This window comes from Balaenoptera acutorostrata, chromosome 5 (assembly GCF_949987535.1).
Source record: "Balaenoptera acutorostrata chromosome 5, mBalAcu1.1, whole genome shotgun sequence".
Classification (NCBI taxonomy): Eukaryota; Metazoa; Chordata; class Mammalia; order Artiodactyla; family Balaenopteridae; genus Balaenoptera; species Balaenoptera acutorostrata.
The window spans coordinates 129,679,797-129,801,692 of record NC_080068.1 but is presented as its reverse complement, the minus strand read 5'-3'; the positions used below and the strand labels follow the sequence as shown (position 1 = coordinate 129,801,692).

The window sequence follows — 121,896 nt, the reverse complement described above, 5'->3', positions numbered from 1 at the left end:
AGATTCTCAACCACTGCGCCACCAGGGAAGCCCCCCTGGTTTTATTTCTTAAAAATGCAATGTCTCTGCAACATGGTCATTACAGAGCACATCTACAATGTTGCAAATGACTTCGCCCTTATTACCATCAGTAGTCTGCTTTGTCTTTTTATTTCAGTTATTAAATGGTGGTCTCATGATTCTTTGACACCAGGAAAGCAGTCCAACAAACCAAAATTTCATTAAATGAAACAAAAAGGTCCTGATGGTAAAATCCCAAGTCTTAGTTCAGTCTGTTTGAAAATCTGAGGTGATCAATAGCTGCATTTATGAATAATTCTCAGTATTAAAAATAGCTCATGGTGTTTTGGAGGACACATCAAGAAATTTAAGACATTTACTAAATACTTTTAAAGAATACCTCAATACCTATATATGTACACAAGCAGTCCTAAGACAGTAGTAAAGAGTCTGTCTACAATTTGACCAATATTATAATCTTAAGGGGGAGGATATTGCAAGGCATTTTCTACATTTCAAGAACCAAAGTTTCTTTCCCTGTTTTGAATGCCAAAATTAAGGCCCACAAGTCACTAATGGGACAAGTATAATGGTTTGCATCTTAAACGCCTGGGTGAAAATCTCTTAAACTCATGACAGAGGGATAATAGTGTTTCTTCTAAGACCAAATGTTTCAAATGGTGCATCGACTACATTTTGCAGTTAATTCAGAGTAAGCTGGAGGTCTCACGTTTGAGGTAGGGGAAAGGCAGGGACTTGCTTTAGATGTGCTGACATAATTTGCCTTCCAAAGTTAAGTCCTGAAGAAGAAAGAACCCAGTATTATAAAGTCTTGGGAGCATCTGAGACTTCAGTAGAATCCACTGGGTAAATGTCAATTAAGAATTGTCATGTTCTTCCTTTCTTTCAATCCACCAAATTCTGACAGCCAATGAAAATTCTCACCTTAGTAATTTTCTTTCTCTACTCAAAGTCAAGTAAACTATTGTTCATTAAAATGTCCCTCTTTGGGAAAACCCAATACATAATGATCCATATTTGTAAGGCAAAAATTTGTATTGAACAAAAGAAGTCGCCATAGAATTTCTTTAGTCAACTTTTTCAGTGTTTTCAACATAATTAGGTTTTTAAAAAATATTTACATACAACTTTCCCAAGATTCATGAACTTGCATAAAATGTGTGTATACCTGAATATATTTCAACAAAGAGAAAAACAATGAAAGTTTATGGACAAATAGTTTAAAAAAATATATCCTAGTCAAAATAGAACTGACCTGGAAGAGTAAAGAAAATCAAATAAATAAAAAAAGAAGTTTAATTTTCACTCCTCTCTTCCCCCATTGTGAGGTATCTACTAAAACACCTAAACTAAAGAAAAGTATCTGATCTAAGAAGGAATCAGTACTTGGACATTACAAATTTAGGTACCAAACAATAAGCAAGAGGGAAAAAATTGCACATTTTATACTTAAGAGGGTCTTTAGACACCTCAAAGCAATCATTTCATTTGTACATGAAAACTCTGAGCTCACAGAGGTACAACAACTTGCTCATGGTCACAGCACTAATCAGTTACAGAACCTGGTCACCGCCTCCCAATTTCATGATTGTTTCGCCAGATATCAATATTAGTCTTGAGAAAAATATACAACGAATTGGGTATTTTTCCCAGATAAACATTCCTATATTAATTTTACATAAAACACATCACATTATTTCAAACTAGTAAATAAATTAATGGTATATACCAAAATGGAAATAAGTTAACAATCCCTTCTTCATATTTTGATCAAGTATCTTCTTCAAAAGTCTCACAATAAGATTTAGTGCATCAAATCCAGCAGCATATCATGTCAGTCTTTAACAATCTTATGTTCAGTATTGAATAGTGGAAAGAAGTTAAACCTTATCTCTTTGTGAATGGATTTCAGCAGTTCTAACACTACTTTATGGTCTGTGCACAGTGTTGCTATACATCAAGAAAACACAGCTACAAGGTTAATCCAAAGAACAATTTAAAAGCCATTTCAATGGCAATTTCTGTGACTGAGTCATGAAAACAGACATAAAGTTCTTGAAGTCTGGGATGAAGAAAGAGCCTCCTGTAGAGGAAAAGAACACACTCATTTCAGAAATTCCAAAAACAAAAAAACAAAGGAAAAAGACTCCAACTCTTCAATTTATTTTACTTAATTTTTTTGTTTCTGAAAGAATAAGTAGTAAATTCAAAACCACTAATCTAAATCTACAGTAGGGGGAAATGCAGCTAGATTTATTATAAAATAAATAATATATGCCTTAGGTCAATTATGTTTATTTTTCCAGAGTGTAAAAAGCCTGTTTTATCAATATGTATAATCATGTCCCTCAGTTTTAAAGTATTAAATTTAGTCATTATTATTACAATACAGCCAATGGTGTACCATCATTCTAAGTACAATAGTTATTAGACATTGAATTGGGATTAACATTGAAACTTTGATTGTCTTAAAGAGTTAAAAATTTTAGTCTATTTAATCAATACTAATGTATACAAATCAAGCCATTTAAATCAGGTGTAGTTCTGCCTGACTTCCTTAAATTTCTCTATTCTATATAGATCAGCTTCGTCATAATTCAACACCTACTGATTTTTTTCAATTCCAATTGTGAATGTAGTTAAGGCTCCACTGTACACCTGCATGTGTGCCTAACTGGTCTTCTTATCTCTATTCTCTCTTGTGTCCACACCGTTTTCATTTGCTGCTCCCAGCTTGATCTTCCAATAGCACAGCTCTGATCACACTACACTGAGTTTTGATCATGCTGATGCTCCCAAACTTGGTTGGTTACACATCAGAATCACAAGTGAGCTTACTAAACATACAGAGTCCCACTCCCATAGATTATGGTTCAGTAGGTCTGGGGTGGGATGCAGGCATCTCTGATTTTAATAAGTGACTCAGGTGATTCTAAATCCCGTGGACCAGCACATGGGAATTACTGCTTTGGATAACATTTGTAAAGTGTTTGTCATACAGCTTAGTATTATATGATAGGTGTCCAGTAACATTAGTCCCACCTTACTCTGTGCTCCTTCCTCCACCAATTCTCTACCGCAACTCAAAGAACTGTCAGTGGCTCAATATTTCCCTCAAAATTCCATTCCTTAGTCAGGAATTGAAGGCTCTCTGCAGTGGTCCTAACTTAGCTTTCCAGCTTGATCTTTCACTTCATCTTTCCATATGCCATTCCCCTACCATCCTAGCAAACCAGTCTACTCACTGCCATGCCTTATGATTTCCCTTTGTTTGGATTTTTATTCATCCCATCCTTTTCCTAGAATGCTCTATCCAAATCCAATTCATTTTCTAAAGCAGATCAATGGAACCTCTAAGCCTTTCTTTATAATCTCAGCTTAAATTTCCCCCCGTTCCTCGGAATTCCCAGAGTGTTTGGTTGTATTACCTACTTTACTATATATAGCCAGCTATCTTTCTATCTCCATAGAATATGTATCCATATATACATAGGTATTTAAGCATGTTTCGTATTTCTTCTGCTAGATGTAAGACCATCAGATGCAATGACTGTGTTTAGCTTTGTGTTTTTCAGTCCACCTACCCACCACCACATTTTGCCAAGCGCAGCTCCATTTACTAAATCCTTACATATTTATCAAGTGACCGTGTGCCAGGTGCTGTTGCAGGTGCCAGTGGTGGACAAGACAGATCAATTCCTGACCTCATAGAGCTGACATTCTAGTGAGGGGGAGAAAGATCATAAACAAACAAGCAAATTAAGAATAAAGGGGCGGTAGAACAGAGAATAACCGAGTAGCCACTTTAATGTGGGCAAGAGATCATGGCTTGTCTCTTTAACAGGCGATGGCATGCTAGCACTGGTCTGAATATCCAGGAGCCAGATATGCAAAGGTGAAGAAGCAGACCATCCCCTGTCCAATGTGACTGTGCACAGTGGACGGAGGAAGAGAGTGACAGGAGGTGGAAACAGACAGGTGGGCAGGGGCCAGGGAGGGCAGGGTCTTGTAGTTGGTTGGGGGTAGGAGGAGAGGGGAAGAGAAGAGGGAAAGAAAGGAGGAGAGAGGGAAGAAAAGAAGTAGGGACAGAGAGAAGGAAATAGCAGTGAAAGTATGGGCTCATTACCTTTTAGTGTATGACTAATACAATTTTGTAAGATAACTGAATAAGTTTTCTTCTTTTTTTTTTTAACAGAAAAAGAGTTGGGAGCAATTTAAAGGAGATACTTAGGAAATAAAATTCTAAAATACATTAAAATATTATAGTTAGATTAATAATTCCATGCCTATATCTGAAAATGTTTATCTCCATTACCACTTTTCTGTCACTTTTTAATATTTTTTTCCACTTACCCTACTACCCAGTAAGCCATAACTGGTGGTGTTTTTCTCTGATCAGTCCAGTTTTCAGGTGAGCATTCAAACAATACACCATGTTCTTTCACAGGGTTAAGAGAAGTCACTGAATTTGTAGAACCTGAATGATCTCCACCATTTAGTGCTTTCTTCTTCTGTAAATTAATAGGTATTATTAGTATTAACTGGTATTAATAGTGTTACTTTAAAACGTTTTATATATAGATTTGAATTGGTTGATCGTAATACTTTAAGTGCCTGCAATGACATTCTTCTCTTTACCTGCAGGAAAATTTCTATTCTTTCTCATACTTACTTTATTATTATTTTTTATACATTTATTTATTTATTTGTTTGTTTATTTATTTTTGGCTGTGTTGGGTCTTTGTTGCTGCACACGGCGAGTGGGGGCTACTCTGTTGCAGTGTGCGGGTTTCTCATTACTGTGGCTTCTCTTGTTGCAGAGCACGGGCTCCAGGCACGTGGGCTTCAGTAGTTGTGGTGCACAGGCTCAGTAGTTATGGCTCGCGGGCTCCAGAGCGCAGGCTCAGTAGTTGTGGTGCATGGGCTTAGTTGCTCCGCGGCATGTGGGATCTTCTTGAACCAGGGCTCGAACCTGTGTTCCCTGCATTGGCAGGCCGATTCTTAACCACTGTGCCACCAGGGAAGTCCCCTCATACTTACTTTAAGTACCATCTCCTAAAAGAGACTTCACGGATAAAGTCTCTCTTGACTCTCCAAGGGAACATTTTGTTCACAGCCCTACCTTATTAGTATTTACGCTATATTATATCAGCAGTTTATAGGTTTGTTTTTCCCAGTACATTAAAATCTCTTTTCCAGGGCAGACAAAATATGCTATTCATCTTTGTATTCTTTGAAAGCAGCTGTGCCTGGTACACAGTAGGTGCTTAATGAACAGATTACTAATGAGTTACTAAATGAATAGATGATTTTGTAATATACTTAAAACACATATACTTAAAGCAGTATTGACTCTTTCTCTGAAGCATACTCTAAATTTCCCACTGATTAAATCATTAGCAAACCAGTGACTCATTTGGAACATAAAGACTTTTTGTAAAGCTCAGGCCAAAACAGTGGAGTGATCCTTGATTCTGCTCTTTCTCTCAAAATACTTATTTAAGACATCAGCAAATCCTTTCGGCTCATCCTCCAAAATATATTCAAGATCCAGAAGCCACTGACTTCTTGCTTTGAGAATTTCCACAGCTCCTAACTGGTCCCTGCCTCCACCCTCTCTACCCTACAAGCTCGTTCACAGTAGCATGAGGGATCCTTTCAAAACTAAGGATCACGTCCCTGCTCTGCTCAGAACTGTCCAAGAACCTCCCGTCTTCTTCCAAACAAAGCCCAGAGTCCCTAATCTATTGGGCCATGCATGACCTGGCCCTGCTACCTTGGCCATCTCAACTCCTACCACTCTCCTCCCTACTCAGCCCATTCCAGGGATCTCTCAGCCACCCTACCTCTGGGGCTTTGTACTTGCTGTTCCTTCTGCCTGGAAGCTGTGCCTCCACATCTGCCACATGGCTTGGTCCCTCACTTTACTCAGGTCTCTGTTCAAATATTACTTGACATGATCAGAGGCATCTTTCAAAATAGTAACCCCCACCTCTCGACCTTACTCTGTTTTATTACTCCTCTTGAAACTTACCCTACCTGATATATTACACTGCTTGCTAATTCATTAGCCTCCCCTGTTAGAATACACGCTTCATGAGGAAAGACTTTGTTTTGTTCACTGCTGTATCCCCAGCATCTTGAGTAGTATCTGGCGTGTAGTAGGTACCTCAATATTTAAATAATATGGGGAAGCCTAATTTATATTACCAAATATTACTAAATAAGTTAATGAAATAAACCTTATAGAATCTATCAGTATGTTAAACAGGAAAGGAGGAGCCTAACAATGCAAAGCACATAGACATATATAGTCAAACATAACATTTTGTTGAATACCAATTTCTGAGAGCTCGAAGAAGAAATCCTGTAAGACAAAGAATTTTACTGCTGAATGAGTCCTAAGAGATGATATGATTCAGCTCACTCACTTTATAGCTGAGAAAATAGGAAGAGTTAATAAGGCTCAGTCCAGGATTCCTTACTCCCAGCCCAATGTTCTTCTACCTTTAAGCCTAAATTCTTCACAAATTTAGCATCCTTAGTACACGTGTTGCTATGTACATTACAATCATTCTTCAGGGAGATTTTTTTTTTTTTTTTTGGCAGTATGATGTTTGACCAGTCACAAATAAACTTCTGTATGTTTATCCTTTTCAAGAAATCAACACTTATCTTTCCCTGCTATTAAAACTATCTAATTGATATTTTAATTGTATACAACATTACTACTTATCCAGAGGTACAATATCAAATAAAACTTCATCCTGGATTGAAAAGCAAGCAAGCAAGCAAGCAAGCAACCAACCAACCAAGTGGCTGAAACATAACAGTATTGCGCCTACTGCTATACTTTATTCCATTTTGTTCCAAAATATCTTATCCTGCTGGTTGAATACTTAAAGAATTATCAGTTACCAAATGGTAGAGATAACTGTCTGAGAAATGGTTGGGTCAAATATGGGAGGCAACTTTACATTACAAACTACTATGTTGTACTTTGCTATAGAAAACACACAGGTCCACTGTTTCCTGAAATAGTAATCTGGGACATCAAACTCAGAATTATGAAACAAAGTTTTAAAGTTAAGTACAGTGAATATAATCCTTTGGCATTCAAGGTAGATGGAATGACTGTTAAAAAAAATAAATGAAAACAGTCATTGCTGGACATATTGATTAAAGAGTTTTAGAGAGAATATTTAGAGGTCTGGAAATAAACTGGCAGAAAATTATATTTATAGCAGTGCCCTACCTCTTCAACCAATGTCTGTTGGAAAACTGCACGAATGGAGAGACAACACTGATGGAAATTTTTTATCAGCTGAGGGTGAATAGAGCCACTTAGCTGTGCCACCTCTTCGTGGGTAGGAGTAATAAAGATCCCTTGCACTGTTTCTAAGGCGACATAGTGGAAAAGTGTGTTCTCAGGACCAGACGTCAATCTTGAAAAGAAAAAAAAAAGATATTAGAAGTAAACTTAAAAATGTTGCTTCTTTTTGAATGTTGTAGACATCTAATAAGCTTTTAACTACAATAGAATATTAGGAGTGTAATTAGGGAAGGGAAACTAGGCCAAACATTGAATTTCCTCTTCCTCCTTATCTGAAATACAGGCTAGGGCTATTATCAATTCCCTTAATGGAGGCAAACACTACATGTCATGCAAGGATAAATAAACACCAATTCGTTTGCAAGTAACTTAATCATCCTTTGGCTAAACAACCCAGACTGGCTAAACTCCTCTTTTTCCATGGTTGGTAATGAATAACTCAGCCCATGTCTGGCCCAGATATCTACAAGCCATAAACAAGATATGTCTAGCGTGGACCACAAATAAAAACACCTTCCAATAAACTAAGCTTTTCAGTTAGTAGCATTAAAGTCTCTTACGACAATAGTCATATTGATGATCCTAAAGAAAAATAAAATTATTATTACCAACTGCAAAGCTGAGTTAATATTCTAGAATACCATGGCAATTGCTAGAAGTATTCTACTACTTCTTATCATTACAGTCTTCCTTCTCTTCTATGTTCTCTTACTATTTTCACTTCTCCATTCTTCTTCTCCATCCTTTCTTCCCCTACTGAGATCTCAGACAGGCCAGCAGAACCTATAAATACTGCTTATTTCTACCAGCAGTAAGAAGACCTAAAGAGCGACAATAACAGCAACAATGAAATAATGGCAATAGTTATCATATACTGAATGTCTTCTATGTTCCAGGGTAGGTGCTTTAAAATACCTTAGACTTAATTCTCATAAGGACCCTGTAAGATATTAAACATTACTATCCTCATTTCAACCGTGAGGAAATCAATGTTCAGAGGACTTGGATTAACTTGTTTGAGGCCACATAGCTAAGTGTCAGAGCTTAACTGACTCTACTCCACTATACCTTGCTTTTTCCTGATTGGCAATCTTTAAATAAATGGACAGCAATTCCCCATCTGCATTTCAAACACTCAGGCTGCTCTATTCTCATTCTAATGTCTATTAAAAAAATTCATTTAGTTGATTTTTCTTCCAGCCATAGCACAGAGGCAAAGCAAAGGCATATTTCAGCTCTTAGCCTAAATACTGCCTCAGTCATCCATGATAACCAAATTCCTGTTAAATTGTTAATTAGGCAGCAAGATCAGAATAACTTTTGATCACTAACTAACGCTCTTGGTTCTCTTTAGAGACCAGGGATAGGCAGGGAAGGAGATCATCTACAAATTTTTCTCATACTTTTCCATAGGGTGGTTGGCTCATTAACACTGGTGGCTGATATTTTTTCCATCAAGTAAAAAATAATCAAAATGAAAAAAATTATAATTATTCAAAAAGGAAAATAATGTAAAACATACATTTTAATCCTGAGGTCACCAAATTCAAGAAAAGGTATAGAACAGAAATGATTCTTAATAAGAATCATTAATTCTTAATAGGAATCATTAATTAATAAGATTCCTATTTAGGGAAGTTTAGAATTAACATTTGTGTTAACTTCTTTAATTTTCTCTGAAAACAACTCCACGACAAAATGAGCAGATTTAGTGCTTGAAAACCATAAATCAACTCAGCGTTTATTAACTCACTCAGGGTATAAACCGAAAGTCTGAAAATCATCAAACAAGCAATTACTCACTGGAAAGACAAATATTTGTTCAAAAGAATGCAGATTAAATCAGATTAGTTCTTCAGAAAGGTCACTCCTACAGCAGAGAATGGATTCAGGGTAGGCTGGGAGATGGGAGCCCATTGCAATACAACCAGGTGAGAGAATAGGAGCCTGATCTAGGGTAGGATCATTAGGGGTTGGATCCATGCAGAATGGATAGGACTTTGTCACTGAATGAAATGTTTTCTGTATATTATTGTTTTTAGTATATTATATATTTTTATTTTACAAAAACACATATAAATTAGGATAATATATTACACACTGGTTTATATCACACTTTTAAAATTAACTACATAGTTTGAAGATCTTTCCATGTTAATAAAGAGAATAAATATGCATCTGTAGCATCCTTTTAAATAGGAGAGCCTATGATTTACATCACATATTACTTTATGCTTAATTTAACATAATTATAAATTTATGTTAAGTTATAATATAAACTTACGTTATAAACTTGGAAAAAGAGTTTCTTTTTACTAGAGATAAAGCCCAAATAACACACATACATATTTAAAAAATAAGATATGGAGGTAATAAAAATTCAGAGCAGTAGTTTTTGTTAAATGGAAGACTAGGGTTGGGGAAAGTATTTCAGGCTTCCAACAAAGGTTTGATTTAGATTTCTTTGATTAAAAAACATTTTTAACTATTAAAAAGTTAAACATCATATTGGAAGGCATTAAATTCCAAATTTTAACACATTATATCAATATTTCCAGTGCATTATTTTATGTAGACAAATTACCTTGCTTTTGCCCTGACTTCAGGAAAAAGGCTTTTCCTGACAACTCTGTGAGATATATATTTGAACTTATTATAAAATGTTTCAACGATCAAGAAGGCGGTAGCTCTGAACTTCTTTTTTTTAATGGGAATTCTATTTGTACATGTCTACTTGTTCAAATAAAAGTGCGCAATTGAGGGAATGCCCTGGTGGTCCAGTGGTTAGGACTCTGCGCTTCGCTGCTGAGGGCGCGGGTTCAATCCCTGGTTAAGGAACTCCCGCGAGCCGCGTGGTACGGCCAAAAAAAAAAAAAAAACAGTGTGCAATTGAGTTTGTTACACAAGTTGATACCATGCATGACATTGTAATTAAATAGCAGACGAAGCTCAGGAAGACCAGCTTGTCACCACATAATAGTGTTCTTGTTCTTGCCCAACAAGAAGTAAATATGTAACATTTCATATTTTAATAATTAAGCTGTTACACATGCTCCTCTCACTTAGTTCCTTTTACATGAGAACTCCCTACTTACTGTAAATTTGAGGTTTCACCTATTTTCTAAAGAGGGTGTCATAGGCTCAGTTCTCTGGCCCCAGACTCTGATCGGGAGATATGCAGGGAGGAAGTTTATCAGGGGGGATGCTTGGAAACAACACCTGTGGGGGTAAGACTGAAGGACTGAGCACTGGGAGAAGTTGAACCGTACCACAGTTGAGACAGAGGTCTCAGCAGATACCACCGGGAACGCGGAAGCTTGGATGGCCTTTTAGAGCTGTCCTGAATTTAAGTAGGGGCCAAGCCTTTGTACTTACTTATCTACTAGTCATTAGATGTAGGCTACTCCTAGAGAGAGGTTGTAACCTTGGCGGAGTCAGTAAACTTCCAAATAAGACAAGGCCAGGGGAGGGACTCAGCCATGCATGAGCCATTAGCAGCCATCACTCTCAAGCACTGGGAATGAGTACCCGGGGCTAAGGACTATCTGCAAAAACACAGCATCCACCAGAGTCTAAAAATAGTAAACTCTAATGTAAAAACTAGACATACAAAAGGGAGGTTACCTGTGGAAGAGACATAAGTGGGAACTTTCACATTTTGAAGTATTACTTTGTATGCTTTTTATTTCTTATAACATGAGTATGTTTCCTATATGTATAATGAAAGATATTAAAGAAATAGCATAGCTATTACCTTTCATATGTAAGAGATATCATAATTACATTTGTTGAATAAAATCTCTATATGTTATGGAATAGCACTTTTTCGTTGTAACATTTCCTCGAAGACACAGAGTTAAGTGAAAAAAGAATAAAACAAGGAAGTTTCTTACTTCATTGTGTTATATTTATCCAGTTCTTTTTCTGAAAGGTCCTTTTTCAGGTTCCCCAAATGAAATGGATTTGGAAGAGCAGACTTCTTTTTAGTGACCTAAAAAGTATTATTAAGTAGATCCATTTATATCTAAGAATGGAATCAAACAGGAGAAATGACGTAAAACTAAAAATCCTTCTAAGAGAACTACTTACTATTTTGCAATGTTTCTTTTAAATATTTTTGATGCTAATTTGTACCTCTTGGCTTATCCTATGCTAACAGTGATGCGACCTGAGGGCCATGTCATGGGAAGACATGACAGTTCTCCCTGTAAACCTTCTACTGGAGCCATAATGGAGCCATCACCAAATTTTGTTACAATTTATATGTATGCATACTCGTCCCCCTCTCTAGACTCTGCACTCCTCAAAGGCAACAGCTGCATCTTACTCATCTTTTTATCTCCTTTGTGTAGCATAGCCCTTGGCACATAGTAGACGTTCCATCAATATTTGTTAAATGGCTGAATCTTAGAGATTAATTCAATTTCTTTTAGGAGTTGTTCAGGGCTCTTTAAGTCTATCCAAATCCTCCTAGACTATATTTCCTACCGATTTCACAGACTTGGATAATGAGTGCCACCAATGTGAGTACTTCCTAAATATACCCACTTAGGGCTCCAAGAGTGCTCTATTGTTTGGAATTAGGAGATCGAATCTATCTATCTATCTATATAATTTTTTAAAGTTTCTGATTCTCTTGTTTCTACTGAACACTTTCTTGGCTATTTAATTAGATCAGCCACCAAATGCCCCACAAGTAGCATGTTTTCTGTTATCACTGTGAATAGAAAAGAAAGAGTTGAACATGGAAAGCGGGATTAAAGAGTTTCCCTACTTGTAATTACTGTCAAGTAGATGTCCTAGCTGTCAAGGGGCTAGTAATGTTTTATTACTTGATATTTTCTTCTTTCTTTGGTCCTAACTCGTTGGCTTGCCAACAGTGACTAAAACCACTAGTGCAAATGAAGAAGTATCTGCCATTAAAAATTCTCTTGCAATTAGAAGTAAGGACTGGGGAGACAGCTTAGCTCCCAGAATGTACACACTTGAATGAACACACACCTTAAGCAAGGCCCCGCTTTCCTCTGAACCATCAGAACCCTGAGATGCTGCAGTGTGGGGACTCAGGCCAACACCTTCTCCACCTTCACAACCACTGTCAGATCCTCCACTTCTGGATGGACTGGGCTTCCGTGTCTTTAGGGAATAGTCACCAAAAAGAGTTCTTCTGCATGTTGGAGAGGTTGCTACTTTGGAAGTACCTTGTAGCCGACTGAGAATAGGGGAGGTTGTTAAATGATCTAATTTTTCATGTGATCCAGCAAGAAACCAGTCAGCACAAGACAAACAGGGGGTTGCAGAAGAGGCTAGCCGTTCATTTATGCGGGAATCTAACCCTTCCAGCTGGTGAAGAGTTGTTTTGACCTGATCCACATATATACAGTCCGGTCCAGGATTCCCAACAGCTTTGGATGCACAGCCTCCAGCTTCTAATAGCACACACAACATATAATGTCTCTATAAGAAAAAAAATTAACATAGGTTTAGCTACATGAAAATATTTGTATGTAACATGCACATATAAATTTATGAATACTAAACAGATATGGGCATGGGGCATAATCGTGTGATGATTATTGAAAAATCCTCCCTCCCCTTCTTAGTTATCCTCAATGCTTCTTGATCACCCTTGAAAACAAATCTCACATTGCCTTATCCTGATATACCATCAACTGCCACTTTTGGCACATGGAATTCCCTAAGGTAGCTTTCAAAGAGCCTCAATAATTGGTAGTCCTTTCATTTACAATCACATATTTATTCTGTTTCTGGTTCTATATTCTTTTCATGTCTATTTCCCAAAGCAAACTAGAAGATAAAACCTCTGTTTTTATAGAAATGGGAACAAAAGATCTTAAGAACCTGCTAAAATCTTGAGTTTCATTAATATTTCTCTATGAGTATTAAATGGATACAAACGAAAAGAAATAAGGGCACATAACATTTTGTTTGAATATTACTATTTGACATGGTTATAATTTTAAATTATCATTTTTGTTTGTGTATTTATTTAGTCTGTAAATGGCAAAAAAAAAAAAAAATCCCAAGAAAAACTAAGGTAAACTTACCAAGCCAACAATTAGCAAAAAATACCTCCCTTCAGGTTCCTGAAAGACTTCAGTGTTTGAGTCTGTAGAAGGTTGGAGGTGATGTCGAGGAAATACTTCTCTCCATATTACCAACTGACCAATTCTTTGTTTTGCTGCTAAAGGCAGTAGGCAATAGTGGCGACAGTATATAGCAATATCAATAAGATCATCCTTAGGCAAATGACTGCATATCAAATAACCCTTGAATTTAACCACAGAGAATAAAAGTCAACTAGTGACATAAAGCAATAATTCTATAATATAGTTCTAAGAGTTTTATAGGTATTTCTTCAGTTGGCTTAAAATATTCCAGTTTCAAATGGAATAAATGAAGACATAGTAAAAATAGATGTTTTTTTCAACTAGACATCAAGTATTTGGGATAACTTAAGTCTGTAACAGGTACACTTTAGCATAAAGCAAGATCACCTCTAAGTAGCACTAGCCTGAGAATTTGGCAAAATTACAAAAGCACTGAATTCTGAAGATGAAAAGTGGAGAAGCAGGAGTCGAGGTGGGGAGAGACTTACTTTTCACTGCTTACAGCTCTGTATTGTTTGATTCTTCTTTAGATATGTTTTATATTGTGCTTAAAAATCTTTTTTAAAAATTAAAATACTTAAATTCATTTGATGTTTAACTTGCTTTGCATGGAAGTCAACTACTTAATGTTAGAAAATTTACAAGATGCATAGTTATTTTCTGAAGATAAGGAAAAAAACCACATGATTGCAAAAGGAAATCAACAAAGTAGTATTGCTCTTCTCTCATATACACTTGGTTCTTTGAGTACTGTTTCTCTCTTACACGTTTGTAAATGCTTTAAAATGTAATGAAACCAGAAATATTTATTGTATTTGTAAATACGTAGGTACAAGTCTTGTTTTAAGATCTAAATTTTATGGTACCTACATTCAGAGAAAAAGAGATAAATATATTTTTCATGTTTGTAAGAATTTGAGAAAATTTACTTTAGGTCTGTTCATATAGCAGTACGACATATATAAAAATTTCAAGCTTCAACTTACCTTGTAAAATAGAGAAGAGCCCAAAATTGTATATAGCCGTCTCATGTCATAGTAATCCTCAGACTGGGGGAAAAAACCACAGTGGATTTATATATATATAAAATTTTATATATATGTATATATATATTTTTTATGATTTAAAAAAATCCTAGTTAAGCTACAACAGTTAAAATGGAAATTACATTCTTAAGTAACTTATCTCTTCTTCTTTTAGTATTTATTTATTTATTATGGAAGTATAGTTGATTTACAGTGTTTCAGTTGTACAGCAAGGTGATTCAGTTACACACACACACACACATTCTTTTTCAGATTCTTTTCCTTTATAGGTTATTACAAGATATTGAATATAGTTCCCTGAACAGCAGGTCCTTGTAGTAACTGAACTTTTCATAGTGCCTTCTTTAGAAATCAATATATTAGGCTATTAGGGTGAGACATAAGGTGCCTATATATTTATTTTTGACTGAGAACAATCTTATTTTTGATTCTTGTAAGATAATGTTGATTAGAGACATCTAAGAGTAGAACATAAGATTTCTTACCCCAAGAGGGATTGAAAGAAATCTACTAAGACAAAATGCTTCTACTGGACATCCCCTAAAGTATCCAATATTGCCATATACTATTTTTGAAAGTACAAATTGGTACAACCTATTTGGGGGCAACTGAGCAGTATGTAAAAAAAAAAAATTAAATACACATACTCTTTGAGTAATTCCTCTTTTAGAAATCTACAGAAATACTTGAACAAGAGATTCAAGATATTTGTATAAAAAGTTAAGAGTAGAATTTGTAATATGCAAAAACTGGAGATAAAGTTCAACAATGGAAAATGGTTAAGGAAATAAGGTTATGTTCACATCACAGAATATCATACATCTGTTTAAAAAAATAAGGTTGATCTATATGAGCAAGCACAAAAGGTTTTAGAATACATTGTTCAGCAAAGAATGCAAGCTGTGGAACAAAATATTCACTATGATCTAAGTCTTGTTAAAAACAGCACCCCCAATTATATACATGTATGTATATACATATGTGTTGGTTTGTATGGGGGTATGTATGTGTATAGAAAAGGGCCTGGAAGAATATATTCCAAACTGTAAGAGCAGTTCTAACTGGGGATGGAACTGGGGGAGAGGGATGAGGAGGGAGGACATTTGTTTTTAATAACCATGCTTGCATTTATTTTTAACCAATATGCATGCATTACTTTTGTAAGTTAAAAAAAAAAAAAACACAACGAAACCTAAGGAAAACTGAAAACTGGAAAAAATCTAAATATCCCTCAGTTGGGGAATGGATAAACACTGTGATATCATCATACAATGGAACACTATCATCAATAAAAAGGACTGAACTACTGATATAGACAACATGAATGAATCTCAAATGCATTATGCTCAGTGAAAGAAATCAGGCCCACCTTTTTTCATTTGTTTTGACTGCCTTTATGTCAAAGATATTTCTTGTGATGCTTTACTGTCCTCATATTTAAGAACTAGGTATTAAGTTCACTGGAAGCTTTTTGAGGGTCTGGAAGCTCTGATTGGCTTCACTATAGGTAAGCTTTTAAAAACTGTTTTATTTTATGCATGCAGTCCAAGAGGATTTCAGGTGAGATACATTCCCTTAAGCAATCAACTGGATGTTCTTGGCTCATGGTAGTAAATGTGATTGGGGAAATAGCTGTGAATACCATTCTTTCTGTGCCCCAGAAATGTCACCCTTCTCTGGAATGAGATTAACTGGGTGTTCGGTAATATTAAAAAAGCATGAAATATAAATAAATAAATTAATTAATTAAAAATTGTTTTATTTTAATTAAAATTTTGATCATGGTAAAATACACATAATATAAAATTTACCATCTTAATCATTTTTAAGTGTACAGCTCAGTAGTGTTATGTACATTCACACTGTTGGACAACCAAATCTCCAGAACTCTTCCTCCTGCAAAACTGAAATGCCGTATCCATTAAACAACTCTCAATTCCCCACACCTTCCTGCAGCCCCTGGCATCCACTCTTCTACTTTCTGTCTTTATGAGCTTGACTACTTTAGGCATCTCCTGTGGGTGGAATTGTGCACTACTTTGTCTTTTTTTTTTTTTTTAAGATTTATTTACTATTTATTTTTGACTGCGTCGGGTCTTACTTGTGGCACACGGAACCTTTCTTGAGGCATGCGGGATCTTTCATTGCAGCATGCGGGCTCTTCATTGTGGTGTGCGGGCTTCTCTCTAGTTGCGGCTCTTCTCTAGCTGTGGTGCACAGGCTCCAGGACGCGTGGGCTCTGTAGTTTGAGGCATACAGGCTCTCTAGTTGAGGCGCGTGAGCTCAGTAGTTGTGGCATGTGGGCTTGGTTGCCCGTTGGCATGTGGCATCTTACTTCCCTGCCCAGGGATTGAACCTGTGTCCCCTGAATTGCAAGGCGGATTCTTTACCACTGGACCACCAGGGAAGTCCCTACTTTGTCTTTTCATGATGGGCTTGGTTCACCTAGTGTGGTATCTGTCCTCTGGGTTCAACCATGTTGAGGCCTATGTCAGAATTTACTTCCTTTTGGGGGCTGAGTCATGTTCCATTGTATGTATTTTCCATGGTTTTTGTCTATTTGTTTGTTCATTCATCTGTTGGTGGACACTGGGATTGCTTTCTCCTTTTGGCTGTTGCGAATGATGCTGCTGTGAATGTGGGTGTGCCAATATCTCTTCAAGATTGTGCTTTTAATTCTTTTGAGTATATGGAATTGCTGGGTCATGTGGTAGTTCTGGTTTTGATTTTTTGGGGGGCCACCATGCTGTTTTCTATAGCATTTGCACTGTTTTGCATTCCCACCAACAGTGCACGGGGGTTCCAATTTTTCTACATCCTCGCCAACACTTGGTGTTTCTGGGGTGTTTGTTTGCTTGTTTTTAATGGTAGCCATCCAAACGGGTGTGGGCAAGCTGTTTTATGTGTATAGTTTTGGACCCTGCTTTTTCCTTAGAAAATGATCTTGAACATTTTTTCATGTCAATAGACAGTTTTCTAAACATGATTTTAATGGATGTATTATTGAACAGATTCCATAATGTGGTATTTTAATTTGTGTCCAGTAATTTTTCACGGTATAAACAGTGTTGTGCAGATAATTCCTATAAAGAAATTTTGTCTACATCCCTGATATTTTCCTTAGTTGATAAGGTCCTGGAGGTTGAATTCCGAGATCAGAGGATATATATTTTTAACGTATTTTGCCAGATTGCTTTCCTGAAAGGTTGCATCAGTTTATATGCCTACTAGCAGTGTGAAAGCATCATCTATACTGAACATTATCAGACAAAATTACTTCAGTGTATGATCATAAATACAAGGTTACCAAGAATATATATCAACTGATAACAATGGTTAACTCTAAGAATAGGGCTGGTTTTGATGTATGAGTGGTCAAGCAAAATGCTAGATTTATGTTTGTTGTTTGTACTTTTCCCTAAAAATGTACTCATGTAATATTTGTATAAAAATACATATTTTAACTTCCTACTTAAAAAAAGTCAGACCCAAAATATTGTCTACCATATGATTCAACTTATATGACATTCCAGAAAAGGTAAAACCATGTGGACAGAAAACAGATCAGTGGTTGCCAGAGGATGGAGGTAGGGAGAGGGACTGACTATAAAACGGCATAGAAGAATGTATTGAATATAAATTATACCTTAATAATAATTTAAAACAACTAAAGAAAAGAACACAGAATTAAAATATAAGATTAAATCTTAAATCTAATTTCACAAAAAGTTTAGAATAGATCCTTCTTTTTCTTTAAATTAAGGTAAAACTCACTGTGAATTATTCTGCAAGTTCTGACAAATGTGTACAGCTGTGTGCCACCAAATCAAGATATAGAACAGTTCCATCAACACCCTCTGCCAATTTTTTTTGCTGAATATTATTCCATTGCATGAATATACCACAATTTGTTTTGTCTATTCACCTGTTGATGGACACCTGAGTTATTTGAATAGTCTCTGGCTATTAAAAATGAAGCTGTTATGAACATTTGTTTACAGGTCTTTGTACTGACATAGCTTTCAATTCTCTTGGGTAATTAGATAGGAATAGAAAGGCAGAATTATATGGTAGGTGTATGTTTAGGTTATTAAGAAACTGCCAAACTGTTTTCCAAAGTAAATGTATCATTTTACATTCTCAATTTATCAACTTTTTTCTTTTATGTACTGTGTCTTGATGTTGTACCCAAGGAATCCCAATAGATCTTTTTCTAGCCATAGTTAGTTCCACTGCTCATTAAAATGATGTTCTATAAAGGCAGGAATTAGAGTTTTAATTAAACCTATTGGATATAGGTTCCTAAAAACCCAGATATTTGAATATTTTAGATCTAAACTGCTCCTAATGATTAGTATCTAGCTAATTTTTTTTTCCATTAGTGAAAAAATTTATGACCTATGAAGAGTTCACCTTGCTTAAATTTCCACTATTTTTACAAACAAAATACCCTTCCATTTGCTCAGGATCTTAGCTAAGACTAAGCCACCCCTTAAGCTAATATTCTCTCCCCACATTTACCAGCAATCTGTTGAAGAATGATCCAGCCTCACTGCTTCTACTTCCTAACTTCCCATTTACTTTTTAAAGACTTTAATTACTGAAAATTTTAGCATATACAAAAAAATATAGTATAATTAGTTCCTATGTGCCCATCATCACCCAGCTTAAAACATGACCAGTACATAGCTAATCTTGTTTCATCTCTATCCCTCTCTCCTTCTTTCCTCTCCCTGGTGAATTATTTCAAAATCAATCCCAGATGTTATATCATTTCATCTGTAAATACTTTAGAATGCATCTCTAAAACAGGACTTTAAAAAATACATAACCATAATATCATTACCACATCTAGAGAATTATTCCCACCTAATATCCAGTTAACAGTGTTTTCATTTCCTTGATTGTCTCATAGATGTTTTAAAATTTTTTGCTTGCTTGAATCAGGATCCAAGTAAGGTCCATATACTGAAATTGGTTGATATGTTTCTTGAGTCTCATGACTGATAGGTCTCTCTCAGCTTCTCCTAACCCCACGCTCACCCCCTCACCTTCTTCAACAAATTTATTTGTTGAAGAAACCGTCCTGTTGTGTCTAGTCTGAGTTTTGCAGACTGCAATCCCCCTCCCCCAAATGGGGTCATTTAACATGTCCTTCTTCCCCTGTATTTCCTGTAAACTGGTAGTTAGACCTGAAGGCGTGATCAGGTATATTTCATAGGTGGTTTGTGTGCTTCCATCAGGAACCACATACTATCTGGCTGACTTTCTTTTTGTGATGTTAACAGCTGCTGATGATCATTGCTTAGATCCTTTAACTCACTGAGGGGAACTGAAAAATGATGGTATTCCAATTCTGTCATTCTTTCTTGATATGTTAGGTAGACCACTTCCGTAAAGAGAAACTCCCCCTCATCTCTGTTTGGTAACCTTGAGGTATGGTTCAGACAGGAAAGGCAGATAAATGTTTGATTCTTTTTCCTTAATTACCGGTTTTCACAATAATGTATTAGTTCCTTAGCATCCTCCAAAGTTGACCAAGAACTTTCTTTTTTTCTTTAGTACCATTATGAACTCATGGACTTAGACATATCTGATGTGCTTCAAGTTATTGTCCTTATAGATGCTCAAGAGGGAGCCTCTTCAAGGTCTCTCCTGATTACTTGAACCCTAAATTAACCCTATGACTTTTTGAAAGCTTCCTGGATGTCTGATATAACAAGATGTTGCCAGGCTTATCTTGTATTGTCAGCCCTAAATCTGGAATCAGTCATTTCTCATAGGAGTCTTGGTTCCCTTTAGCGAGAAATATTATTTATACACCATGGCCTGGGTGATAGTTGTGCTCTAGTGGACAGAGCTAGAAAATATATCAATAGTTTTTTAAAAAGATCAAAAACCATACTACCAGCCAATATTACATGTGTATCCTTTCTCTCAAATCCCGGTTCCAAACGATACTAATGTAATTAATCATTACGTATACATTACGTAACAAATATTTTTAACTGAACAGAAAATCTTAAGGCAAGCAAAATAGATTTTGTCCATTTCAATATAGAAACCTAATGTTATGTATTCCAAGATTATTACATGCCCCCTTGGAAAATACTTAGAATAATGACTGATTTACAAAATAAGAAATCAACAATGAACCTTTCCTAAAATCCACTGCTTCTCTTACCAGTTCTGCAAAATCTGCAGCCTCCAAGTCACTCAGTGCTGTGTCTAATTCCACCTATGTGAGAAAAAAAAAAAAGTAACACAAACATTTAACTCATATTACTTACTTTTTAGTAATGACCATATAAAATTGCTTAATAATTACTTGAAGAATTGAATAAATATATCTCTCTCCTTTGTGTTATTTAAGAAATGTCCCCAAATGGAACATCTTGCTTTTAAGTTTTGCGATTACAAAAAAAAAAATTAATGTATTTTAACCTATAGGCATTTTTCAATTAAATCTCAGTTATCGCAAAATGGGCTTCACTCTGTACTCAATGCAAACTAATTTATGAGGTTAAAAAGCTGCTTTACAGTTCTGTTAGAAAAAAGAATTTTTTTTTAAAGTATTTGTTTATTTATTTATTTATGGCTGTGTTGGGTCTTCGTTTCTGCGCGAGGGCTTTCTCCAGTTGCGGCAAGCGGGGGCCACTCTTCATCGCGGTGCACGGGCCTCTCACCGTCGCGGCCGCTCCCATTGCGGAGCACAGGCTCCAGACGCGCAGGCTCAGCAGTTGTAGCACACGGGCTTAGTTGCTCCGGGGCATGTGGGATCTTCCCAGACCAGGGCTCGAACCCGTGTCCCCTGCATTGGCAGGCGGACTCTCAACCACTGCGCCACCAGCGAAGCCCAGAAAAATTTTTAACATTTTAAAAATCTTAAGAGGAAAAAAAATCAATCTGAATGTAGCCAGTCTATTATGAATTGTTTTTATTTTTCTATTTCCTATATATTTTTCAACAGTTGGATTCTTGGAAAATCCAAGAATCCAACATTCTTCTCTGTCTCCCTCCTATGTTTTGTATAAAAAGACTGTTAATCTTTATTCACGGATTAAATCATGAAGGCAAGTGTTCCCCTGGAATCTGGCACAGTTTAACCACCCTACAGAGTTATTAGAAAAATCTCTTACTTAGGATTTAGCTTTTGTTTCTATGGAATTTGCCTGAACTCTTTCATGTATTTGTCCCTCCCTGAAGCATTCAAAATTAAAAAACAGAATAAATTTAATCTGCAGTTTAATCTGTAATGCATATATATAAATTGGAAACTATTGACAGTTGAAGCTTGTAGCATATACAGTATTTGCGAAAAATAATCCTTGTTTTGTTTTTTAAGGCCAAGGCACTTTCTGCAGGACTGTTTCACAAATGTGTCTTACTGAGACGACAAAAGCTGTGGAAACATTAGTCATGCCTTTCAATGCTTTTCATATGGCATGACTTATTACTCATTTGTGACCTACTTTTTTCTGCATCTAGCAAATACTTCATGTTCTCCTTCTTGTGGCTATAGTTTCCCTTGTGAAAAACTATAGGACAAAAAGAAAATTACCTACTTGTGATTTTTGATCTCAGAGACATTAATGTTTAACAGGTTGCTATTCCTGCTACTGAACTCTACAGGCTAATATACAAGGTTACTATAATTGTTTCTTCATATTCCTTAAGAGAAAAAGTAAAATATCTTTTCTCTTTATTATTCCAGTGTATCTTAGGAAAAATTATTTTTTTAAAAATCTGACAAACAAACAAAATAAGGAAGTTCTCTGGGAAAGAAAACAGAAGTGCAACTTCATCATATACTAAACTCAGAACAAGTACATTTTTTTCCAAGTTAAAACCAACTATTTCCACCTAAAATTTACCAGGCACAAATTACCTTACACACACACATGTTTTTAACTAGATTTCTCGAGGCATAAAATTCCTTAATATTTTCCATTAGAATATATATATAGTCAATAAACCCCACTACTTTTCACACAGTAAGAAATCTCAAAGGCAAAAGGAAAGTGTGTGAGTTCTTTGAGTTTGCTGGTAAAACAAAAACAAAAACTTTAAGGGTTATTATGTATTTTAAACTTCACATTCATCAGAGACTTTTAGATCACTTTATCAGAAGGTATCTATCTCTTTGCAAAAATATTGTTCTTAATTCTCTTAACCAGAATACAAAATATAGAAAATGTCTAAGCTATATCCTCATTGTTTCCCGTGTATTAATTCCACCTACCCAACTAAACTGTGAGCATCCAGAGGACTTTTCTGGATTCCCAAAGCACAGCACAAATCTGAGTACCTGGCACAATGAAGGCTGATCTGCATACAGTAGTGTCCAACTCAACAAGGACAAAGACAACCAGAGCTTTGGTGAGATAAGCAACAGGTATGATTTAAGTCAAAAGATTAAAAAATATATACAGTAGAATTCACACAGTGATTTCTCACATTGATATTCTTTTAGGTTGAAATAAAAGCATACAGTCCTTTTAATCAAATATATGTCAAATTAAGGGAAAAAACCGCCAATAAAAAAGAAATCTGAATACAGGAGGTAGCCTTCACATGGAATTTATAAGACCAAAATAGGCTATATTTTAAATGTCTTAAACAAGAACTCTTAGAAGGAAAATAATATTTAATCTTAATATATCCAAAGTCTAAAGACTTTGCCCCTACAAACATTAAGTACCTCTACTCTCACAGAAGAGACTATATATTCTGAGGGAAGAGATTTCTTTAGTGAAGAGATTCTGAGACAGGGGAAAGAACGTGGCAAGACCAGACCGACAGGCCTCATGAGATGGCAACTCTGACTCACGAAAAGTGGCCTTGTATCTTTCAGAAGAAAAAGACCCCAGAATGGGCATGAGACAGACTGTGGAAACAGCATCTTTCTATCTTAAACGTAAGGTTATCTAGTTAAATTCTATCTATTTTGAACACTTATGATTTCTTATGAAAACACTGATGGGAGTAGAATTATATATCTCATACTTTTAGTTTTATCTCATACTTTTTAGTTTTTATATGATTTAGGAAAATGATAATCATTGGCCTGAGATACAAAATGCAGCAGGGGGCAGTTGACAAAGGCAAGGACAAAAAAAGAATACAAGAAGGTAAAGTTTCCTTTAAATGTGCTTTAACCCCTCAACTCCCTCCAAATAATCATTATATAATAGTACTCTCACAGCTATAATTACAACTACAAAGTGCCAGGCATGATTCTAAGCATTTTATGTGTGATAACTCATAACTTCTTTATGAAGTAGGTAGTATTATTGTTCCCATTTTACAGATGAGGAAACTGAGCAAAGGGACTGATATATCTGTTTAAATTATTATTAAACTTCAAAAGGCATTTGTTTGATCATATATTGTAGAATTCCATGAAGAGCAGAATCTTGAATTGGGATATTACTACAACATAACCTGGGTTTCTTCATGGGCAGGGAACTGCTATGGCATAGTGCCTCATTAATACTATTACAAATGCTGTGGCTAAATACATTACAGTTGATGAAAATGTCTGAAATGAGCTTTTCAATCATTCAACAGTAAAGTTATTTGGGATGTACAGAAATGACTAAAGTCACATTGATAATGTTTAACCATCATGAATCTTACCTTTAGTGAGCTATATCTGGCACAGGGCAAAAGCTAATTACAAATGTTCATGTAAACAAAGATTTTGCTATTATTAATTTGTTAGCCAGTCATTTCATCTACCTGACTTGATGACCCTGCATTATAAAATCTAAATCACAAAATTCAAAAGTAAGACACACCATATAATTACAATATCTGAAAAGTATTCCAAGTTTGAACAAAGCTTAAATGTTAAAGTAAGATGAGAGAGCTAATTTCTATTTAGAAAGAAAAAGTTCACTGCACTGAACCTCCTACCTTATCAACCAATTGCCCCTTTAACGCTTACCCATAACCCTGAAAATAACAAAAAGCCTAAGGAAAAAAAAAAAAAAAGAGAGAGAAGGTAAAGAATATATGGCAAGTGGCTCTGATTCTTATTTATGACGCCTAAGATTACCTTAATTTCCTGTGGAAGTGTGAGCCACCGAACTCCAGGGAGATTGTCTAAAAGTACTGCACTGGAAACATCATATTGTTGTGTACTGGGACAGGCACTGGAATGTAGTTTAGCAGGCTGAAGTGCTCTTTGAAAGAACAAGCTGAAAAAATGATCCAAACGAGGAACATTCTCAACCTGGCAAAAGGCACTGAAAAAACAAGAGCTGTAAAGTTAGAACAACATAAAGAAACGGTAGTCATTGCTTGTACGCTCCTAAGGGGACTGGATCTTTCCTAACTACATAGGTTCTCTTCCTGACTTCTCCTCCCTTAATAAGAATTACTGCTATGTTACTGATGGCGTGTGTTAAGAAATTCACCCTGTCAATATTTTTTACCCTAAAGCCTACTCTCAAATACATAGGGCAGATGGTACTATGGGAAAACCACAGGGCTAACACAAGTGGTATATCTATAACAGAATGGGCTGAAGTTCCCTTTTTGCAAAAAATGTAACTCGCTTTTACCTCTGACTATCTCTCAACCATTTACAACTCCCAGTATCTTTCCGGAAACACAGGATAACAAAGAGATATTGAGCTGTGTAATAGAACAGATCTGACTTTGAATCTTATCACTGCTTTTACTAGGTAGATCTCGCAGGGAAATCATTTAACCTTTCTCTGAACTTTGGTCCCAACTCTGTAAAAATGGGGATAATACAATCTAACTCACATGCAAAGTACCAGTACATAGTAAGTACTTATTATGTTTATTACTTACTGGTATACAGTAAACACATAATTAGCCTATTTCCTCCCCTCTTCAGTAATGAAGGCATAACTATTTAAAAACTCTTGAAAAAAAAAAAGACAACTTGGTTTTAGCCATGTAAAAGTAGCATATACCATTACCTACAACCATTCACTGGTATAAACTACTGGATAACACAATAACTGGTATTTATACCATTAATATATCAGAATAATATTCACCGATTCATTCAACTAATTACTTGAGTGCCTACTATGTTTCAGGAACTACTCTCATTGATGGAAGTACAGCAGTAAAAATATCAAGACAAAAGACAAGGTCTCTGCTCCCATGGAGCTCACATTCTACTGGAGAATGACAACAAATGAACAAAAAGTAAAAACATGAGCTTGTACAAAGGACTAAGCAGAGAACAGGACCATCTGAATGGGTGAGGTGACTGGTTGGCTATTTTAGATCAAATGGTTAGGGAAGGGTCTCTCGAGAACGGGGCATTTAAGCTGAGATCCCGATGTCAAGAAGGTCTAATGAGAGGGAAGAGTGCAAAAGCCCAGGGTGGGAACAAGTTTGGCCAGGGTGCCTGCAGAACAATACAGAGGGGCAGCGTGGATTGAGGTCTGAAATCAGAAAGGTATGTGGGAGCCAGATAATAATGTAGAAAGATCACTGGAACTTTGGAAATTAAAGCGGCAAGAATGGAGGCAAGGAAATCAGGAAGTTACTGTAGTAGTGAGAGATGGCGGTGGACAGGGTAATAGTGAAGATGGGGAGAAATGGATGGATTTGAGATGTGTTTTGGAGACAGACTGGTTAGGATTTGCTGATGGATTGGCTGGGAATGATGAAGGACACATATCTTTAATTTGATCACAACACTAAACTTTGTTAATGTATAATCAGTTTTCTGTGGCTCACAGGGAACTAACCAGCTCACAACTTGAAAAAGATAATTTAAGTTTTTGGACATTTTAGTCTTTTCATAATTTTTCACAATGGCCTTTAATATCTTTCATAATCAGAAAAAAACCTTGTGATTAAACAAAATATTGCAAAATGACTATTAACCATATCTTGGATCCATACTGCTTCTTGGTTTTAAGAACTCAGTGGATCTTTACATTTATTATCTTAGTTTGCCTTTCAAATTCCCACCTAGGCAAGAAGAAACTACTTAAATTTGCTGTCAACTTGGAGATACTTCCAAATCAATGGAATCTAAATTTCAAAATGAAATTCAGAGAAACTAAGGGTCCCTCTGCCCCCAACCTACTCCATTGGAATTTGCAGAACAACTCCAATTGCTTTATCTTCATATACAGAATTCATTACAGGAATTTAATCTTTGATTATCTCTAGTTTTATGAAAATAGAAAGCTTCAATTAGGGCAAAACATAGCAAGGTTTGCTCATCTAGTATAAATTTAAGGAGGTAGTTTATAACCACCTTAAGAGTTTATACTCTTCATTGGTTAAATTTTTTCTTATTAGTAAAAGGTAAAAGCACTGTATATGGCTGCCCAGTCTTTTGTAGTTCACACATTTGGAAAATGCTAATAAGTAATTGGGTTTGAGAGGGAGGTGTCTGTATTTTCCTGGAGAAAAATACTGCAAATTAGACAATTTTCCCAGATGGCATCATCATAAAAAATTCCTTTAGGCGGCTTTGACAACAGTGACAATAAAGATCCACTCTAGATAAACAGAGATCTGATACTACTATGGTTTGGAAAAATGTATAAACTGTCTTTGAATTTTTATATTGATATACTCTTAAAGCTTTGAAAGCAAAGGTAACATTTTAGCCCTCTGAAGTACTGGGACTTACAAACATCGATTTTCCATCCATAATTTTACATGTTCAAATATTAAACAGTTACCCCAAATTTCCTCTTTCAGATCAAGAAAGATGCATCACATACTGCAATGTTAAAAAAGCAAGAAGCAGGGCTTCCCTGGTGGTGCAGTGGTTAAGAATCCGCCTGCCAACGCAGGGGACACGGGTTCGAGCCCTGGTCCGGGAAGATCCCACATGCTGTGGAGCAACTAAGCCCATGCGCCACAACTACTAAGCCTGCGTTCTAGAGCCCGCGAACCACAACTACTGAGCCTGCGAGCCACAGCTACTGAAGCCGGCGCGCCTAGAGCCCGTGCTCTGCAACAAACTGAAGCCACCACAGTGAGAAGCCCGTGCACCTCAAGGAAGAGGAGCCCACGCTCGCCGCAACTAGAGAAAGCCCACATGCAGCAACGAAGACCCAAGGCAGCCAAAAATAAAAATTAAATAAATAAATAAATTTATATTAAAAAAATTTATAAAAACAAAGCAAGAAGCAGAAAAATATGCATAATACGAGCCCACATGTGTAAAAAAAGAGAGTATGTATATTCATAATATATAGAAAATATATGGAAGAATATACATGAAACTAAATAGACAATTACCTTCTCCACCATGTCTTTTATTTATTTTAATAGCACATACATATTTTTACTAAAAATTTTTTTAAGGAAAAAGTATCACATTTTAGGATAGTGAATTTGACAATGGTCTTATAATCAGAGGAAAACACAAAAAACTTCTTACTCTTTTCTGTATCTGTTCTGAAGAAATGCTCTTACATTTGCCCCTACAAAAATACATCAAATCAGAATATAATTGTGGTTAAATCACTATTTCACAAAAGTAACATACGAGACCAAACAAGAAAAAGCAATGGATCCAATGAAAAACTGCCTAGAGCTGTAAAATAAAAGACAGTGATGAAGGATGAGAAAATAATAATAAGAAGAAAAAACCCAAGCAACTAACTTGACAACCAAGGAACACTATTAAGTGCAAAAAAGTGATTTAGAATCATATACTTAAAACTTGAGGTTCAATTCAAAGAAGTACTTACCTATCTAAAGAACCATACATAAATTTTAAGGTTTGGGCAACATCTTCAATCATATTCCTTAGCTGAGGAAGAGGAACTCTAAAAAGAAGCAAAAATACATCTGTTCATTTATACCATAATCAATTGATTCATAATATAAAAGAAGCAGATCATCTTTACATTTTATATGTAAAGAATATGAAAAGCATGTGTGTTAACTGTGAGTATAGCTGTCTATAATGGTTGTTTCCTGCATTAGCAATTAAAGAGTTTGATGTCTAGATCTGGGGTTCTAACATGGGTCAAGTAGGCACTTTTATATCACCATCTATATGGAGATTAGTTAACCCCCTTAGGGTTCAATTTCCTTTATGTGTAAAATGGGACCATAATCACTAAGCCTTCTCAGGTTCATTGTGAGGATTAAATAAAATTAATGCATATAAAGCAGCTGGTTCAGTATCTGGGCCTATAGAAAAAAATGTTAAAATTCTTGACACTTTCCAGTAATTCCCAGATCTCAACCTCTAATTCTTGTGACAAAAAGACACCCCTAAATGAAAGAGAAAGGAAAGAATGTAGGAGAAAGGAAAGGAATGAACTTAACATTTTCTCATTGAAGCCTTGTAAGAATTTTACAAAGCAGGTCTTTTATTCCCATTATACCAGTGGGTATAACTGAGGTTTAAGAAGTTAAGCAACTTCTGCAGGCACACCCAGGGAACAGAACCTGCTGGTGGGCATTCATCTCCTTAGCTCCAAGGTTACTCTCTCCACTACCTCACACTGTCTTCCTGGTTAGGTCCCCGCTATTGACTGCAGCTGTCACAGGAAGATGATCTCCCCCCATGAAAACACATGTTCCTGGAGTATCTGCTCCACCGTATCCTGCGTGGGGCAACACTTTTCTCATCCTGCTTGTAAAAGGCACAGTGGTGAAGAAAGAAAGTACAGACTGTGGCATTAAGACAGACAAGGGAAAAACAATCCCAGGGCTGCCAGAGTTCAATTACAAACCATCTGTACGATGTTGGAGATACAGAGACATATAAATTGACACTGAGGAGGTGCTTGTGCATGACCTCTCAATACTCTGTTTCCCAGTCTAAACGAAGGAGAATAATAATAACTACCTTTCACAGTCATGTGAAACAAGATGCAATGAGGAAAAGAGTTTGGTATGGGGTGGTGGCTATGAGCCGTAAAAGAGCTGGGTAAAGAGGTGGCTAGGGCTATTTCTGACTTGAAGCTCAGGATAGAGAAGGAGGAGGACCTTCGAATTCATTCTAACTTAACAAGCCAAGTTCTCTAGGATAGGGATGACATAAGTATTTAGGGAAGACCCCGCCTCCCCACTCCCACCCTGGTAACAAAGGTTGAGAAATTGGCTAGAGCATCTCCTAACCAGCTCAACCTGGATCCAGAGCTCAGCAGTGACAGTCCTTTTTCGGCTTCAGGGTAAAACCTCTCCTGGAAACGGTCTCTGTCTGCCTAACTAATCTGGCTGGTGGCATCAGAAAGTGGGGAAGCAGCCTGTGCTCAGTTCCTTAGCTGGGCCTTCCTCTCTGCTGTCTAACTGCCCACACTACCTTATCTCACCATTGTATCATCTGTGTCTTGTCTTTTGCCTTTTGGGCTACTATGAAAGTCCAAAGGCAGATGTTTCACCCTGCCACCACACCCTAAAGTATCTTGTTCTGGATGTTCTCCGATTCTTGTTCTTTCAAAACAACTCAGTGTTTCACGATCCAACCCATTGGCATAGGGCAGTCTCCGAGCAGCGTTTTTAGACAGAAAAATGCACATTAGCTGGTGAAAGAGAGCCATCATTTAACATATATAGTGGCACCACTATCCCCTCATGTTAAAAGTTTTGAATCCCACATTTATGATAGATCATATCTCTTTCTGTCCAAAATTAAAGACCACTTTAAAACATAATAATTTTGATACTTTTCACTGCAGCCTCCTTTGGAATTCCTCTTTGTGGTGTTAAAACAAGTCCACAGTTGTCTGATACTCTTCCCCTTGAGTGTGGGCTGGATTTAGTAACTCACTTCTACCAAATGTATAAATGGTCAGTCCTGCTCTTACCTCCAACTATTAACATGAGACATTTTTCAAAATACTTGCAAAAATGTTAAGAAGGACACCATGATAATATAAGACATACCATTAGAGAAGTCACTTTAAAGATAAATATTCATTATTTGGTCAAAGGTGCTCAACGTCGAGGCAAAACACCTTTCTGCTGACCCTTAATTCTCCAAAATCACCAACAGTAGAAAACTGTAAACATGCAAAATCCAAACCACGATACTGTCAAAAGTTTGAGCAGAGGACACCCTCATCTCTCAGCCACCTCTGTACTGGCCATATCTCAGAGGAAAGTGTATTGACGGCCTCCACCCTTACTAATTGGTCTAGCTGGGCCTTCCTGGTACCTTTCTGTACTATTCATACCAAATGAACACAGGTAGCCATTACACTAGTGCAGCAAACCTTTAAATTGTAAAACTTCTTGAATTTACCTTTTGACAAAAATGTCATCATTTTAATGAAACAGACTTTGTTAGCAGTATTTTAGAAATGATTTTAAGGTAAACAAAAATCTCAACTTACTCCTCTGCAGGCAGGCCAATTAACAACAGCTTGTCAGATTCTTTCCAATAAGCTACATGAATTTGTTTCCCATTTAAAAGAAGGGATGAGCTAAGAAGAAATAGAGTCAAAATGAAATTAGAACATCTTTAAATGTCATAAAATTATAAACAGTCATTCATAAAAGATTACATATGGTATGATTTTAAGAACTGCACGCTTAATCAGCAAATTTCTTGGCATATACCTAACTGCCACACAGAAAAGGCAAGGAATTGTACAACAAAAACGTATTCTGAAATATAAAAACCCACAAAAAACTCAAGGTCAAACAAAAGTAGACCCATTACAGCAAAAATATGTTGAAATTCTTTTGCTAACATTAACTGACTATATACAATTTTTTTTTCAAAAGAAAGCTTCCATCCCAGTGTGTTAATTTAACAAATCTTTTCTGACTGTCTATTTATGAACATGATTTACTAAAAGAGATTACAAAGAAACAAAGATGTGGTCCCAGCTCAAAAGATGATCATTCAGTATGGGACACAGATACGTAAACACGTAACCAAAATATACGCCAGATTTAAACATATTCTCAAGGAAATGTTTGGAGTGATGGCTATATTCATGATGGTGATAGTTTCAGGGTCTATACCAATGTGAAAAATGATCAAATTATATATTTTACGTATGTTCACTTTACTGTACTTCAATTATATTTCAATGAAGTTGGAAAACAAATTAAATGTGTTCTAAAAAAGAGATACAACAATAAACTATGGAACTACAGAGAACATGATTCCTTCTTACAGTGTGGGTAGGTGGTGGGAAGAAGATAAAATAAAAATATAATGTAAAATAACATTTATTGATTTTGGAAAATGTTAAATGATATATTGCCACACACAGAAAGTTACAATACAGTAGGTAGAGTATGATTCCATTTGTATAAAATAGATGGAAAAAATTAAGTGAAAGGTTATCGTTTAATTTAGCAATATTTACTGAGCACTTACTACATGCCTGGGCCCTAGAGTTACAGAAATGAACAAGATCAGCCAAGTCCTTTGCCTCGTGGAATCTGTGGTGGTTATCTTTGAGTGGTAGACTTTGGGGTAATTTTAATTTTTTCCATTTGTTTTAATATTTTCCATGTTTTCTTAACTGATCAGATACTTCTTTTTAAAACTACTTTAAAATTAAACATAATTTAAAAAAATTAAAAAAAAAATATATATATATATTTAGTGTTTTCTTTGACATTAAAATACACCCATCAGTCTTTATCTGTTGAGTCCTAGGATACAGTGTACCTTCTATACTACAGTAGGTAAGTGTGTGGGATTTTAAATATGAATTGCTAAATAGATTTTTTTAAAGGGACATTACTTCTGCCTTAATAAAGTTTTAAAAATGCATATACTTTTAGACAAATATTAGACTCCTTTATAGTCATAATTCATTTCACTATAGTTTTAAAACAGTGTATGCAACAAAAGATATGTTGCTAAGGAATCCCTGAAATAATAATTATTTTCATATTCTTTCACAAAAAAGTTTTTCTCTATATATTTACTGTTTTCCACATGTCTAACCCATATTTTAGCTAACAAGGTCTAAATATGAAGTAAAATATCTATACTTCAGAGAAAAATAAAATAAAATCCACATGGGGAAACTTAAACACATTTTCTTACTAATAAGATTAAAAATGAGTCCTGCACCTTAAAAACATTATGTTAAGTGAAAGAAGCTAGTCACAAATAACGACATATTTCAATTCCATTCTTAGGAAGTGTCCAGAATAGGGAAATCTATAGAGACAGAAAGTAGATTAGTGGTTGCTTAGGGCTTGGGGTGGGGTAGGTGCATTGATAGCTAAAAGGTACAGGGTTCCTCTTTGAGATAAAAAAATGTTCTAAAACTGACTCTGGTGATGGTTTCACATATCTTCGAATATACAAAAACCACTGAATTGTACACTTTAAGTGGGTGAATTGTATGATATATGAACTATATCTCAATAAAGCAATTAAAAAAATTTTTAAAAGGCCTATCACATGCTTTTATAAATGTGAATTTATAGACTAAATGGAGCCTTGGTTACTAGTATTCTGAAATGAACTAATCTTTTCTATATACACTATACTAAAAGTCCCAGAGTTAAACATCACTTTCATTTAGAAAAGCAAGGAAATTCTTCCCGTTATCTTGCAGATCCCATCTATTAAAATCCTAGACAAGGACCTACTGTACAGCACAGGGAACTACACTCAATATTTTGTAATTACCTATTATAGAGGGAAAAGAATCGGAAAAAGAATATATATATATGTGTGTGTGTATAACTGAATCACTGTGCTGTACACCTGAAACTGACACGACACTGTAAGCCAAATATATACTTCAAAAAAAATAAAATAAAATCCTAGAGGTGTCATTTTTTTTTTTTAAAAGAAATTCACGGTCTTTTATTTATTTATTTATTTATTTATTTATTTATTTATTTATGACTGTGTTGAGTCTTCGTTTCTGTGCGAGGGCTTTCTCCAGTTGCGGCAAGTGGGGACCACTCTTCATCGCGGTGCGCGGGCCTCTCACCATCGCGGCCTCTCTTGTTGCGGAGCACAGGCTCCAGACGCGCAGGCTCAGCAATTGTGGCTCACGGGCCCAGTTGCTCCGTGGCATGTGGGATCTTCCCAGACCAGGGCTCGAACCCGTGTCCCCTGCATTGGCAGGCAGATTCTCAACCACTGCGCCACCAGGGAAGCCCAGAGGTGTCATTTTAATCAGAAGATTGGAAAAGAAAAATTAAAGCCTAGAAAATCCAATTTGATATTGTATCAATATTAAGGAGCTCAAAGTTTGAGATAAACGGTTTTTGGTAAAGGCTAAAATTGTTGAAATATTAAGGAAGAAAAATGGTTTATAATCTATAAATCTATTTTATGAAATAAAGCAAAAACAAAACTCAAAAACTTTGAGCCCCCTTTTTCCATAAGTTAACTATAATATTTCAAAGTCAAGACTTGATAAATCAAGATGGAATGGGGGGCTTCCCTGCTGGCGCAGTGGTTAAGAATCTGCCTGCCAATGCAGGAGACATGGGTTTGAGCCCTGGTCTGGGAAGATCCCACATGCTGCGGAGCAACTAAGCCCATGCGCCACAACTACTGAGCCTGTGCTCTAGAGCCCGTGAGCCACAACTACTGAGCCCACGTGCCACAACTACTGAGCCCGCATGCCTGGAGCTGGTGCTCTGCAACAAGAGAAGCCACCGCAATGAGAAACCCGCACACCGCAACGAAGAGTGGCCCCCGCTCGCCGCAACTAGAGAAAGCCCGCGCGAAGCAACGAAGACCCAACTTGGCCAAAAATAAATAAATAAATAAAACAAAAAAACCCCCATGGAATGGGATGTGTGGCTCTATAACTGACTTTCAAAAAGTTATTTAACACCAGTTTGCTTATCCATCACTGAGTGAACTTGCACAGATGATACTGCCTTCTGAATACTCTTCCTAAAGTGTATGTGTATTGTGTGTTTTCTATCATTGTTCTAAGAACAGAACAAAATATTTTGAACTATATGAAAAATTCAGTATTCAGTCATCCTTACCAACCACAAAGCTATTGTCAAGCAAGTTAATAGTCAAGATAAAATCATAAAAAAGCCCAAACTCATCATAATGCTGTGCTTAAGAGAGACTGCCTTCATGAAGAAATTCTGAAGTATAGTCATTAAGCCAACTTTGTTAAAGTCCAAAACATCCAGATCTACAGCTGTACTCAGAACTTACATTTTAAATAGATGATTAGTAGAAATAACCTAGGTGAGAAACAAAATATCTGCAGACATCATATCTGCCATATAAATATTTATATAATAGATACCTATATTAGCATTTTGTTTGTCAGAATTAAGGTAAAGAACTTGAGAGAAAGAGAATTAAAGCTAAATAAAAATCAATTATTACCTAGTAACTTGTGTCCCAGTTACATTTTCCAACATGTCACAGAGTGTGAGAAATATGCCTCTCACACTTTTAAGTTTCTGAGATGCATCAGATACTGGATAATGATATAGGATTTCCTGCTGTTAAATAAAAAGAAATAGAAATGTCAATTCCCCCCAAATTTTCCAACTGTTATATTTTTCATGGCAAGTTCAGACTTCAAATTAAGAAAAAAAAAAAAAAAGATTCCTTTCAGCTTCAATGGGAGGTTTATTCAAACATAAGGAGAGAAGTAGGCCTGGAATTTTAACACATTACCTAGTGTTTAAAATACCACATTTGAAAATAAGTTAGAGACTGTCAAAATTAGTCATGATACATATGCTGAGTAGGATAGTGATTCGTTGGAATAATTACAGCTAATTGCAAACAATGTTTCAAACATTAATGTCCCTTTACAATAAATTCAAATACTAATATTTATATTTCGTTATATAGATATTCTTATCTCCTGTGGTTACATATGCACACAGACACCAAATGTAAATTTTAGGAGTCTTTAAGATAAGCTTCATCTTTGGTGAAACCATTAAATCTTTATTTAAACACAAGACAAGACTGCAATTAAACTTACAGAGTGAGAATACAAAATTAAATTAAAGTCATGCAGATAGGAAGAAAGAAGTATTATGATATTATAAAATCTTCTGTTTAAATTTGAAAGCGTTTGCCCACCACAAATTAATCTGTATTCAAACTTTAAAAGAGACATTTTAAATTACGGAAAATACTAAATCCATAAGATTATTCACAAAATGCTTAATAGTTTTCTATTTTCAAGAAGAGCATATTCCCAGGAAACACAGTTTTTTAAAAATCTCATTTTTATAAATTTCAAAATCAAGATGTGCGTTGCTAATACTTTTACATGATGGATTGAATCATTCTGTGCCTCACTTTTTTGCTATTACTTAAAGCAACATGCTATTTTTCTCACATGACAAATTAAAAGCAGGCAAAATTAAAATTTCTAGATAGAAACCATAGAGAATTCAGAGTAATTTCCAGTTATGCTACTTAATGACAATATTCATAAATATTAACATAGCCATTATTGAAAGCCCAAACTCTTAAAATACTGTATCTTTTCTTTGGTTATCTCTCTAAAGAGCATTCTACACTTTGCTTTGGTCTCTCTTTACAAGAAATAATTATGTGACTTGGAGTCCATGCCTTCGCAACTTTTACATTAGGATAAAATATAAATAATGACAAACTGGACACATCTTTTTTTATACTTATTAAGCACATTCAGTATATGAAAATTGCTATGGAATTATGTGGGCCAAATACAGTCTGCCTAACAACTCAAAATTTCTGTAGTAGTGTAAGAATATTATAAAACATTTTATCTCTAGAAATTAACTCAAACACCAGTGAAGATCTTCTGTTATGTCTACTTAATAAATTTAAACCTTAACTGGTAAATAAACTTACTGTATTTAGCCAAATACCAAATACCACTTTAAACAAATAACCATATAGTCTTTGATTCGTTTTTTTAAAAATGTCCAAATCTTGTAACTTGAAGAAAACAAGCTGTTATTAAATATGTAACTCACATGAAAACAAAATGACCCTATGACATTTAATTGTAAAATGAGTAATACCAGAGTACAAAGGTCATTTGAGAAAGTCTCTATTCCAACCTCTGCTTCGACCACCCCAGAAAGCCTCACAATTCAAGACCTGGCAAGCTCTACAGTTCCTAACCAATTTAATTAGCTGTATTTTAAAGCACTCGTTAGTAGCATGTATTTGCAGCAGTTTCCACTCTGTTCAGTAAGAATAAAAAGCCTCTCCTAATTACAGTGTTGATACAGGGCTGTCGACAGACAGAAACCTGTTCATTAGAGAAACATCTACACACTTTCCCATGGAAAGAAAGGCAAGGATGACAAAAGGCCTCAGCACTATCCTACTCCAAGATGACCTCGAAAGATTCAGGATGCTACCATCCCAGAAATATGTTGTGTGTTCTATTTAATACATGGTTAAATTTCTTATTGTTCTAAAGATACAAGGGACTAGTAAAACGTGTAAGAAATTAGAATTATCAGCTCTAGGTCTCCATGTATTTTTCAGAACACAGAAAATTATAAAAATATGTAGAAGTAAATCCCTTCCTTTCCAGTTCAATTATTGGCTAAATTTTGACATATGAAGAAGCAACACAAGGAAATACACCCTTTGGATAAAATGGGTTTGGTATTGAGAGTATAGGCTGCAAGGATTTCAAAAGGAAAGAAATGCAAACTAGGTAAAAACTTTTTAGATCTCACTTCTGCTCAAAGCATTATGGTAAACTAGATGCTCTGAGACCCTTGTGCTGTAAAACAACTGGATTCATGGCCAAAACATACTTGTTAAACTGCTGGATATATAACAAGTAGAGAGGTTTCCAATGACATCCTCTCCATACCTTTCCAACCCCCGTCCCCAGCACTGCAAAGCAAGCTGGGGCCTCAGCTGGGAGTGGTGAGTAGTGGGCAGAAGGACAGAGGCAGGTTGTCTTGAGGGCTGATACCTACAGTGTCTTCAGTCAGGACACTGAGCATTGGGCCAGTGGCTAGGTAGGTGAGCTGGGCCTAGGACCATTGCATTAAACCTAGACCCTTTAGTGAGGCTGAAGTGCTCTATGTCAGTGATAGAAGCAGAAGAAGCAAATTCTCTTTGAAGGAAGGCATTCCCCATTTAGAACCACAGGACTCCCAAAGATAAAATCAAGCAGTAAGTTTAGTCAATGATACCCAAGGAAATAACAAGGTAAGCCACAACAAGTCAGAGTCCCCATTAGGACTTAGAGATATTGGAATGGGAAGATATAGAATGAAGAAGAGCTACGTATGAGATGCTTAGAGAAATAAAGTATAGAATCACTAAGACAAGCAAACAACAAAAGACTACTAGGAATAGCATGGCAGATTTGCATGTAGATTAGTTAAAAACTTTTCAGGAACTTCTAAAAATAAAAATAGGACTGTTTAAGCAAACAAACAAACAAAAAAACACTATGGAGAGGTTAAAAAATAGTTTGGACGTACCAGAAGCAAGAAACTGAACAAAGAAAATAAAAGACAGATTCCTTAAAAGAAATGACCAACAGTAGACTTATTAACAGCAATTATAAGTCAGAAGACAAAGAAATACTATCTTTGAACAGATTAGAGAAAATAACTTTCTACCTACTTGGCATAAGTAATGCTATGTGTTGACTTCATCTTCTTCCTGCCCACACAGGAAGACTATATTTCTCACCTTCTTGCATTGGGAGAGACCATATAACTAGTTCTAGGCATTGGAACATGAGCAGAAGTGATGTTCCTACTTTTAAGCTAGGCCTCTGAAATGTCCCATGTGATATTGCATGCTGTCTCTCTTCCCTCATTGGCCAACTAGATGGAAAAGATCCAAGAGAGGACTCTGAAGTCCTTGGGAATAATGGAACCACTGGATGAAGGGCTCAAATCATTGAGCCATTTGACCAGGAACATGTACACTGAAATGAGAAATAAATTTTTACTATGTTAAGCCACTGAGACATTAGGATTGTTTGTTATAGCGACTGGCCTATTCTCACAATGTAGAATTATAAAGCTACCTTTCAAGAAGGGGTGAAAAAGACATCATCAAATAAATAACAACAAAAAGAATTTATCACCAACAGATTTTCATTAAAAAGAGATGCCTAAAGTATATGTTTTAGGAAGAAGAAAAATGATCAAATAAGGTCAGCCTGAGATTTAAGAATAGTGAATAAAGAAAATGGTAAGCATATATATAAATTTAAAGATGACTAATCTGTACGAAATATGATGTACAAAATATGCATTTTATGATATATAATTTATACATTTTGTAATGTATAAAATATGATAATAATAAGTAGTAGTACTAGTAGTATAATTATGCCCAACTTGTGGAATTTAAAAAAATGATAGCACTGAAATATTGATGACAATAGCATGCAGGTGAAGAGGGGAAAATTGGAGTTAAGGTGTACTAAGGGCCTTGAAGTATTCTGAAGAGGGATTAAGATAGTATTTAACTTTAGAATCTGTTAAGAGAAATATCATGATAAAACTTTTAGAGTAATCACAAGAAAATAGAAATAAGAATATACAGCAAGAATAATAATGATACAAGCAACCAAGTATAGTTTAAAAAATATCATGGAAAAAGCAATTCAAATAGAAATTTTTAAAGAAGGTAGAAGAAACAAATTCAAATATTTCAGTAATCTCCATAAACGGACTCATTGAGCTTGTCAATTTGAAGACTGCTGTGTGTAAGAGACATACCAAAAACATAAGACACAGAATGACTGAGAATCATTTGGAAGACTATAAAAAGGTCCTTACTTTTTTCCTTTGCACTTTTGAGAAGACACTCACCTCTTCCTTTGATGTTTCCGAGTCGAGCTGTAGTGTGAGATACATAACGATGTGAGGAGTGTTTAGAATATTCTGCTGGGTACCTTTGACCTCTTCTCCCCATGGAAGTTTGATTAAATCACTTGTGTTTGACTGTGCCTTTTTCTGTCTTGGTTGAGTTGTTTGCTTTTTCACAGCGTGTGCATTTTCGAACGTCAGTTTCACCTTTAAAAAATTAAAACGTGTTGATTTTTCAACAAGGGAAAATCAGCTGTGGTTTTCACAAAGAAGGATCTGTACATGCACATTCACTCAGGTACGCACAGTATGCATAAAAATCATTCTTGAGTATGGGCTCCTTGATGGCAGGGACTGTGTATTCTATTTATATTTGTATCTCCAGGTCCTAGGACAATATCTGGCACATATTATTACAAATATTTATTAAGAATATATAATTCTCTGTATATAAGTTCATTAGTTTAAACTTAATCATTTTATTCCAAGTACTGACAACAAATACGAGAAATGCCATGGAAAAACAAAAATTAGTATGATCTGATAGCGTAATAGAGAGTAACATTACATTAAGAATGGTAATAGCACTGACTCATCTGGGGAAGGTAAAAGGAAGAGACTCAGGATTAAAAGTGACCTCATATAATCAGAATTAGCTCTCCTTTCAAGTGAGGTGATATTCAAATATTCTTCTCTTAGACACTCTTTGTGGTCCTTTAAAATAAAGGCTAAGGACAGTAAAAACTATCAACATGCCAGATCTTGAACCACAACCCTAAGATGATTATCTATCAGTTTTGTCAAGATAGTTTTAATTTCATGGCCTGATGTCAAACAAGATGGGTAAGAGTCCAGAATGTGGCCATTTTCCAGTGGTTGAAAGGTAGCTTCCACTTCTCAATTAACTTTCCTTGAAAAAGGAGATATGTGTCTAGATGCCAGCTGGCCAAAGATAACTTGGTTACTTCAAAGAAGCACCAGTGTGTATCTTGACTAAAAGAAGTTTTCACTAAATATAGCTAATTTTGTGTAGTAAGGACGTCATCACAAGCTATATAGGCACAAAATATTCCTAATGTTTAAAGTCTTATCAGAATACAGGTAAGTAAGACAGGACATTCTAACTGTAACAACCTATAAAATTTTAAATTTAGACATTAAAGTGCAATGACTCCTTTAATTAGATTAAATTTTAAAAGTCAAAAAATAAATTCATGCTTGATCAAGAATAAAAAAGTCTGGTCAATATAGGATATTAAATCATCACACTGTACAACCTAAACATATATGATTTTTATTTGTCAATCATACCTCAAAAAACTGGTGGAAAAAGGAAATGTTGTCAATATTTAAAATAAGATAAAATTGTTTGTATGCAGTAAGTTGCATTTTGAGAGGAAACATTTAAAAATTATTATCAAGACAAGAATAAACAATACCTATTTTTAATAATTTATTAAAAGAGGTACTATTTTCAAGGCCAACTTTAACTATATGATAAATATGAATATATTACTATCACTCTCTTAAAAAATGAGCCTTACATATTTATACATTTTTATCAAAAATGTTAAGCATATTATTTTAAAAAATTCATTCATAATCCCATCAGCCCATCTAACTATTGTTAGTATTATACTGTAAAATAAATCTATTCTGATGAATAAAAGCTTTCAAATGAAAAAATGTCTAGATATACTTTTTTTGGTTGGCAAAGAGTGACTATTTATGGTTGTATTCAATTTTGCTTATCTGTAACCGTCTGGCACTTCAGAGGCACTAAGTTACTGTTGTCTACCTAAAGTGAATTTAGTTAAATAAACATATTTTCTAAAATAAGTTTCTGGGACTTCCCTGGTGGTCCAGCGGTTAAGACTTCATGCTCCCAATGCAGGGGGCCCAGGTTCAATCCCTGGTCAGGTAACTAGATCCCACATGCAGCAACTAAGAGCCTGCATGCTGAAACTAAAAGATCACGCATATCAACCAAAGATTCCGCATATCAACTAAAGATTCCGCATGCCACAACTAAAGATCCTGCGTGCTGCAACTAAGACCTGGAGAGGCCAAATAAATAAATAAATAAATAAATTTTAAAAATAGGCTTCAGATTTTATTTTATTAACAAGTAGAAAAGAGACATAAGGTCTAAATTCATCAATATATATATATTCAGAGTTAAGATGAACCAGGTCATGACTAGAGAGTAGGAAGGGAGAAGTTCCTCATGAAATTTTTCTGAGGCCAAACGATCATGTTTCTTTACAAAACATTTAATATTCCAAACGGAAAGATCAACCTTTACTAATTTTTAATGTTTTCTGTAAACTTGATGTTGAAAAATGGGCCCTTGGTATTATTAGAACACTGTATCTAAAAAGGCTAATAGAACACTAGTATATTTGGGGGGAAAATATCAAGTAAGTTAAACAAAAACATAAAAAGTTAGAGATCCTATATGAGAACAATCAAGAGTTATCTGAGGAAAATTAATACAAGGATAAGGTGAGGAGAGTTGAAGATACACTGTTTCCAAAATAATCTTAGAAATATGTGAAAAAGAATATTTGGTGTGAGGTTTTGACCCAAACAAGCAACATGGAAGCATTATACGGCCTGAAAGACTATGTTCTGAGGATGGCATCTGTTCTAGTGGGTAATGCTCAATATATGTAAACGTAAGTAAAAATATAAACATAAGCATAAATATATTGAATCCTTGAACAAGGATCCAATGAAGTAAAAATGGCTTGGAGCTCAGGGGGTTCTTTCATTTGAGAATGAGGATTTAGGAGTGTCCAAAAGAAAATATATGGGAGTCTTTGGCGGTGTTCCTTGGGAATGTGAGAAATCTTTAGAATTGGGGGAAATCCCGAGTGCAGACTTTGTACCAGTATAGAGGGGAGCTTTGAAGATTGTCCCCAGCACTGGGCTTTGGGGAGGCCCTAGGTATATGAACGGAGTAGAGGGTGAGAAATCTGACTGCAGGAAGCAGGAGATGAGCGACATCCTAGGGGAGCAGGTGTCACAGAGGCGGGCTGTGTCGGCTGGAACGTCCGTGAGAGCTGTGCGCCCCAGTGGTCCTCAGAGAAAGAAATATGTGTCCGAAGAGAAAGAAGGGAGGGCATCTTCTCCAGCTGAGATTCTTGTGGGTGGAGAGGTCAAAAGATAGGGTATGACTCACCAAGAATGACAAAAGGGAATGAGCTGGTAGACTTAAAATAAAAATTTACCAATTTTACTTTAGGCAGCAACGGCAACCTAAAATTTAAGACTGGTTTGCTATGCTTGGTGAAGAACGACACACTTGAAAACTAACTTTAATGCTACACTTGGCAAACAACAGGACTTCTTTTCTGTGGGGCAAGAACCTTTTCCCCTCAGCATGACAAAAACTCAAACAAATACACACACCACAGAACCAGCCATTAACATTCTTTAAGGAACTATTTTAGCCACCGTTCTTCTGATTTAAGTAAAGTTGGCTCCATAATGCAAAGATAACTACACTTTAACAAGACATTCTGACAAGCTTACATGTTAAGTAGCTATAAATGTCAGGAAATCTGGTTGTCTTGATAAAATGATAAAAGGGTAAGACAGATAACCAAATTAAGAGTTAAGTGCTATATTTAAAAAGGGGTTGATATATGTAAATATTAAGGGTATTATGCGTTTTATAGGAAAAAACTTTTATTAAGAAGCATCTGATATAAGATAGTTTATAGTTTCTTATAAAAAAAGGTTTTTATAAGAGTTCATATGAAGTTCCTTACAAAGAGGGTTTTTCTGTTGGGTTTATGAGGCTTCTTATAAAAAGAGTTTTCTGTTGTTCCTCCATGGGCATTAACTGGTGACACGTTTCATCATCTCCTGTCTCCCTCAGAAGGTTTTCTTATTTGTGCAATTTGCCCATCCTTTCTTTCCTCGGTGCCCCCCGCCCCTCAGTTCAGGAGATGATATGTCTTACCTCAGGTCCAAGGATATGCTCTCTATAATTCACCACTTCCAAAATCTTGTTGCTTGAATTATATCCTCTCTCTTCTCCCACCTCCAACCCACCCCATGTGACAAGCAATGTCTCTTCAGCCTCCGCCAAACCAACCAACCGACCCTCTCTCCCCATTAGCTACCATGCCATCCTCTTCACACAGGGGACTTGGGGAGGCTGTCAGAATCTGAAGCAGCTCCAGAGCCAGACCACACTCTCACTTCTGCCCCATGGTCTACACTGTCTCTCTCACAGCACCTTCGTTGCTTTCCATGTGTCTGATCTTTTCTCCTTTGTCTGGCAGATGCTCTGAATAGTCCTTAGTCAAAACTCTGAAGGAATTGAGTCTACTTGGCTCAGCAAATTCTCTCTCCTCGATCCTCCTCTTTTGGGTGATCTCACGAGATTACTCAAGACAAAACTTGGAAGGCATCTTGGACTCTGCTCTCTCCTGCAGGAAGTACTGTCCTCTTTACTTCCCGCATACTTTAAATCTAATCTACTCCTTCTCCTCCATATCCACAGCCAAGGCCTTTGCTCAGGCCTTCACCCCTTCTCTTCTGAACTACTGGAAAGCTGACCACCTGGTTTCCCAACCCCCAGTCCCATCCAGAGGGATATAATCCTAAATGCAAATCTGATCACATCAGTCTTCTTCTTTAAAATATTGACACAGCTGGTTACTTCTGGGTTCTGAGAATAAAAAAACACTTACAAATACTTTTTTAAAAATTTGCCTATTTCCTAATCTTTCCACAATATATATGAGCACCACTTTTTGTGTAACAAAGAAATAATAAAAGTTAAAATATTCTACTCAAGTGTCATCTCCTTTAAGAAGCCTTTTCTCCTCTCTCTTAGGCCTAAGAAGTACTTGAAAGATGAGAGTCTAAGATGAATGTTCTGCAGGCTGATCTCCCAGAAAAGGAGTTGGTTTCCTCCAAAGTTCCAGGAAACCCGGTGATGGCCCAGGGCTTAATACAATCAATCCCGGTCAACTGCAATGTTTGGACCCAAGTTTCCTGATCAAGCCAGGGGAGGGGATGGCATAACTGCATCATTATGTGCTTATTGAATAAATGAGTGAACAGAGCTGTGGCAACAGGTCAAGGTCACAGAAGTCAGTAATTAGAAAAGTACTTGCACCTTTGTTCTTGCCGTTTTGAATTTTTAAAACATTTTTTTAAAACCCACAACTTTTTATTCAAAAAATGTTAAACCTATGGAAAGTTGCAAGAATTGTACGATTATGCATATATTTCTCACGCAGTTTCAGCAATTTTTAACATTTTGCCACATTTGCTTCTTCCCGCTCTTCTCGCTTATGTGACTCCCCTCTCCTTCCATCCTAACCCTCTCTCTCTATTTAAACAAAATTTTCGCCTGAACTACCTGAGAATTATTTGCAGCTATTTTAATGCTTCATTGCTAAGTACTTCAGTCCATGTCTCCTAAGGATACAAAACCAAATACAATTATGATACTTAAGAATTTTAATATTAAACACAATACTATTCTCTAGTAAAGGTTGTATTCAAATTTCCCCAAATATCCCAATACAGCTGTTCCTAACTGCACTACAGGATCAATAAAGGATTAGTCACTGCATTTGGTTGTATGTTAGTTCAGTCTGTCTTAGTCTAAAACAGTTGTCCAGCCTTTTATTCTTTCATGACATTAACATTTTTGAAGAATCTAAGATAATTGTTTTGCAGATTCTTAAAACCTGGCTTTAAAAGAAATGATTTGGGCTCTTTGTGCCTCATGTAGTATATAGGCTTTGCCTCTGGATTTCATCCTGGTGTTCTGAAACTATTTATAACAGAACTTATTTAAAATTCAAACACAGAACTGTAGAGTTGGAATGGGGCTCAGAGATTTATTCTCTCAAACCCCCTCTGATTATAAATGAGGAAACTGAAACCCAGAAGAGTTTGGAAACTTGCTCAGAGTGAGGTTTAAAATAGAGATCTGCCCTCCTTCTCCTCAGTGACCTTTCTACCACATTATACTCTCTTCCAGGGCATCTTCTGTTGGATGACAAGAAGCCTTTCAGGCTATTTTTATACTCTAAGTTTAAAATGTTACTGTTGGCTATTTCCAAATTTAAATGTTAAATCTGCTAAGGTAGTCTTTATAAATCAGCATTCCTCTCCCCTTATTGCTTGCATAATGGTTTCAAATGCCATAGATACAAACTAGGTAGAACAGCTTTTTCTGAGACAAGTCCACTGCAGTTAGTTCTGGCCCAACAAGAACAAGGGGATGCAGACACAAAGATCTACCCAGGTTGTCTGTGAAATGGGAGGATTATGCTCTGTAGTCAGTTTCAGTTCTAGCTCTGAGTTATTAATTCTGCACCCTTGGACAAATCATTAACTCTCTCTCAGATTTTTTTTTCTCACGTATAAAATAGGAATACAAATTATCAGATTCTTACAGATTGTTATGGGGAACAAATGAAATTATCAAAGGGACTGCTATTAGCAAAGCACTGACACACTTGCTGGCACATACACACACTAGTTCCCTTCCCAATTCTCAAGTTGTATATAGTCAAAATCCCCTTGAAATTGCAGTAGGAAGGCAAGGCCGTGCTGGAGTACAACATACTCTCTCAACAGGCTAATTCCAACTCACAACAGTTTTTCTTCCATCTTTAAAACAAATTGCCGTTTCCTCATTTTGGCACAAGATGTAAGAATTGGCACTTAAGAGCCATGTTGTTAAAAAAAATATATATATATATAAAATAAATATAAATATATATAAAATACATATATTTATGTGTGTGTGTATGTGTGTGTGTGTGTATATATATATATGTTTAAGCACAGAACCACATTTAATGCAGTTGTAAAGGCAAACCAGGCAGACCACAGATACACTGTTATTTCATGCTTAATGAGGACATGGAAATGGTGGGTGAAATTGGTCCAAAAATATTTAAATCATTATTTCTTTTTCTTCTTTGTTCTGCCAAGTGTGCATAGCTGAATTTGCAAATGTTAATTAAATATAAGTATAATGTGACTCCACTGGAAACATAATTCTTTTTTTGAAGACAGAACAGATGTGGTTGAACTTTGGTAGTGCTGACAGGACACCTGCCACTGACATAGGCAAGAAAGGAGGAGCCCTCACTCGGGGCTGATACGCAGCCAGTTTACTCGGGTGACACTGTTTCAGTCATTAAAATACTGTGATTCTTCATTACTGACTGGCAAGTAGCTGCTGTCTGGACCCCTTAAGGTGCCCTAGTACCTTGGCCCACCCCTGTTCCTCCCCTCATCTAGCAACTAAAGGGGATACCAGCACACCCTACTCCAGCACTATGTCCGCCTGATTGCTATTATTTCAAACAGCACCCCATCTCCATCTCCATCTCTCTATCCACTCCTAGACATTGCTAGTCACTGGCTACCATAGTTATTCTAGCACTTTCATTTTGCATTTCCAAAGACAGTTAAATTTACAGAGCATCTGTGTGTGTGTGCGTGTGTTAAGAGAAGGAAGTGAACATAACAGGAGCCTTTTTTCTTAGAAAACAAGAAATTTCATAATGGGTCCTATTATTTCAGAATCTCAAATCAGATGCAGATATGATTCTGATTTATCAGGCATTCTGTTCTTCATCCTGATCAATCTGAAAATTGCTTCATCCTCTCACTGCCTGATGGAGTCTCTAACCTGTCTAAAACATATCACCCTCCCTACCCCTCGAAAGAGAGAAAGCCAATTCCTGATGATAACAACAGCAGAACATTCTTAAACAGGAGATATAGCATTTTAAAAATACATCTAATCGTGGACGGATCTAGAGACTGTCATACAGAGTGAAGTAAGTCAGAAAGAGAAAAACAAGTATCGTATATTAACGCATGTATGTGGAACCTAGAAAAATGGTACAGATGAACCGGTCTGCAGGGCAGAAGTTGAGACACAGATGTAGAGAACAAATGTATGGACACCAAGGGGGGAAAACCGCGGTGGGGTGGGGATGGTGGTGTGATGAATTGGGTGATTGGGATTGACATGTATACACTGATGTGTATAAAATTGATGACTAATAAGAACCTGCTATATAAAAAAATAAATAAAATTAAATTAAAAAAAACTAAATTAAAAAAAATACATCTAATGACATAAAAATGTCATCTATAATACAAAATGTCAATGCTTAGAGAATCAAAATAACTTATTATGAAAGAGATTTATTTTTACCTACAAGGAATGAAAAATAATTCATTAAGTAGCTAACTAAAAGCTCAGGAGTAAGGCTAAACTAGGTAACAAAAAAGAAAAAAAATCAAGAGAATAGTATAGATTTTAAAATAAACAAAACCACAATAAAAAACTTTATAGCAATTATGATTTTACTAAGTCAGAAAATAGAAAATTCCATGACTATTTTAAATGGCTTTTCTAGGAATTGGATTTTCATCAGCAGGTGTGGTACTTATAATGGCAAGTTGGTCATTATGTATGTTTTTATTATTGTTCTTGTAGATATTTCTCTTTCTTTTTGGAACAATCTCTAAGAGCTAATATTTTAAAAATGTCCTAGCATGTAAGTATAACTCGCCCATTATACATGACTATTTTCAGAATTTCATAAAAAGAAGATAGCACAAACACTTATGTCATGTAATTCATCATAAAACACAGAAAAAGAATGTCCACACCTGCATAGGTCCAGGAATGCAAGACAGAACTCTCTCTATGTTTTCAGAGGTCACATCTACATCGTTCACGGCAACAAGGACATCACCTGAAAACAGAATCACAATAAAAGACAGTTGTGTGAGTATCCAAAACTGAAAAAGATCTAGAATTGGAACATTAAAAAGCATCTATTCTGATCTTCAAAGTACAATGGAAAATGTGGTACAGACATTCAGGGACTTGTTCAAGGTTATAAAGCTCATTAGTGGCAGAAATAATCTCCCACCCCACTCTTTCTTAAACTATAACGCAGCCCAACATTGCACCATAACTAAATATAACCTATGACTATTTAAAGAGATGAATATTCTCATTTTTGATACAATTGGGAGAATTACATAAAGCCAAGGGACAAATGGAAAATTTGTAGCATAAACCAAATATTGCACTTAACAAAATTGAATCTAACCACTTAGACTCACAGTAAAAAAAATTCAGCTGAAATTTTAATTAAATCCATGTGGTATATCATAACTCAATATGCTGCGTATTCACTGTTATTACTGATATGTGCCTACACACATCTTTGTTTCAAAAGCCCCCAACCGCAATAAAACCTATAGCATGTTTCGGTAAAAAAATCTCCTTTTCCATGGCTTTTCTTTAAATGTGTATATTATCAAATCAGGTGGCTTTAATAAAGATCAGTGTTAAAATGGAAATTTACTTTCACAACATAAAGGTAATATCTAAACACCAGTGAGTGTATTAATATAAATACACATACCAAGGTTATTTTTTTCTCCTCATTCCTATCATTAGGAAATTGATTAAATAATTCATACTCATCCATTCATTAGTTTATCCAAAAAATACTTATTGAGCATCTGCTGTATGCCAGGCACAGTTCTAGGCACTGCAGACAGAGAATTGAACAAAACAGACAAAAAACCTCTATTCACGTGGAGCTTAATACTCTTTGGGGAAGACAGATAATAAATATATATTGATATATATAGATAAAATAGTGTTGGTAGACAATTCTCCATTGGTCTCTCATATTTTCGTATATCTTAAAAGCCAAGGCACTGAAAGTCTGTGTTCTGGATTATCTTTTCAAGACTGTCTGTATAGCGAACAGCTTTGGATGAGATAGTGCCTCCCTCCAGAGCAAATGTACAGTATAATAACAGCAAAAAAAAAAAAAAAGTACAGTATAAGATATATTAACAATATCTTATTGTTAATAATTGTTCTTTATAAAAGATTTGTGTTCCCTAAGCTCCAAGTTCCTGTCCTTTAATGCAACCCACTATGTGTGTAGGGGTCACCTGGCCCTTTTCATGATGCCCTGTGGGAATGAGGGTTGGGGAACAGGTGAAGCTGCCATTACTTTAGCTACTGCTATTCCTCCCCCTCCCCCTCTCCCTTCATTCCTTGCTCTCCTTGATATCATATGGGAAAGGGGTTAAGTGCAGAGTGAGCAGGAGTTTCTTAGGCCAGCCCTCTGAAAGCTTGCAATGACCTACACGAGGTTCAAATGCTCAAGAGATGCTATTCAGTTGAGAGAGTTCCTCAGGTTTGCGCACCAAGCCTTCTAGAATGGTCCGCTATTGCAGCACTTTGAGCAACCTGGTAACTTTTCTTAAAAGTAAAAATTTTGAAATGTATAGAAATACCGAATCACTATGTTGTGTAATAGGAACTAACATAGTGTGGTAGGTCAATTATACTTCCAAAACAAACAAACAAACTCACAGAAAAGAAATTGGATTTGTGCTTACCAGAGGCGGGGGAGGAGAGAAGAGGGGAATTGGATGAAGGTGGTCAAAAGGTACAAACTTCCAGTTATAAGATAAATAAGTACTAGGCATGTAATGTACAACATGATCAATATAATTAACACTGTCGTCTGTTACATAACAAAGGTGTTAAGAGAGTAAATCTTGAGTTCTCAACACAAGGAAAAAAATTTTTTTTCTATTTCTCTAATTTTGTATCTATATGAGGTGACGGAGGTTCACTAAACTTACTGTCGTCATCATTTCATGATGTATGTAAGTCAAATCATTACGCTGTATGCCTTAAACTTAGTGCTGTATGTCAATTATATCTCAATCAAACTGGAAAAAAAAGAGTAAGAACTTGCAAACTAAAATAAGCTTCCAACTTCAATTCAACTTGGAAAAATGAAAAAGCAACATACTCCCCTAATTATTTTTAAATAAGAGATTAAACAAGTGTACTATATCAAATTACTTATAGCTATAGTGATTTTAAAAAGGAAGGAAGGGGACTTCCCTGGTGGCACAGTGGTTAAGACTCCACGCTCCCAATGCAGATGGCCGGGGTTCAACCCCTGGTCAGGGAACTAGATCCCACATGCATGCTGCAACTAAGAGCTCATATGCCACAACTAAGGAGCCCACCTGCCGCAACTAAGACCTGGTGCAACCAAACAAATAGATAAATAAATAAATAAACATTTTAAAAAAAAAAAGGGAGGGAGGGAGAGAGAAAGAGAGAGAGAGAGATTGGGAGGGAGGGAGGTGAACACAATATAGGAGTACTGATGTATTGATAAAACAAAACCCCTTCTGGACCGTACCAACCATGAGTTCTACTGTCTATAGATTATTCTATCCTCAGGACACCTAAATAGTGAAAAGATTTAAACCTTGCTCCTTTAAACTAAAACTCCATTGGATAATGTCCCAAATGACTCTGTTTTTTTTTCCCCCTCCAAACCCTAATGAATACAGTTTCGTAGTTGAGTGTTATAGGAAGTATCATCTAGAAGCATCATGTCCAACAAACCTCTAAAAATGGGAGGCATGTATCATCACAAAAGATATAAAAATAAATTTTAGAACAAGTGTACTATATACACAATATTTTTAAATGTTTAGTAGAAAATTGTCTCTTTCTGTAAAAGAAATGTTACATCCACTTCTCACTTCCCAGATACTTGCTTTCCTCACGTTTTTCTGAGCACCTCTGTGAGGTGACTCAGAGATGGCAGCCTTCCTGGATATCACATCACTGCAGTGGGCAGCGTGCACTCCAGGAAAGTTCTTTCTCAACAAGTGCATGGGAGTCATTAGTATGCAGGGTCCCATTTCAAAGGCTGAAAGGAAATGAACTGCATGAATTGATTTGAATTGTTAAATAAGAAATAGTCTGAGAATTACTGATGGGTAGAAATAAGAGAGGAAATTTATCAAGTTTATCAAGAGATTTCATTCAAGAATCAAATAAAACATAAAGGGGGAGACCCGTTTATCAAAATACTTAAGTCAATCCCTTTGGGTGATTGGGCTTTTTCTTTGTTTTGTTTAATTACATTTTCTAAATGGTCTGCCATAAGCATATATTATTACTACTGCAAAGAGAAAAAAATTAAAACTCACACACACTGTGGTAGGCAGAATAACTGTCCTCCAAAAATGTCCACATCCTAATCTCTGAAATCTGTGAATATGTTACTTTACATAGCTGAAGAGACTTTTCAGATGTAATTAAGTTAAGGATCTTGAGATTGGGAGATTATCCAAATGAGCCCAGCGTAATCACAGGGTCTTTATAGGAAGGAGGCAGGAAAACCACAGAGTCAGAGGAAGAGAGACATGAAGATGCTACGCTGCTGGCTTTGAAGATGAAGGGACCACAAGGCAAGGAATGCAGGTGGCCTCCAGCAGCTGGCCAAGGAAAGGGGTTCTCCCCTGCAGCCTCCAGAAGGAATGCAGCCTTGTGGATACATTGATTTTAGTGCAGACGACGCATTTTAGACTTCTGACCTCCAGAACTGCAAGATGATAAATTTGTGCTGCTTTAAATCACTAAGTTTGTGGTACTTTGTCACAGCAGCAATAGAAAATTAATATACCCGCTTAACAGAACAAAGCAACTTCGGCTAAGCACCAAGTGAGAGTCAGGGACCATGAATGCTGAAGAATAGAAGGACATACAAGGTACACTTGGCAGTCATTGGAAAAAGAATAAATCAGTCTTGTTAGAAGCTGGTGTTTACATACAAGAGGACTGGGAAATAGGTATGAGACAGTGGGGTAGGATCAGATTGTGCATTTAAATTGCTCATCCCTGGTGGCGCAGTGGTTAAGAATCTGCCTGCCAATGCAGGGGACACAGGTTCGAGCCCTGGTCCGGGAAGATCCCACATGCCGCAGAGCAAGTAAGCCCATGCGCCACAACTACTGAGCCTGCGCTCTAGAGCCCGCGAGCCACAACTACTGAAGCCCGTACGCCTACAGCCCGTGCTCCGCAACAAGAGAAGCCACTGCAATGAGAAGCCCGCGCACCGCAACGAAGAGGAGGCCCCGCTCGCCGCAACTAGAGAAAGCCCGCACGCAGCAACTAGAGAAAGCCCCCGCACAGCAAAGAAGAACCAACACAGCCAAAAATAAATAAATAAATTTACATAAATAAATAAATAGATCATTTAAATTAAGCTGAATTTGACCTCAGAGGGGAAAGCATCTGGTTTTTGAAACATAGTTACATGCTGCCATTTTATACATTCAAGTTAATGCATTTACTGACAAATTCTTAAGTTTTGAGAGAATAAAAATTATTGTATTTTTTTAACTTCAATATCAATCCCTCAACTATAACATGTAAGCACTAAACCAGAGAAAATTAAGGTCCCTCCCAACCTACCATTCTAGAATTCCTTGAATAAGGGTAGCTCATCTACTGTAACTACCATCCAGAATATTAAGTAAAACATCACATTCTCTGAAGATGATGGATAAGAAACTAGTGCCAGGTTTTTATTTCTCATTAAAATAGAAAATAATATTGCAGAAATGTTGTAAAAATTATTGATAACTATAAATTATTGATGGCACTATAGCCATGATTGTTTCTGCAAATTATTTTTAGTCTTTACCTTTGTTCACACAAATGAGGCATCAAGGATTTTTTTCCTTTTAAACTTCTCAAGTAATAAGAATTTTTATGCTGGTATACAGTTTTTAGAATTACAATTTTAATAGTCAAATAACATACACATTTATTAAATTATAATTTAAATAACCATACCCTTGGTTTGACATTTTCATGCTTTTTATTATTACTAAAAAATGCTTGAATAAATGTTTTCGTGCACATAGCTTTTCCTGTTTTTACATCTAGGGTCAGCAAGCTTTTTCTGTAAAGGGTCAGATCAGTAAATATTTTAGGCTCTGCAGGCCATATGGTCTTTGTCGCAACTCCTCAACTCTGACATTGTAGCTTGAAAGCAGCAATAAACAAATGAATGTGGCTGTGTTCCAATAACATTTTATTTATGAACACTGATATCTGAATTTCATATAATTTTCATATGTCATAAAATATCACTCTTTTGATTTTATTTTAAAAACCATTGTAAAAGGTTAAAACCATTCTTGGTTTGCTGACTGTACAAAAATGGGTGGTGGGCCTGATTTGATATGCTGGCTGCGGTTTGCAGATGTGTTTTAGATTACTTCTTTAGGACAAATGTCTCAGAATGAATTAACTGGGTTAAACAGTACGTTGTGGTAGTTTAACACTTATTTCCCAATTACATTTTGAAAGGATTAAGTCATTTCTTTTCGTTTTTGTTTCAAAGAGAAATCTTTTGGCACTTTCCCCACCCATTCAAGTGAGCAACCTGGCAAGTGAAAGAGCTCTGTGAATGGAATTCACAACCCATGGGTCTCAGGTTTATCACTGACTGGCTGTCTGCTCTCGGGTAAGTCATGGGATTCCTTTGGTGCTCATCCGTAGGGGGAAGTAACAACCAGATGCTCTCAACAAAGGCGTAAAAACTCTAAAATTCTGTCTTTCCAGTGAACACACTGCTTCAGTGTCTTTCCTTTACTAGTGGTTCAAGTTCCATGGGTAAAAATATGGGGAAAAAATGATGTGCGAGAGGAGAGACAAACAAGTAGAGTTATTTTCATTAAGAATATCAAAATGTTACACCTATTACAGGAGAAAATAAAAATGTATACCAAGTAATAGTCTGCAAAATATTAGAGAATAAAACCATATGTTATGTGTTCATGAAAACCAAATCTGTCTTTTCAAAAGAGCACTTCAGATATTTTAATTGGAAATAACCAAGATGTCCATCAACAGTGGAATGGAAAAATAAATAGTATGTATTCATACAACGGAATACTACATAGTGAGAACGTGGATATTTCTCATAGATTATAAACTAAAGAAAATATAATAGAAACAAGAGAATACACACCATATACTTTCATATACATGAAGTTCAAGAAGAGGCAAAATCAACTCTGTTGATAGAAAAGTTCTGACTTTTAAAAGATTACCTTTGGGAGGGGGTACTGGCTAGGAGGATGTACCATGGAGCCTTCTGGGTACCAAAAACATTCCATATCTTGACCTGGGTGGTAGTTACACAGGGACATACATATGTCAAAATTTACTGAGTATACGTTTAAGATTTGTGCATATTATGGAGTCATACCTCAACTAAAATGATTTTTAAAAGTAAATCCAAAAACACTTCCAAAATTTTTTAAAATTTAAAAGAGAAACTTAGCACAAGTATTATACAAAACAAATCTATTTAGTGATCACAGGTGAGAACATTAGAAGTTGACACAAAAAGAGCTTGAAATAAACTTTGTTTATTCTTCATCAGAAATAGTTTCCAGGGGTATGTGTGTCTAGAATATCAATGTGGGGACTTTCCTGGTGGTCCAGTGGGTACAACTCCATGCTCCCAATGCAGGGGGGTCTGAAATCGATCCCTGGATGGGGAACTAGATGTCGCATGCATGCCACAACTAAGAGTTCTCATGCCGCAACAAAGATCCTCCGTGCCGCAACTAGATCCCGCATGCTGCAACTAGATCCCGCATGCCACAACTAACACCCAGCGCAGCCAAAATAAATAAATAATTTAAAAAAAAAAGAATATCAATGTGTACTCTCTCTAACCCTATCCTTCCCAATCCTTAAAAAAACATCTAGTTTAAAATGACCAAAAAATGGGTAATCTTGAAGACAAAAATAAATCACTGAGATGATATGCAGTTTCTAGGATGTAGATAAAAGGGGAACTTCTATTTGCTCTGGACTGAGTCGGCGGCTGGCTACAGGTAGTCCAGGAGCTATCAACTGTCCAACTATAACAGAAACGCAAAAACAGAAATATAAAAAATAAACATGCAAGCCCTTGGCAGCAGGAACAGCAAAAATGGCACCAAAAAAGGTAGCAAAACCCCCAAGAATCCAGCAAAGAAGAATGAGAATAGAACAGAGTTCTGCTGTCGTAAAAGTAAAGAAAAGTCACCCGTCTCACTGTGCTGGTCAAGGGACTTTAGTCAACAGTGGGTCACCCTCCACCCAGACAACAGCAGCAGAAGTCACCCCGAGCAAACTGCATTGACCAGGACAAAGTGTTCATGATCTTCCTGCCTGTGGGGTGACTGCAGTGTGAAATGTCACTATGAAAGAAGCAAGTGAGAAATTACCACCACAGAAGCACCTTGTGCGATTAGCAAACCCACCATGACATTAAAATCGTCCATTCTTGCAAATGGGTATGAACACATACACAACTTGGAATAGGATTTCTGATCTTGATAAACAAGAGCATCTGCTCAATGAAGTATTCAAGGACGGAGTCTCTTTCCTAACAGCGATTTATATCTCTGCTCTAAGAGGCATAAGGTAATATTCATTATTTATAAGCTTAACACCTGTGACTGCTCAGAGACTTTTTAAAAAATTAATGCTGAAAAAAAATCATCCATTCTTTAGTCCCAAAATTATATAATTAAAAAATATGGAACATAATCATAAAATTAAAAACTTAGAAAAGTAGCGATAACAATTACCCATAATGCCCCCACCCTAATCCAACACTATTAGCATTTTGCTGTATTAACTTCTAATTGTTTTCCCTGCATGTATTCTTTTTACATGGTTTATTCATTCATTCAGTAAATGTTTTTGAGGGCTTATTATGAGCCAACCATTTTGCTATGTATCAAAGATGAAATAATCATTTTATTCCAACAAATTTCCTTTTCTACTTATTAGAAAATCATAATCTTTTCTATTACAAAATTGAACTCATGAGCCTCATTTTTCTAACTTTTTATTGCTATTTAATACACATGCAGGAAAGTGCATAAATTGTAGTACAATACAACGAATTATCACAAAGTGAACGCATCCACGTTACCTCACTCAGGTTAAAAGGTAGACTACTAGCATCTTGTGTATCTTTAAATTATTTTAACGATAAACAGTAGGACCACCCTGGTAGTCTTCTTCTCTCTGGTTCATTCTCTTTCCACCCATACAGATGGTGCAAAGATCACGGCCAGAGGTAACTGCCACTCCTAGAAGGTTCAGCAGACTGGAGTGAGTATCAGGGGAAAGGAAATATGGAATAGGAGGCTCATTGGTCATAACCACCTCTCTGTTAGGTTTCAAGAGAAAAGGGTAAAAAGAATTTTAGAGATCTGTCTATAACTCGGTCCAAATAGGCATTCCAAGCAGAAGCCCCAGGCGAGTATAAAGAGAATGTGCAGCCGAGGTTTCCCAGCATGTGGGATCATATAGTTATGGTGGCGGGCAATAACCAGGCAGGATTTCATAAGCAGGAATTCTGGTCTCCTTTGACAGAACTAAAAGAACAAACCTTAGAGGTATTTTAGTCCAATTCTGTAACTTGACAAAAAAGGAAGGTGAGGACCTGAGAGAATGTAAGTATGCATCAGCTCCTGTTCCAGTTACCTATTACTGCATAAGCAATCACCCATAAAACTCAGTAGCTTCAAACGACAACCATCCTTTGTAACTATGTGTGGAGATGGATATTAACTAGACTTACTGCAGTGATCATTTCGGGGGATAAACAAATATAAAATCATTATGTTGTATACCTGAAACTAATGTAATACGTCAATTATATCTCAATTAAAACACAAAAAAAACGAAAGAAACAACCACCACCATTTATTGTCTCTCCCGGTCCTGGGGGTGATGGGGCTCAGCTGAGGTTATCACTCAGGGTTCCTTGTGTAGCTGCAGCCAGATGGTTGGGGCAGGGGTTACCCGGACGGCTTCTTCACTCACGTCTGATGGCTGTTCCTGAGCGTGGCTGGGGCCTCAGCTGGGCCTATCAGCCAGAATGCTACGACTCAGGGCCTCTTCCTGTGGCCTGGCCTTCCTCACAGAATGGGGACAGGCAGAAGGCACATCCCCTTTTATGAGCCCACTCCTTAAGTCTGTGTGCACAGTACCAATTAAGCCGTGGTCACAGACCCACCCAGATTCAAGGCCAGGGCGGTGGGGCACAGAGACACACACACATACCATAACTCTCCATGGGAGGAGTATCAACATCACACTGTAAGAAGAGGATGTGGAGACCTTGTTGCAACCATGTGGAATACATGCTTTGCACAGATGCCCTTCCTGCAGGCTTCCTCCCTGCAAACCCTTATCATGGCACTTATCACATGGTGGGAAACTGTCTGCTTACTTCTGACCCTACGTGAGCTCCACTACAGCATGAGCGCCTTAGGAGAAGCAACTGGATCATTAGAGTAATCTTCGTGTTCCTGGCATTTAGCAGGTGCTCAAAAAATTATTTAATGAATCAATGAACAAACAAAAAAATCTGGACTTAAAGAAATATTTTTAAATGTTTCTAAAGAATCTATAAAAGTTCCTTTATCAAAATCTCTCAGGCTGGGTCAACTTAAGACCATCAGCTTGGAGAACTGTTACTACCTGTAAGTTTTGTTAACAACATATTCTCATCTTTAACTAATCTATCTTTAGGTAACTAATCTATCTCTAGGTAACTAGTCTATCTCTAGGTAACTAACCTATCTCTGGGTAACTAACCTATCTCTGGGTAACTAATCTATCTGTGGGTAACCAGTCTATCTCTAGGTAACTAGTCTATCTCTGGGTAATCTATCTCTGGGTAACGAATCTATCTCTGGGTAACTAACCTATCTCTGGGTAACTAACCTATCTCTGGGTAACGAATCTATCTCTGGGTAACTAACCTATCTCTGGGTAACTAACCTATCTCTGGGTAACGAATCTATCTCTGGGTAACTAACCTATCTCCGGATAACTAATCTATCTCTAGGTAACTAATCTATCTCTAGGTAACTAATCTATTTTTGCTACTAACTCAAACATATCCAACAGCTTAAAATGTATCAGCAACACAAAATGCTCATCTTAACATATATTCAGAATAACTTGTGGATTTCTTATTTTCCCCTCAAAATTGGTGGGATATTTTATGACAAGCGCCCTTCAAAGGAAATTTACATATAACACCAATGTTGCTACATATGCCATAGGAAACAGTTTAAAACCACTCCAAGAGGAGATTAACCAAGATGGCGGAGTAGAAGGATGTGCTCTCACTCCCTCTTGCGAGAGCACCAGAATCACAACTGGCTGCTGGACAATCATTGACAGGAAGACCCTGGACTTCACCAAGGAGGATACCCCACGTCCAAGGACAGAGGAGAAGCCACAGTGAGACGGTAGGAGGGGCGCAATCAGAGTAAAATCAAATCCCATAACTGCTGGGTGGGTGACTCACAGACTGGCGAACACTTATACCACAGAAGTCCACCCACTGGAGTAAAGGTTCTGAGCCCCAAGTCAGGCTTCCCAACCTGGGGGTCCGGCAACGGGAGGAGGAATTCCTAGAGAATCAGACTTTGAAGTCTAGTAGGAATTGATTGCAGGACTGTGACAGGACTGGGGGAAACAGAGACCCCACTCTTGGAGGGCACACACAAAGTAATGTGTGCATCGGGACCCAGGGGAAGGAGCAGTGACCCTGGGGGAGACTGAACCAGACGTACATGCTGGTGTTGGGGGGTCTCCTGCAGAGGCAAGTGGTGGCTCTGTTTCACCGTGGGGATAAGGACACTGGCAGCAGAGGTCCTGGGAAGTTCTCCTTGGCGTGAGCCCTCCCAGAGTCTGCCATTAACCCCACCAAAGAGCCTCAGGCAAAACAACCAACAGGGAGGGAACCCAGCCCCACCCATCAACAGTCAAGTGGATTAAGGTTTTACTGAGCTCTGACCGCCACAGCAACAGGGAGGGAACCCAGCCCCACCCATCAACAGTCAAGTGGATTAAGGTTTTACTGAGCTCTGACCGCCACAGCAACAGTCAGCTCTACCCACCACCAGAGCCTCCCGTCAAGCCTCTTAGATAGCCTCAACCACCAGAGGGCAGACAACAGAAGCAAGAAAAACTACAATCCTGCAGCCTGTGGACCAAAAACCACAGTTACAGAAAGACAGAGAAGATGAAAAGGCAGAGGGCTATGTACCAGATGAAGGAACAAGAAAAAACCCCAGAAAAACAACTAAATGAAGTGGAGATAGGCAACCTTCCAGAAAAAGAATTCAGAATAATGATAGTGAAGATGATCCAGGACCTCGGAATAAGAATGGAGGCAAAGATTGAGAAGATGCAAGAAATGATTAACAAAGACCTAGAAGAATTAAAGAACAAACAAACAGAGATGACCAATACAATAACTGAAATGAAAACTACACTAGAAGGAATCAATAGCAGAATAACTGAGGCAGAAGAACGGATAAGTGACCTGGAAGACAGAATGGTGGAATTCACTGCTGCAGAACAGACTAAAGAAAAAAGAATGAAAAGAAATGAAGACAGCCTAAGAGACCTCTGGGACAACATTAAACGCAACAACATTCGCATTATAGGGGTCCCAGAAGGAGAAGAGAGAGAGAAAGGACCAGAGAAAATATTTGAAGAGATTATAGTCGAAAACTTCCCTAACATGGGAAAGGAAATAGCCACCCAAGTCCAGGAAGCGCAGAGAGTCCCATACAGAATAAACCCAAGGAGAAACACGCCGAGACACATAGTAATCAAAGTGGCAAAAATTAAAGACAAAGAAAAATTACTGAAAGCAGCAAGGGAAAAACGACAAATAACATACAAGGGAACTCCCATAAGGTTAACAGCTGATTTCTCAGCAGAAACTCTGCAAGCCAGAAGGGAGTGGCATGATATACTTAAAGTGATGAAAGGGAAGAACCTACAACCAAGATTACTCTACCCAGCAAGGATCTCATTTAGATTTGATGGAGAAATCAAAAGCTTTACAGACAAGCAAAAGCTAAGAGAATTCAGCACCACCAAACCAGCTCTACAACAAATGCTAAAGGAACTTCTCTAAATGGGAAACACAAGGGAAGAAAAGGACCTACAAAAACAAACCCAAAACAATTAAGAAAATGGTCATAGGAACATACATATCGATAATTACCTTAAACGTCAATGGATTAAATGCCCCAACCAAAAGACATAGACTGGCTGAATGGATACAAAAACAAGACCCATATATATGCTGTCTACAAGAGACCCACTTCAGACCTAGGGACACATACAGACTGAAAGTGAGGGGATGGAAAAAGATATTCCATGCAAATGGAAATCAAAAGAAAGCTGGAGTAGAAATACTCATATCAGATAAAATAGACTTTAAAATAAAGAATGTTACAAGAGACAAGGAAGGACACTACATAATGAACAAGGGGTCAATCCAAGAAGAAGATATAACAATTATAAATATATATGCACCCAACATAGGAGCACCTCAATACATAAGGCAACTGCTAACAGCTATAAAAGAGGAAATCGACAGTAACACAATAATAGTGGGGGACTTTAACACCTCACTTACACCAATGGACAGATCATCCAAAATGAAAATAAATAAGGAAACAGAAGCTTTAAATGACACAATAGACCAGATAGATTTAATTGATATATATAGGACATTCCATCCAAAAACGGCAGATTACACGTTCTTCTCAAGTGCGCACGGAACATTCTCCAGGATAGATCACATCTTGGGTCACAAATCAAGCCTCAGTAAATTTAAGAAAATTGAAATCATATCAAGCATCTTTTCTGACCACAACGCTATGAGATTAGAAATGAATTACAGGGAAAAAAACGTAAAAAAGACAAACACATGGAGGCTAAACAATACGTTACTAAATAACCAAGAGATCACTGAAGAAATCAAACAGGAAATAAAAAAATACCTAGAGACAAATGAAAATGAAAACACGACGACCCAAAACCTATGGGACGCAGCAAAAGCGGTTCTAAGAGGGAAGTTTATAGCTATACAAGCCTACCTAAAGAAACAAGAAAAATCTCAAGTAAACAATCTAACCTTACACCTAAAGAAACTAGAGAAAGAAGAACAAACAAAACCCAAAGTTAGCAGAAGGAAAGAAATCATAAAGATCAGAGCAGAAATAAATGAAATAGAAGCAAAGAAAACAATAGCAAAGATCAATAAAACTAAAAGTTGGTTCTTTGAGAAGATAAACAAAATTGATAAGCCATTAGCCAGACTCATCAAGAAAAAGAGGGAGAGGACTCAAATCAATAAAATCAGAAATGAAAAAGGAGAAGTTACAACAGACACCACAGAAATACAAAACATCCTAAGAGACTACTACAAGCAACTTTATGCCAATAAAATGGACAACCTGGAAGAAATGGACAAATTCTTAGAAAGGTATAACCTTCCAAGACTGAATCAGGAAGAAACAGAAAATATGAACAGACCAATCACAAGTAATGAAATTGAAACTGTGATTAAAAATCTTCCAACAAACAAAAGTCCAGGACCAGATGGCTTCACAGGTGAATTCTATCAAACATTTAGAGAAGAGCTAACACCCATTCTTCTCAAACTCTTCCAAAAAATTGCAGAGGAAGGAACACTCCCAAACTCATTCTATGAGGCCACCATCACCCTGATACCAAAACCAGACAAAGACACTACAAAAAAAGAAAATTACAGACCAGTATCACTGATGAATATAGATGCAAAAATCCTCAACAAAATACTAGCAAACAGCATCCAACAACACATTAAAAGGATCATACACCACGATCAAGTGGGATTTATCCCAAGGATGCAAGGATTCTTCAATATACGCAAATCAATCAATGTGATACACCATATTAACAAATTGAAGAATAAAAACCATATGATCATCTCAATAGATGCAGAAAAAGCTTTTGACAAAATTCAACACCCATTTATGATAAAAAACTCTCCAGAAAGTGGGCATAGAGGGAACCTACCTCAACATAATAAAGGCCATATATGACAAACCCACAGCAAACATCATTCTCAATGGTGAAAAACTGAAAGCATTTCCTCTAAGATCAGGAACGAGACAAGGATGTCCACTCTCACCACTATTATTCAACATAGTTCTGGAAGTCCTAGCCACGGCAATCAGAGAAGAAAAAGAAATAAAAGGAATACAAATTGGAAAAGAAGAAGTAAAACTGTCACTGTTTGCGGATGACATGATACTATACATAAAACAAAACAAAACAAAAAAACAAAACAAAACAAAACAAACAAACAAAAAAACCACTCCAAGAACTCGGGGCACTTAAGTGCAAACATACAATTTTAAAGTATTTTTATTCATAAATTATATATTTTTGTATCATGTTATTGGATATAGGTCATTCAAACCTAAATTATCACTGTACAGTCAACTTTTCTTTTTCTTGTCAGCAAAGAAAACCAAGATGAAATACAATTATATAAAAACTTGAAAATTAGTTAAGCTGTTCCCTGGCCTAACAAGGCATGCGTGTGTATTCAATGCACTAAAGTGCTTGTCTTAAGAATGCTGTGCATTGCAGTACACAATCCTTCCAATTTCACTACTGTCCCAAATATCGTCAGGCAGTCCTTAATTGGTTGAGACTCTGGGTATAATTCTGTTTTGATCACTTTCCTCACAAAGCATCATCAACCATTAACCCTGCAAACAAGGACCGATATTCACCAGCAGGACTTACCAATTAATATCTGACCACTCTTCATAGCAGATCCTCCTGGTAGCAGGCCATGGACCACAAGCTTCTCTCCACCGCCCTGTTTTCCACTTCTTCTCCAGCTCCACTTGGTCTGATGGATGATCCCAATCAGTACTTCCAGAAGCTTGAGCTGCTCTTTGGCTTTGGTGACGGTTAGCTTTTTGGGGTTCACATAAACGTTCACGTCTTTGTACCGCTGTTGGACAACAACTCCTGTTTTCTGATTGGACTGATGCTTTAGAATAGATACTGGCCCACTGGCATTGCTATTTTTTTTATTATAGCGTTTGGGTAAAAGTTTTTTACTTTTTAAAATCTTGGTAAACCGCTTGAGTTTGGGTTCATACTTTTTTCCTTCTTTGTAATCATCCTCTTCAATAATAATCTCGTTTTCGCTGAACCTGACATGGTTCACTGTAGGTGTCTCAGGAAGGAGGCTTTCTTCTTCATCCTCACTCAACTCCAAATAAAATAGCTCTCCATTCTTCTGCACACTGTCCAGCCATTCAGGCTCAAGGTCACTATGAAAAACAGAAAAGATAATCTAAATCGCAGCCAAACATGGGAAAAACAGTTATGCCTTTCCAGCAGGCAGGTGAGGGTAGGGTTTGGGGTGCGTGGAGATGGGAAGGGTGAAAGTTCTTTGATTATTTCAAAGTCTCCTCACTGATTCTAATTTATTGTGAGCATCAACATTATTTCCTGTAGAATGCTTTTTGTAGAGCCTTGAAGAACTGGGGTTGGAGGAGACGGAATCAAAATGGCATAGTGATAGAAAAGAAAACAAATTTAAAAAGAGATGGCCCCCTTCTAGAATCTAAGGTTCTGTTTTGTTTTTTAAATTTAATTCAGTCCCTGTGTGGTTACTGGTCACTTTAGACAATTTCACTGGACAATAATTTATATTAGTAGTTGATTATACAATTATATCCACAGATGTGAGACATTCAGAAATTGCCCAGAAAAACATCCTATTTGCAAGGAAATTATTCAGCATGGCTGACACGTTAAAACAAAAGTGAAAGCCTACCAGTATTAAAAGACTTTGTTTATATAATAAGTTTTCAAAAAAGGAACATTCACCCACCACGAACTAAAATCTTTGCTGAAAACAACTAGTTTGTAATCACAGTTAATAATAATCACTTCTGTAGCCTATAATTTCATAAAATTCCTTTAACAAATAATTGTAGTAAGAAAAGTAAACCACACATTACATGACTCATCATGTGATTATAAAAAAACTTTTAACTGGGAAGTAGGCCATTGACAAAAACAAAATTATTATTATTAAAATGATTCAAAGAGCATTAAAAAACAAAAATACCCGTCCTAGGGTAACAGACCTAACCACAAACTCTACCCTGTTCAATGTTACGAACAGTTTACCTTTCAAACTGCTATTCTTTAAAGCAAAACTGGTTACAGTGGAAGAACTAACATGTGGAGACAGTCTTTTCAGAAACATGAGCTGTAATATCCTGGCACGATATAATTTGTGTTCTAATCATTCAATCAGTTAGAAGGCATCTGTTTTCTGCAGTGTTTATTAGCAATCCTGGTTCTTTTAACTTAAAAGTCAAGTGTCTCTTTCTAAATACTGTGAAAATTCGTCCAAAAAATGCACTATTCTATTAATCAGAAACTAACCACTACGCTGGTCTGTAGTTGGTAATTAACACAGAATTTTCAACTATATATGAATGGTTAAAAAAAAAAGGCATAACTATCCCCAGATATCAAAACTAACATTTCTTTGGCACTTGCTGGTTCCCAGTGTGTGGCATCATTTTAGGCACTTAGCACTACTTACTGTGGGTTATTTAGCATATCAGTTTTGACTATATCTGTCTGTACCTGCAGAAATCAGTATTTAATATCTCTGTAGTTTTACTCTGATGAGTCTAAATAACTGTGTCCCCACCATAAAAAATTTAGATAACAATGTACCATAATTTAAAATGGCACAGGGACTTCCCTGGTGGTCCAGTGGTTAGGAATCTGTCTTGTAATGCAGGGGACGCTGGTTCGATCCCTGGTCGGGGAACTAAGATCCCACATGCCACAGGGCAACTAAGCTCGCACGCCACAACTAGAGAGACCGTGTACCACAACTACAGAGCCCACATGCTCTGGAGCCCGCACGCCACAACTAGAGAGACCGTGTACCACAACTACAGAGCCCACATGCTCCGGAGCCCGCATGCTACAACTAGAGAGAAGCCCACGCAGTGCAAGGAAGAGCCTGCGCACCGCAACAAAAAATCCCGCCTGCCACAACTAAGACCTGACGCAGCCTAAAGATAAATTAATTAATTAATTAAAAAATAAAATAAAATGGTGCAATGAAAATACCATAATTATACACAACTACTTATGAAGATATATATTAATTAGAAAATGAGTGAAATTTACTTGCTTTATAATCTCACCCTTTTAATCTGGCCTGTCGTTTGTATGAGAGATATGTGACCCCAAAGAAACATTTTTCCCTGTCTGCTAAACATGAAGATGGTTCACCTAATTCTCTAAAATTTGGAATTTATACTTTCTTTCCTTTTTTTTTGTGGGCAGTGTGGTGTGGCACACAGGATCTTAGTTCCCCACCAGGGATCAAAGCCAGGCCCCCTGCAGTGGAAGTGCAGAGTCTTAACCACTGGACCACCAGGGAAGTCACTTATTCTCTAAAATATGAATGTGAAACCACTTTTTGGTTATGACTTTAAGATCCCTGCAGGTGGAGGTGCCACAGGGGGTGGCATTCAGTTGTGGAACAAATAAACAGTGCCAGGCATGGTGGACAGTACTGGAATCACAAAGATGAAAACCTCAGTTCCTTCCCTTGTCTCGTGGGGAAGAGAAACTGAGAAGGAATTCATGACAATACACATGGTAGGTGCAAAAGAGAGGCCATCCAGCTTAGCCTGGGGTTGAGGATGAGGTCAAGGGAGACTTTCTGGTAGAGAAGGCCCCAGAGGTGAGTTTTAAAGCAACAAGTGTCTGGGGAGGAGGGCCTGGGGAGCTGAAGGGGAAGACGAGAAGAGAATCCCAAGCAGAAGTACCAGCACAAGCAAAGGCCTTGAGGGGTAGTCTCCATGGCCTACGTGGATAACTAAAGCTAGTCTGCAGTTGCCAGAGTGGAGGTGGTGAGGTGGGGAATGACAGAAGTCTAAATTTGCAAGTTGTAATTTTGCAAGCCCTTTTGGACCCTGGCAAAGGGTTTGGGTTTTGTTGGGTAGGTAAGACAGCATCAATGAAGAGTTTTAGGTGGAGGGGTTTACATGTTAGAAATCCTTGAATAGATCTACTTTGACAGGGCAATAGAAGAAGGAATTGAGGTGGACAAGATTCAAGATAAGAGGCCAGGGGCTTCCCTGGTGGCGCAGTGGTTGAGAATCCGCCTGCTAATTCAGGGGACATGGGTTCGAGCCCTGGTCAGGGAAGGTCCCACACGTCGCGGAACAACTAAGCCCATGTGCCACAACTACTGAAGCCCGCGCGCCTAGAGCCCATGCTTCAGAACAAGAGAAGCCACCACAGTGAGAAGCCCGCACACAACTAAGAGTAGCCCCCGCTCGCCGCAACTAGAGAAAGCCCATGCAGCAACGAAGACCCAACGCAGCCAAAAATAAATAAATTAATTAAAAAAAAAAGATAAGAGGCCATTTAGGGGGCTGTTTCTGTAGTCCAAGCAAAGATGATAACTAAGGCAATTGTAGAGGAAATGGAAAGTAGGAAAAACATTTGAGAAATGCTTGAAAATCACCAGGACGTTGAGACTGATTAGATGCGATGATGAGGGAGAGGAAAGAACTGGTGTTGACTAGATTTCTAGTTGGTGACTGTACTTTCATGCACACATAAGCACAGACTCATTTTATATAAATGGGCACGTAATTATCATACATGTCATCCTCCCTTCCTACCTTTCACTGACATGTTAAAAATCTGTGTTCTAAACAACAAGGTCCTACTGTATAGCACAGGGAACTACTGATATATTCAATATCCTGGGATAAAGCATAATGGAAAAGAATATGAAAAACAATATAGATATATATGTATAACTGAATCACTTTGCTGTATACCAAAAACAAACATCGTAAATCAACTATACTTCAATAAAAAAAATCTTTTTTAATCTGTGTTCTTATAATCATATAAAACATATATAGGGTTATTTGTTACTGTTTGTTTTGAAAAAGTGAGTGGAATCTATACACACACACACGCACACACACACACACCCCTTTATCATTTATCAGTAAAAAAACAATTTAAAAACCTCTAATGGCTACATTAAGGGATGTAGCATGAGGGATGTAGCACATTTGGTCACTCACCTACTGATAAGCTTTGTGTTCACTTTTTTTCTTTTTCTTTTTTTTTTTTTTGCCCCTATGGACAACAATACAGTAACCATTCTTTTATGTAGGGGTATAGATAGATAGATAGATAGATAGATAGATAGATAGATAGATAGATAAATAGGTAGGTGTCTTTACCCTAAGACTATACCAATTCACATTTCCACCAGCAATGAATGAGATCCACTTTCTTAAGCTCTATATTTAAAAAATATTTCACTTTAAGCAGAAGAAATTTTTTGAAAAAGGGAGAAATTAAAAGAAGGGAGATAAGAGACAGGAATAAAGACAAGGAAATGAACATAGGAAACTGAAAAAGAAGACAAAACATATAGTAAAAAGAAAATGATCTGAGAGGTCACAGACCTTGGTTCAAACACTGTTCTATTGAGATTTTCACTTTTCTAAGCTTTAGGTTTCCTCTTCCAGAAAACAGATTATAGCTACCTCACAGGGCCGTTATCAACAGCAAATAAAATAATGTGCCTGGCATGGTAAAGGCCAAATAAATGACAGTTCCCATCCTCCTGCACCACAGTCAGAACTGGAGAGAAACTTACACCTTTATTAGATATAGCTCCTGTACTTCTGCACTTTTCCAACCCCTAGCAATAAATGACGATGCCTCCAATGATCTCTATTTACTAGATTCCAGGCTAAGTGCTGGTAACATATGAACCAAAACTAGATACTGCCTTTAAGGCCACAGTTCAGGATTCCCAAAAGGTTCCTTATTCCTATCACAGGTGATTACTTCCTATTTAGAAAAACATCAAGAGCATAACTGATTAACGTATCAGAAAGTTTAACAGAGTTGGAAAGACTGTACTCTCAAACTAGTTCTATTAGAAGGGAGGGGATGTATTAAAAACAACAATAAAACAAAACTGCCAACTTTTCATTGTAACTATTTATTAATAATGAAATTAATATTATATATAGACACTCTTCACTCCAGGAGATGGAGCTTAATCTTCCCTCCTCTTTAGTGTAGACTGGACTCAGTGACATGCTTTCAAAGGACAGAGTATGGAAAGTGAAAAACAGAGACTTCACAGTGAAGAAACCTGGCAGACATCATCACCTTAACCAAGTGATCAAGGTTATGAAAAACAAGGAAGGGCTGAGAAACTACTGCAGACCAGAGGAGACTTAAGGAGACGTGATGACTAAATGCCATATGATACCCTGGATTGGATCCGGGAACAGAAAAAGGACATAAGTATGGGAATGGTGAAATCTGAATAAAGTCTAGAGTTTAGTTAATAGTACTATACTAATGTTAATTTCTTAGTTTTGAAAAATGTACCCTATTTGTGTAAAAGGTTAACATCAGAGAAAAACTGGGTGAAGAATTTACAGGAATTCTCTGTACTATCTTTTCAACTTTTCTGTAAATCTAAATTTATTCCAAAATAAAATATTTTTTAAAGTTTTTTAAAAAATTAATTAATTAATTATTTTTGGCTGCGTTGGGTCTTCATTGCTTCTTGTGGGCTTTCTCTAGTTGCGGCGAGCAGGGGCTACTCTTCGTTGCAGTGTACAGGCTTCTCCTTGTGGTGGCTTCTCCTGTTGCACAGCATGGGCTCTAGGCACGCGAGCTTCAGTAGTTGTGGCATGCGGGCTCAGTAGTTGTGGCGCACGGGCTTAGTTGCTCTGCCACATGTGGGATCTTCCCGGACCAGGGCTCAAACCCTTGTTCCCTGCATTGGCAGGCGGATTCTTAACCACTGCACCTCCAGGGAAGTCTAAAATATTTATTTTTAAAAAGGAATTAAATCTAGCAGTTTTAATTAAGATTTTTATAATACATGGGTTACATTAATCAATATTAATATAAATACTCTTTCATTTTTTTCTGAGAGCCTATGGTGCAAGCTGCAAAGCTGTCATTGTGCAAATGTCTTTCAATGAGATTTTAATTTTGTTCATTCTACTTTGCTCTAAACAGAAATAACTGTATATTTATAGTCTGCCTGCAAAGTTTGACGGCACTTTAATTGGTTTCAAGGCCCTAAATGATGTGGCAAATGTGAGCAGAGTCCTTACCAAAGAAAAACTTGCTAATTTGCAAATAAGCAAGTTCACTTACATAAGCTCTAACAGTATATTAAAGAAAATGAACTTCAGATAATGCTTTTAAGTTTCTCAATTACTCAGGTGTTTCAAAATTCTATGTTGATACTAAATCTTTTTTTCGTCTTCTAAGTTATTGAATCTCTCAGGTCCTTAGTTGCGTTAATGTCAGCATTTTTCACCAAATGAAGTAGTATCATATATAATATATATATATATATATATAATTTCCTTGACCACCACAAGAAAAAACATTAACAAAATAGCCAGCCCTCATGGCACATTTCCTTAAGGAAAACAGACTTTTGCTACTACTTCAAACCAGTTATAATAATTTTTTTTTCGTTTTAGTGGGGAAAGCACAATGTGCTTTACCAAAATGGCCAACACATGTAGTTACATAGTTATATAGTGCTAACAGGTACAGCAGGACAATCCTAGGTACAGAGACAAACCACACAAAATAAAAACACCATGACAAATTATCATGGATTCTATCTGGGGCTTGTTCAGTAAGTACGGGTCTGCCTAATGCTTTTCTGTGTTTTCATTTCTGTGTTCTGTCTACCAGCAATATCTGATTTTCATCCCCGAAGTCTTTTGATTGTTTTCTAAAAGGAAACCATGATTTTAAGGGTTAAAATCTATGCTAGCTGTTATAGCAGCTTGAGGAGGTGGGGAACCTGGTGGGAGCTGATGCTGCTGCTTCTAGCCCAGCCAGTAACCACTGGAACAAATGTGGAGCACGTCAGAGAAGAAGGGATCAGCCAGTGAACTACTAACTGTGTAGTCATTGCATGAAATAAATTTTTACATCAGGAACACATCTCCACTAGAACTATGCTAATAATGACCCCATTCCCTACCCCAGCCCTTCTGCTAAACAGGGCATGTCTACACATCACTAAGTTAAGGATACACTCTAACTCTGGTAGAACTGAAATCAAAGACCAGCAAATCATTTTTTGATAGGGCTTTATTGTGCTTTTAAAGATGTCAGGTGGACAGAGAGCTCATCACCTAGCTGAAATGCAAGTGACAAAAGTGAGGAATGAAAACTGCTATAGGAGAAAAACTGTTATTGGAGAAATTAAGTCTGAGAGAGATCAAATAAGGTCCTAGGAGAAGGTGGCACTTAAATGAAAACTTGAATGATTGTGACAAGCAGAGATAGGAAGAAAAGGTGTTTCAAACAGAGAACAAAGTATCGATACGTATAAGTGTAGGTAAGAAAGAACATGTTAGGAATGAGAATGGGTGAATATTTCAGTGTAGTAATATTATGAACTGAATGTTTATGTTCCCCCAGAATTTATATGTTGAAACATTTCCATCCAATGGGATGGTGTTAGGAGGTGGGGCCCTTGGGAAGTAATTAGAATTGGATGAGGTCATAAGGGTGCAGCCCTCACGAACAGGATTAGTGCCCTATAAGAGACACAGGGAACTTGCTTCTCCTCTCTGCTATGTGAAAATACAATGAGAACTTGCAGTCTGCAACCTGGAAGAGGGTCCTTACCAGAACCTGACCATGCTGATATCCTGATCTTGGACTTCCAGCCTCCAGAACTGTGAGAAATACATTTCTATGGTTTATAAGCCACTCAGTCTAGGATTTTTTTTTTTTTGTGGCCACACCACACATCTCGTGGGATCTTAGTTCCCCAACTACGGATCGAACCCATGCCCCCTGCAGTGGAAGTGCAGAGTCCTAACCACTGGACAGCCAGGGAATTAATTCCCTTGGATGTTTTTTAAACAGCGGCCAGAGCTTAGACAAATAGGAATACAGGTGACTTAAAGGAAGATCATCAAAGATGAGATCAGATCTAAAAGAGCTTAAAAAAGTATCCTAAGGAATCTGGAGTTTATTTGGGAGGCCATCAAGCTTTTGAGTAGAAAAATGATTTAAAAGACTTTTCTTTTTTTAGAGCAGTTTCAGGTTCACAGCAAAACTGAGCAGAAGGTAGAGTGACTTCCCATATACTCCTTGTCCCCCCACTTGCATGGCCTCCTCCATTATCAACATCCCTCACCAGAGTGGTACATTTGTTACAATCGATGAACCTACATTGACACAACATAATCACCTCAAATCCACAACTTACATACAGTTTACTCTCGTGGTGTACAATCTATGGGTTTGGACAAATGTATAATGACATGTATCATCCACCATTATAGTATAATTATAGTATCATACAGATACATACAGTATCTGTATAGTATTTATACAGATACTATATGATATTATAGTATCATATAGTATCATACAGTTCCACTGCTCTAACACAATTGTCCTAATATTTTAAATTTTGAAATAAGTCAAAATAGATGAAGGCCCATCAAGTTTCCCAGTACCAGGAGGATAGTTTTCATGTTAAAGAAAAGCATGTCATTTCTAGGTCATCTACACAAAGACTTCATTTCCAAAGAGGTAGAAACGCTTACACATTCAGCCTTTATTTTCTCTTTAAGTACTTGCCCCTTAGTATATAGGAGTCTTGAGACATCTTGTAAAACAGTAAGTTATAACCAAGAATTCTCCTAATTCTGAATCCCTCAAGACCAGAGAAAACTTGATGAAATGAAAATGTTAACACTTTCAGGTTGTCTGACTCCTACTCTTAATCTAGTACTTATTACACTGTACCAGGATGCCTCTCATAATAATCTGTTGAAAAAACTATTCCGACACTGCAAATGTGCTATGAATACTAACAGAATTAGTCTCATTTTCAAAAGTCTCAGTTATTTCAGGCTACATTATAAAGACATTCCATTGTAATTGAAGTGGTTGAATTCTCGGAATAATACAGTCATCTGCAAACAAACCTGAAGTATTACTGTTAGTTTTTAAATCTCAGCCTTCTCCTCCTGATCACAGGGATGACCTGGTTAAGCACGTGGATCTCTACTTCATTTTAGTTAGCTTCGTTGGTAATGTTCATGCGTGTGTTTAATCCTATTTTTGATCCAAACTGCCATATTGTATCTTTTTGTAGTAGGTTCTCTAAGAGAAAAATGATTTTAGAAAGCAAACTCTGGCAGCTGTATAGGAGAAAGACTGAAAACAGGAGAAATTAGAGGCACCCAGACCAGTTAGACTACTGGTGTATGGGAGACGCAAGCCCTTTAAGTAAGGCAGTGCCTGTTAGAAGCAGGAGGAGGTGGTGGGGTGGATATCAGAAAAGCAAGTCAACAGGACTGGAGACTTACTAGATCTGAGGACCTGAGTAAGAAAAGAGTGAGGTCAGCAAATGAGATGGGCAACACTAGAGGAGAAACAAGGCAGATAATGAATTCTCTTCAAACATGCTGAGCTGGAAGCATACAGAGATGCTGGCAGAGAATTACCATGTCTCATCATAAACCTAGTTACATACTATTTGACTTTTTAATCTATATAATTTGATAAAAGAAAAATTAAATTAAAAGGAAAAAGTCAAGGTTCAGAGCAGGAGAGAAAAAGGAAAATATTATACTAAATTGATATTAATATATTGCACCACAACATTGAATGAAATATTTTTATTCTTCGAGTAGCACATTCCCAAGTTAAAACCCAAGAAAAAGATAAATTTTGATATATCCATGGAATCCAGTTCAGAAATTACAAGGTAAGAACTACACCTAGGCAACAACATGAATGAGTCTCAAAATAATTATGCTGAATAATCACAAAAAAAAAAACAATTATGCTGAATCCTATTTAGAAATAAAAAGGAAATCCTATTCAGAAATAAATGGAATCCTATTCAGAAAGAAATCCTATTCAGAAATAAAAAGGAACAAACAACATATAGGCAACAAAATGAATCGTCTCAAAATAATTACGCTGATTAAAAGAAGCCAGACAAAAATGGGAGTCCATACTATATAACTCCATTTTTATAAAACTCTAGAAAACACAAACTCAGCTATCATTACAGAAAGCAGATTAGTGTTTATAAAGAGTGAGGCAGGCATGAGTAATATGAGGGAGGCACATGGGGAAACTTTTGGACAAGATGGATATGTTCATTATCTTGACAGATGTATTCATGTCAAAACTCAACAGTACACTTCAAATATGTACAGTTTATTATATGTCAATTATACTTCAGTAAAGTTGTTAAAAAATCCCAGAAAAAAAAAATTTAAAGGGCATATTTTCCTTCTTCTCCAGTCATTCTTCTTATTGTCAGTGGAAGCTCCTTAGCATTTTATAGCTAAATTCTCTTTCTAAAGTATCCTCTTTCCGCCTCCATCAGTCAAGGATTTAAAACTCACAATAAACAATTCACTTCAAAAAATCAAAAATCTAAGTCATAAAACGGATGACTTTGGCCAACATGAACCAATGTGGCTTCAATGAGTTGGGTAAATGTAAACCAAAGCAAAGAAAGCATGGCATTATTGCAAGTAAATGTATGATTTCTGTTATTTCAACATTGAAACTAGTCGGGACTTCCCTAGTTGTGCCGTGGATAAGACTCCGTTCTCCCAATGCAGGGGGCCCGGGTTCGATCCCTGGTCAAGAAACTAGATCCCTCATGCATGCCACAACAAGAGTTTGCATGCCACAACTAGAGAGCCTGCGCACCGCAACTAAGGAGCCCAAGAGCCGCAACTAAGGAGCCCACCTGCCTCAACTAAGACCCGGTGCAACCAAATAAGTAAATAAATAATTTTTTGTTTTTTTAAATATTGAAACTAGTCAACGGTTTCCTCAACCCAACCCACCCTCCAGTATTACCTCTGAAACTTCCTCAGGAACTTGCCAATATGCCAGGTTAAGATGTACTGCACCAATCTAAAAATTTCCTCTTATAAGTCTTAAACAAACCTATTAAAAGTACTATACCAGAATGTACCCTGAAGACATTTTATCTAAAAAATGATAAACTTATTAATTCTATATTGACAATCACTTGCAGCTCAAACTGGTTTTCAGTTTCAAAGCATGCAAGAAACAATGATAATTTCCAGAAAGAATATGCAGAAATTAACTAGAACCCTGAAAGTTCAGGATACTTTATGTGAATCAATAAGTAGCATAACTTCTTTAATAACCTCCATGTAGGCAATGAAAGACAACAGGCAATTCATATCTCTTAGCTTTGATGAGAAAGCTTAGGTTCGCATCCCTATACCTTGGATCCACCTGTTCCAGTGTCCTGTCCATGCTGGGAAGCCCACCTTTTGCATTGGTGATGTTGCAGCTTAGGGAAGTAAATACCATAAGGAAGAAACAGAACAGACGCCTACCTGGTCAGTGTATATCAACTCTCATGTCCTAAACACCAAGAAGTGACAGCCATAAAATCTGAATCTTGGTAGGACTTGAAATATAGACCAGCCAAACAGTTTACAATCGAGATCTCCTGTACTTTTATTATTAGGATGATAAAGACACTGGAATATGTGGAGTGATCAGTGAATGACTGATATAGAAAGTTTAATGCCCATTTTAAAAAAAACTAAAATATTATATATATATGTGTGTATATATATGTATATATATATATGCATATATGTATATATATATATATATATGCACACATGTATTCCAAGTCACAAAATGCTTTGAAATAAGTTTTCTAACACGAGTTCTCAGCTTGCTTATTTCCTAGAAAAAAGGACTAGCTCATTTATTCACTCATCAAAATCAATGCACCCCATTTGAAATCAGGTCTCTTAAATTTCTCCACTGACAACATTTGGCTGTGTGATCATGGGAATATAATAGATTCTCTCTGGGTTAAAAATGTGTGATTCTGAGATGTAGAGAAACCAAGAATTTGAATCTCACACTGTCTATGGCTCCCATAGCAAGACCAAATAAGGTTCTACATAATCCATACTTCCTTGCAGCAGCCTTGCTTGATAGCCATGAATTTTGTAATTATTTTTTAAACGACCACAGTAGATTGTACAAAGTATTTGATCCTTAAATTTGTTCAAGTTTTCCAGAATATAATCTGTCCTCATTAAGCCTCTAGAATATAATTAAGCAGCCATTAGTGATGGTTTTCTCCCTTGTGCTTTTAAAGATAATGATAAAAATGTTTTACATACCTATGGGTGAAGATAATTGCCAAGTAACTGGTACTCCTAAATACACATTAAATACTTGTAACTGTTATTTCTAAATACACATAAAATGTCATCCTAAAAATGACTATATATGGCAGTCACTGATTGATGTTTTGGCACCAGAACCTTTTCAATGCTAGTCATTTCAAGCTACCGCTAATTACTTTAATTGACTTTTCTAATCCATAGCAGTAAGGGATAAATTCCTTCAAAACTGAAGTAGCATTGGGTACTGTGAATAAAAATAACTTTTTCATTATTTTTAGGGATAAGAAAATAGAAAATAACACTTAGATATTCTGTATTTAAAAATTACATTATAACATAAAATAGAAAACAAGAAAACCATGGGAATGTATAGGAAAATACAGCAGAAATACCCCCCCAAAATGCTAAGAGAGGTTGTTCTCGATGGCGAGGCTAGGGTGGATTTTCTTTCTTTTATATAGCTATTCATTTTTATAACCGGAAAAAGCTACATAATTTAAATAGTTGACATAAAACGTGGAGGGTGTCACTTCACTCTAAACACTGAGGTTAAAGTCACAAAGATCATGACATCAAAGCAAGAAGACACTGCGACAGAAGAGAATTTTATGAACACTCTAACAGATAGATACACTCTCATCTATTACAGAACCCACCACAAAGAAGAGAACCTCCTCCTCTGAAAATCACAAAAACCTAAAGTAACAAAGAATGGCACAGTCATTTCGGCTCACATTATCACACAATTGAAACGTGGTGCAAATAAACCCCACTTAATCTCTACCACGCCAACACTCTCGAATTCCCCCCAGCCCACGTGTACACTCTCGAGGCAGAAGGAATGGATTTAATTGTCCCTCTTCGAGAACCTTACTCATAATCGGTACTCGTAGAGGAGTATGAACCCGAGTCGCTGACCGGATCTTCAGGATCACAATCCGCATCTTCTTCTTGTGAGGAAGGGTCTCCAGGGAGTCCCTCTGGGCTCTGACGTGAACCGCACAACGCCGGAGACGCCATCATTAGGGACGCAGCAGCTACAAGTAGGGTAATTCAAATCTCGCAGCTACGGCTTGCCGGGGCCGCCATCGTGCCTCCGCTCGGGAACGGGTAGGGGACACGTGACCACCAATCCTCAGCTTCAATTGGTGGCAGCTCAGGTTGCCAGGGAGACGAGGAAGCTTCCCTGAGAGAACCGAGACAACTGAAAGGAGCCAATTAACTTGAACTTCCAGGAGGGTATCCGGGAGGAATGGAAGAAGCTGAAACTTAACCACTTCCGCTCTCCTAAACACACTCCTTTGGAGCAGCGTAACTTATTAAAACTGGCGGAGGCCCACTGTTTTGTTTTCTTGCGGTTTACACTTTGTTTCTACGCTGAACAGCTCTCCAAAACCTTAGAGGCGCTCCGCCTGAGTTTCCCTTGCGGTAAAAGAAGCTACCCTTTACCTCTCCATACGCGCGAGGAATGGACGCTTTTAAGCAATGCCTTCTAGGTGTTAATGTAAATACGCGCCATTGTTTCTTTGGTTTTCTTATTGTTTCGCAGTGGCAAACATTTTAACAGTTCTCCCAAGCAGATGTTATAGAGGTGCTTCAAATTGGTGCCCATAGTGTGAAATCTACTGCGTGTTCATTTTCTAACTGAAAATTTTATAATTTGATAAAGTGTTCTCATCACTGAAGTTGGAAGTGTAAACAGGTAAAATTTACCTGTCATTTGCGAATACCTACATCAAATATTTTTTGTAAGTACAAAATAATAGCTAGCATTTATTGAGATTCAGCCATTGCTCTAATTACTTGTTCTATTCATATGTATATAAATATATATGAACTAAATATCCCTATACTAAAATAAGGAAACTGAAACTTAGAGAGTTTATTCATCTTGTTAATGCTCACATGGCTAGCAGGCATCAAAGCCAACGGAGAACTGAACTTAAGTCATTAACCACTAGATTATATTTACTCCTCAGGACCCAGTAATTCAACTATTAGAGATCTATTCTAAGAAAATAAGGGATATAAATAAAATTTATAAAATTTGTAAAAGTGAAAAGCTGAAAGCAATCTAAATATTCAACCATAGGGGAAAAGTTAAATACACCTTTATATATAAAGTATGATGAATATTATGATGTGAATAGAAATGTTTTCAAAGAGTAATGCATGGGGAAATGTTCCTATTGTAGCAGGTAAGAGAAGGATATAATGTTATTTTATGATCTCAATGGATGGGTGCTGGGGATTCAACTTAAACTACATGGGTGGATGGTAGAGACTGAAAGGTGAATGGGCAGTTTATAACATATAGTGTCCTATGATAAATACAGAGTTCTACTGGAATACCCAAAGGGAAACAAACTAGGGCATGTGAGGCCACAGCAGATTTCTTAGAGGAAGGCTTAACTTATCTTGTTATTACGGGATAGTATGTTCCAAACAGAGAAGAGTAGTGCAGATGAGTCTCCCCATGGCCCAGAGAGATACATGCATGAAGAACTCCAAAGAACCTGGGCAGTAGCCATCAAATATGTAAACTTTCAAGCTGCAATTTAGTTTCATTTGTCACATTAAACTATGTATATCTGAATATCCTAAGTTTTATGGTTTTATTTGTGTTAATTTCTAAATTTGCTTTTTTATAACTGTAAACTAGCGATTGAATTTTATTTTGTAGTTTATTTGTATTCATTTATAAAATTGTTTTTATCTTATATAAGAGCTATAAAGCACAGAGCTTATGCCTGTTTATTTAAAATTATAATAAAGTCTGTCATCCCTGGAAATCCATCTGCAAGAGTCTTTCCTGAAAAGAGGGGTCCATGTACCACTCAAATTGGAGAACAGGGGACTAGTTCATAAATGGTGAAGGAGGTTCTTGAGGTGGCAGGAGGATATGGCACCCTAGGAACAGATGGAGGGCTATGACCTTGCTTAACACCTCTTCCCTGAAGCTGGTACCCAAAGGAGGGTGCAGGTGTGGATGCTGACTTGCCAGTTTCACTCAGGAAGCTGAGGCAGTCTCCATGGGATGGTGTTCATTTTCTCTGGTAAGCAGAAGGCAACCTTGCCAGCTAAAAGTGATGGAGAAAGTAATGGGGTCAGAAGCCTGAAGACAGTGGAACCAGGAAGGAAGAGAAACAAATATTTCCATCAGTACTGAGGTCTAAAAAAAAAAAAGATGTATTACTTTTAAAATCAGAGATACTATTATTTTAAAAGGTGGAATCACTAATAGTTATGTTTCATGTTAAGACATACATACTTATTCTCACCACAATCCCTAAGATTCCATTCTAAAATTAAAATGCTTTAGGCACCTCTTTAATACTTAGCCTTTCATCATTTTAAAAGCAACTTATTGGAAGTAAAAACAGAAAAAAGACATTTTAAATTTTAACAAAACTCCACATTTCCTTACTATAAATAACACTTCATTTTTTTCTATAAGTATCTAATAATTTCATACCCTGCTCATAAGTCTCAATGCTGCCCCATTAAACAGAGAATAAAATCCAAACTGTGTAGTCTCTTAAAAAAACTTTCCAATTCTACAAATAATTGAGCACCAACTAGGAATCAGAGACCTTATTTCCTGCTGTGCATTAATTAAGTTAATCATGTGTGTCCAACTTGCTAATCAAAATATCTTACCTGAGGTGCTTGTTAAACATACAGACTTTAGGGTCCTGCCCCACTTCAACAGGATCAGAATCTCCAGAGGAGGGGCCTGGAAATCTCTAGTTTAAAAAGTAACCCCAGTGATCCTCAAAGGCAAACTTGGGAAACACTGCCCTTAGCCTTACCTCAGTTCTATGCTTCATACCTATAAGTCCCACTGACCATTTCGCAGGCTGGAACCCACTCCCACCTCCTGGTTTTGAGCCTGGCAGGCAGACCTCTTCCTGCCTCAGCACCCATCATGGGTATAATCTTGAGCAAACAACCTCTGCCAGCTTCACTTTTCCTACCTGCGACTTAGGATATTGGTACCTCTTTCACGGGACTGTTTGGAATCCAGTGAGTTAATGCACGTAAAATACCTAGCACACAAAGTGTCAAAAAACATTAGCTATTCTGTGGATCATTTACTCACACAGTTCCCTGTCTGTGGAATGCTGCTTATCCAAAACACTACATTTTCCTTCAAGTCCCAATTCAAGCTGTACCTTTTCCAGGAAGTCTTCCCAGGCTCTTCTCCTACCTTATAGTAAGAATTCCTCTTTCCACCTTCCCCTCATAACATATCCCATGAAGTTCTGGTATAATTAACTGCCAGTCTGCCCAGTATCTAAACTATTTAGGAACGTGTCTATCTTTGCTACCAAATGACAACTCCTAGAAGACATGACTGTTGTTTTTTTTTTTTTCAGTCTTTGATCTTGCACAAAGTTGAACCAGAGCAAGAAGTGCCACATAAAAGTATATCTTTTAAGAAATGTCCTTGGGACTTCCCTGGTGGTCCAGGGGTTAAGAATCTGCTCTTCTACTGCAGGGGGCTCCAGTTTGATCCCTGGTCGGAGAACTAAGATCCCACATGCCGCGCAGTGCGGCCAAAAAAAAAAATGTCCTTTCATACTAGATAAATCTCTGAGTTATGTTGACTTTATTTCCGTATGTTTAATGAACAAAATCCCTCCCCTGCCCCCAGAAAAAGTTACACCTTTGCTTGATCTTTCACAAAAGAAGAAATAATAGCAATCATTTTAAATTCTTTTAAACAGGGCTGCTCTCACTTTGGCCTCTTGCAGCCTCCCAATTTTTTTTTTTTTGGAGTTTACTTATTTATTTATTTATTTATTTTTGGCTGCGTTGGGTCTTCGTTTCTGTGCGAGGGCTTTCTCTAGTTGCGGCAAGCGGGGGCCACTCTTCATCGCGGTGCGCGGGCCTCTCACTATCGCGGCCTCTCTTGTTGCGGAGCACAGGCTCCAGACATGCAGGCTCAGTAATTGTGGCTCACGGGCCCAGCCGCTCCATGGCATGTGGGATCTTCCCAGACCAGGGCTCGAACCCATGTCCCCTGCAATGGCAGGCAGATTCTCAACCACTGCGCCACCAGGGAAGCCCCATTTTAAATTCTTAATTAAATTTTCAGGGTATGGTAATCTGATTTCCAGATTTCTAACTTTATATATTATATTTATACTAATTAAATTAATATTTGATACCCTTAGATATACTGGAGAGGATGAAGAAAGGAAAAGAATAAAATGCCATTTTCAGGGGCTTTATAAGAATACTGACTGTCTGTTTCATAATTATCAATTGTAGGAAGACTTAAAAGATTTAGACCGGGTATTTTGGCTGCACAGCACGGCTTATAGGATCTCAGTTCCCTGACCAGGCATTGAACTCTGGGCCACAGCAGTGAAAGCCCAGAATCCTAACCATTAGGCCACCAGGAAACTTCCAGGCCAGGGTGTATTCTTATTTTCTATTTTCCACTACACAAATGGCCAGCCGTCTTCTGAGGCCCAGATATGTTTAGTTTAATATATATGAGACATAAGGTCCTTATTTCCATTGATTACCATCTCAATTAGGCAAACAATACAATTCTGACATAAAATACACCAGATAAGAACATAATTAAATATTTAGTATCTTTAGCAGGTTCAAGAGCTCTTTCCTAAATAGTAATATAAGCTAGCAATGAGAACCAAATGAAAACAGGGCCACAGGAGGTCATGTCCATTTAAAAAAATTTAATTGCAAGGTAAAAAATTCATGTAACAGAGTTTTGTTAGGAACTAATTCATATCGCCTTAATTGTGCACATGGAAATAATAATTCATGAACTATGTAGTAATACTGACAACTGCAGTCACTTTAAAATCATGAATAATTAACTTGGTAGACTCAGCAAAATAGCATTTTAAAAACGGACTTCATAATGTGGAATTTTTCAAATTTGGGATAGAGTCATAATATATAAGAATAACATTTCGGCAATCTTATGTTTATAGAATTGCGTTATGATTGAAAATTCTCGTTTTCCTATATAAAAATTGAATTACCTGTAAAAATGTATGGAACTTGTTCCAAGATCATGCATGCTGCATTTGAACAATAACGGAATATAGATGAGAATCCAAAAGCAAACATAAAAGTAACTAAAGTAGATGGCACAAAGTTTAAGCCCCAAACCCAGTTCATTTACTCTTATTTATCCTCATTGTATATTTTCATTTACAAGTTCTAACAAATTTGGTAAACTGTTCTACTGCCATAGATCAGTAGCTGCCAACCAAAAGGAAGGAAGGCCTCCTTAAAACAGGAATACAGGGCTTCTCTGGTGGTGCAGTGGTTGAGAATCTGCCTGCCAATGCAGGGGACACGGGTTCGAGCCCTGGTCTGGGAAGATCCCACATGCCGCGGAGCAACTGGGCCCGTGAGCCACAACTACTGAGCCTGCGCGTCTGGAGCCTGTGCTCCGCAACAAGAGAGGCCGCGATAGTGAGAGGCCCGCGCACCGCGATGAAGAGTGGCCCCCCACTCGCCGCAACTAGAGAAAGCCCTCCCACAGAAACGAAGATCCAACACAGCCAAAAATAAATAAATAAATAAATTTAAAAAATTAAAACAACAACAACAACAACAAAAAACAGGAATACACAGCAGCAAAAATTGTTGATGCCTGACAATCTGCTGATGAAGAAAAAAGTAGGACACACATGAGATTTACAAAAACCATAGTTTATAAATGAGTGTCAAGTGCCCTCAGAAGCACCTAAAAAAACCCTACTATGTTTGTCAAACTCTAATTTGATAACCACTATGAAAATGCTTGATAATCCATAAGTGCCAGGCATTCCCCAGAGGAGCCAGGTTCTCATCCTGATTCTGTCACTAATAACCAAGCGACCAAGTGACTGGGAACAAGATCAGTTTCTTCATCTGAAGACAGCAATAATAGTCCCTACCTACTATACAGGCTTGCTAAGAACCAACTGAGATAACCTTTGAAATCTAATGTCTTACGTGTTAGGAAACAGAGCAGTGTGTGATATATACTATATTTTCAAAAAGCTTTTATTTTATTATTTATTTTAGATTTTACTTTTTGAGTTTAAAAGGATATTTTATTCATCAGGAATATTATCTAATGGGGCACACCTTTACCCCTGAGAATTTTGGATATTTGAGGTATTTAAAATATGCTTACTTTACGGTTGCCAAAAGCATGAAATTTAGGTAATCAAACATTTTCAGAGACTTGCCTTTAGCTCACTTTCTCTGCTGGCTTAGGCGTCAAAATGTCGGCACTCTAGCCTGGACCAGAGCCATACGTTAGCCTTTAGGCTCTGGGCAAAAGTCACTTAGCTGAATCTTCTCAGAGCCTTTAGGAATAGCTGTCTTTTTGGGTTTTGTTTTAATTTTTTTAGGACAGTTGTAAATATAATCCCTTCTGCTTCACAGAACTTTACTTCTATAGAGCACTTAAATATCACCTGAAGTTCACACCGCCATCCTTCAATATCCCTTTATATTATAGAATGAACAGGAAAATATAGACAAGTTAAGTCTTGCCAAATCCCACAACTATTACAGTATGCAACGGAATAGGACTCCAAGGGAATGATTCAATTGCAGTAACCTTGTGCACAAATTTTTGAAAAATCTTTGCAAAATTCTAATGAGTGCTAATATGATTATTTGGGTACTTCCTATAATCAAGAGTGACACAAATATTTGTTGATTTACTTAAGTAAAAATAACTTGGGAAATGCAATACTGAAGTTTTCCCTGACTCAGACAACCTATATGTTAACTTTTTTATCAAGAAGTAGGATAGCTGAATATTTTTAGCTGAGCTATTGTTATTTTAATATTGACATATTTTGAAGCTAACACCTCATGCAGAGAAAAATTTGCAACTTTGCTTCAGTTTTGGTTTGGCTGAAGTATCTTTTTCAAGAGCACAGCAATTTAAAGCTTTACATTTTGAAAACCATATTTACAATGGAAAATATACAAGTAATTAAAAAATAAACACTCAGAAGGGTTATCCTTTAAAGTAAGATGTAAAAATAGAATAGTCTGCTACTCTTTCTTGTCTATAAATGTTCTGTGGCTCAAGGCTACCGGTCTCTTTAATGTAATTGCCAAAATTTTGTGGATATCTTACAAGGGATGTTTTAAAGGAAAAACATGAAAATGTTGTAAAACTGGCATAAAAAAAATAGGCCATGCACTGGTCTAGAGCCTGAGAACTATGATGAGTAGGTGAGTGTAGTTTAAAGGTTATCTGTTTTCTCTAATTTCTATTACATTATGTCTGAACAAATCTTTACATATATGAGCAAAAGGCATTTGATTAAATATGAACTTGTGTGAAAATCTGTCTTAATGAAATGAAACAGAAACCTCTATAGATGTTTCCAATTTTTTAATAAGTGTGTTTGAAAACATTAAACAGTAAATAACCACTGACAAAAATAATGCATTGCAAAAGCAAAAAGATTTTCACATATTGTTAAAAATAGAGAATTGTAGCCATCATACTATCAAAGACACTTAAGTTTCAGATTCCATTGGTTCCCATAGCATGTGGGCGCAGTTATTTGTAATTCAGATAAAGTAGCTGTTCATATACTGAGCAGGTTTATTCCAGAAACACTCCACTGCTTACTTCTGAAATAATCATCTCAGTTTTGAAGACTGTAGTTTAAACATATTCTTTTGTCCTGGTTCATTCAGACAGGTTTGTGCTTTGGATCTGAAACCCTGCAGGGTTAATCAGTTTGGAATTCTTTGGCATCTGACATTTAAAACATGAAGAAATTCTGTTGCATCAGGGTTTTAAGCATTTAAAACAAACACCCCTCCCAGCTTTATCAAAGTCATGCTGTGAATGAGTTTCTAGTTAATAAATTGGGGGATTATTCATGGACTGTAAGTTTTTCAAATGCAGGGAGAACTGTCTTTGGGAATTTAGCAGAATCCCCTTTTAGCTGCTCATTTGATAATATTTTATTGTATACGGCAGGGGCTCTCTTGGGGAGAGAGGGGAAGGAAACCAACTGTGGAAAATTGCAGGTTTCAGAAGACAGTTTTTAAATTGAAGAGACCGGATTTCTTCCTTGCACACTTCCAACAGAACAGGATTGTATAAACCTTTAAATGTCATTCTTCACTAAGTTCATTTTTTCTATTTACGTACTAAGCCATTTTTTCCATTTATGCCTTTATTTCCTCAGAATCGAATACCATGTCTGATACTTTTAAATCCATAAGCATTATCCAATTTTCTCATTTCCAACCTTATCTTTGGCTAACAGAATAAGTAAAACAGGATACTATTTATTTATAGGCTAAAAATGTTGAATATTGCTTTTTTCCTTCAAAATATTGTTTTTTCTTCAAATACAGAAATGTCTTTCTTCTCTATTCACACTTCTAAGAGAACAGGATTTCTACAGCTCATATGGTTTTGTACAAAGACTTAAAAGAGTCACTTGAAACGCTTACAGATGAGAGAACTCACGTAAGCCTCCCCCGACAGATATTTACCAAGCGCCACTTACTCTTTCTCACTACAAATGTATTCAAGAGATACTTTTGACATATTTCTAAGCGAGTTTTTCCCAGATCACGTATTATGAAGGCCAGGCTCTCTTAGAGTCAAAGCAGCATTAAACTGCCTGGCGTTTCAACCATCCTCTCTTAATCTTAAAATGGAAATAGAATTTGCTCTCCTTGTGGATTCTTAGTTCTTTTTCTTCCATAAACCTCTAACCGTTACCATGGGCTTTAATATTTGTTAGTCTATTTTCCATAAAGTATAAGGTTCGACAGAATAAATTAATACAGTAGCAGTTTACGGCAAGTTGGGATTCTCATCCGAGAGGCACTCCTAAATCTCTTTTGTGTAGTTACGTGTGTGGATGCGCACGCGTGACTGTACGTGAGTGTGTGCTCGGGGCGGGGGGGGGGATAGAATTTAGGTTTGTTAAAAAGTGCCTCCTTCTAATTCCACTCATAGCCCAAATCCAAACAAACCTCTCAGCTCGTTTTCCTGGAGAAAGTCTAGAGATGTTTAAAAAACAGCTTTGCTTAATTGTTGTATCTCTTCTAGAGAAGGTGATGTTCTCTGCAGTGGGGTGGGTAACCCCGTCCCGCGCGGGGCCAGCCTCGGAGCGACCAGAGCGGGTGAATCCCGAGCGTCCGATTCTGGAAAGGGCGGAGGGCAGGTCCCGACTCCCCTCCCGCGGCGAGCACCGCCCCAAGGAGAATCCCACACGAGACGTTCGCCGCAAGATGCCCGAAAGAAAGGTCGCCCCTCCCCTCGCCCTCATCCCCGGGAACGGAGGGCTGTCTTTTCGCGGATCCCCCGGCCCAGCACTGACCTGTGGAAGAGGACGCGCTGCACAGAGTCCAGGTCCTCCAGGTTCCGGGCGGCAGGTTTGGGGAGGCTGGACCTGCCCACCTGAAACATGCCCACTTGAGACTCGGCGGCAAGGGCGCGCAACAGGTAACAGGCGCAGGGCACGGCGAGGTCTCGCCCCCGGCGCCCGTGGCGCCGCCCGCTTCCGGCACGGCTCGGGCCGCCGCCGGGAAACCGAGAGCTGAAGGAAAAGGCTGCCAGCTTCGGTCGCGCAGAGACCTGGGACTGAAGGGCGGCGGTGTCAGCGACCGCCCTCCCTCTCCTTCGCTCTCGGGCCGAGCCGCGCGGACCTCGGAAACCCCGCGGCCGGCGGCCCGGCTACCTTGGCGCCGCAGGACCGGGGCAGGTGGGCGCTCTGTTGGCCGCCCGGGGCTGGCCCAGTCCAGAGTGCCCCTCTTCCACCTCTGGGCGCCCCCCGCCGGCCAGTCCAACTTGGTCGAGCGCTCAGCAGAGTCCCGGGGGCCCGCGGCGAGCCGTCGAGCGCCTCCAGCCCGGCCGCCCGAAGCCGCGCTCTTACGCCGCCTAGTGCTCTTCACTCTTCCTTCGGGGCTGCAGGGCTGTTCCAGGCGAGGGACACCGGTGTCCAGGCACCGCCCCCAGCAAAGGAAGCTACCACCTGCAGCCTGGAGGGCCACGAGCAAGAGTGGAGGGGGCACTGAGGGGCTCCGAGGCCCCGCCGCTCCGCGGAAGGCCAGGAAAAGGAGCAAGAGAGGCGAACTGGGCGTCCGTTATTGGTGGGAATTTAAATGCTGACTAAAAAGGCCATTTACATTCATTCATCCAGGTAAACATATACGTATTGATTACTTGCTACGTGCCAAGCTGAGTTTTAGTCTTTGGAGATAACAACGATAAATAAGAAGTGGTGGCTGACCTGCCTAGTGTGGACCCTTTATTCTCGTTTGGGGCTCTATTCGCTTTAAAAATATACTTGACGCTAGAATATAACACAGGAGAAAATCTCGATGACTTTGGGTATGGTGATGACTTATTAAATATGACACCAAAAAGCTCAGTCTACGAGATAAATAATTGATAAACTGGATTTCATTAAAATTAAAAACTCCGCTGCGAAGATGCTTGATTATCTTGATGATAATGAGAAAACAAGCCACAGACTGGGAGAAAATAAATATATGCCAAAGACATTTGAAAAAAGACTGTTACCCAAAGTATACACAGAACTCTTAAAACTCAGTAAGAAAAGGAACAACCTGATTTTTTAAAATGGGCAAAAGACCTGAACAGACACCTCACCAAAGAAGATATTCAGATGGCCAACAAGATATGAAAGGAAGCTCCACATCATACGTCATTAGGGAATTGCAAATTAACACAAGGAGATACCATGACACATCCGTTAGAATGGCTAAAATCCAAACACTGGCAACACCATGCTGGTGAGGATGTGGAGATTCATTGCTGACGGGAACACAAAATGGTAAAGCCACTTTGGAAGACAGTTTGGCAGTTTCGTACAGAATTAAACATACTTTCACCATACAATCCAGCAGTCACATTCCTTGGCATTTACCAAATGAGTTGAAAATTTATGTTCACACAAAAGCACAAAGATGTTCATAGATGCTTTATTCATAATTGCCAAAACTGGGAAGCAACCAAGGTGTTCTTCTTCGGTAGGTGAATGGATAAATAAACTGTACATGCAGACAATGGAATATTATCTACTGCTAAAAATAAACGAGCTGTCAAGCCATGAAAAGACATACAGGAACATTAAGTGAAAGAAGCCAATCTGAAAAGGTAACATAATTTATAATTCCAACTGTACGGCATTCTGGAAAAGGCAAAACTATGCAGACAGTAAAAAGATCGGTGATTGCCTGAGGAGGGAATGAATAGGCAGAGCACAGAGGATTTTTAGGGCAGTGAAAAGTATTCTGTACGATATTCTAATGGTGGACAAATGGAGAGCAGACTGGAAAATGTAGTTTGAGTTGTAAGGTACTACTGGTTGTAGATGACAGATATAAAGAGTAATAAATTAATCTTAAAATGTAGGATTATTAGATGGGATTTAGCTATTCATTGTAGGATTTCCAAATGTCATTGTTGTGAGACATTTCTCTTGGGTCAGTTTCTTTTTTTAAAATATTCTTTTTTTTTTTTTAAACTTTGGGTTTATTTAATTAATTAATTAATTAATTAATTTATTTATTTATTTTTATGGCTGTGTTGGATCTTCATTTCTGTGCGAGGGCTTTCTCTAGTTGTGGCAGGTGGGGGCCACTCTTCATCGCGGTGCGCGGGCCTCTCACTATCGCGGCCTCTCTTGGTGCGGAGCACAGGCTCCAATCGCGCAGGCTCAGTAATTGTGGCTCACGGGCCCAGCTGCTCCGCGGCATGTGGGATCCTCCCAGACCAGGGCTCGAACCCGTGTCCCCTGCATTGGCAGGCAGATTCTCAACCACTGCGCCACCAGGGAAGCCCTTGGGTCAGTTTCTTGAATCCTGGCTGCCAGTGTTCTGGGACCCAAGTGGGTGAAGAGGGTGATTAATGAGGGTCTCATCTCTTAATATATATAGACTTTGACCTATCACTTCTTTTTTTTTTTTTTTAATAAATTTATTCATTTATTTATTTATTTTTGGCTGCGTTGGGTCTTCGTTGCTGTGTGCGGGCTTTTCTCTAGTTGCGGCGAGTGGGGGCTACTCTTTGTTGCGGTGCGTGGGCTTCTCATTGAGGCGGCTTCTCTTGTTGCGGAGCACGGGCTCTAGGCACGCGGGCTTCAGTAGTTGTAGCTTGCGGGCTTAGGTGCTCCGTGGCATGTGCGATCTTCCCAGACCAGGGCTCAAACCCGTGTCCCCTGCATTGGCAGGCGGATTCTCAACCACTGTGCCACCAGGGAAGCCCCTTACCTAACACTTCTGTTTTCAGTAAGGTACCTCACCACTGCCCTACACTCTGCCTGGTGTCCTTGAGTCCAAGAGTTTCAAGAAACTGAAAATATTTATATCTTTTGATTCAGAAATTAATCCCAAGGAAATGATAAAAAATGTAGATCATGATGTTTATCCCAGTATGTTATCATAGCAAATATATTAAAAGTATAAATATCCAAAATTAGTGTAATACTTAAGTAGGTTAAAGTCCATTCATACAGTGAACTAATATGTATTTATTAAAATGAAGTTTAAATAGAAAGCTTAATGGCATTCAGTTAGGCAACTGGATGCATATTCACCAAATCTTAAAAATGACTGCATCTGGAAGTAGAAATGAGTGATTTTTATCTTCTCCTGTATTCTTTTCTGTATTTTTTTTTCAAAATTTAATACAATATATATTACTTTTAGCATCAGGATGTATTCAAATATAAATATGTAAAAAGAATAATTTGAAGTTGGCATTCTGCACATGAAAATTTTCAATTATTATCTATTATAGATTTCCATTCTCAGATGTGCATAAGTGGTTTTGCAACATATTGTATCATTTAAGGATACATGGGTAGCCTGCTTTTTAAAGAAAGCCCATTACAAATCTTTTATATTACAGAAGTTATTTTGTAACTATTTCAGGTAATTACTACTTCGCCTTAAGTTTTCACTAATTTATCTTTTGTTTGAAATGATTAGATAACTTTTCCTTCTGACTTTAAATTTTGCCAAAACCCATGATATTATAGATCACTATTCAGTTGTGTTTTCATAATAAATCTGGATTTTACATGTGTCATATTTTCTTAAAGTGAGATATATCTATAGCTACTTGTTTGCCCTTAAAAGCAAAAAGCCTTCTCTGGCTGATGGAAGAAGAAGTTAGAGAGATCTGCATGAGAAAAACGTACAGGACATCACTGGTTTGGAGATGGAGAGAGCTATGTGAGAAGGGCCTCTAAAAGCAGAAAGTGGTCCGTGACTGCCTGTCTGCAAAGAAATGGAGAGCTCAGTTCTGCAACTGCAAAAAGCTAAATTCTGCCAACAACCTGAACAAGCTTGGGGGAGTGTTTTTCCTCAGACCCTTCAGATAAGATCTTAGCCCCACTGAAGCATTGATTTTACCTTTATGAGACCCTAAGCAGAGAATCTAGTGGAGCCCTCCTGGACTTGTGACCTATGGTATGGTAAGCTAATAAGTGGGTGTTGTTTAAGGCCGCTAAATTTGTGGTATTTTTTATGCAGGAACTGTTTGCATAATAGAAGACTAATACAGACGGTCTTCAAGGTTGGTTATGGGAAACTGTTCATGGAACCAGCTGGTCCTGTGGGTGGGAATATCTCTAACTGTGCTTGGCAGCTCTGATGCAGGCATGGTTTCCAAGACACCACACTCTTCTGGCCCTAAAGTCATATTGCATTGTCTGGTGCCTCTTCCTTCTCACAAACTCCCCCAGGCACATAATAACTGCCTTCAAACATCCGAAAGGCCATCACGTAGAACAGAAATTGCTTTACCCAGTACAGCTTCTGAGGTCAAAATTAGGACAAGTGGACTTTTTTATACGAAGGCAGATTTATACTTTATACCACACGTTGGGTTCCTTGGGAAACTGACTCTGAGATGGAGATTTCTATGTAGGAAGTTTATCAGGAAGTGCTGTTGGAATCAACAACTGTGGGGAGAGTGAAGGGAGCAGGATTGGGCAGAGTGAAAAGCTGAATGGTAATGCAGTCTCAACAAAGGCCTCAGCCAATCCCATGGGCTTGATATGGGATGATCCTGCAGAGCTGTCCTGAGTTGAGGCAAGAAGGACAGACCTTTGTATCTTCTTATCAATTCAACCTAGAAAAGAGGTATAATGTTGGGTAAAGTGACTCTCTTCAGCTGAGGACAGTTCCTGGAGAGAGACTCAGCTGAAAGCCTCACCTGTCGACATTCCCAGCAGGATGGGGAAGGGATGCCTCCCTCCTAAAAGGGACAGGGAGGGTGCGGCGAAGAGGGATTGGAGTGGTACATCATAGCATTTAACGCAATACAGAAGAAGACTCACTAGCGTGACGAGGCTCTCCGTCATTGAAGGAGTTTATCAACGGAACTTTCAGGACCTGGCAAGGATGCTGCACAGTGGAATCCAGTATTGAACAGAAAAATGAAGTGGAGTGTGAGTGTCTGGAGAATTTCGAAAACGCTTTTCCTTCTCTAACATTTCTGGTTGCTTCCGCACTGCTCTACCCTTGCAGCTTTGAGGTGGTGACCGTTTGTGGACTCTCTGCTTTAGGAAAAAGGTAACAGCATGAAAGCATGGAGTGGAGTCTTAATAATTCACTGCCCTTCACACATCAGACCTGATTTTGTCCTTCTACCTCCCAGGACAATACATATATAGGATGTCTACATTTTTTTAAATTATAGAAGTATCTTGATCTAGTCTTTACACCTAGAGAGGTAAGCCTTCAGTTTTCTTTCAGTTTCTTATCTTTTAGCGGGGTTCTTTTAGCCTAAAGGTAGATTGAAGTTATTATCAATAATCTGGAGGATTTCATTTGTTAAGGGGCTCCTTTGGAAAGATTTTGAGGATCCACCATTGCACCAGCAAATGGAACCAAAAACAGACTTCGAACAGCCTTGACCACAAAAGACACCAGAGCGATGGGTTCCCCAGCAGGGGCAAGTTGTAATAAGTGGGAGGAGTGAGGGGGGCTGAGAGGATTGAGGAAGAGAAATAGGACTTCTGAGTACACACCAGCCTATGTAATATAGGTAGTAAATAAATGTTTTGTACCCTATGGACCCTAAATATGTTTAAGATTGAATTCTGGTAAGATTGTGTTCTTTCTGCTAATGATCTATACCTGTTTGTATGCTCTTCCAGACACTGAAGGGGCACAATGACAAGGTTATAACAATTTGGCACTTCTGACTTTTTCTCATGTGTATTTATTTAACAATGATTTAATGAGTACTCTTAAATGCATTCCTGTGTTATCCTTAAAAGAGCTTTTAAAACCCTCTATCACTTGGTTCCTCTTCCATCTTCCTAACCAGTGGGGGCATCTTGTTTGATTTTAAACCTCGCATAAGGCCAGGGACCCTGGTCACTTCCTCAGGAATTCGCTCTCAGCTCTGACCCTCCAGGTTCTGCCCTGTCTCAGGCTCTTCCCACTGCTGTCCCACTGACACTTAACCTGAGTGTCTATACTCCCATGATCTGATATCTTATTGATACACCCTTGCCATTACCCAGGCCACTGAACCTACATTCAGGCTTTTTCATCCTAATATTTAATAAATGTGTAGAGTGATGGATACATAGGTAATAGATGATAGATAGATAGAATGATAGGCAGATAGGTGGATAAAGTTTTATTTGCCTGGATCTAAATTCTTTCTGTGTGTAAATCCTTAGAACAAAATAGGGGGAAAGGGCTCTTCCACCAACTCCTCTCCCTGGCATGTACCAGCTTCTTCAGGAGCTGGGATCAGTTGAGCGGCATAGAGACCACTGGTGACACCCCTAAATTTTTGAGTTGGAAGGTACAACTCAGTCATAGAATACAGGAACGTGTTTTGAACACTCCCTTGGATTCTGTGTGATTGTGTGAGCTGCTGACAATAATGCAGTTTAATAATGGACTGTATCACCTTCTCTGAACCTTTGAGGGCATCACACAGATAAAAGTGAGGCAAGCCATAAGAATGTGTAAGAACCTGTGTGGGAGGTGGGAATAGACAGAAGAGCTACAAAGCCCCTGTGCCTTTGTTACGTACCTTTCAGTCTGACATGGTCCAAATATAAATAATGACATAATGCAGTGGTACAAATAAGGATGATGTGTCCACATAAGTGAGCATTAAGGACATGAGACGAAACCTGAAAGGAAATAAGGCAATGGCTGCACAGAACGTCCGTGTTCTGACCTCAGTGGACTAAATGGAATTTAGAACACTTAAACAGATGTTTTCTATAAGGGAAAGACAGCACAATTTATTTAAGGTTATTACGTCTGGCTCATATTTATTTGGGGGACATATATGAATGAGGACATACAGAAATGATACATAATCTGTTTTATCATTCAAAAAGTCTTTCATGAGATTTCCAGTGTTACAATGGGATAAAGTGATGAGGAGGGTAGACTACTTAAAAGGTGTAAAGAATAGTATTAGAAACATAAAACAAAAAGTCTCTGGGAAGAGAATTGTGAACAGTAGGGGCCTCCAAAACCAAAGCTAGGGCTGGATAGGTTTAACAATTTATAAATAATGGAAAGCAGGCATGGGCGATGACATTTTTATACTTGAAGATGTCACTTGTCACTAAACTATCTTGGGAATTCTAATTACTGTGGGATAAACTATAAGAAGAACTTGATAACTATATGAATGGACAAAAATAAGGCACATTTAATTTCAATAATGGAAAATACATGGGAAATTAATCCAAATTAGATTTATCTATGTGTATCAGTTACACATAGAGCCAGGAGAGGGACCTAAAAGTCAACTAAGATATAATCTCAATGCATATAGTTTAGAAATTCAAGATTTTAAATAAAATGTTGATATTGGATACAAGATAAAGTTATTATCAACCTTAGGTCAAAGACATGGTGTTCTTGTAGCAGCATTCCACGTACAGTTTTTGATGATATTCTATGTTCAAATTATAAGGTAATCTGCAAATGTTTCCAAAGAGGAACTTTAAATGATCCTAAAGATGAGTGAGTTGAAAGTCATTAGGATTAGGGATTAGGGTTTACAGTTTGGGATTAGGATTAGGATTATAGTTTGGAAAGAATGGCCAGGGAATGTGATTTATTAATTGTTTTTTGATTTTTTTATTTTGAAAAATGCCAAACCTACAGAAAAGTTGGAAGACCAGTACAATGAACACTCATAGGCTTTTCACTTAGAATTAATCAATTAGCATTTTTCCACATTCATACTCTCTGTTTTCCCAAATCATTTGAAAATAAGTTGCAGACAGATGTTGCTTTATTCCTAATACTTTAGGACATTTTCGTACATAACTTCAATACCATTATTGATATACCACAAGTATTATCTATTAAAAAAAGTTATATTTTCAAATTTCCAAATTGTTCAATAATATTTCAATAGCTTTGTAAAAAAAAAAAGGAGCTAATCAATTATTATTTGTTGCATTTAGTTATCATGTCTCTTTAATATTTTATCTTGAACACACTATCAGTCTTTTTTGGCGGGGGTCTTGACTTTACATTTATGAAGAGTCCAAGTCAGTTGTTTTGTAGAATGGTCCACAATTTGGATTTATCTTAGTTTCCTCATGACTGATTTCAGATTAAGCATTTGATATGAATACTTATTGCTTTCAGTGCATGGCATTGGGAGGCTGATAATGTCAATTTGCCTCATCATTGCTGATGTAAAGTTTAAACATTTCGTTAAGGTGAAGCTTGTCAGATTTCTCCTCTAAAAAAGTAACTCTTTCCATTTGCAATCAATAAACAATCTCTGGAGTGATGTCAAGGTTGTATTCCCCAACAACTTTTTAACCAAGAGTTTTGGCATTCATTGATGATTCGTATTTATTTTCTCATTCTTTCATTGCTTCTTCACGTATTAGCTGGCATTCTTCTGTAAAGACGAGCTCCCTCCATCACCCTTTTAAAGGATTACTGTGGTATTGTGGATTCTTTTTATATTTAATGTGTTATAATCCATTCCATAACTATTCTTTTTGATGCTCAAATTTTTCTAGCTCCTGTGTTCCTTTGAATGTCTTCATCAGTTTTTAAGATTCCCTTGTTTTCTGACATTATAAGATATGCCAGATTCACCTGTACTTTCCCTGCTCCAAATTTATAATCAGCCATTTATCAAAGGAGTCTTTTTTTTTTTTTTTAAGAGGGGAATAGTATTTAGACACTTAGATCTAGGTGCTGGTTCTCTCATGTTTCTGTACATCTTATGAGTGATGCAGTAACTGCCCTTTGTACTGGACTGTCTTTTCAAAGATGTTTGTGTAGTTAGTGAACAGCCTTAGAAGATACAGAAAATGTCTCCCTCCATAGCCAAGGACAGGTTTGTTTACTGTCCAGTATAATAAAGACAATGTCTCCCTCTGGGGCAAATGTCAGACAGCCTTCCCATTCTACAAGATTCCGGTTCCCTAAGTTCAGGGTCCTTCTGTAACACAACCCACTGCATGTCCAGACATCACCTGGCCCTTTTCACACTGCCCTGGGGAACTGAGGTTTGGGAGCTGGCACAAATAATAATACTCTGGTGACTGCTATTTCCGTGAATAATAAAGTCCTTTGTTGCTGACCCAGAAGTTCCTTGTGTTCTGCTAGCATTCATGAAACTCTGGCTTGTTGGGTTGCAAGCGGAATAAAATATCAGACCCCAAACAGTTTTTGACACTGGGAAATAGGTGTGTTCACTTCTTCTGTGCCCTTCCAGTGGAGAGAACTAGAAAAGATATTTTTTTTAGAAATGTGTTTTGATATACTAATATCTGCTATTCCAGAACAATGCCCCAAGGTTCTTCCTCTCCATATTTACATCTCTTTTCTCCCCCAGAGAACCTCAGTTCCCAAAATATCAACATATTCATTCCTTTGCTCTTTCTTATAATTCATATAAACTTTAATTAGAATTATTATGCCAAGGCCACTACCAAAGCCAAATCTTCTAAGTAAAGTTCAATATTTGTTTGCAGTTCTTTTTGTCGTTTGAGTATGTCACACTAAGGATACAGTCAGATTACTGTACTTTAAAGATACTTTAATTCTTTTTCTGTAATTATGTTATCAATTCCATACATAGTTAGGTCCTTTTGTTTTTATTAAAATCCAACTTTAGAGCTACAGAATACTCAATTGTGTGGATGTTCGATAATTTATTCAACCAGGCTTCTATGGATGGCCAATTAGATTGTTCCTTATTTTTGCTATTATCAGTAATGCCACATTGTATAAACTTTTGTTTGTAGGTTTATCTTCAGGGTAAATTCCAAGAAGGGAGAATGCTGGAACAAAGAATAAATGCATGTACAGTTTTGGTAAATATTGCCAGTCTCCACTGAATGGATTATACCATTTTGCACTACCAACTACCTGGAAAGTTTGAGAATGCCTGTTTCTCCATAGTTCCAAGTGTGTAGTGAAAAGCTCCTGAATTTTAGCCAGTATGAGAGGTAAAAAAAAAATGGCAAGTATCTTGTACTTCTCTTATAATAAGTGAAATTTTTCATCTTTTTGTATATGTAAGGGTATTTATCTTTTTTTAAACTATCTGCTCCTGTCTTCCCGTTTCTCTATCAGGGTTTTGGTCTCTTTTCTCTCCCTCTTAATTTTTCAAAAAGTTTTTGCCCTTACTGTTTTATACTGAGGAATAATCAACATATGATAAATTGCACACATTAAAAATATACAGGGCTTCCCTGGTGGCGCAGTGGTTGAGAGTCTGCCTGCCGGTGCAGGGGACGCGGGTTCGAGCCCTGGTCTGGGAGGATCCCACGTGCCGCGGAGCGACTGGGCCTGTGAGCCACAATTGCTGAGCCTGCGCGTCTGGAGCCTGTGCTCTGCAACAGGAGAGGCCGCGATGGTGAGAGGCCCGCGCACCGCGATGAAGAGTGGTCCCCACTTGCCGCAGCTAGAGAAAGCCCTCGCACAGAGGCAAAGACTCAACACAGTCGTAAATAAATAAATAAATAAATAAAAGAACGTGAATTTCTAAAAAAAAAAAAAAAAAAAAAATACAATTTTTGCGCTTTAACATATGTAATGAACATACTGGTTCCCTCAAGTTTTCCTTGAATCCTTTGTAATCCATTTCTTTTTCCTCCCTCACTCCCATCCCTAAGCAAACACTGACCTCCTTTCTGTCATTACAGATACATATTCTACCAGATTTCCCATTTATTCAATATTTTGAGGTTTCTGCACTTTGGCTGGGGGAAATAAACTCTTCCCAGTACTGTGTACACTCTGAGATTTGTTCCGTGTGCTCCTTTCCAGTGGTTCTTTCTCTGGCCTCGGGAGCTTTCTTCACATGTGTGTTCTTACCAGTGCTTAGCTGAAGACTCAGGAGGAGTCCTCGTTAGTTCTCTAGATGCACAGCCCTCTCCTGTCTGAGCATCTTTCCTCTCTCTGGTGCTTTGCTGCACCCTAACCTCCCCCAAATTCTAACTCTGTCTCCTGAACTCAGTGGAGACAGCCTGGCTTTGAGCTCTTCCGCCCTTTGCCGTGGCCCGGAAACTCTCTCCAGGCAGTAATCTGAGGCCATCAAAGGCATGGCTTCATTTGTTTTGCTCCTCTCAAGGATCATGCCAAGCTGCCTGTGATCCACTGTCTAAAAACAATTCTTTCATGCGTTTTGTCTGCTTTTTCAGTTGTTTAAGATGGGAGAGTAATCTAGTCTCTGCTACTCTGTTATGGTCATGGTTTTCATGATGGGGACTTTTTTCCCCCCTTAGTTTTTATGATTATTTTACATGTTAGATCAGCCCTTTATATATGATATCTGTTCAAATATTTTCTTCTAGTTTGTCATTTATCCTTTGACTTTGCTTATGGTGTTTTGCTTTTTTGTTCGTGCAAAATATTTTTCTCTTTGTGCAAATTTATTTAACATCATTTGTTGCATCTGAATTTCAAATCATTTTTAGAAAGCTTTTCCTATGCTCAGATTATAAAGGGATTTACCTACTTTTTCTACTACTTTTATGGTTTCTTTTTCCCTTTCTTTCTCCTTTCTTTCTTCCTTCCTTCCTTCCTTCCTTCCTTCCTTCCTTCCTTCCTTTCTTTCTTTCTTTCTTTTCTTTCTTTCTTTCACATTTTATAGGTCTTTAACTATTTGGACTTTATTCTGGTGTATGGTGAGAAGTGTGGATCTAATTTTATCTTCTTCCATATTATTATCCAGGCCACCATTTATTAAGAATCTCATCCTTCTCTAGTGATTTGAGATGCCACCTTTGTTACAGTAACAAAGTAATTACCATGTGTACTTGGGTCTATCTCTGGAATTTCTGTTCTGTTCCACTGGTCTACCTGTCACTCTCACCATGTTCTTTTCATTCTAGAGCTTTCAGTTTCTGAAAGTTTCAGTTTCTGTTAGGGCTATTCTCTCCTTATTGCTCTTACTTTTCAGAGTTTCCTAGCTATTCTTCCATGTTTATTTTTCCATATGCGCTTTAGCGTCAAATATCTGAGTGCTAAAAAAAAAATAAAGAAAACTTTGGGCATTTTTATTGAGTTCACATTACATTTATGTATTAACGTAAACAAGTCTTTCTATTAGTTCAGGTCTGTTTTTGTGTTCTTTAGGAGTGTTTAAAAGTTTTCCTTATGTAAGTTTATTCCTAGGTACTTTATATATATTTTTAATTGCTTTTATAACTGGCATTTCCCCTCCCATTAATGCTTAAAAAGGCTTCAACAAAATTTTATATTCATACCTGACCTTCTCATCTCTAAAATGAATAAATCTAATTTTATACACTTTAGTCTTAAAACTGGCCTCTTACTTATAGAAGAATACGAGACTCATTCCCACAAAGACTTGGAACAAAGCAAGGATGCCCTTTTCTTTTTTTATCATTTTTTAAAAATTTATTTATTTTTGGCTGCGTTGGGTCTTTGCTGCTGCACTACGCGGGCTTTCTCTAGTTGCGGAGAGCAGGGGCTACTCTTTGTGGCGGTGCGTGGGCTTCTCATTGTGGTGGCCTCTCCTAATGCGGAGCACGGGCTCCAGACGCGCAGGCTCAGTAGTTGTGGCTCACGGGCCCAGTTGCTCCGCGGCATGTGGGACCTTCCCAGACCAGGGCTCGAACCCGTGTCCCCTGCACTGGCAGGTGGATTCATAACCACTGCGCCACCAGGGAAGCCCAAGGTTGCTCTTTTAACTGGCTATTGTTTGACTGTATAAAGGCCATTGATTTTTGTATGTTAACTTTATATCTTGCTATATTATGTCTTTATATCTTGCTGTATTATTGAGTAATTTTATTGTTTGGGTTAGCTTTATTAGTGATTCTCCTGGGCTAGCAGGTATACTATCATGGTATCTGCATGTAGAAATTGTTTTACTTCTTCTTATCTGAGTAGTATGTCTGTTTGTTTTCTTAATAACTCTGTTTTTTTCTATACATCTTTTTAAGCTTTCTGTCTTTACCGGAATCAGTTTAGTAAATTGCTTTTTCCTGGGAAATTATCCAGTTCATTTATTTACAAAGTAATCTCTTATGACTTAAAAATATCCTGTTTTAATGGTTATTTCTCTTTTATAATTTCTTTTTTTTTTTTTTTTTTACTTTTTGGCTGCGCCACATGGCATGTGGGATCTTAGTTCACCAACCAGGGATTGAACCTGCAGTGGAAGCGTGAAATCTTAACTGCTGGACTGCCAGGGAAGTCCCTATAATTTCTTATTTTGTGCAAGCTTATTTACATTTATTGACGTGTCTCAAATATTTGATTTCAACTCTGTCCTTTGATGAACACCTATTCCTTGACTGGTGACATTATTTCATTACTGAAAGCCATACCATCGCATTAAAAACATGCCATAAATTTAAAAATATTTCTGTGAATTTTAAGGGGAAGATGACAACATATTCCTTCTCAGCTCAAGATAACCAAACACTTTTCACAGATAGAAAAACATACAGCAATTGAATGATGTAACTAATGTAATAAACAAAATTTGAAAGTAAGTAAATTCAGATTGTACGTAAAATGTAACATAATGAAGATTCCTTATATTTTCCAAAGGAGAAAGAGATGATTGGTAGTGGGTGGTGGAGGAGGGTGCAAGGAGTCAGTCTTTGGAAGGTTCAGTCTTCCTTCTGCATGATCTTTACCAGTTTTTAACCTTAAGGAGGCTCATGATTATTTTGCACCTAAGAAGACAGTTAGAGCAATTAAAAACACCTTTAGAGCAAAATAAAAGGTAAACATCACAGTGTTTTGAAACACATGGAAATAGCCAATGTGCACCACAACCTGCAGAGCATAGATCTCTTGGCATAGATAGGTCTGCTTAGCAAAATATTTTGGATCATCTAATCTTGGAGCTCAATTCAAATTTCCCCATTAGAAATTTCCCGCCCAGAAATATATTGAGTAAATTGGTGATTGTCCTTTTCTGAAACTGTAATGTTGAAATTTCACTTTAACAGTGAATTTAATTCGGGTGCTTGGGGTATAAATATAATTACACCAAGAAAAAAAAAGAATCTGAAAGGCAGTATAACTCTTCAAAGTCATCAAAGTCAATAGTAATTATACAAATTGAGTCTATGTTTCAATGTTATTGTTCTAATGGATAAGAAAAACTGAAATTACGTCTAAGCAGTTCATTTTAGCAGAGATATTGATGATTCATCCATAGACACTGAACGTTTCTTACGCTGGTTACCACAGCCTTTCAATTTTTAACTCAGAACCTTGATTTCTGCTTCCCATTGTTCTAGGATAAAATTCAATTTTCTAAATTCAGTCAAAAGATCCTCTGCTTTCTGGTGGTCACAAATCTCTCCTGACCTTTCATTTTTTTTCCCTTCCTCTAGAACCCTGTATTTTAGCTATGTTGAAATGTTTTTGCTTTCTAGAATTTGACCTACTCTATCTCACCCCCAGGCCTTTATAAAAGCTGTTTCTTCACCTTAAGCACCCTGCTGTTTGTTTTTCCGCCTCATTCTCTCCTACTGTGGTGACTCAGCTAAAAATTCGCTTCTTTGGGAAGGTCTTCTCTGTCTCCTAGATTAGGACAGCTATTAGGTTTCCTTGCTGTGCTCCCACAGTACCCTGTATTTCCTTAATTACAATAGCCTTTATTATAATTGACTACATCATTGTATGCTTTCTGAACTCTCAAGCTCCAGGGGGGCAGGCAGTGTTTGCCTTATTCATTCCTATCTCTTCAGCAAAAGCAAGCTCTCTGTATTTCTTGAATGAATGAAAGAATAAATAGGTATTCAAACTACTCCATTAAATATGTTCCTTTAAGTGTATGTCAACCCTATCATTTAAAAAAATGTTTTTTCGATTATAAAAATTTATGTATTTGTATCTGTATGTGTCTCCTTGCAACGAGAACGAAAGAACTCTGAAGCAGAGGCACAGAGCATACAATGACTCCCATAGTCACGATTTACTTGTAGAAAAGCATGTCTACATTATACACATTCTTAATTTAATCCTTTAGCTTCTTTTGAAAACGGGCACAGAAAAACTGTCAAAAACATTATACTTTATAACCTGAGAGCTGTTTTTAAAACAATATCTTTCCTATAGAGAAGGTATTTTGGATAAAAAGAGAATGATTATAGAGCAAATTAGAGATTTGGGAGAGCATTTTCTGTAGTTGTTGAGTTGTTTTAGGATTGACTATGAGATTTAAATTAGGTTCTCTGCGCTTTCCTTTAGAAGAATGTAGAAGTTTACAACTTTTAAAGATTGAACAATATTTTTAGTCTTGGTTTTATTTTGACATTGCAGTTTGATCTAGTTTGTGGTATTTGGAAAAAATATCAGGTTTACAATGGTGACAAATACGGTGGGAACGCACTAAAGTGATTTCAAAAGATGACTTAAGAGCTATGAAATAATCAGCCTAAACCTGTGTTAAATTAAGAAAATTATATTCTTTCACTGTTTTAAAAAGCAAAAGAGCTCCACCTGGTGTTGAGCAAAACTACTGATTTTTATTTGATGATTTAGAATTGTTTGTTTCATAAAAGGTGTAATTCAGAATGCTTTTCTCAGTATTCCGTTTATAGTGATGCTGTTGATATTGTGCCCAAATTATGTGCAGTTGGTTCTTTTATGAAATAATTAATGCATTTCTGATAAAAACAGGCCTCTTTAACGTTTTAAAGGGTTTTGGAAAAGTTTTTCTCCTACACTTTCCCTTTGTACTATGCGGTGGAGCAGAGACCGAGGGCCACAGCTGCTGCGATTTGAAATCCATCCACCCCTTGGTTTGGCCCAGGCTGCACCTCCCATTGGCGGCTCCCACCAGGGACTGAGTGCAGTGATGTACTGAGGCCGGCCCTGCCCTGGAAGACAGGTGGGACTCCTTTGTTGGCCCAGTTTGGCTCCAGGCCTTCCCCCACTGTTTTGTCAAACCTTCCTTAGACTGCAGAGCAGTCTCAGATGCGTCCATTCATTTCGTCTCTCAATCTCTTATTCTTGCAGATTAGACTTGTATGCAGTCTGACAGCTCTCCCAGCCTTTCCCAGCACCCTCCCCCCGCCCATTTCCTTTTACACAGGCATTTTCTTCTAATAGAATCCTTGCATTTTTAATCCTGTCTTGGTAGAGATCCTGCTTTTTAGAAATCCCAGACTAACAACAGTAACCGTTCCGGAAGTTTTATGGAAAATGTGAAAGTGGAGACATCCGTCTTATTTTCTAATATTTGGGTTATCTAATATCTGGTTCTTAGGCATTAAATTAGATTTTGACATCTTAAGCTCAGGTCTGGGTCTCTCCTAGCTTGGCTAATTAGCGCATGTGTGGAAGAGGGCGTGTGTCCTGTGAGGCCACTGGGCTCTGATGCTCCATGGCCAGAGGTTGGACTCCTAACTTAACTAACCATCTTATTGTTTGTACCAGTCAAAAGAGCATTTGGCAAGAGTGATGATGAATCAAGGCAAATCCAATGCCTCTTTGAGAAAAATACCTCTGTGGATTTTTTTTTTTTTAATGTATGGAGGGAGGGACTTTAGTGTCATCTTTGTACAAACACAATAAATTATATTCAGTATTGCATTTAAATATTAAGTGCTGCTGATGAGTCAAATGCAGATTCAGATTTGTTTGGCTTTATCATTGAAATGGGACGTACATTATTGGAATATTCTAGAGAATAATCAATGTCGTGGAGTAAAAGACACTTTGCAGTTCCTGATAGAAGGGCAGTGAGCTCCAGTAACTTACAAGTCCTGGAAACTGCCCAGGGGTCTTGCGCCATGGCTATGTTCTTAGTTTACTTCTGTCTCACTGATACTTACACTGAAAGGTAACACAACTCTAGGAAAATAAAACTTCACACTACTTTGTAGTGTGGTATAGTGGAAAGAACCAAAACCTGGAAGATGAACTACCTGCATTTGAGTTGGCTTCACTATGTAATAACCCGCAAGACCTTGGGTAACCCACTTACACTCTTTTAGCCTCAGTTCCCCTATCTGTAAGATGCGGAAACAATCTTTGACTCTTTCACACAGTCATTAGGGTTAAAGGAAATAATCCACATAAAAACATTTCTGTTAACTGAAGCACATAGCATATTCAGGTTACATTATCATTGTTTAATTGTATTTCTAATGCAATTATCTGCTAAAGAAGCAAACAGGTGTTCTGACCTTTTACAGGAGTTATGGATTTCATAGTCCATGCTAAGACATTTCTTAAATAAAGATGTTCTGAAACAACTATTTACATAAACAAAATTGGCCTTATTTTACTTTGTATCTTTCATATAAAATATATGAATTGTTTAATAATAAAGAGAAAGATTTTATCATTTAACTATGCTTTGAAAGATTTAAAATGGAAACAAAAGTGAGTATAAATTTAAATTGAATGAAAGATTTGGATGAGATAGAAAAGCAATTTTCTCCCTTCAATTTTGGATGGTTGTGGTGGATGGGAAACCTACTTATACCTACCTGACAATTAGAGCAAAGAATGAAAGAAGGCATTTTTATTTATTTGTAACCATAAGAAGTAAAAAATATTTTTGCTCTAATACTTTTAAAAATTGGGCTCTTTTGGAGGTTTTTATGAAAGTACATTAATAATATAACTTATCTCCACAAATTCTGCTTTAAAACGGTAGCTAACAATGTTATTCTAAGATAACAAAATATTGTCCATAAATTATTCATTTATAATTAAAACACAACATAATTATATCATTTAACTTTATTCTTCATTTTTTTTTCCTTTTATTCTCCATATTTTATGCAACTGCAAATGTAATCAGTGTAATGTCATTGTTATAAAGTAGTTCAGCTAGGCATTCTTATTTTGGTTAGCTTAAGCAAAAAGAGAAAATAATAAGATAACTGGTATATCACACAGATTCCAAGGAAAAGTTGAATGTCTATGCCTTGGGATGTGCAGGAACAGGCAGCTCTGGGGCCCTAGGGAGCAACTTTTCATCCTCTCTTCACTCTGTCCAAGATTTATATTCCTCAAAGTCTGGCCAAGGTTGCATTCCATGCCCACCCCGTGGTCTTGAGAAGGTAAAGTGCCCTCCATTCAATACCAATTCCATGCACTAGAAGAGGGAAAGTGCCCTAAAAGAAAGTGAAAGGATACTGGGCAAGAAAAGATAACAAATATCTGCTACTTGATGTATTCAACTCAAATATTTTCTAATGCTTTTTTTTTTGTGTGATAGTTACAATCATTTTCCATAGTTACTGACATGATCTGTTAAGTTGTGACAAGCTCAGATATCCACCAACATGCTTTTTAGTGCCCTTGCTTCTCTCTAAGGAAAGACCAGTAGATAGACCAGGCACTGGTTCTTGACCACTGAGGCACTGACATTTTTTATTCTTGGTGTGATTGCCATTGTGTAAAGTTAAGGCAAGGCATACTGGTACATCACAGTTTTGACACGTCCAAATAAATTGTGTTCCTTTATTGCTTTCTATTTTCATCATGGCTAATACCAACAGAGGCAGAAGATGCCCATGGAAATAGTGTTTTGTCTTCCAGAGGTAGAAGCTCTGTGTATGCATACCAGTGGACAGGGAAAAAGTGTGGCTTTGGTGACTATTACTTGTATATTGATGCTTTAAGAAGGTCTCCTGTAACTACTTTAGTTTGGAGTTTGCTGGAAAGGTAGTACTAGAAAGACAGGATGTGTTTTTCAGGGGTGTCAGCTGCCCCACATCTGAAAAACTAACAGCTCTGATTTCTATCACCTTTGTGTATACATTATAATAATATCTATTATTTAGGTAGGACAACATTTAATGAAATGCCTTGCTATTCCATTTCTTGGTAACATTTAAAACATACACATTCAGAGTCTATTGTTTATGAGTTTAATTTTTTAAATAGCTATGAAAATATCATATACATATTCACATTTGCTATTATTAAAACTGATATTCTAGCAAGAAACACTAGAGGGCATTCATGGCTCTGTTCAAAGACATTTGTACACTTTGTTTTTATACTTTCCAATGCAATTTGTTCATATGCTTGAGAAATAAAATATGAAAATTCTCATTTTTAAAATTATGTCAGCATATCACTGAATACTAAAACAAACAAACAAACAAAAGTAAAAACAAAAATGGATGAGTGGGCCACAGGGTGCAAGAATACCCAATATACACTGAGGTTATAATAGAAACAAATCTTTAATTTTAATGTGACAATTTCTCTTAAAATATAACAATTTAAAATATTGTATTAACAAGTAATACAAAATATCATTTTTAGAATTTCTAGCATAGAAAAACAAATTTGACATAACTTTAGACTTACCTTTATTTAAATGCTCTTGGAATTTAAAAATACAAAAAAAATTATGAAGTAGAAGTAACATAAATGAGTTAAATGAATTTAAATATTACACAGTTGTCACTTTATTATAAAATATCACTGAAATTGTCCCACTTTTATTTCCATTTCAATTGTTCTTATTATACTTACCAATTCTCTTGCTCCCTATACAATTTAACTTATTCATTTACAAATTCACCTCTTTTTTTGGACACATTCTCTATGCATAAGTATTGTGTTGGGTATTGCAATTCTCAAAATATTGTGTGTAGGCCAGAGCAAAATGTGCTCAAATAATTTGAGACTCAGTACAAGTCCTCATGAACTTTTACTATGGAGATGGCTGAAAGAAACAGCAATTTCTTTTAGCCTCAATTTCCTTTGGATACGTTTATTTTAGACTGGACATAAGGCTAAATATTTATTTGCTTGATTTAAGATCATAATATGTAAAATCATACAAACAATTTCATAGATAGGTAACTTTATAAAAATGCATGGCTTAACAAAATCCAAGAAAACAAACATTTTCTTAGCATTTTTACCCCTAATTTTTGTATTTACATGTGAAAAAAAATTTTTAATTCAAGTATCATAAACATGAATCTTAACATATCCCACCCCTGCCTTTAGGAACTCAGTTTTTCAGATCAAGGAAGACTTTAATGAAAGTTAAACAAATTGAAATAATACTTATGAAATAATACACTTTAAAAAGTATAAAGTGCAAGAAGGTGTCTTTATAAGCTCAGTGTTTTCATCTGTAAAAATGGGGATGGCTCATTTAGTGTCTCCCCTCCATTTTTGCTTCAGTGCTTTCCTGAGAAATGACAATCTAGTTGATGGATAGTGTCTGGGCACGTCAGAAGGTGGGAGAGCATCTGAGCAGCTGAGGAACAAGAAAGGTAAAAGCAAAGGGAAATTATGTCAAATAAGGGAAAATTACAAAACTGTAAGAATGATGTTTTCAACTGTATTGTAATGTAATACTACCAACCTAAAAGATGGGAAAAAAATTACAAAGGAAAGCATTTGCATCTGTTTTAAGTCACTAACCTTATAATATCTTGGTTCTCAACTTTCTGTATATGGGTTATATGTTTTATGGATTACTCAAACATGCTCTGGAACTTCCACTGGCTTCTTCAAGTCAACACTGTTTTCAGTCTCTCTTATGTTATAAATTAGTGTGGGAATAGGAGATACAATAATAGATTAGGTTAAACAGTATTAGAAAAGTATACCAGTTAGCATTCCAAAGTAAGAAATATATGACTTTTGGATTATTCATTGTTATTTTTTCTTTCTGTCTTTAGTTGCCTCCTTTAGTGTAGATAATTTGGAAGTTTAACTAATAAATTTGCCCTCCTTTGAGTGTGTAATTAGCTCTGAGACAGCAAAGCGCTGTTTTTGTAAGCAATGGCACTGTTTTAGAGTCAGTGTTTTGTTTTTGTTTTTTTTTTTCAAATATTGTAGATGTTTTTGGTGTGTGTGGGGGAGGTATATTCTGGGAGGTAGCGGGTGGTGACATCAGAATGCAAACAAGCATATTTAGTTTAAAAAAAGTATTTAATTGTATAATTATTTTGATGTATTCTTAATACTTATTTACACTGAACTTTCAAATAACATTTAAATTTAAATGGTTTTAAATTTAAAGGGCCTGAGATTTTAGGTTTATTAGAAAGGGGCAACAGGTTTAAAAGAAGTTTGAGAAACAAATTGTGAACAGTGTTTCTTCGTACAAAATGATCTTTTGTTTTGCAGCATACAGAATACAATTTGATATTTTAAATGTTTATTTATCCACATTTTGGGGGGAACTATATCTACTTTGGAAATTAGACATATCTGGAACAATTTTAAAATTTTAATCTTGATAATATACTGGGCAACTCCTAGTTCTGATAACTACCAGAGAAAATGAGGCATTTAGGGTAACAGTATGAGGCCAGCAGGGCAGCTTCTCCCACGGAATCCATTAAGAGCATTTGGGACCTTGAAAAGGTTCAAGAAACTTGAATCTAACCTACCAGCAATCCTATGGTCCATGTCTAATTGCTTCCGGTGATACTTGACAGCCCCAATATTTTGACTTCTTCTTAAGCTACTGACGTTATCTTGAACCCATCTCACCCAAAATCTTTAGTGACCCACAAGCCTATTTCAAATTGAGTACATACATATTCTTCAGCCTGGTATTTAGGGCCCTCCATAATTTACTTTCCCAATATAACCTCTAATGAGTTCTTATGCAGCTTTCTATATTTCAGTCAAACCTATCAATTTGCTTTTTTCTAAAATTATGCCACATTTTCTCACCTTTGCACATTTGCTCTTGCTGTTCCCTTTACTAGGAATACTCTTTTTTCCATTTCCATCTGCCAAAATTCTATCTGTCTTCATGAAGCATCCAAGTACCAAATTCTTGATTAAGCCCTCCCTGTTCTTGTTTGGATGTGACCCCTCCTTTTTCTGAATTACACCTTTAGCTTATGGCTTTGCCAGGTCTTATGACCTGCCTTATATTATAGCTATTATATATTTGTTTCATATTCTGTGTTTGAGGACAGGAGTATCTTATCCATAGTTTTATCTTCTCATACAGTGTCCAAAAGAGGACTTGACTCATAGCAGGTTCTTAACAAATATTTGTTGAATTGAGGTAACTCCCAGGTCTATCCATGAACTTTCTACTGGCTCATTTACCATTTACTAGAGCTTCAGAATAATGAAATTATGTGAAATTATGCATGAATTACCTGAAAAGTAGGCATATTTTAAAAAATATGTATTTTAATTAATTAACTCTTCAAAAATTACTCCTATAGTAATGGAAACAAAAGTAAAAATAAACAAATGAGACCTAATTAAACTTAAAAGCTTTTGTACAGCAAAGGAAACCATAAACAAAATGAAAAGACAACCTACAGACTGGGAGAAAATATTTGCAAATGATGCGACCGACAAGGGCTTAATTTTCAAATATATACAAACAGCTTATACAGCTCAATGTAAAAAAAACCAAACAACCCAATCCAAAAATGGGCAGAAGACCTAAATAGACATTTCAACAAAGAAGACATACAGATGGCCAAGAGGCACATGAAAAGATGCTCAACATCACTAATTATTAGAGAAATGCAAATCAAAATAACAGTGAGGTATCACCTCACACCAGTCAGAATGGCCATCATCAAAAAGTCTGCAAATAATAAATGCTGGAGAGAGTGTGGACTAAAGGGAACCCTTGTACACTGTTGGTGGGAATGTAAATTGGGGCAGCCTTTGTGGCTAACAGTATGGATGTTCCTTAAGAAAAACTAAAAATAGAGTTGCCATATGATCCAGCAATCCCACTCCTAGGCATATATACAGACAAACTATAATTCAAAAAAATACATGCACCCCAGTGTTCATTGCAGCACTATTTACAATAGCTAAGACATGGAAGCAACCTAAATGTCCACTGACAGATGAATGGGTAAAGAAGATGTGGTACATATATACAATGGAAAATTATTCAGCCATGAAAAAGAAGGAAATAATGCCACTTGCAACAACGTGGATGGACCTAGAGATTATCATACTAAGTGAAGTAAGTCAGACAGAAAGACAAATATATGATATTACTTACATGTGGAATCTAAATAAATGATATAAATGAACTTATTTACAAAACAGTAATAGACTCACAGACATAGAAAACAAATTTATGGTTACCAAAGGGGAAAGGTGGGGGGAGGGATAAATTGAGAATTTGGGATTAATGGATACACACTATTATATATAAAATAAATAAACGACAAGGAGCTACTGTATAGCACAGGGAACTGTATTCAATATCTTGTAACAACTATAATGGAAAAGAATCTGAAAAAGAAAAAAAAAATATCTGGATCACTTTGCTGTACACCTGAAACATTGTAAATCAACCATACTTCAATTTTAAAAATGTATTTTAATTAATTCTAAAAAAACAGGCTTTTTAGGCAGTGCTTTTACTTTCATTCATAGCACAATCAGAAATAAAAGGTTTTGGCATTATTTTCTTATTAATATGGGGTGATTTTAAAGACTGACTGTTTTTCAACACATTATATCAATAGTTCTGGAAACCATATTATAAAACGAATTGTTACAAACTAGATTGCATTCTGCATGGGAACAATATAATTCTCAGACTCCATATGTGCCTGATCAAGGACTTTGGTATACTTTTACCAAAGCAAGTTAAAAAGATATGTTAAAAAAAAAGCAAGCCCATAAATTCAATATTTCTCAAGAGTCATTTTCAGACTCTAAATATACTATTGGTTATATAGCATTTTGAGGTTGGGAAGAATCACACAGAATCATCTATTCCAAACTTTCTCAGTTTATTAGATGAAGAACTGAGATTCAGAGAGGGTAAATGACTATGATTAAACAGTAGAGTTCTACAGTAAACTAGGCAGTAAACTTATTCTACTGAACATTCTTAAAACACAAGCCAAGTATAGAGAACAGAAATAACACTAGTCTAGTCTTCCCTTCTGCCCTCCCCTTCTTTCTGAAGACTTTGTGTATAAACAGGGAGGAATGATAGTATTTATGTGTTTCTTTTTGTTGTAATAAGATGTCTTTGAACTCTCAGTGACAAACACATTGTAAGTTTATTTTCACTTGTGTTTGGGGCAGATCAGGCACCTTTCTCAGAGGTGCCTCAATTATCTGAGCTATTTTTGTGTGATTCTGCCATTTTGGAGTCCTATGTCCAGGCCAGTACATGGGGAAACAGAGGAAGACAGAGAGGGAGAGAGATTGAGAGAGAGAAGAAAACGTGTGAAAACTTTGTTAAGGACCAGATTTAGAAGTGGTGTACATCACTTCTACTCACATTCCTTAGGCCAGAACTAGTCATATGGGCCCACCCAGATGCCAGAGGCCTGGGAAATGTAACCTTCCTGTGTGTCCAGGAGGAAAATGCAAATAGTTTGGTGTACACAAAGTATTGTCTTTGCCATAGTGTATGAACACAAAGAAATACAGGCTTAAAAAGGAAGTTGCAGAGGGTTTTTTTGTTTGTTTTGTTTTTTGTTTTTCTCTTCCTTTCTGCTTCCTTGAGTGTCAACCTATAGATTCCTGGTATGGAAAACCATGAAATAGAGAGTAAAGACTTACAGAAATGAAGAGCAGTTCATTATTAAGCAGGCTGAAGAAGCAGAGCAGAATATTGAAAAACAGGATTTGGGAAATTCCCTAGCGGTCCAGTTGTTAGGACTCTGCTGTCTCACTGTCGAGGGCCCGGGTTCAATATCTGGTTGGGGAACTAAGATCTCACAAGCTGTGCGGTGCAGCCAAAAAAAAAAAAAAAAGGGAAAAAATAGAAAAGAAAAACAAGCGTTAAAAGGTTTGCCTTTATTCCTTGGGGCAACCCATAAATTAAGCTTAAATCATGAATAATAAAGGATCTATTGAAACATGTGGCCAAAAAAACAATCTGAGGGGGACTTCTCTGGTGGCACAGTGGATAAGACTCTGCGCTCCCAATGCAGGGGGTCCAGGTTCGATCCTTGGTCAGGGAACTAGATCCCACATGCATGCTGCAACTAAAAGTTCACATGCCACAACTAAGGAGCCTGCCTGCTGCAACTAAGGGGCCTGCAAGCCACAACTAAGGAACCCTGGAGCCACAACTAAGGAGCCCACCTGTCACAACTAAGACCTGGCACAACCAAAATAAATAAATAAATAAATATTTTTAAAAAAGAGAACAATCTGAGCTTAGGCAAGTTTCTTTAATAAATAAACTCCATAAAACAAGGCTTAGAGCTGGCATTATGCAGGCAACTTGCTGGGGTAGTACCAGGGGTTGAGGGGGATGGGAGGCAGCCCTGGTGTGGAATTTGCCAATTCCCCATGGTGTAAATGCTTCTACAACTGCCAAGCTTGAAAAATTAATGAATATTTCCAGTGGGCACTCCAAGCCAGACCAAGCAAACAGCAGTACACCACCACTTAAAGCCCTTTCCCACATTCAATTAGTGAAGCCCAGGAAATACTGTCTATGTTTTCCTTTGTGGTCAATCAGCAGCCAACACCACCATCAACTCTACCTCCACCACAGCTGCCACAGTGGGCCAGGCCCTGTGCTAGGCACTTTATGAATATGCTTCTTCAAATCCTTACAACCACTCTGTGAGGTAGGAATTGTTATTTACATTTTACAAATGAGAAAACGGAGGCATTGACTATCCCCAAGTCAAACAGTGAATAAGTAGCAGAGCCAGGATAAAAAAATATAAATCTTAATATAGCCTAAAATTAGGAAAGCTTTGGAGCTAAAATCTGTAGCAGACATCTTGACACCTGAGGAATAAAGAATCAGATCTGGAAAAGTTCTAAGGGACTTTTGAGAAATTTTCAAAGAACAAAAAACTATTATTCAAGACTTATAATATGTCCTAATGCTTTCAAATTTTAGCTAGCTTTGAAGTATTACGAGTGCCCTTAATATAACTTTTAATTTTTTAGGATTTGGAAATATTTGTATTCTTTTTTCCTCTCTAGTTATTTTAATTTTTAACCAGTGAATTTGGAGACTGTATAGAAAAATGTCCTATATAGAATAATGGATATAAAATAAATTGCGTATTTGGACAATAAAAGGTGAATATGAATAACTAAAAAATGATTTCTTGAGAGAAGTAATTAACTAATTAAAAATAGATACTAACAAAGAAATGAGATTTTATTTATTTATTTATGCCATGAGAATGGCATAAGCCAATATAAAAGACAGTACAAAATAGATAAACACAAAGAGTGAGAACAAAAGAAGTAGAGATGAAAAGAAAAATCTTTAAAAATAAGAGCCAATACAAAAAGAATGGAAAGAAAGAAGGAGGGAGGAATGGAGGATGGAAAGAGGGAGAGATAAAAGGATAAAGGAAGGAAGGAGGGTAAGAAAAGAGAAAGATAAAGAGAAAAGGACAGTGAATGAAATGCAGCTAGAAAGGACAGAAAAAGGCTACTAAAGAAAGAAGAAAAGAAAGAAGGGGCAAGATAGGAAGGAGGAAGTGGGAGGAAAGAGAAGTTTAAAGTGATGTCTGTAGGAAAGCATAAAATACAAAAGAAATGAAAGATAATGTGAGAGAGAGAGAAGGATTTGAAAAGGAAGCACTAGTAAGAAAATTAAGCACAATTGTGGACAGTGAGGAAAGAAATCTAAAAAGAAGTCAGTTAAAATATTACAGTGATACAAGATCAATGGATGAATTGACAGCTAGATAGGAAAGTAGGTAGATAGGTAGGAAAGTATATAACATGTAAGTAAATAAGGCCATAGATAGGTGATTGATAGATGATGGATGGATGATGAATAAATGGATGGATGGATAGATAGATAGAACTCATTTTAAAAAAGAGAACTCAGGAAGAGATATGGGAACATATGTATATGTATAACTGATTCACTTTGTTATAAAGCAGAAACTAACACACCATTGTAAAGCAATTATACTTCAATAAAGATGTTTAAAAAAAAAAAAGAGAACTCAGAAAAAAAAAAGAACTCAGTAAAAAATAGTCAGTACATAAAAGATGAAAAAAGAGTTAGAAGGAAAAGAAGAAATGAAAAACATTTTAAAGGGGGCAGTACATAGAGAATAAAAGAAAGAGGGAAGATGGATAGGACAGGACAGGACAGGGTAGGAAAAGAATAGAGGAAGGCATGCAGGCTGCGTGCAGACAGGCACAGAGGTGAAAGAAATACAGAAAGGGAACAAGAAAAAGATGTAGAGAAATGGAATAAAGGAAGGAAAGAATGAAGCAAGAAAGGAGGACATATGAAAGCAATAGAAAGCAGATGTTTCAAAATAGAATAATTTATAAGAAAATGTAAAATAGAGAAAAATATGGGAATGAGACACAGAAAGAAAGGAAAGAAGGAAAAAGGAAAGACTCAGAGACAGAAAGAAAGGAAGAATGTTTCAGAAGCAGAAAAGTTTAAAAAGTAGGAGTCAATAATAAATTTAAAAGAGCAATGTTTAAAAAGAACAAATAAGAAAAGACTACAAAGATTATAGTGTTAGAGAGAGAAGGTAAGAAAGAGGAGGAAAAAAAGATGTTTAACAAGGAAGATGCAGTAAGAAATGCCACCACAAAGAATAATGAAAGCAAGAGAGAAAGTGAGTAAGTTCTAAATGGAGGAGCAAATAAAGAAAACACAGTGCAAAAAAAGATAGAATTAATAAAATAATGAAAGTGGAAGTGAAAGATAGAGTAGGAAATGATGGAGGAAGAAGGAAGAAAGGAAAAAAGAAAGGGACAGAGGAAGAGAGGGATGGAAGGAGGTAAGAAAGAAAGTTAAAATTTTTAAAGGGATGAGGCTAGGGAGAGTAGCAAAATAAAAAAGCAGAGAGAATGTGACTGTGACAGACACAGAGGAGTTTAAAAGGAGGAGCTACTGTGAAAATTAAATACAATTGCACAGAGCAGGAGAGAGGGGGATATAAAGCAAAGTCAGTTAAAACTAGAGTCAAAAAAGACATGTAGATTGATGACAGCTAGGCAGTTAGATAAATAGATAGATAGACAGATGATAGATAATAGGATTAACAAAAATTTTTTTAATTTATTTATTTTATTTATTTTTATTTTTGGCTGCACGCGGGCTTTCCCTAGTTGTGGCGAGTGGGAGCTACTCTTCTCTATGGTATGCGGGCTTCTCATTGTGGTGGCTTCTCTTGTTGCGGAGCACAGGCTCTAGGTGTGCAGGCTTCAGTAGTTGTGGCATGCGGGCTCAGTAGTTGTGGCATGCAGGCTCAGTAGTTGTGGCTTGTGGGCTTTACAGCGCAGGCTCAGTAGTTGTGGTGTGTGGGCTTAGTTGCTCTGTGGCATGTGGGATCTTCCCTGACCAGGGCTCGAACCCGTGTCCCCTGCATTGGCAGACGGATTCTTAACCACCACGCCACCAGGGAAGCCTGATAATAGGATTTTAAAAAGGAGAATCCAATAATAAGACAGGACAAAAATTATAGTAAGTGAGAGAGGTGGAAAGAAGTTTTTAAAAGGAGCTAGTAAAAGAAGGAAGGGAGAGTGGAAGCAAGGAAAGAATGGAGGAAGCAGAAATAAAGAACAGTTTATAAAGGATGAATCAGTAGGGGTAAGAGTTATATAAACAAAGAAAAGAGGGAATTCCCTGGTGGTCCAGTGGCTAAGACTTCACCTTCCAATGCAGGAGGTGTGGGTTCGATCCCTGGTCGGGGAGCTAAGATGCCTTGGGGCCAAAAAAAACAAAACATAAAACAGAAGCAATATTGTAACAAATTCAGTGAAGACTTTAAAAATGGCCCACATCAAAAAAATCTTTAAAAAGGAAAAAAATGGGAGAGTAAGAGGAAGGGCCAGCAAGAAAATCAAATACAGTTATGTGGTGTGTGTAATTTTAAATAGTAGAAATCATTAAAATAAAGAAAGAAAGAAAGTGAGTGATAGCTGGATATAGAGCCAGCCAGCTAGGTAGGTATATAGGTAGAAAGGACTGATTTTTAAAAGGAGAAGGCAAAACAGACAAATATAAAGAAAGAGAGAGGGGAAGAAAGGAAATGTTTTGAAAGAGGAGTAGTATAAATAAAGTAAAAAGACTGGAAGGAAGGAGGAAGGGAAGAAAGAAGGAAAGGAAAGAGAGGGAAGAAGAAGGAGAGATAAAAGGAGGAAGGAGACAGGAAGGGACTGAAGGAAGGAGAAACGAATGAAAAAGGACAAGAAGGTGGGTAGATGGATGGAGAAAGGAAAGGAGGGGGCAGGAGGAAGGAAGAAAGAAATGCGGAAAGGGAGAAGGTGAAGGAGCAGGAGATAGGAAGGGAGGAGGGCGGGAAGAAAGAAGGAATGCAAGGAGGAAGGGAGGGAGGGAAGAAGGCAGGCGAGCACGCAGGCAGGGAAAGAAAAGAGAAAGACAGAGACCATGAAAGAAATGGAGTGAGGAAAAGACAGAGAAAGGGGGGTAGGGAGGGAGGGAGGGAGGGAAGGAAGGAAGGAAGGAAGGAAGGAAGGAAGGAAGGAAGGAAGGAAAGAGGAAGGGAGCAAGTGGAGAGCAGGGAGAGAAGAAGATCTAAAAAAGAAGTCAGTTAAAATCCAGTATAATAAAGATATACCGATGGATGGGTGACAGCTAGGTAGTTTGGTAGGTTGATGGAGAGATAGGTAAGTAGACAGGATTTTGTATGAAAGGTCTGGTTAAAAAAAGTAAATGTTAAAAAGATAAAAGGAGAGAGAACGAAGGAAAAAAATATTTAAAAGAGGAACCAGTTTAAAACAAAAAGAGTGTAAGAGGGAGGGAGAGAGGAAAGAAGAGAGGGAGGGAGGAGAGGAAGGCAAGAAGGAAGTAAGGAAGGCAGGAAGTAGGGGGAGGTAGGGAGGGAAGGAGGAAGGCAGGCAGGCAGGAGTTCACAAAGAAAAGAGGAAGAAATCCAGAGCGAGAGTGAAAAGAATAAGAATGAGATGTAGAGACAGGTAATGAAGGAAAAAGTGAGGGATAGAGGTACAAAGGGAAGGAGGGAGGGAGGGAAAGGGGGAGGCAGGAAAGAAAGAGAAGAATTCTAAAATGGGGAGAGGCTAGGAAAATACTAAAATTAAAAAGAAGAGACTGTGAGAGACAGGAGTTTAAAAGGAGGACCTAGTAACAAAAATTAAATACAGAAGGTGGGAGAAAGAGATTTAAAAGAAGTAAGATAAAAATGGAAATAAAGATAGAAACATAGGTAGGTAGATTAGATAGCTAGATGGCTAGATAGCTACGTGGATGATTTTTAAGCCAGTACTAAGACAGGACAAAATTATAGAAAATGAGAGAGAAGGAAAGAAAAAAGTTTAAAAAATAAACTAGTAAAAGAATGAGGGAGGAGGTGGAAAAATTGGGAAAGAAGGAAGAGGGAGAGAGGGAGAGAGGGAGGAAGAAAGGAAGGAAGGGAGGAAGGAAGGGAGGAAGGCAATAAGTTTAGAAAGGATGCGTCAGTAGAGAAGAGAGTTAAAGAACCTAAGAGTGAAAAGGTAGGAGCCATTACGAAAATCAAATATAGTCGTGTCGTGAGGGACAGATTTTAAAAGTAGGAGTCAGGAAAACAAAGACAAAAGTAAAGATAGATGATTGATAGCTGAATAGATAGGTAGGTAGTTATACTGATGATAGGTAGGTTGGTTGGTAGATAATTTTAAAAGTGGAAGCCGGTAGGGAGGAATGTATGAAAAAGAGAGAATGAGAGAGTAGAGAGGGAAGAAAAAGAAGTTTTAAAAGGGGAGCCAGTAAAAAGAGAGTTAAAGGAGAATGGGAGGAAGGAAGAAATGAGCTGAGGTCAATTTTTAATACTTAGACTTTTAAAAGCCTTACCCCAAATCTGTAATTGTTCTTAGGTACTGTAGTCAATATGCAGTAGCATACCTGATCTAAATATTAGCCAATTATATATACCTCTGGAAAAACAGTACCCTGATTAAGTCTTTCGGTGTTAGTAGTATCCTGTTCAATGTTCCAGAAAAAGAATAATACAAATGACTTAATAAGTTATCAGTTTACATACTCTTCATCAGTGTGCTATTATTTTTAATTAGTATAACATTTTCTTATTAATCTAAAGTCATTTAAACAATTCTTCATATATAAAATTAGATGAAGTCTGAAGAGAGGTTATAAAGAATAATTGAAAAGCCATAAGGACCATATTAGACAAGATGAATAAGGAATATTTAAAAGGTAAAGTGTGTTTGGGGTGTGTATGTGTATATAAGCACATAGGTGTGTATGAAATCTTTTTGCTTAGTACAGGTTTGACACTACACTGTAAATAGAAATAGTCCATTAAAAACATCAGTCCAATGGAGACAGTGGTATCATAGCAGTCCTTAGATTACCTGGATAATGAAGTGTTAGCTGAGACACTTTGCACAAATACCGACTCTGTTAGGGAAGGATTTGGACAAAGTCTTGGTTACGCTTTGTTTAGAACACAGGCTGACTAAATGCCACCAATCTGGCTGATTCTAAGTGTAATTTTTCTTAGCTTAGCTATAAAACACATGTCAAACATGATTCCAGCTACTTGCTCACTTTTAGGCCATATAAAGTTAGTTGGCAAGCAGGACATCATCTAAATATTATATGTTGAAAATCATGGAGAAACATAAGAAAAAAGCCACAGTAATAGTACTGTGGACTTTTAAATTGGGTGAGCTTTTTAACCTAGTATGTATACTTCTATGGATATAACTGTATCTGGTAGGGTTCATCCAGAGAAGCAGAACTTGTAGATCTATATTAAGAGATTTATTTCAAGGAACTGGCTTATGCATGGTGGGCACCAACTAGGCAAGTGTGAAATCTACAGGGCAGGCTGTCAGGAAGGGAAAGCTGGAACTTTCAGGGATGTGCAAGCTGTATGCAGTCCATAGAAGAAATCCCTTCTTATCCAGAGAAGCCTCAGCTCTGCTTTTAAGGCCTTTCAACTGATTGAGTGAGGCCCACCCAGATTACCTAGGATAATTTCCCTTACTTAAAGTCAATTGATTATGATTTTAATCACATCTATAAAATGCCTTCACAACAACATCTAGATTAGTGTTTGATTGGATAACTGGGAATTGTAGCCTGGCCAGGTTGACATATCAAAAAAGACCATCACATTAACCCAGGGAAATAAACCTAAATACAGAAAAGCTTTATGCATAAATCTATTCATTTTCGCTAAAAAACCTAGAAATGTAAAACGTTGATTAAATTATATTTATAGGAGAGGTATCATGTTATTAAAATGATGTTTTAAAATTATATGGAGGATTTTTAAATTTTCATAATTTCAGAAATAAGGAGACAAAATGTGTGATTATAACTTTTAAATCATTTGAACAGAAAAAAATGGATATTCAGCAAAATGTTAGAGAAAGTATCTTGGGGTGGTAACACTATTGCTAATTGTTTACTTTCTACATTTACATTTTCCAATTATCTCTAAGAAGCATGTATTACTTTTATAATAGGAAAAACTAATGTTGTAAAAATGATTGCTCTGAATTTTCAAAATATGCTAGATCAAGAACATTTTATTTTTGTTAAGCCAGTTGATTTTCTAAATTTTTTGCCAATAAATTTATAAAGTTATTAAAGATGTCTAAACTTTTATGCCATGGTCGCTATCATAAAATAGGGCAGGAATATACAACTTGCTTGGTGTCCTTTTAAGAAAAGCAGAAAAAATAATACAGGTCTCAGATTTGTAGGGGTTCTTTGTTACAGGTGAAAATAAGACATTCTCAGGCTAACTTATTTGTACAAATGTATTCTGCTTTAATAAAGCCTTCTGGGGAAAAGTCCAGTGTTATAACTGATGAATTTCTTAACGCATATATTACTTTGTTAGAAATGACAAAAAATTCCTTAAAGTGGATTATATATTATTGCAGACATGATCACATGGAAAGGTTGTGTGTACCCCTTTAGGATATTTCATATTTCATTTTTAAGCAAAAAATGCATGATACAAAACTGTATACTTTGATCCCAACTATGTGTAAAGTGTACATTTGTATAAGTGTCTATGCGTGTGCACATATGTATATTTATGTGTGTGTGTAATACAATGGATTATTAGCAGAGATTTTTGTGTGGGTGGTAAAATCGTTATGCATATTTTTCTGTATTCTCCAAACATTTTATAGTGTATTACAGTTATAATCATACAAGCATTCTTTAAAAATAGTCCTTAAAATTCATATAACTCTTAAAAACATACATAAAACTTTTTAGGTACGCATCTGGTATGTAAAAAGAATCTATAAGGTACTGTGTAAAAAAAGCAAATAGGCTTGTTTGTACTTTGTAAGTGGGATGCAGAAAATAGTATAGGTGGGACTCAGGATTTTTGTAACACAAACTGAGAATATTTGGTATATAACAATGCCTTGTAGGAAAGCTTTCAATAAATGTTGACCACATGAAGGATCTCCATATGCCCCCTGCATACGTCACATGTGACCTCCTTCCTGTCCTGTTGACTATTCTCCACTACCCTTTATTTCCCTCTATCACCACACTACTCTGTTTCTCCTCCTAGGCTGAAAACTTCCCAAGTGCAGGGGCTGCTTCAGATATAGCCATTGCTTCTGGTGTCTAGCCCCAAACTAAGGACATATTGGTATTCAGTGAAGGGTTGATGAAACAAGCCATTGTATTTATCATTGACAAAATGATAATGATAAATATGAGAATGTCTATAAACATAAGCATTCCTCCTATGACTGCTTTTTTGTTTTGTTTTGTTTTGTTTTCAACATCAAGAACTCTTGTTCTTTGTTGGAGTATTTAGCAGGAACAATATAGAAAGAGGCAAGAGCCATGGGACTAGACATAATGCTAGGAATTCTTTGAAAAATGGTCTTTCTGCCAGATCCTGACCTCTCTTCATGCCAGCAGGGACAGAATGAAGTCAATTCTCTATTTGGGAGCAAATTCGGAAAAGAGTTCTCTTTACAAATTTTCCATGGAATCTGGAAGTAAATTTATAGTTGCTTAGACTAGTAGGGCAAGATAAACTCAATTCCTGGTTGTCAATTTAAAACTTAAGGGAAGGGACTTCCCTGGTGGTCCAGTGGTAAAGAATCCACCTTCCAATGCAGGGGACGTGGGTTCGATCCCTGGTCAGGGAATTAAGATCCCACATGCCGCAGGGCAACTAAGCCCCCGCGCCATAACTACTGAGCCCGCACGCCTCAGCTAGAGCCCATGTGCCACAAACTACAGAGCCCACGTGCTCTGGAGACTGCGCGCCACAACTAGAGAAGAGAAAACCTACACGCCACAACTAGAGAGAAGTCCGCATGCTGCAATGAAGGATCCTGCATGCTGCAACTAAGACCTGATGCAGCCAAAAAAAAAAAAAAAAAAATCTAAAAAAAAAAGCTTAAGGGAAAACCCCCAGAAAATCTTACCGTGAATAAAGGCAAAAGTGATTGTATTTTTATGATATGGGTTAGTCCCTATCTTCATTTAGCTCAAGGTGAAGAAGACTAAGAAGAAATATCAAAACCCATTCCCTGCACCCTGTCCCCAGCTTTCCCTTCAAAGAGGAGCAAGCAACGCCTTTAAGGGGAAGAAGGCAGCAGCACTCCAGGCAGGCAGACTGGAGATGGGCTTCCACATCTTCTAAAGTCTCATAGCTCACATTTTTCTTCCCTTTACTGGATAGCTGGACACAGGACCTCTAGAGTCAAGAATCAGGATAAGCCAACTGGGTAAGTTTTGGCTCAGCTTAAAACCCTCTCTTTTCCTACTTTTTCTTCAGGTAATCAAACATACACCTGAATTAAAAGTATTCCTTCTCAATAAAGTTAGGAAAAAAAGGAAAAAAATGTTCCTGGCAGTTGAAGTAATTAAGGCTCCTAATAGATTGTACACGTGTCTTTTAGAAAGGGGGTAACAAATGACCCTTTTATTCCTCTATCCACGCTTCATGGGTCCTTCCTCCCCCCTTCGCTCCTTCCCTGTTCCTTCCTTCCTTCCTTCCTCTCTTTCTTTCTTTCTTTCTTTCTTTCTTTCTTTCTTTCTTTCTTTCAGTCAAATGTTTACTGAGCTCCTACTATGTGTCAGGCATATTTCCAGACTCTGGGGTTCCAGTTAGGAACAGGGACAGAATCTTTCCCATTATGGAACATACTTTATAGTGAGGGGCATGAACAAGAACAAACATATATGAAACATATGGGGTGATAAATACCAACGATGTGGGGATAGAGACTGATAGTGAGGAAAGTTGTGGTTAGGGCAAGCCTTTATGATAGGAGACTTGCATGCAGTGAAGGAGCAAGCTATGTGAATATTTAGGGGAAGGACATCCCATGAAGAGAGAACAGCAAGTATAAAGACTCTAAGTTGGGATTGTGCATTGTGTGTTCACTGGAATATCAAGGGGACAAGTGAGTCTGGGGAGAGCTGGGGAGAGAGAGTATTGTAGGAAAGGAGCTCAGAGAGGTGGAGATAGGGGAAGAGATCATGCGTTTGTGTGTATATTCTGTTTGTTACTGAGTTAAATGGAATTTGAGGGCTCAGTTTTCAGTTAAGGTGATATGCATTTAACTTTGCTGATGAGCAACATATATTCTAAAATCTAAAGCACTATGATTAAATGTTAGGTATAGGTGCAGATTTTGTGCTTTCACAGTATTTTAAATGTAAGATATTTGAATTAGAAGAAACCATAGTAATTATCAAGAAATATCTTATTTCATAGATGAGTTAATCGTGATTTAGAAAGAATATGTAACCATAATAATATAAACATAGCTGTAGCATTCAGTGTCAAACACTGTGCTGAGTGCTGTGTACATTTAATCCTCACAGCAACTCGGGATTTGGCATTATTATCCCCATTTTAAAGATGAGGATACCCAGGCTGAGAGAAGTTAAATAACTTAGACAAGATCAGAGCCCTAATAAATGGCAGAGCCATGATTCAAAGGCACAGGCAATCTTCCTCTTGACTGGCAGCAAGGTTGCCTTAAACAGAAGCCTTCTGACGATTAATGTTTTACTTTTAGACACTAAAAATTCCAGTATCCAGACTCCTTGAGTTTGGAACAAAGCCTTCTATTTTTCCGTTGCTTGACTCCAAAGCCTGGGCTTTTGACTGCTATACTCTATTGCTTCTAAGTGCTAATGTGTCCCTAGTTGATAGTTGGAAGAGTTGGGTCTCAAACCACAAACCAAAGCCATTATATTCCC

The 121,896-nt window shown here is 37.2% G+C and overlaps 1 protein-coding gene across 8 annotated transcripts; it reads right to left on the bottom strand.

The window, feature by feature from the left end:
* Window positions 1–1,442: 1,442 nt before the first annotated feature.
* On the bottom strand, window positions 1,443–86,117 carry INTU (inturned planar cell polarity protein). 8 transcript variants are annotated; one of them, XR_009008438.1, is made up of 17 exons: window positions 76,198–76,745; window positions 62,797–63,335; window positions 47,910–47,995; window positions 39,237–39,440; window positions 34,804–34,922; window positions 30,845–30,934; window positions 28,244–28,321; window positions 24,592–24,781; window positions 20,716–20,769; window positions 14,472–14,534; window positions 13,423–13,644; window positions 12,356–12,811; window positions 11,248–11,345; window positions 7,277–7,466; window positions 4,375–4,532; window positions 3,606–3,742; window positions 1,443–2,104 (listed from the first exon to the last, which is right to left on the bottom strand). XR_009008438.1 is itself a non-coding variant. In XM_057547333.1 (16 exons), the coding sequence occupies exons 1-16, from the start codon at window positions 85,765–85,767 to the stop codon at window positions 1,993–1,995; spliced, it is 2,748 nt and encodes a 915-aa protein (XP_057403316.1). In that variant the 5' UTR covers window positions 85,768–86,117; the 3' UTR covers window positions 1,443–1,992. The 8 variants fall into 8 exon arrangements, 6 of the variants coding, with proteins under 6 accessions (XP_057403316.1, XP_007172443.2, XP_057403315.1 ...); XR_009008439.1 differs by having other exon boundaries at window positions 3,653–3,742; XM_057547333.1 differs by lacking the exons at window positions 3,606–3,742; window positions 76,198–76,745 and adding an exon at window positions 85,679–86,117.
* Between the last annotated feature and the right edge of the window lie 35,779 nt (window positions 86,118–121,896).

Coding starts and splice junctions, on each gene's coding strand:
- INTU (XM_007172381.2), bottom strand. CDS start 76,346: ATGATGGCGTCTCCGGCGTTGTGCGGTTCACGTCAGAGCCCAGAGGGA. Junction 39,441..47,909: donor GCATTCCTGGACCTATGCAG/GTGTGGACATTC, acceptor AATTTTTTAAAG/GTGAAACTGACGTTCGAAAA. Junction 24,782..28,243: donor ATGTATGGTTCTTTAGATAG/GTAAGTACTTCT, acceptor TTGTTTTTTCAG/TGCCTTTTGCCAGGTTGAGA.